The 126,483-nt window shown below is 43.1% G+C and overlaps 1 protein-coding gene across 1 annotated transcript; it reads left to right on the top strand.

Annotated features, from left to right (window-relative positions):
- Positions 1-42,522: 42,522 nt before the first annotated feature.
- FAM20C (FAM20C golgi associated secretory pathway kinase) lies at positions 42,523-101,764 on the top strand. Its single transcript, XM_067306351.1, has 10 exons — positions 42,523-44,140; positions 45,975-46,147; positions 54,670-54,748; positions 86,564-86,656; positions 88,417-88,532; positions 96,627-96,807; positions 97,410-97,519; positions 99,219-99,300; positions 99,788-99,847; positions 100,622-101,764. The coding sequence occupies exons 1-10, from the start codon at positions 43,605-43,607 to the stop codon at positions 100,872-100,874; spliced, it is 1,683 nt and encodes a 560-aa protein (XP_067162452.1). The 5' UTR covers positions 42,523-43,604; the 3' UTR covers positions 100,875-101,764.
- Positions 101,765-126,483: the final 24,719 nt, after the last annotated feature.

The following is a 126,483-nucleotide window of genomic DNA, read 5'->3' on the forward strand; positions in this document are numbered from 1 at the left end:
GAAGTGACCCAGGTAGTTGTAAGCCAGTTGGCTGAAGCAAAGCAATGTATGAAAAATGACAAAAAGTCAACTGATAAAGATAATTAATGCAGATAATAAAGATAATTAATTCAAATAATAAAGTATAGCAATATAATTAATGCCAGTAATCATGGTTTTATGGAAAACAGGTCTCATCATATAAATCTGATTTCATTCTTTGATGAGATTACAAGTTTGGTTGATAAAGATAACTGCATAGATGTAATGCACTTCGAATTCGGTGAGTCATAACTTAACAGAACACAACATGCTGATTATAAAAACATTATGCAACATCTATAAAAGAGAGGCTATTTGTAGCACAAAATGGTTATGTGCCAACCACAGTCAATGGAGCTTCGTCAATGGGCTGGAGTGTTGGACATGCAGGAATCAACATCAGTCTATAAGAAGAGGTTGATCGTGGAGAATAACATGCATCATTTAGTAGTTCAAGGCCATTGAAACAAGATGCATTTTAATACAGCCAAATGCAAAGTTACACATGGAGCAATAAGGAACATAGGCCATAGCTGCAATAGGGAGGACTGTATGGAAAGCAACAAGTTGCGACCAAGTTAAGCAACTGAACATAAGCCCTTATTCTGATAGCACAGCAGAAAAGCAAATGTGATCCTTGGATGTACCAAAGGAAGAGTATTGGGGGGGTGATATTTACCTCTGAGTACAGCACCAGTAAAACCATGCTGTTTTAATGTTTGCATTTTCTAAAGCTGTTGAAAATTGGAGTGAGCAAATAAAGAGCCTGAAATTATGCAGAGGCCAGGAAAATGCTTCACATATTACTTACAGAGTTCAATCATTTTAATTTATCAGCAAGAAGATGGAAAGGTGACTTGATTACAGTGTATTTGGACACACAAAAAGAAAAAAAATTAGGTACTGAAAATTCTTTCATCTAATGGAGCAAAGCATAACTTGAACCAAGGCCTGAAATGTAAAGCCATACAATTTTATATGAGCAATTATGAACGTATTTTAATGGGGAAAGCTATAAACTACTTGTACAAAATCCTGAAGTGGATTCTGAACTTCTTACCACATTCAAATCAAAAGTAGATTCTAGTTACTTTTCTGGAAAAAAATTTAACCAAACATAAGTCTTCAGGCTAAATATAGTGGCAACTGGCCTTTATTAAACAAAATGTCAAAGTAAGAGATCTAAGGCCTTTCTGGCCTTAAACCAAATGAATCTCTGAAGAAACAGAGACTACTTTTTCTGTAAAAAAAATTGCATGATGATTTCTGGTTTTCAGCCAGTTCTAAACATGCTTTAAATTTTTCAGTGTTTTGACTGCTTTTCCCATTCTGCCTTAAGTATTTCAAGCAGATCAGTACAAATATTGATAAAACATATTTCCCAACAAAACAGATAATTTTTGGTCAATGATTTCCATCGGCATTCATATATTTTTTTCATGTTTGTGACTGAATTTACAAAGTGCTGGATTCCTCTCAGCATTTCCTGGTGAAAACCAGACCACTTTATCACTGAAAAGTCTATACAGTTGTTTTCTAATTTTTTCTTATTTGTATTAAATATTTTGCAAGTAATCAATGAAGCGAACAATTGTGATTCAAGGAGTGTTTGTTTATCTCCACCTTTACATCCAGAAAGAGAATACAGTTACGCCAATGCCATCTGCTAAGGTTTTTCATTTCTGTAGCACGTGACGGGATCATATTAATACAAAGGAGTTTCTCACTGAGGTGCTGTGTGTGGGGACATATCTTTTTGCATACTTCCCTTGTTATATGATACATTAGCTTAATATACTACCACTTGACAAAACATGATTTGTGCAAATTTTGGGGCCAGATCCAAGGTGCATTGAAGAAAACAAAAAATATTAATTGACCTAAAGGACCTGGGATGAGACCTCAAGTACGAGTTTTTGACACTGTTACTTATGGTGATTTTTAGGCATTCCCACCATTTTCAGTGGGGCAAACTATGCAGAGAGGTTCTGTGCAAGGCCCTCATGTCTCAGCCTAAATCTATAGGCAGAAAGTTTGGCTGATGGATGCAACAGAGGAGGAAGGTGCTCGGTGACCGTAGCCCATGGAGCTGCTTTGCCTGATCTGAAACACTGCTGGCAGAGCTCACACCCACATAGCAAAAACTCAGCAAAACAACATCCTTTTGCCATTCCTCTTGCCTGCAAGGTCAAGGCTGTTTTTTTCAGCAATACTGCCAAATACACATTGGCTATCACACGAGGGAATTCCAGTTTTGGAAAACAAAGGATAAGCTAGTTTATATTTCCTAATGAAAAGCACACACTCTGCTGCGACCTACAGGCTGTAACTGGTATTCTTCTGCCAAGACACGCTTTTTTTGTAAGAGGTTTTTTACCTAGTTTTTCTCTCCGTGCTACATTGCCTGTAACAGAGTTATCCCTGAATTACTCAGGATAAATGAGAGGAGCATCAGGAGCACGCCACTTCCAAGACTCTTCCCTCACAAGCACAAACTTGCTGTTTCTCCATCCCTCTCTCACACGCCTGCCAAGTGTTTACAACTACTCTCTTATATCTCTAGCACTATATTCTAAAAGTCCAAAAAAAGCTCCTACATGTGTTAGTTTGACGTAACACCTAAAACTACACACCAGAATCACGGCGGGAGCCGTGCACGCTCCATAGCCACCTTCCTCGGCATGGCTCAGAACGGCGCTGGAAGACGCAGGGGGCCATTTCCCAAGTGTCACTTGGGAAATACCTCAAGCACCTTCAGTAAATGTTCTCCAACTACCAGCTTTGAGAACAGAATTTGTCAAAAAGCCAAGCCTCTGTTTCAATCCCTTTACTAAAACCACACGAAGAAGTGCTTATAATGTTTGGAAGAATTTCCTCCTCCACCTCTGCAAAGCCGACATCCCCTTGGATTGGCTAATGACCGGCAAAACTCATACCACGTTCCTATCTGAAGCACCAATAGTGGTTATGGTAAAGATCAACTGGGGATCCCAAGGAGCAAGACAAAGGTTTTGCTCTGCTGGTAGCTACCCGACACACCATTCCTTCTTCCCTTTTTATTATTTTCCTGGTAAGCAGTGGCAACCATCAAATTACAAAGGAAAAAAATAGCGTGGCTGATTACACTCCACAAATAATAAATCATGTAGAAGACAGGTTTAAATAGGACTAAAATGCTCAGTTTTCCCAGTCTTTCCGTGCTCACTGGTCACTCACTCATCCTTTGTGCTTTTGAACATCTCTTAAGCAAACACTTCACATGCTGTCAATGATTTGCTTGATTCATGCAGGTTTCCATATAACTGCATGGCCTAGCATCTAATGGTGAGCTTGGAAGTCAGAAGCAGCTTGTAAATCATTCACAGATCAACCAAACAACATAGCCTTGAAAAGCACTATTTGAACAGCTATAATATACTTAGCAATACTGCAACAAAATGTTGGTATTTGGGAATCAATAGGATCTGACAGACTAAGTATAACTCTGTAGTCACAAACATGAGTTTAACTAACTTCAGAAATATTACTTAGACTGCATGAAGATGAAAATTGGCCTTTTCCTCTACTGAGGGGAAAAAAACTACTATTTACTGCACTGTAGCCATGTAGAGATTTCACCTTCCTACTGACATGCTGCTCTTCTGATAAGAAACTGTTTAATCTCCCTGACCCAGGGAATGCTGCCTTTCCCGATTCTCCAAAAGAAGTGAAGACATGCAATATGCCTTCATCTCAGACGTGTCCAGAGGCCTGAACAAAGCAGCGTGACAGGACGTGCATCAAAGCTGCAACGAGGGATGTGAGTCAGACTCCTCCAGCCGTAAATCTAAGTCATTGCAAAACCCCATTCCATTTATTTCTTCCATCTGATTCTTTCCCCTGATTAATTTTGCAATGTTGTAATTTTAAAAGCACACAGTTACCTTCTCTGAAGGAGGTACTGGATTTATTTGGGAGTCTTGGAACAGTGCTGCCAACTCACATGACTTTTATCATGCATCTTATGATTTTTTAGCTTTCTTCAGCTTTGGCTGCCAGAAGCGTGCAATAACATGAGAATCTCGGCTAGTTCTTCTCTTAATTTTTATTAATAGTAATTTTCTAGATTTTATGATTGTACCCTAAAGACTCAGAAATCAGAAAGAAAAAGAAAAAGGGGCCAATTTAGTCATTTTAACTGTGATTTTTAAGATCACGATATAATTCATGGAAGTCTGACTCAAGATATTTTTATATTTGAAGTTGGCAGCTGTTCACTTTTCATTCTCTCCAGACTGCCCCTTAATATTATTTTAATTTAACTGTCTAGGTTATTAAAGAAATGGGTAATACAAACTCTCCATATCCGGAGGCAGAATAGCAATCTGAGTCATTTTTTTCGGGTGCTTGCAGGAGGCTTGTCAGTACTGGATGTGGCGTGGGGCTGCTGGAGGAGGGTGAGGATGAGGAAAGAAGGATCGAGGTCCTCATGGGACAAAGGCAGAGTAGAAAGCGGAGATTGTTTTGCCCTTCCTAACATAGCATCCCTGGGTAGGTAGGACAACTGCGGTGGCCGGGGCACCCCAGGGGCTGGTGTCCTCGCCCTTCTGGGCTGGTCGAGGTGGGACCGACGTACAGGACGGCCTGCGGCCAGGCTTGCTGGGCTCGTTTGCCAGAAGCACTCACACCTCAAGAAACTCTGCTCTTGGGGCAAAGTAGAGCCGGGATCAGAGCAGGTCTGAACTAGACAGCATGAAGCTCTTGCAGGTGCCTGGTTTACAAGCTCGTTTTTTCCCTTGCCTTTCCGGGTGCTAAGGACTGTTTACATAATGGGCGCATGCACGGTGTCACTGCTCTTACAAACATCGAATCTTGTAAATAAATGGGGGGATCTAACCTTCTTTTCCTCCTCTCTTCCATTATTTTCTCAGGCATTCCTAAAGCGTTTTGCTCCAATCCACTGTGGTCACATCGTGCTGCTGACAGGGTCAACATCTCACCACGGTTTACGCAGCAGCAGAGCTCCCGTGAAAGGCAGCTTTGTTAAGGACAACTGGCTTTGACCCTGATGACATATACGGCTGTCAGAGCCGCCGTGTTTCTCAGGGATGGGCCCGAGGTTGTGCACAGGCCACCTTTCTCTCCCTGGGAGGAGCTGCTTGAACCTCAACCAGGCAATGCGACTTGTAAAGGAAGCGCCTCTGCCCACGACATTGTGGCAAAATATTCTCCGAGTCTCTTCCTTTGCTAAGCCATGGCACTGTCAGTGTCTGGTGACCAGAACATGAGCCCTGTTGCATTTGGCGTCTTTCTCAAAGCCTCAGCTACTAAAAGCATTTAATTATTTGAGCATTTTAACCTTCCATCAGAAGAAACAAAACACAACACAGCGCAACTGTTTAGCTCTGACAACTTTGGAGAAAAGTTTGAAAACATAACCCGGGCAACCCTGGAAGGCACCAAAGGCAAGTAGAAAGATTGCCAAGCTCTATATTTCATTCTTAGGTATTTTGGTCTTAAAGCCAACCTCCTGCTTTTACAGGCCCTGACACCATTTTTGCACATGCAGAGGCATTAATGGCTTAGCTGCGCATTATCTTTGAGAAAAAAATCATTTACCAGATATTAGCTCTCTCTGGATAGTAATGGACCAGTGAAGAAAAATGTGTTTTGTTTAAGTGTTCATTACTATTGCAAGTTTCATTTGCTTTAAAACAACTTGCATATTAAGTAGCAATAATGTAAGCCTCATTAAGGGCTGCCCATATGTCTGGCAACAAAAGGACATGTATGTCTAGTACTGTGAAAAAGACAAAAGTTTTCAATGGTAAGCTGTCCCCAACCTTTCCCACTAGTGATCCCACTTTTAATTATCTGCCCAAGCTCCTCAGCCATTTGGAGATTTCCATTTCTGGCACATGATTTCAGTCACTCACCATCTACAGTCACTCATCCTCTGCCTGAGGAATAACTGCTCGCATACCTTTCCGTGTGTCAAGTGGCATATATTTCCCAGTAAGAGTAAAATAGGCTACTGGTGTCCATTAGTAAATTGGACTACTAGCGAAATAAAGTGCTATTCAAGGAAGGTGAGTAAATGGATCAAAATCTAGTACTTAAGGAGGCATTCATCCCACTACAAACGAAGAGGAAGGTTCTGCTCAGTTGTGCTGCAGAGATGGGAGGAAAGACCCAGAGGCCAAGCCTTCTAGTCCGGTAATATGTATGATGTTATGGGGAAAGGGGTGCTGGAGAATTAAACGTGAATTTGCAAATCTGCATTTGTACATTTGAAAACATAAACTTGCAAATGTAAAATTGCATGTAAAGATGTAGATTTTTAAGTGTGATGAACATTGAGAGGCATGTGCACATTTGGCTCTGAGTGAAAAATTCAAGTTTTTGTGTATTTATAGTCACAACCCAATCAATAATGGAAGAATTTCAGCCAGAATTGTAAGATGTGTTGTATTTTTCATGCCCCTAAGCTATGAATTGGTATTTCTTACAATCTATAATACAAGAGAACTTTAATTTCTTCCAAGCAAGCATTTTTATGAAGTTAGGGGAATAAAAATTCTGACCTTGAAACACAGTCATACTAATAGTAATAAACAACAAAATATGTACGATTCAGTTTATCATTATGACTCAGTTAGATGAGATTAGATAATCATGCAGCTTAATTTCCAAACATCTCTGTGCTGCTATTGTTTGTTTATTTGTAGCTCTGGCAGACTAGCCTCAAAAGGATGAAAAACAAGATTAAGGATTTATTTACATTTTCCTTAAATATCAGCAGCATTATGCTGCAGATGATTTTTTTAATCACCTATTAAATTCTGTGCAGATAACGTCTGATTTTACCCACACTCATACAAATCAAGAGGAACCATGCTAATGCATAAAACAGCCATAAACGAAGGCAGACCAAGGCTTCAAGATCCCTGGGCACCCCAAATTGCTCCTGACTTTCCTGGCTGCCCAGAGGCTGCCTAGTCAGCACCTCAGTTCCTACCTCCAAGCGGGGAGGGAAAACTAAAGGCTGAAAACAAAGAAGGTCATTCAGCAGCTGCCTCAATCCTATCTTTATTTTAACCATAACCCCCAAGAAATAAAAGCTGGAAAGACTTATTAGGTCATCCTAGTCAACTGCCTGCCAAAGCAGGAATACGGTCTGTAGTATTTTCTTGAGGGCTTTTGTCCAGCTTAAGTTTAAATGATTCGAGTAATGGGGATTCCACGATCGACCAGACTTCACTGTTTGGAAAAACATGCTGACAGCCAGCTTACATTTTCTTCTGCTCATTTTCTTGCTATTCCTCCTCGCAGAGCTGCCTTGAACCAACCTACACAACTTTTCCGGTGTTTCTGGAGCAGATTTGCTGTTCCTGCTGAGCTGTGGGCAGCACAGGGCCGAGGGGACAGATTTACTCCCCGCGAAGAAGTCAGCGCAGCTTTAAGCCCAAGTCTCCTAGATCTTGGGAATATTTGCTCCCTGGCTTGGCTGCTGGCATAAAATACCGCAGTCTCAGGGCTTTCGTGCTCACTCCTGACTGCGCGTGCCGACAGCTGGGGAGAGCTGGAGCACCAAGACATCCCAGATGTTTTGCTCTGCAGAAAGCGCCTTATGCGGGAGGTGAAGACAGCAGCGCCCCGTGACCTGTTAGTGCTTCCACAACAAACAACCGAAAGACGCTCCTATGCAGACGAATTTTTTCCGGGAAGCAATTATCCTGCTTTTAAGGCAGCTCTGTGTCGGTTTAAAGCAGCAACCGGTGAACTTAAACCAGATACTCTGACCCGCTGAGGTGTTGCCATGTCGCTGTTGACAGAGGAATTAGACTCCTCCCTGGAGCTTTTACTCAAGCTGAGCAGGCTCCTTCGGAGCATCCCTCCGCTATACATCCCTCCCGCCCCCGCGGACGTCCTCCCCACGGCCCGACGGCGCCTTCGCTCCCGGCCCGCTCCGGGGAAGCGCGTGCCTCCGCAGCCGCGGACCGTCCCTTCAATTACAGCTCCCTGGTAATGCCGGCACATTAGTTCCACTTATCTTTGGCTAATAGTTCAGCTTATATTCAAACAGCCATTAACATAAAATCAACACAGCAATTTCATATGAATTCTCATATCATTAATCCATTTAAAGTGGATACACAGTTCACACTCCAAATTCACTTAATTATTGACTTAATAACATTTAAGGAGGTCATGGTCTTTGGCACCACTGGAATGGCATTTCCCCCCCCCCCCCGGCTTTTATAGATTTTTTTGTGGAAGTTAACGTTGTGAGGCTTGTGTAACGCTCGGAGGTGCGTTATCGCAGTGAGAAATCCCCAATTAATTGTAGGTTAAGTCTAGCGAGGAGCAACCTCTCAGAGCGCTACATTTTTGCTGGTTGGTTGGACTAAATAAGAGCATTTGTAGAAAGAGGAGAAATGTCCATGCTAAGCTGCAAAAAACAGACCCCGTCTGTCCAACCGCCTCGACGGGAGGCAGCCCCGAGTCCCACCAGCAGCGGGGTCTCCCCTTTGGCCCCCCGCGCCGGTGTCGCAGCATTGGGAAGTGCTCGCTTTTGCCCCAGTAGCGCTTGCCGCTCGGTCTGCAGCCGCGAGTGCTACGCCGACAGAGAGGTAATTACATCTTTCTCCGCGTCTGGTATAATTAGCTGTCTATCTCTGGCATGGACAGTGATATCATGATAATTTCTAGGCTTTATGCACAAAATTAATAGTTGCATCAAAATGGGCTAAAAAGGAGTCTGTTTTCCTCCATAATTCGATTCAACACTTCTTTCCTCCTCTTCCCCTCTCCTGTCTCTTCTTGTCAGTCATCCATGGGGAATAACACTGTTTGCACTTCAGCCTCTGTTATGGAGCAAAAGCAATCAGCAAGCAGTGGGCTTTGCAGTTTGCTTTGAAAAATGTCAGGCTAGGACTTGTCTGAATCCTCTGATAATTTGTGCTGCAGTCGGAGACCCTTCCCTGAGACTCCTCTTCCTCCAGCCGCGCAGGTGAGACTTGGTGGCACGGCCTCAAAGTCTTCACGTCTTGCAGCACGGGCATATCCCAAATACCACTTCTCCTGGCAGAGACATCAGGGCATGCCAGGGAGCTCTGCTGGCCTCAGTAAAGTCGCAGTAGCATATTGGCAGGGAAACTTCACTCTAATGGACACCAGTGGGGACTAATTGCAGCAGCACGAAGCATTTCTGCTGGAGAAAGGTCATTGGCATCCGTGCTGCTGCGCTGCTGCTGCTGCTTGCGTTTCGCAAAGTGGATGCTTGCAGGATCACATGAGCAGGCATGAGCCCAATTTCATTAGTGTAGTCTTGCCACAGACGTCAATGAAAGCAGAATCACAGTGCTACAGGATATAAGCAAATATTTTCATTCAGATGTTATAGTAAAGAAAAGAGCTGAACAGCCCAGGATACATAACTGCTATTTTGTGTGGTTTCATCTTTCCAGTTTGGCCTTAAGGTATTTTCCACATCTTTCCCACGCTTAATGTCATTCTCCCTTAATTTAGGCACACGGGAATTTCCAGGTAGTGCTTTTTCGCTTGGGACTGCCTTTAAAGAAGGCAGGTGGGTACTTGCCATCTACTTTGCACCCATTTTATTACTTGCTTTGGTATTGCTTTGAGAATAAATCCTGTTTCCTGTTTGGGATTCTAGACCTATTTGTGCCAGTAAAAGTGGTCCTTTCTTGTTTACTGTCTACTGATGCATTTACTTATTTTATAAGGTGGCACTGCAGTCCTACTTTTACTATGCAAAGGCAGTAAAACCAGTATTGAAAGGAGTCTTAAAACCATCCCTGAAATTCTCAGAGCTGTTTCACAAATATTGGCAACTGTCTCCATGTTCTTCCTAGGTTTGCCACAGATTTTTATGATATTGTGTTTTGAAAATGCAGTCTTCATAAAAAAGAGCTTTTCTAGAAAAGGTCCAGAGCCCAGCTTCACACATTATGCACCCTAGCTCTTTCAGAATAGGCAGAAAAAGGGGATTTATGCATTCTTTAGGCCTGTGGCCTCTCTCTCAGTTTTTTGGGAGATGAAGCAATTAAGCCCTTGCCTGTCTCTATCTGCCCGTGCAGTGGTAATCATGACCCGTGGCAATTTGAAGGGAATAACAGAACATGAGCTCAGGACATGGGAAAGTTCACCAAAATACACAGAATATTCCTAAATACTCAGTTCCAAGTCAGGATTTAGAGCAGGCTCACGATAGACCTGATGTTCTCCAGATGCATCAGACAAATTACACCCGTAGTCTGTAGACCGGCAGACCACAGGCGTGCCAGACAGCGCACGTGCTCCCATCATCTGCGGGAAGCTGTAAAGCGCGTCCCAAAAGCTTCGGACTCATCACGTCCCTGCTAAATAGGAGGCTGGTGCACGCACCGTTGACACAAGCAGGGTTTCTGGCCAGGTGGCGGCTCTGCCAACGCTAACAGCCCGGCTGTTCATCCTCAAAGGCTGAACATGGGATGTGTCAAGACAACTGGTGCTGCTAAGTTCAAGCCTCAAGCCAGAGCAGACTCAGCAGTGGAAGTGCAAAGATGCCTCCTTCCCCTCATCGCGCACATCCACTCGCTCCCAGCTGAGTGGTGCGGGCTGGCTGCTTGCAAGCAGCTCTGCTGATGCACATGCCGAAATCAGTGTAGCCTTGAAACAGGATTTAAATGGTTACTACTCCATGGAGGGAATTCTCCTGCCTCTCTGTTCATCTCTGTGTTATACACGAGTTAATATAAATTAACTTGGAGAGCTGCCCTGCTTTGGAGATTCATGTCATATTTCCTGTTGGGCCCCTCGCCATCCTCCTAAATACACACTGAAATGATAGCCGTTGTTCCCAGAATAAATCATATAATAATCAAATCTGTAACAAAGTGATTAAATATTTTCTCCATCTTACCAAGCCCAGCTTTTTGCTGTGGAAAAACAGTCTGAGAGGACAATTTAAGGTTGAGAGACCCCAAATTTAACCCCCTCTCCTCCTTTACAAAGACATTTAGGAGAAAGAAAGGAAGAAACGAAACCAAGCAGCTGTTGGGCTCCATTGGGGTATCTACCAGTGAGACTGAGCCAGCAGGATGTGCCTGTGGATGCCCCTGATATAACCAAGTCCTCTCTACTCTGCTCCCACTTTCTCAGGTGTTGCCTGAGGAGCACTGAGATGCTCAGGAATGCTAATCTTAGAAATAAAAATGATTCCCAACAAGCCCAGCTGTCTAAACTTCTATTGACTTCAGTGGGATGAAGATTTAGAGTCTAATTTTAGACCCGGAAGCCAAGAGAAGGGCTCCTTGAAGCAATATACACTTGTAAGTTGGAGAACAAATGTCAAGATTTGTCTTTATCTCTGGGAAATGCAAGTTACGCAAACATATTCATGCTCACCCTGATTGCGTGTGCACATTGCAAGTATCATAAGGACGTTACAGCAAAATCTGCTTTGTCTTTCTCAAAGAACAAATATGTGCTATAATGTTTATTTCCATATTTGTGTGAACAACATAATCCTGATTACTGTGTTTCCTGAAAGACAGAAATATCCATGTTTGCATTTTTGAATACAGAAGAAAGAGGAAAATGAGGACACATGTTCATAGCAATCACCAAGACAGATTAGGGTTCTATCTGGTACATGTTTTACAGAGATGGACCTGCCTTAATGCCGTGGATTTTCCCTCCCCTCACTTTTTGCAGTTCAGATACAGATTCAGAGCCAACTATTGACACTTTGACCTATTTCTATCTGTACTGAACAAAAAAAAAAAAAAAAAATTCACCAAAAAAAACCCTTTCCAGCCTTCCTTCACAGAACTGAGACTTCACCCTACTTTTGCAAGAATCTCTATCTTTGGTAATTCAGCTCTAACTGAAATCTTCAAATCCTCCCATGATTTTTATCTAGAGCTGTATGGTCTTGAGAGTCCTAATCATTTTCCCATAGATAAATGAGGTACAGAAAGATCAAACTACCTGATCATATTATAAGAAAGTTTGCGTTAATGAAAAGACTTAAAACTATATCCACCAAATCCTTGACAAGTACTCAGACCACCAGAATCTTATTTGTAAGAGCATTTTATTGTAGCCCTAGGACAAGGATAGATATCCTGTTTCATAGATGATATTCAGATACATTTCTGCCCCACATCAGAATAAAACTTCAATATTTTGAAATTCCTTGCAATAGAAATTTTTGATGAACCCAAAGAAACACTCTTTTTTACATGAATTACTCATTTGTTTTTACTTTTGACAGTCTGTAGGGTAGTAGGAAAAATATAATGTGAAATTCCCAAAGCAGGAACTGAAGTATCATGCTTTGGTACTGCAGACATGCAACAGGACTGATACTGTCATAATTCTTCCTTCCTCCTTTTTTCCTCTAGGATTAAGTTTTGAATAAACAACCTGTTTTCACAAGCAGTTTTGATTCTGGTGGAATTCATTCCCTGATGGACAGTTACTCAATCAACATTTATATGAGCAGCTCTACTCTATTGTCAGAGGTACTAATCAAGTGAATCACAATGTCTGCATCTGAGCTATGCAATTCCTGCCCATGTGCCGGAAACTGGAACACAGATTGTGCAACATAGCTGTTTAGGACAAAAAAGACATCTTTGCTTTTTTACTCACAGTCTAAATTTGCCAAGGTCCATGAATTTGGAAGAAGCAACTAAAATAAGGAAGCAGCTGAATGTGCCAAATTGGTACTCCATTCTCCAGGTGAAGAATAATCAGCAAGAATCTCTCATGTTAAGTTACTGAGCTACACAAAGTGGTCATAGGAGCAAATCAAACAAATTGCCCTCACTCTGCCTTTGTTCGCAGACCCGCACATACCGCACAAGGATGGGGTTGCTGTGGTGCTGCTTCCTTTCACTCGCATCTCCTCTTTTTTCTCCTTTGCTCCAACACCAAACCTTTTCTGTGGCAGAGTGGGAAGCGAGGTGTGAGTCAGGCCACCTGCAGCTAGACGTTATCCTAGAAGATGCTGGGCTGTGAACAAGGCTTTCAAACCAAGAGATATTTGCTGCAACACGAAAGGGGAGAGTTTGAAGCAGCTGTACCGTATCTTGATTCTTTTAGAGAGGAGCAGGAATCCCAGTTGATCTTTGGAAGATAAGCAAGGCCCATCCATCAAAATTATACCAGTTCTGCAATGGGGTTTCACAGTACTCGTAAGCTACCTGTGTCTTTTACTGTCAGGTATGTATTTCTGTTCATTTGGGGTTTTGTTGTAGGCTACCACACATTTTGTTATTGACCCCTCCTTTCCCCAAAGCCATAGAAAGTTCCTCCATTTCATGTTTTATTGAGGAGTCATTTTCTACTGGTTTGAGTGGAGGCAGGGAACCTTGGTTTTATGGCTTTGTATTTTTTGTAGGAAAGTTGAGAATAACTTTTCTCAAAATGCCACAGTCATGGTTTGCAATTTCTCAAAGACTATTCTGGTTTAATGGAAGATTTCAGTTTTATCTGAATGAAACTAGAATACAGGTTCTTCTGGTTTGGGTCTTGGATGTAAATAAATGCTCTTCTGAGCAGGTCGCAATACAGAGCTCAAGTCTGAACACCAGAGAAAATACAAAAATAATTCAGCATTGCAATTTTGGTTATGTCATAATGCGTGGTTGGTTTTTTTTCAGTAGTTGCTTTTGCTATACTAATTGGATTAGGATGAAGCTCCCCTTATGCAGCTCAGGAGTCAAAGATGGGATGTAGATTTCTACTTCCAAAGTACCGCATCCAAGGAAACAGCAAACAGAAAAAGACAACACCTACTTGAAAAATAAAAATTGCATACAAACCATTAAGAGTCAGGGTGTGCAATGCAATTTCCATCTGCTTGGATAATGTAAAGATTATACAATGATTATTTTCTTTTCTAGTACAGTCTGCTTCAGCAGAGAACATGGCTCCACCTCAGTACACAGCACATCAGGTGACAGGTTGTACCAACCTCTCTTTCAGGGCGATTCTTCTGACATCCTCATGCTGAATATTCATTGCTGGCCAAGACACACAGCAAAAAAATAGCTGTTTGACCAGCTGTTTGACCAGTTCCCGGGACTGAGAACAAACAATGATCAGAACAAAAAAAGTCATCTTTTGGAGCTAACAAGAAGGAGGTCTGCATGAAAAGTTCCGATCCTACAGAAGAAAAATGCCTTTCTGTAGCTGAAAAGTCACTCCTATTTTTTCAGCTGCATTTGGTTCAGTTTTATATTTGCATTTAAATCGGCACCCTTAGAACAGGGTGGAGTTCAGGTTAAAAAGCCAAGAGTCATTTGAAACCTCATCTTTCTCTATGAGCCAAACTTTTCTTATTTGATACGGCCAGAGAAATGGAAGTGCTTTAGCAGAGTCTTTCATGACTTGCTCCTAACACTTACTGGCTGGTGTGGGTGCTCTTACATCAGTATGAAAGGGCCTGTACCAACAGAGTTTACTCCTCCAAGACTAGGACTGGCTTGCATTAGGAAGGATTTGCTGGTAGAACTAGACCACAAACACCCCTAAGGGAAATACAGCTCACACCCATAAAAGAATTCATTTTTTAGGACAGCTTCAATCAGTTCTATGAGCAAATAAGCTATATCAGCAGCAGGACATTGCTGCTGCATGAGTGTGTCTCCATTACGGCTTTTCTCCAAATTAAAAAAAAAAAAATGTAGAAAATCATACTTCTGCAGGGAAGTAAGATCAGGGTCAGCATTTGAGCAAAGATTTTTAGAAGGAAATGTATATAATCCTGATCATTTTTCACTTTAGGAAAAGAAATCGTGGGTGTATACTGGGTATGAAACAGTTTTGAGGAGAGGTCACAAAAAGGCAGTGACGATTGTCTATTTAGAATTTGAGAGAAAACTCTTACTGAAGTACAGTACAATTTTACTCAAGCAACTAAGCAAGATGGGTGATAAGTATTAATTCATTTAATGCTATTATTATTTATAAAGCTTAACACAAACTGGACACAGGCTTGAAATAGGAATAGCAAGCCAATTTTTTAATCACTAATGATAAAACGTGTTAAACTCTGCATTAGCCTCAACCGACACAGTGCCTTTGATTTCACTAATTGACCTTAATTGATTAAATGAATGCACTTCATTTTTGGATTTCACTGCCAGCGTATTCTGTCACTTTCTATTATGATCCATTACGGAAGATACCTGATGATCATAGCTGAATATCCTTCCACTTCATTCTCACTTTCCTCCTCTGATTAATTATCTGGCTTCAGCAAACCTCCAGTGCTCTTGTCCCATTTCTAGCGGAGAAGCTGCCTCACTGGCAGGCAACCAGGTGCTGACAGCAGATCTTCGTTACGGCAAGGGAGTGCAGCCCGCTCTTCAAGCTCTTCTAAGGCATGGTGCAACGAACCTGCCCCAAAGCAAACACCTTTTCTACCTGAGGTATCTACCTCAGTCAAGTGTCCCATTACACACAAAACCCTTTCAGTTCATATATTACTTACCACTAAAGGATCTTTGGGCATTCTTCAGTAAGATCTCTATATACAGCTGTTTATTAAAGAGTTTTGTATGTGATTCATTACTCTTTAAACCTAGTTAAAAACATGAAGATTTTTTCCTCTATGAAATAAGAGCTTTTCAGAGTACAATCCCCATTCTCTAGAGAACCTGCAAGGCTTTCTCTGAGCAAGCAACCAAACTTCCCAGCCATCTAAAGCTCCAGAGAGGAGAATTACAACCTGCAGATGCCTCTGTCCAACTCCACATTCTCAAAAAAAAAAAAAAGTACATCTGGATCTAACAACTGGGATTTGCTTTTAGTACCAGAAACATAATTCCTCTATAACACAGTATAAATCAATGTCTCTTTTCTTTTTCAAATTGATGCCTGCTAAGTTTTGTCTCCTAGGAAAGGTTTCTTCCAAGTTCCTGTTGCACTCAGGTTCTCTTTATCTTATCTAGATCATTATCTTATTTATTGCGTGAGTCAAGGAGGGGGAGGAGGCTTTGTTATCTTTCCTAGTGTACAGGGAAGAGTTTAAGGAAACAAATCTCTTATTGTTCTCCTATAACAATGTGCTTGCAGCTTCGAGCAAGTCTCTGACACCTGGTGGAGGGTACACTGATACCCTTCACACCGCTACAAATATTTCTCTGGATCAAAATTGCACATCTGACTTAATCTAGAAAAGCCCAGACATTTTAGTGCAATCCTCTACTGTCTTTTGGACATCTGAGCATGATGGTGCTTTCTATACTATGGATTTTAGCTTGAAAGTTTCTTAGTTAATATTACAAACCACTAAGAGTAATAACATTAGCTTATGTTTACACACGAAAGTTAATTCAGATTAAGATAGAAGCCTTTCAGCTGTCATGTCCATTTCTCAATAACTCCTTGTGTGGACAGCTGTAATTCCAAAATACCCCCTTTATAGCAGATCTTTACTTTGGGCATTCGTTGAGCTGGGAAGTTAATATCTCTGCTGCCACTGTCTTAAGGTTCTCCTGAAACTATTTAATCCTTCCAGAGAAATGCATTAGTGAGTCTAATACCTAAAGAAGAACAACAGAAAGACCATTCTAGCTAGTGCTAGAAAGAGTTCTGGCTTTGATAATTTATTCCTGCAGGGGAAGGCAAATAAGCTATCCCAGCATAAGTCACCTTTTATATTTTTAAAACCTCATCCACGCAGGGATTCATGCAAATATATTTTTTTTCTTACTCTGTCTGAATTAGGGACACCAGAGAATCAATCCACGAGGCTCTACTAAGGGCCACAGCCCTGACCGGCTTTATTTTCTATTAAAGTGCAATTTAAATATCAATTCCATCTTCTCCTTGCATCAAACTTGTGAAAAGGAGCCATTTTCTTGCAGTAAATTCCTGAAGATTTCATGACATGATCAGTCGAGCAGAGTAGAAGCACATAATAAATCAGCCCAGATTCTAGCTGTGTCTAAAGGGTTTATAGAAAGCTCTCTGTTTCACACTCCAAAATCTGAATTATAATTAATTTCAGGAATCAACCAACCTACCCTTACTTTAAAAATGTCAAGCTGAGGAGTGCATTATGTGAGATTACAATTACAATTAATCAGAAGTGCAGACGCGCACACACAATCTTTCCACTTAAATTCTTTGACCAAAAAAAAAATATTACAGCCCTGACAGATGCTAAATGATCTTTTCAAATACTCACTGGTGATAAATGTTACAGTTTTGCAGCCTTGTGCTAACACAGAGCTTTTCAGCAGCAAACAAGCATCATTTGACAACTCCTGCGTTAACTCTAACAACACACTGATGGCCATGACAGCTTTCTCTCTGGAGCTCTCTATCCCATCTGGAAAGAACTCCAGGGATGTAAGAGCCCAGCATGTTAAACTACAAAAAAAAATAAATAAATAAAATAAAAATTTTTAATCAACATTCATGAAATATTAAACGTAATTCTTTCTTGAGACAACATTCTTGCTTCCTTATTTTCTTGCAGAGATTAAATGAGTTGTTTGTAACTGCTGCTGTCTTCGGCCCCAGTGATGCTTTCCATCCATCTTATATCGCCCTGCTGAAGGCAACGGGGCTTTCTCTGCCTGGACCCAATTTAGCAAGTTGGGGAAGTGCAGGTTTTGGAAAGGAAGACCATTAGGTCTCCTGACTTGTCCCCATTTTCATTTCCTGCTGTGAAAGCAGAGTGCTTCTGGTCAAAGATGGCTCAGAGTTAAGTATCTTTGTTCTCGCATCCTACAACAGGGCAAAGCACCACTCTTGCTGCTCTGTATTGCAAAAGCTAGAGAGAAATACATTAATAATGGGCAGATGCTCCCATTGCTAATACTGCAGTGCCACACCAGTGCCCCTGACAGAAGGCAGCTCTAACATTAAAATTACTTTTAATTTTTTAATTTACTTGACATGACATACAGTAATTTACATTACTTTGTAGTTCCACAAGGATGCGCTTTACAGTACACAACTGACATGCACTGTGCCCAGATGTACCCACAAAAAGCACCTTCAGGGTTAAAATATAGAGCTCTGATATGCTTTTATTTATTTATTTTTAATGATAGGAGTCAACACAAGGGACAAGATTGCTGTGGGCACTCCAGAAGGCATTTCCCCTCTTGAAGGGCAGGGTCCCTTCCCGTGTCCTATTTGCTCCCTGTGTCTCTCCCTTTCTGTGGCTCACCAGCCCCACGAGCCAGGAAGGATCACAAACCCCACCCACAGTTAAAGCAGACCAAAACACAAGTGGAAGCTTTTATGAAATGCTTGGAAACAGGCAGAGCAGGGAAAGATTTCCTTCCCCTCCTTCCCTGCAAGCCTGGTCTTTCCACTCCTCAGATGCACAGCTCCCCAAATCCTGGCGCTTTGCAATCACTCCAAAGAGGCACATCCTCTCATTCTCCTTTCCCCCAACCTCGCTTCCTCAGGTGCTGATCAAAATCTGGGCATAGTCTTTACAAGGCAATAGTAGCTAGAAATATCACTTTGCTTCATTGTCACCTGCAAGGGGAAAAGGAACAAAAATAACTGCTCCCTAAATTAATATGAACTTCAAATAAAAGCACCTCCTCCTCTTCCATTTATCTGCCCTTGGAGCTATTTTTGGCCAGTTCACTAGAACTGTTACATTCTGTTGTGCCTAAAATATTTCTCTTCTTTAATCACTCTGCAGTGCTCCTACCTGCAGTAAATGAACTGAGCAGACAGGAGAAATTTATTGCAGCCACCAGCCAGAGATCAAATTCTCCTCTCAATTATTTGGGCCACTATTGTTTCTAGAGGTTTCTCTTTTTAATAAAACTGATTGCAGCTGAATGTTTGGCTGTTTCTGGAGGAAATGCCAAGACTTGTTATTTCATTATACATGTACTCTTACTTGTGTATTCTCTGGAAGGGCTTTATATAAACAATGGGCTTTGTCCAGTTGACATAATATGACTGAAGTATGAGCCTAAGAACTAAAAGACAAACTCTTCCTCCCAGTGCCGCTCCTGATTTCCTAGGTAACGGTAAACAAACAGCATCTTTTGCCCCTCTTCCAGAGGTGGAGCTGTCAATGTGTATTTGGGGAGAGAAAAGAAGGGAAAGGAAAAAGCCTGGGCAAGTTCTGTCCCATCATCAGTCATCATCAAAAGGAGGAGGAAGTAACTCTTCCATACAACCACCCAGGTCTGGTAGGGCAAACAAAGGTCTAGACCCTAAGAAAGTCTTCCCTCCATTGGGAGCTAAATGCAGGGATTGAGCAATATGGACCTGAAAGCTGTTTCCCTTTCCTTCTCTCACGGGCACAGTTAGGATGCCCTCATCCAAAAATCTCTACGCAGATTCCCATCCCACTTCCAGAGCAGCTTCAAGGGCCCACAGACAGGAAACTGGAGGTGGGAGGAATGAGGAGCTGGTCAGCCATGGCAGAGGCAAGGACCAAAGAGAGGTGAGCCACGAGGCTCTGGCCTGGCACGGAAGAGGTGAGAAGAGAAAAGCTCTCATCTGAAAGGGGGGGGGGACTGTTAGAAAGTAAAAAATGGAGGGGAGCTTCCATCTTTCAGGAGGAGCAGAAAGCACAGTTCAGAGTTACAGCTATGCCTGTCATATGAACCATGTGAGCTGTGGACTGGGAGGCCTGGGGCAGATGCGTCTTTGGCACCTGCATAAGGGAAGCTCTGGCATATGGCATCACACAGCGAGGGACTTTGTCATCTCAAATAAAGACTGGTGAACTTGCTTCTCAAATCTGACAGCTGGTGGAAGGTGACGCTGGATTAGAGGATTTATCACTGGAAGTACAGATGGTTAGCTTGGAGGAGCCATCACAGCAGCTTCACAGAAACAGGAGATCTCAGTGGCATGTGGGGAGATGAACAAGGTCTCCATGTCACTGTAAACTTGGCATGGGTGGAAAGGCGGCAGCAAGAGGGAGCAGGCCTATTTCCATATGTTTGGTACAGAGCAGGGCATTGCCTCAGGAGGGATTAGTGTGAAAAATCAGTGCTATCTTCCCTAGGCTAACAGAAGCTCGGCATTTCATAAAAGAAATGCTGGCAGCTCTGGGGAACCTCAGCACTCAAGTCAGAGGCAAGTGTACCACAGAAAAGATGCTTGCTTGTCCTTGAATTTTCTCTGGCATATTGCATGCTGTTCACAAGGGCAGAAGGACAACCCTGTTGGAGGGCTTAAGTCATGCTGAAGTCCCCCGAAAGCAAGAAAAGACACCGAGAATTGAGAGCCTGTAAAAGTGCTGACGTACATAACCAGGTCTTAAGGGTCATAAACCTTCTCTTCTGCCTCTGGTTGAGGTGCCATGAGGAAGTTTTACCAGGGATGGGTACGAAACAAGCTAAAGCAGCACAGCAAACAGGGAGGCCTTGCTGTATCTCAAGGACTTTCTTCACTCAGCCTAAAAGCAGCTTTTACAGCAGTTAACAGCATCAATAAAGCAAATATCTCAGATACACAAAGCTGGATTTTGAGCTAGTATATTTGCCCTGGAATCCAGTTTAGCAGACTCAGCCAAAAACCACTTCAGCACAGTTTCCAAAAGAATATTTCCATAATATTTTTCCAGGACCTTCCATGGTCCCAATGACAATTACCTATAAAAGCAGTTGAGAAATAATAAGTTTTCCAGCATCTGCTTCTTGACTGTTATCCATCACCTAAGGCTTGCCAGCCTCATCACACAGGCAGCCAAGAGGAATGACTTCTACTGCAAGAGCCAAAGAAGAAAAGGTGCTGAGGGCAATTATTCTGACAGTAGCTGGAAGAATCAGGGCTAAATAGTTATGGCACCTCTATGCCACATCACCCTGCAGGCATGCCAGGGCACATAAGCTCTCAGAAAAAAACAGGATTCAGAAACTAGGAGATCTAGCATCTCTGCCACTGTTAGTGAACCAAAATTTTATGCCCCTATTAAGATTACTTTTGGTCCCATCTATGTTTAAGACACTTCCCAGCTGGAAATGAAGCACCATTAATAACAGTGTAGATGCAATTAACTTTATGATAGTAAATGCCATGAAGTGACTCAATCTGGTAATAAAAATCATCTATGCCCCTCCTGGTGTAGCAGAAGACATTCTTAATTTGGGATGCATGGGCTGTAGGGCTTCACACAAAAATGATAAAAACAATTTTCTGTTATTTTGGACTTGTTTATAAAACTGGATTTCACAGTTTAAGTACTTAGTTGCCTTGTGACATGCAGGGATGAGAGAGGTTACAATTAATTCTGCGCACATCTGATTCCTGACAAAGCCATTTTTGTATCTATTTTTGAAATTTCAGTCTATAGTCTTGATCCAGAGTTTCCCCGAAGTCAGTGAAGAGACCGATTTGAAGAAACTGACATTCACTTGACCTCCTGAGTTTTCCTTCCATATTTCTCAGGAGTAGAGCTCCCATTGCTACATTACCAGCCTTGAGTGTGGTTTCCTTCAATTAGTTGTTTCAGAAGATTCAAAACCCCAAACAGTTCAAAGCTCCAGGCTTCTTTCCATTTTTTCTAGTTCTAGCTAACTAGAAAAATAAGGAAAAAACAAAGGCAAAACTCAAACCTCATTCCCCCAGAACATGGAAGTGAAAGCTAGAGCCCTCAATAAAGCCCTGGGCATAGACAGGTCTCCCCTCAGAGCCTTACCTTGCCGGGCCAAGTGCCTGTGCACACTTAAGTGGTGTGAAGCACAGGCAAATTAAGCTTGAGGAAAAGGTTCACCATCATCCACAACCAGCTGTGAAGATGTATCCATCAAGTCCCATTTGCTCCGATTCAGAAGACTGATTCCAAAACCAGTGAAACAAATGGGGTCTTTCCACTGGCAATGAGGACTTCTGGATTACCTCCGTTATCTTGCACAAGTCATTCCACCCCCCTTTATTTCAGTTTGTCTCTTTGGAAAGCAAGGATAAAAGTGTTTCTCTGCTTTACTGAATTATCTTTGAGATCTCCCAATGGAAACTGGGAATCTGTGTTATTGCAGTTAGATCAGGTTTCTAAGACCAGTGTTGGCAAAGCATGTCAGAAGACCTCAACTTTGCATGTCTAATTAGAAAACTAGGTTCTAGTGGGAATGGAGTGCTTAATCCAGAATATGAAGCTGTCTTGAATCCACTATAAATTGATTTAAAAGATAGATGAAAAATTAAATGGTATAATTACAAAGGTTAACAAACTCAAGGGAGTCATTAGACAAACTATGAAAAGATCTTTTTTTTTAAAAAAGAGAGCAGAATCAAAGATAATGGAATTCAACCCTTTCAACTCAGTTTTCCTTACTTTCCTCAGTTGAGAAAACATTGTAAGTCAATGTCAAACAAAAGTGTTAGATAATTTCTTTGAGATTTATCTTTGAGTATTAGGTTTAAATGAGATTTTATAAGGTAAGGGATGGTCACTATTTAGCCTGATGCAGCAGAAAAAAATTTAAGATATTAAACATGATCCACCTAAAAACTATTGCTATAATCCATCATTTTCTAAACCCTTAACTCTTAGCTCTTTGAGAGGATTTAAAGCAAGTTATATAAGCTTTATTAAACAAATATGCTGTAGAGAAAGCTAAAAATGAAGCCGACTACCTGATAAAAAAAATTTACTTAAATCTCACTAGCAAAATGTACAAGTTCTCCAAAGTGCCTCCATGAATTAAGAATCTAATTCTCATTTATGAGAATGCTTAGGAGCTATGATAAATGAAAAATTTTCTACAGGAAAATTTTACTAAAATTAGGTGACAGAAGTACTTATTTTATGATTTTTATGACAACAAAAACACAAGGTGCAAAAAAGGCTCCTGGAGTTTAAGATCACTTATTTCATTTCATTTTTCACCACAAAAATGGAAAAGAGAATGAAGGAAAGATTATATTGCCAGGTTTCTCATTATTAATAGTGAAAGAAGTAGTTGCCTTAATGCATTTGATTACATCATAATAATCACAGCTCCTTTTTGAACACGCCAAATTCTGTTGCACAGAAGTGTCTTTACGCCGACTGCGAACTGTTCAGTCCTGACCACTGACAAGTTGTGACAACTGCACCAAGCCTTCTGGGAGAGTGTAAATATAACTAGCTTTGCACCCACGTGAGCATCATCTGTCGACACGGGAGTGTTAGCAAAGCTGCAAGGAAGGCAAGGCCAAGCGTTGCAAAGGCTTCCCGAGGTGCTTCAGGAATAATAAGAACAGTACGCATACATACGTAGGAAAGGATTGCTCAGTAAAATGCGCACTCCAGGGACTGGCCAGTGAATCCCCGATGGCACTGGGCCGGTGCTTTCCTCAGGGATAAGCCCTTAGGAAAGTTATTGTTAATACCAGCAGAACAGCTTAAGGGAAATTCTGCATCCCAAACATGCCCAGATGCTGAGATAGGGCTACCAAACCTACCAAGTGGTTTGAAATGCAATTAAAAAATACACATACACACACATCACTGAAGTGTTACTGAAACATCACAAGCCTGAGACATGCCTTCCTGGATTTGAGCTAAACCCCTGCAGAGTGCTTTCAGGAACAGCCTCGTCTCCCCTCACTTTGTCTTACACTTCTCGCCCTCTTCTAGATCCGTCCTGAAGGCATTTCCAGCCAAGGCTTGCAAAAACTGCAACATGGCTTATAAACTGCATCAGCCTTGGTCTTTTGTCAACAGCTCAACAGATCCAAAATTCAGCATCGAACTGAGGCTCTTTTGTGACGAGTGAGTCAGCTGTCACATGAGCGAGCAAGAATGCAAATTCACAACCAGGCTGCTGCTGGAAAAACAGACCTTTCAGCAACTGCTTTTTTTTTTTTTTTTTTTTTGGACCAAGGCAGCTCTCTTCCCACAGCTTTGTCTCCTATATTACTTATTGCTAAACAAAGGAAATCAGAAGTTTGAGAATTGTTTAATTTAAAAAGTCATCTCAGAGTCATGTGCACAGGCTTTGAGGCTGGAATTTGGCACTTGGGTACCCACTGATGCAGTATGGAAAGGCAGAGCCACAGAATTGCTACTACCCACCCCGCTCCAACTGCCTGAAACCCTAACACCATAGTTCAGCTCCCTTATTCCTCCCAGGTTCTGACCAGGACAAGATCCTAGAGAGCCAGAGGCAAAGGGAGTGCAAAAAATTTGCAGAAATGAAGTACGGGAGACAACAGAGAGCAAATCAGGACCTTGGCACTGCCCTGTGACTCCCATAAGAGGATGCTGTGGAGGGGAAGGGAATAATCTATTCATGTGCATGGTAGGTTGGACAAGAAATGAGATAAAATTGCAGGCAGGGAAATTCAATTTGGACATCAGGAAATAATTTCTAATGGTAAGGACTGTTATGCCCTGGAATAGAAAGCTTAGGGAGACTGGGGAAGATACAGTGCTGGAAGTTTAAGAGGGATGAGCTCAATGACCTCCTGAGGTGCCTTCCAAGCTTAATTTTCTCTAATTTAGGGTAAATCATTTCAATTTTTTTCCTCAGAGGACTCCAGCACCTGTATGACCTCTAACTTTCCAGACATAGCGGATATGCTTACTTTTGAATCAACAGCACTTTGGGGGGGGGGGGGGGGTTAGGAAAAGTACATAAACCAAGTAATAATTATATCATTTTATGATAGTTTTCCCACAATTATATACAGACTATAGCTCCATTTCATCCAAGAACATCATTAGGCATCTGGCTGTCTGCCTTCTTTCAGTCAGGAGCATCAGCCATTTTAAAATCATTCTTCAGCTGCTCCCAAATAACATTCACAGGTTACAAGGTGTCAGTCTCCGTATTTAACTGCCTCCAGTGCTGTATTGTCGCTAAGTGGAAGGACTCAGTTTATCAGACTGTTCACCCACAGTAATGCCAGTGTGCACTGTAGAAATTGTGTGCAAGTAAAGCACGTGTGTGATTTATGCATCATCTTTGCTTATTTTTATCAAAATCATAACTTGAAGAGTAGACCTAAAGAGACAATAAAGGAACCATACAGATCTCGTGCATCCAAAATCCAAAGGAGGACTTCAGTGATCAATAGGAATCTGATCTTGACATCCAGGGCACACATTGGCACCAGCCCAGCAAAGCACTTAAGTGCAGACTTAATTTTAAGTATACAGGTAGTTTCATTTAAGCTAATGGAATCACTTAAGTGCTTTGCTGGATCGAGGCCAGTCTCTTCAACATCTTGCAGTGTCAAGTACACAGAGCACAGGCCTCACCTAGTCACAGTAGACTTTAATTGACAAAATCAAAGTAATGCAGCATTTAGACTGATCCTCTATCTGTAAGGTGGCTATAATAATTACAGTGGGTAGGACAGGGTTTGTTCATCCTGTCCCAGTGCCTAAACTATCCTGCTGGATTCAATCCACCAGGCCACAGCTCTGTCCTAAGCCCTTTCCCAGCAGCTCCCCACTGCACCTTCCATCTGACAACTCATGGAAACAGCTAATGATCCTCTCCCCCCCCCCCACCCTCCAAGGATGATTACGCTAAATTCTCACATAACTATGTTGTCTTTTATCCCAAGTATATCTTATCCTTTGCTGTTATCTCCTGCTGACATACTTGTGTTTAGGCTGTAGACTCTTTTGGGAAGTTTTTTCACTTGTGCTTTCAAACTCTTTATGCATCTCTGGAGCTATATAAAAAGTAATATGGGGTGTATGAGAAACAGTATTGATGCTGCTGTAACTATAGAGAGCAGATTACATAAGGGACAACCTGAACATCTCCATGACCTGAAGAACAATACTCTTGATATATTGAACTTATTATTCAGCTTCCAAGCAAAGGAATAGCACACACATACAGAGGCATTAGCTCAGCCAGCCTTGCCTCTCTACACAAGCTCCTGCCAAGACAATCCTGCAGTTGCTCTGAAACTGCCCATTTCAGCAAAAAAACACAAGACATCTCAGCATGAATGCAAAATTAACTTTTCACCACAGTGTTTTCCTTTAAACACAGTTATGAAAGACAGAAATGACACTTCTGGGAACTTGTCAGACTATTCAGTTTAGTGAATACAATGACAGAAAGACACAGTAGTAGTGTGGGTAGAGCATAATGATGGTGAACTCAGGTGCTCTGTCCTGCACGCATGTGACTACTCACACGAGTCAGCCCTTTGCTTTAACTGCTTCTCTCCAAGTATGTAAAAAGTGCAGGACTGAAACACAAGCCAGAATCAAAATATGGCAAACAGTACCTGGCAGAGAGAGGGGAAATAAGTTCCTGGAAATACAAGGGAAGTTTGTAACATGTCTTTTGTTACACTACTTGCCCATGATCAGTTAAAAAAAGTTATCTTTCATCTACGATTGCTGAACAAGCCTGTGTCTATGAAACATTTTTCCCCTAATGCAAAAAGGGAAACACCTAGAGCAAGGCAGCAGGGTCCAGGAGGTATATAGACCTTGCTACAGCAGCTTTTTGTAGTTGCTCTCTGAAAAGCAAGTATGCTTTCCAACATGCAACCACATTGTTTCCTGTACTTTCAACAGGAAGTGAATTGCTGCAAGTAAGAATTCAGTAGGCTTGTTTTCACAATATCTAGAAGTGATATGCCACCTAAAATTGATCATCCTTGCCATGGCTGAAGAAAGAAAAATACTCCAGATCTGTAGCAGCCCAGCTTTATACTCAGACAGGACCTTGTGCCATGATCAGCCCAGGACACAAACAAGGAGGCAGGAATAATTCAGATATAGAGGTAATATTTTGTTACCAACACATTTGATGTAGCACATTTGGAGACATGATTCATCTTTTTGCAGTTTGAACAAGAATCCTGAGTCCTTGTATCAAAGCAATTGTGTTGAACCTGTAAGTCATTACCCACTCAGGACTCCTGCTGGAAGCAACAGTCATGTTCTGCAGCTTGGAATGCATCTAACTTGAAAAGCAACTTGAAATATAAATATTTGCCCTGTAGAAATGGACACTACACAGAATGAATTTCAACCATACCTGTTGATCAAATAAAAGAACTTACCTACAAACCATGTCATTGAAATTGCATCTCTGGCTGAAGAAAAAATACTTCACTTGTTAGAATATTTGTAAGAAACTGTTTTGTAACCACCTTTTATAAACTGAGCCCTTAAACACCCTCATAAAACAGGTAAGAATTAGGGATCAGCAATGAATCCACCTGAAATAAACACAAATTTGGACACAGCAGCAGTTTTGAAACCCCCAACTGCAGGTGCACTTTCATGACCTACTCATCACAGGGAAAGTCATTAGGACTCTTCTACATCTGAATTATTCATGGGCTCAGACCCTGAATGAATGCACAAGTGCATGAGCTTTCTAATTGCCCTTTGCAACAACCACATGCGTAAAGCTCATTTTCTAAAATGCATGAGCAAGACAAACACCAGGATATAAAACCAATTGAAGGAAAAACTAATTTTAAAATGTCAAAGAGCATCTCCCAGCTTTTACTTGGATCAGTCACATCAGCTCCTACAACTCTGCAGTAGTTGTCTCTAACAGGATGTATTCCTAAAAACACATTCCAGTTGCAATAAAACATTTTTTCCTTTTTTACCCCATCCTATGGAAAAAGGGATTATTTTTTAATTTACTTTTTTTAATTGCATCTGCCCAGAACAGGATTGAATCTGTGATGCGATACACTGCTTTCCTGCAAAGCATATGGTTTTTGAAGAGAGAGCAGAAGGAAAGACGGCAGACAGGAAAAGGATCAGACTTCTGTAGCCTCGGTTTTGCGCTGCGTGGTAATTACACTGAAGAATTCATGACTCACTTTGGTGCACTACTGTGTGTTGCTAAATTAGAAGTTTGGCAAGGACACCAGACAAATGATGAAACATATAATATTGGTTTCTCCAACATAACTCATCACTATACTCTCATGGCATTTCAAAGGTCTTTTTTTAGCACTCTAAGAAAACTTTTCTAAACAAGAACAACCTATTGAATCAAAAATGCTCTGTAGGAAAGTTAGTAGAAATAGGTACAACACCTCCTAAAAAAAAAAAAAAGTCTTTCAGAAGGTTTGGTAAACTGTTCCTTAAAGCCTGTTTGAATCTACATGGAGTAATCTTCCACAGAGGCAATTTTAGACTGCTGTATGCTACAGCAGAAATGTAATGCGGAGATGAAGCTCTTCCACTATATAACATGCATAAAGGAAGAAAATGTTTTCTTTACAGCAGCTTACAAATGCGCATTGTCAAAGTGATTTACATATAGGCCCTCTAGCCATTTGACAGCTGCAAGGAGGCCAAGCACACTGGAAGATGTACACATTGGGATAACACTTAAATTAAGTCTTACAGACAAATCCTTTTCTCTCAAGCATTGTGGTAAACCTGGAGTTATGCAGCATGTTGGAATTAATCCAGTTTAGCCAGATGCAGCCAATCCTCCATGTAATGCTGAACTAGTTATTCTGACCTGTAACAAGAAAGAATGGGTACCCGGGATAAAAAAGACCCAGTGTTGAAAGTCAGTTTGCTGTGTGACACTGCATTTACTTCTCAGTTTTCCCAGATACAGACATAAAGGTACCCAGCTCCCTAGTAGGACAGGTGTGGAAATTATCTTTATGACCACATATTGTAGTACCTTTTGTGAAAAGATGAGAAAGCACATAATACCAGGCTTTTTTTTTTTTTTTTTTTAAAACACAGATCATAGCAGTCAGTGCTTGAGCATTGAGAGGGAGCTTAAAGTGTAAGCACAACTGTTGTCTACACAGCTTGTCATTGAGTTCAAGGTCCCTCCCCTCCCCCCGAGTAAACCTGGCAAATTCTCAGAAGTAGTGGAGGCAATTAATGTTAAAGTCCCCATGCACTAAAGCACTGTTCTGCGTATTACGTACTTTGTTTAAAGGCAAGCAGGGTGATTGCAAATAGTTACTTTTAACTCTTTTCAGTATACAGGACATCTGTTGAATTTTTTATTTCCAAGGAAAAAAAAAAAATCAGTCATTTACTGATTTGGCAGGCATCCAGATTTCTACATGAAACACATGGACTAAACACAAAATAACTGTTTTATGTGCACGGGTGCATGTATCGTATTTATTCTCTATGCTGATTAGAAATGCGGTTAAAAATGCTGGAGGGCTTTGAAGCAACAGCCTATTTTGCTTATCTTCTCATTTCTTAAAGGTCTCCAGGCTTAAAAATATTAAGAACAAGACTATGAAGCCTTTCTTTATGTTTACACATTGCTCCTCTGACATACAGTCCCATCGACTTCACTTGAGAAAGGGATCCTCCAGCTGGCTGTAAAAGGGACATAGATCAGGGTGTACTAGATACCTTGAACATAGCTTTAAAGAACACGTATCAAGAAAAGCCTCCAACATAAATGAGCTACCAGAATATCTGCCAACATGGACCTCAGCCAGCAAGTCAAGCAAATTAAAAGCTGCAATTGCTTCTCTGACAGTTCTCCAGCAAAACTTGCCTTGGGTTTTGCTTCCTTGGTGAAGAACAGGAGATGATCAGTGTGCACCAAAGGTCAGTAGGTTCAGACTATCTGAGACCAATGAAGGGAGGAAATTAAAATGCCACAAGGGCAGCACAGCACAGAGTATGCCCTGTTAGCAGCCTCTTTACAGGCTCACTCCAAAGCCTGCTGAAGTTAACTGGACTCTTTTCATAGATACCACTGGCTTCAGATCCCACCCTGCCTCCCAACAAGGCTTCAGGACAGTCATTGCCACTGATTTGAGGTGGCAGTGCAGCACAGAGAAAAGAGGGAGACCTTCAAATAGGTAAGTGCTGAATTAGGGCTACAGAGGTCAATACACCACAGAGCTGCTCTTATTGAAACTTAGAGCTGAGGAAATAGTGGAGAAAAAGATATGTAAAGATATTCATTTGAATTTGAAAATGGATTTCAAGGTCACTCTCTTGGCAACCTTTCAGCATTTGTTTTCCATGACTGCATGCGCAGAGTCCTATTTCTAACTAGGATCCTTTGGAAATCAGCAGGCCTGAAACGCGAATGGCCAGATGTTCAGAAAGGTGAAATTCAAATTGCATATTTGATTCCTGATGCAATTACATAACCTGTCCAGCCAGAAGACAGGGTCAGCCCCATGTGACTTATGTAAGCAACCCAGATGGAGCTTTGCTCATGAAGCAGTTACCATTATTATTAGCGTATGCACATCCGGCCAGCAAAGTCAACCCAACTGCAGCCAGAACCAGCACACTTGGGTCCCAGCCTGTTGCATTTAGGGGACAGCCTGCTATGAGGTGAGTTACAAGACCTGCCTACCTTGTGCAGTAGAACACGATGCACAGATGCCCAAATTATTAGAAATCCATGTGACAGTGCCGTGAGACTTAGCAGCTCAGGTCCGGACACAGCACTGATGAACACTCGCAACAACATGCCCAGACTCACACCCCTTTCAGCAGAGCACCACAATGCACAAATGCCCTTATACTTCCCCAAATCCAAGTGGGCTTGTGTGCAGCTGAGATGGAGGCTCCTGCTCTGAGGGCCCCATCACTTCCCACGCCACATTCTGCATGGGCACAGCCAGCACAGGAAAAAAGCTTGGTCTGTACGCAGCCAAGCCCACAGGCTGGAAGAGCGGGCTGTCAGACAGCGACAGGTCCTGCGGCCTCTTCCCTAAGGGAAGAGGCTAGCTAGGCTGCTGGCTGCAGAACTGGAGAATTCCCCAATCTAGTCACAGCTGCTTAGCAAGCTGCTAATTAGGTGGGGGAAAAGAGGTCAGTTCAAGACAGACACATGCATGGCAACCTCCTTTATCAGAGCAGGAAGAAGCACATCACTTGCATTTACTCCCATGCCCTCCCTGTCGGGCTCCCTTGCAGCCCAAGCACTCCCCACGTGTCTGCTCACCCACTGGGGAGTGCAGCAGGCACAGTTATTTCAGATGGGAATAGTCTCAGATTTTTCCTGTTTAAGGACAATGTGATCTTTTCTTGCTCTGATTTATTCTCTTGGCCTTTATATGCAGGCTGCATATGGTACTAATTTCACACCCATCTTCAGATGATGCAATAAAATTAAATGACATGGCCACAGTCACACAGGGATGGCAGCATTAACAGAGTCCAGGAAGATCCAATTCCTTGTCCGATGCTCTAAATAAAATACGGAAGAAATGGTACATCCATATTATCACTATATGGTTGCAGGACTTCCCAGTCCAACAACATCATTCCACTACATTACAAAACCTGCAGTTCAATTTAGCTTTAGTGTCCTTGAGAGGTTGAACTTTCATGGGAAATTATTGTTGGAGAAATATGGCTTGCATATGTTTGTGCCAGAAAGCTGTTTCTGCTGCTTCTCCCCACAACTGTGATTCCTGCATTTTTTGGAATTATGACTCAGAAAGACTAAATAAAAGTACAGCTTGGATTTCAAGAATGCAAATGTGCATATTCAGCACCCAGGGCAAATTCTCCCATTGCTGGTGTTAGCCCATCCAAGGAGCAAGAACAGCACTTCCGGCAGATTCAGCAGGTAGCAATTACAATCCCTGCCTGCCCTTTGGATGCTGGGGTCTAGGGAGCAAAGAAAAGGAGAAAATCATTTTCTATAGACCTTTCTATTAAAGGACTTTGGAGGTGATTGCCACTGTGGTGTCTCTCACCTTTCTAAGCCTCAGTCTTTTCTCTCCTCACTCTCCTTTCCTTCTGTTTGTTTCTCAGCCCTTCTGGCTGTCAGGTGCCAGTAAGTGAAGAACTAAATTACTTTCAACAGCACTTACTGTGGGGTACAAAGAGGAGCGCGTTTGCAGTCTTCACCTGTTTCTTGCTGCCACTGCAATGAATGAGCAGATGAGAAAGTGCTGCTGCAGAAGAGCACAGCCTCTATAAATTTCACAGAGGAAGAGAGGCTACAAGGGCATGCAAACTGCCAGCATTTCCCTCTGGGATAAAGCAATTCATATTTCAGTGCCTTGCAGCATCCTTCCCCCTCCAAACTGTTTTTGCAGGAATGCTGATGTCTCCCACCTGAGACCAAACCAAAATGCTTGACCAGAAGTATAAGGGGTTTTCAGCTGGTTTCTCTGAAGTACTATAAGAGCAAAACAGTTCTGGGTCTGGCCAAACTCATGAGATCCCTTGGCCACTTCACTCCCATTTTGCCACAGGTTTAGAACAAAATCAGGTGGAAATAAGGAGATTAAGCTCCAAAGCTCATGCCTCCATAATGCACCCTAGAGCACACTTGGGCATCTGTTAACATGCCATAGACACTTTGTGCATGCTGGCCCTTAACCCAACACTGCAGTCCCTGTGCACACTTGGAGCAGCTGCACAGCAGAATTTTTTGGCCCCAATTTTTATGCTGATCTCCTTGGAGTTTAAGCAACAGGTATATGCCAAGAGACTGGGAAATTACATCTTCTCTGGTGCATAGAATAACCCCACACTTGTTGGCACTGATGCATAAGAACATGTGAAGTAAGTCTCCATAGGCATTAGACAGGACAACTCATGCATTGGCAGATCTCGATCCACCAGGCGCTCAGGAGGGCAGCCATAGTGCCGCCCTCACCCAGCCCTACTCCACCCCATGCCAACCCCAAGTCCTGCCCGAGCTCAGGCATGTGCCAGCGCTCTGCCCTTTGCCAGCACCAGCCCCAGGGCACTCCTGCCCCAACAGCACTGCAAGGCAAAACAATGTCCAAGCAGCCCTTGATCCCCCTCAATGGTGTCTCTAGAGCCTAAAGGCACAAGGCATAGTCTACTTAATTATTAGAAGGCACCTATAATTATCTTCTCTGGGTTAAGGAATACACAAGTAGGTAAAACAGGCAGTTTAAAGCAAGCATTCACACTGGACTATGAGCACCTATGCAAGTGATACTCAAAGCTGCCTCTCATTCTGTGCTATTCCCTTGTTTCATTATTTCTTCATGTCCTTCATTTTCAGTTCTTCTGTGTAAGGCATTGTTCTTTTGCTTCATAATTGTTCTTTAATTTATTTATTTCTGTTTCCTTTTGTTCTTCCTTTGATGTTTATCCTTTTAATGTTTCCTTCCAAATAGCTTTTTTAACCTTACCAGTTTTAATCTGCTGCCTTTGAACCATTTTCAGGTCTGCTACTTCTTTGCTCTTGATGGAATTTTTCTTGCTGATTTATTTGTTGTCTGTAGCCAAAGGAGCAATCAGGTGCTGGGAACTCCATTGCATCACTCTACATCCTGACTAAACACAGACATTGCATTAAGTTTAACTTCCACTTTACCTATAGTCCTTGACTTACTACATCATTTCTCTTTGTTAACTGAAGTTTGAAAGCAGTCCTTATGGACTCAAGTCAAAATATTTGTGGTCTTTTGTTATATGAAGGTCTTAAATTACATGAACATGGGTATTTCAGAGCTTAGTCCAACAAAACTCTGCACATTAGCGAGCTGAATGAGACCTCTGCTCCCACTGACAGGATTAGGCATGAGGTCTCCACCACCCTTTCAATCTGTTCAGTCCTTGATTATCAAGCTACAAAGCTGACGACCAGTGACTAGAGCTTCTGGCGAGTTTGGCGAGCAACCGAGTGGCTGCTTGTTTCACTGCCACTCAGAGCTGAGCTGAGCACAGCCGATGTTGAAGGAAATGGTGCTTCCCACAGGACATGCTCCCACCCCACCACTCTGCTAGAGCTACAGCGCATGAGCCCAAACAGCAGAGTCCACCTGAAAATATAAATACTGCTTCAAATGGTTTAACTGCTACTTTTACGAGCCACAGTATTAGTATTTAAATGTATGGCAGCCATGGCTAAGGGGTCCCAGCTGAGGTCTGGGCTGCACCATAGCTAAACCCTGATCTACTTAACTTTACTTGAGCTGCCTAGGTATTTTACAACACAACACCCACTGCACTGGTTCGTGCCTATTCTGCATGTTTTCCTATAAGGAAGAACAGAAGTTGAAGCAGACAGTCACGTACAGAACATTAATCTAAAAGATAATAGGAAAAACTTTGCAAGAAGAGAATTCAATTCACTTTAACAGCAAGAAAATCTTCATTTCTCACAATGACACCTAGAATGGTCAACACTCAGCTGCTCCAGGCTCAGCTCTGTATACAAAGGTCATGACATTTTGTCAGTGGAGAAAAAGGCGCCGAGATGGGCTAGTCAATAATTGACTGAGCCTCGTTACTCACTGCAATCCTTATCTAGTCACCATGTCCCTGTCTCAAAGTTTTAGTTAAAGCCATGGAATCATTTCACGGAAAAGAACTTCTTGTGGAAGAAAAGTCACCACCGGACAGCAAAAACAGTTTCTTTTTCTGTCAAAGGTCACTCACCACTTAGGTCCATTTTACACTGTGCCTTATATCAGCCAGGAAAAAACAAGAGCAAAGCACACACTAATAATCCCTCCTTTGGTTGCAAAATTTCCATGGAAACCTTTCAGTCTTATTTTTTGAAGTTACCTAGATCTTCAAAGAACCAGAGACTGAGAAAGCATGCACTTGAAGCCACTTTCACCTTGCATGTCTAACATTCCTGTTCACAGCCCACCTGGGAGTCATGACCTTGACACATTTCTTGGCAATAGCCCAAAACCTTCATCTCCCAACAGGGAAGGTAAGCAAGCAACCATTTTCACCACTGATACAAAGTCAGCTACTGCTAAAGATGATAGCTTGGGCGCATATATATTACCTTTATCATTCTTCTAACTGGGATTAGACCTGAGGACAGTCCTCTGGCAGTGTAGGCACTGTACAAACCCAGAATAGAGGGTTGTCCCTGCCTCAAAGCATTTGCACTCTGAAAAGATGGAATAGATAAATTGGGTCTTATTGCCCCAACCTATAGATGGACACCAAGCTGAGAGACCAGCACAGAAGCAACCCCAAAGGCAGTCAGGTCAGACTTAGAAGAGAGCCTACGGCACAACCATGCCAAGTCGCACCAGGGCCAGCCCTGAGGGCTGCAACGGCTTCACACGCAGATCAGAAGAGTCTCCACACCCAGGAGCGGGGCAGGCCTGGATCAGGGCTCCTGCCTTTAGCAGCTGGGTTACAACCGCCCTGGAGTGCCCCAGCCATGCCATGCAAGGAGGCAGCTCAGCCAGGCTATGTAGGAGTTCATTACAAAAGAAGCTTCATTGAGTTAATAAAAAGAAACAGAGAGGGCATACATTTTAATACAGTGGGGGAAAAAAAAGTATTTTCACTAACACCTGAACAACAATTTGGGAAGTGGGGAAAGAGAGGACTGCTGGAAACTCAGGTGCACTTCACAAGCAGTCACCTTTCACATGCTCTTCTCTAAACTTAGCAGCCTTCACAGCAAGGCTCAATTAGAGAACAAAAATATCATGAACTGTTGGAAGAAGGGGGATTTTTAAGTGACAACTTTGCAGAGGAATTCTCCATAACCAAAGTTTTTGACACCTTTAATAGCAAATCTCCAGAAACATATCTGCAGTTGTCTCTAATCAGAGCTCAGGAAGCCTTTTCTTGCTGCCTGCCCCTAAGAAAGTAGCACAGGAGGAGAGGAAACTACAGATGAGGTGAGAAGGAGGTACAGGGGGGTACTAGCAATCCCCTCTCATCAGAGAGACAGGGCACTTTGTACTTCCAGTCATATCATGCAGACCTTAGATATGAGCAATCACATGTCCTGGAGGATGTTGTGTTTTAAGCAATTTTCTGACTTGAGATTCACCTGAAGTCCCAGTCTTTCAGACCTTCCTATACAGAAATATTCTTAAGAGCTTGAGTTTCCTGTGGGGCTAGTCAAGAGTATGAATTCTCTGCAGAGCTGAGACCTAAAATATCATCATGGTATCTATCTCCCCTAGTGTCTTTTATTAGTAGATCACAAAATGCTCTCAGGTGCTCTTCCTGTCTCCTTTCAGGTGAGGGAAGAGAACTGAATTAACCTCTCCAGCACCATGCAGCCAGGGAGTGTCCACATCGGAGGAGGACTGGCATCTCCCAGGGGCAGAGTACTTCTCAGGCTTAGGTTACACTAAGTTGTAAGACTCTCCCACAAGAGTTTTTTATTAGTATCTCTATTTCAGGCTGTGGCATGCTTAAAATGTCACTGTGGCTTGCTTTCTTACTTCCTCAGGTTTTGGGTGGGTTGTTTGTTTTTTTTTGGGGGGGGGGGAGGAAGATGATCTGACTGAAAATTCAGCCTAGAGGTAAAAAGCTCCAGTAAAAAAAGGTCAAAACATCCATAGAAATCAAAATTAGACAGAAAAACAATTCCCAGAAGTTTTTCAGCATACAATTAAACTGTTCATGTGTGCATGCATGCACTTGTATGCAGTCAAGTGTGGGCACATCACAGCATGCAGAAGTATTCAGTGTGCATGTGTAACTACAGCCTGCTTTAGCATCAGCACACTTTCTCTTGGCATAAATTGATGTAGCTTCATTGATTCCAATGAATCTGCAAAGTGATTTTATGTGTAATTTAGTGAGCCACATTTTATATACTTTAAAAAGATTCATATACTATTACCTGAACTCAGCATGTTTTGAAAAAGTACACAAGAAATATAGGATAGTTGATCACAATTTATAGGAATCAGTTTTATTACAGGAGATGAGCTCAGGTGGTGTGTGCTATTATGTCATGCACACTGAAATAATTTGTTTTGACTTAGTTTAAATAATTTTCAGATAACCTCCTAAGCAGCTAATTTTCTTTATGACATCCTACCACTTAAGAAGGGAATTTCAGTCCCTCTGTAATGTGGCTATATGCAAGATTTTTGCTCTGCTTAAATGACTGGAGCAAATGCAATACCTTCACAGGCCAATCGCATTGCTTCAGCAACAACAATAACCATTTTTGTTCCTGCATTGCCAGCCAGTTCTTTGTTCCAGCTAACAGAAGAATTAAGCATTGTGGATCAGATCCTCAGCTGATATAATTAGATGGCATTTCATTGAAATCAAGGCCAGCTGATCCCAGCTGAGGAGCTAACCCCTGATCTGCAGCAGCAACAGCTGATTAGTAATAACCAGGCCAGCAAGAGTACTGTTTTGTCACCCTAATACAAAAACAAGTTCTCAGCTTTTGGTTTTCAACAGGTTTCTCAAGCAATCCTTAGGTTTTTGGGTCACCTGCAACTCCCCCCCCCCCCCCCCCCAAGTTAAAGAATGGGAACATTCAAAGCAAAAGGCTGAAGCTGGAAGTTTTGGCTTTCCAGAAACAAGCTGAAGCCAGCAACGTGTTTCCAGGATGGACTAAACTTTGCCCTGTGCTGTGACAGCTAGACAAAGCCAGCCAGCTCTGCCAGTAACAGCAAAAGCCGGTCACATGTGCCTCCCATTCATTACTACTTAGCTCAAGCTCGCAGCTCAGTGCGCCTCCAGTCAACCTTAGCAAAACCATTACAGGAAGGGGTGACTGCCTGTTTGATATGGGGAAGAGATTTGGTCAAGATTTGGACTTAATATCATGCAGCTAACAAAACCCTGGGCTGGAAGGCAATAAAAGTGTTGTGGTTAGGTTTGCTTTTTTTGATATATGTACATATATGTAAAGACACATTAAAACATCAGTTCACACAGGTATCACTGATCTCATGCACAAACCAGAAAAAAGGATATAGGCTTGCCTTCTCTTCAGTAGACTGATCAAGCATATTCTTTAGCAATACAGGTGATTTTCACAGTATGGGAGGTCAATATGCAGTACCTGTCAGATTGCCAGTGTGATCTGTGTTTATAAGGCAAGCACCAATAAATTGGGTCAGCACATGCATCTCCGCAGAGGGAGAGCAGAAAGAGCACCCCAGGTAGTGTCACAGCAGGGGCCAGGCAAGGCATGCGATGCCCTCAGGACTTCCAGCAGAGATATAGATGTTTTCAGAAAGAAAAACCTATTTTTCCATTAGAAGTAACAAAAAAAAATTATGTTGATAGAAAGTGTGCAATCAGGCCTGACTTGCAGCGTGCCCTGCCACATTCAGGCTTTACATCAGAAGGCTGTAAACAGTTATAACAGAAAATAATAGCTTGGTATGTTTATTCACCCCAAACCATGCTTCATTTATTTACCTGAATACGTTACCACATACACTGACCATTGTTGCTGCTCAGTGAGGCAAACAAAATGGGAAAAATAAGCATCTACATAGATTTTGCCAGCAGATAAACTATTAAATCACACAAAACAATAAAAAATACCAAGATTTATGACAACCACTCCTGAATTCTCCACTGTATTGAATAAAAGCAAAGGCAGAACATGCAAAAAAAATTTCAGCGTTAATTTATGATAAAAAAATCTGTTTGTTTCAAAGCAATCTTACCTTGTGGTTGTAGTGATTTAATGCAAGATTTCCAGCAACATTCAAATGCCTCCAAGAAAATACAGGAAGGATGTTTTAATTCAGGAAGGATGTTTTAATTTAATAGCCAAAGAAAGAAGGAAAAATAGAGCTGGTGGTGAAGGACTTTATTTCATTGAAATTAGCTGCATGCAATAACTTATTAATGTCAGAATATTCCATTAAGAACTCATTATTTCCTTGTTTATGTAATGTTAGCAATTATCAGGGGGAACATTGGTCCCGCATGCAACAGAACAGAAATGAAAAGCTGTTGGCCACATACTAAAATTCCATGTGAAGGCACAGAGTTTAGATCAGGCGAAATATTTACATTTTTCTAACAGAGTCTGAGACCTTAGAAAGTAAGATAATAAACAACTTTAAATAACTTCTGAAGCTATCCCAATGAGGTGTTACTACAGAGGCCCTATGGCTCTGCACAGATCAGTTCTGTGATTAAAAGCTTATCCGAAGACTTGGAACAACATTCCGCGGTTACAGAAATCTTTGGTTTTCCATCAGGCCCACAAGTACAGCAAAGGCAGATGTTTGAAGTCGGGGCAGTAACCTGCATAGGACATAGCCCGCTCAGGAGAGGGAAAAGCTGGATGTGCCTTGGCTTCGTTCCCTTGCTTTACCAACCAGCATGGCTTAGAGGCACAGAGGGGCTGTAATATGCTACCACCAGCGCTGATCATTAACAGAGAGTTTCCAGAAGGACAAAAAGGCTTGGGAAACAGGACTGTGGGAGTCGCACATTGCCCCTTACCCAGAACAAATACCACAAGCTCTCCCTGCTAGTGTTTGTTGACAAGCCTGTCCATCTTATTTCACAGATGACCCTATCAGTGGGCAAAGGAATTTGTTTCTCATCTTCAATACTTGCAAGGAATTACTTTTTTTTTTAATTGCATGAAATAAGAATAAAATAAAAATCTGATTCAGGTAACAGTGTTTGCTCATCCCTGCTGGGAGAGGCTGAAGCCTGAAAGATAACTGGCAATTTAGGGTGAAAAACATACTCATAGACTATTAAAGGGAATGGAGAACTGTACACTGGAGGCAGCCCAGATTAACCAATAAGTAGGATATTTCCCAAAAGTCCAAGGAGTCTGTGAAGGCCAAGACTAGAGCTGATGGACACCCTCCTGTCCATACAAGAATGGCGTGGCCCAAACAACCCACAGAAGTTGCAGGGAGGAACACAGCAGTAAGTGCTCTCCTGGGCTGCCTGTGTCTGGATTCCCAGCTGCCCTTCACCCTGAATCATCAGGGATGAGGTGCAGTTGAGCACAGCGCACTGAAAGACCCTGTAAGTCAATTTTTGCTCAGACTTGCTAAAAGGAAAGTGCCACTGCTTATTTACAGACCTAGGGCGAGGCGACTCCTGTCTTTGAGAGGAATCTCAAAGCAATTAACTGTAGACCAATAGCTAGTTGTTACAGCTGTTGCTAAATAGCTGTAAACCAACAACTTCATTGCAGGTGCTTACGAGAGATTCTCCAGCTGCTGACACTTGCTATTCAACACCTCAACTTGACTAGCACACAGGTGCTATCTACACTATAGACAAGTTCCCCTAGACTAATAAGTATAATCTTGCAAGAGTGAGACTTAGAATTCTTCTAAAGCAGAAAAAAAGTAAGGAAAGAAGTGTGAAGAATTAACAGCTCTCCTTTATTCATGACTCCAAGGTATTTTGGTTCTGGCAAAGTTTTTCTACGAGGGCCAGTCTCAGAGGGAACACATTAGATGAACCACCAACCAGCCTCCCATCTCCAGATGGATCTGTAGTGTTTGAAAGGCTCAAGAAACAACAAGCCCATGAAATAACATTAGGACAATTCAGCCGAAAAGCAGACACAGTCTAGATGAAGCAATAATTACTTGGATAACCATATTCACCAAAGGATGCACTGAAACAGACAAAAAGAAAAAAGTGTTTTTTTTTTAAAGAAGCTATTGCCTGTTCATGATACAGCTCTTTAGTTTCATCTTCTGAGAGTTATGCAATTAATTACATTTAGTTGCTTATATCATATTTCAGTTGATCCTGCTTCCATCCTACAGCTCTCTCACACAGAATTACAACATGTCTGATGCAGTGTTTCCTTGTTGCAAAATAACAGATGTATTCAAGCAACCTTGAGTTAAAGAACACATTTAAATAATCTTCAGCTTCCTCTTCATCATGTCTGTTAGGGCTCACCTCCCATCTAATATCACGGCCCCCACATCCAGTAGCTCAGCTCTGTGCCTGTGGCCCACGTGGTAAAGTCAGCCTTGGCACTATCCTGCTTGCAGTCAAACACAGGGCTGGAATTTCACAGGACGGCAGACACCAGTCACATGCAAGAAGCTGAACAAGCAGCAAAAGGTACATGAGAAGGAAAATGAAGAAATGGACCTATGACTAAACAGACATAAAACACATGCCTGGAGTTACAACAGGCACCCTACAAACCCTGTTGTGCCATGCTGAAGTAGATCACATGTTGCCTTCTCCAACCTTATAGAGAGCTACAAAGGGCAACAAACAACTTATCCTGGACCTCTTGGAAAATCAGTAGCAAAAGGAAAGAAATACAACCAGTCCACAGGAAGCTACACCTAAGTAAGGAACAGCAAATACCAGCCCAGATGCTTCCTTCCAAAGCACAACAAAAACTAAGCAGCTATCCATTACAGATGCAGGTCTTATCGCACCCCTCTAGCACTACACTCACCACTCCTAGAGAGCTGTCTCTCACTGTCACTCCCCCACTCTCCCACTCCCTTAGTCCCAGGCTCCAGCTCCCACCTGCCTCCTTTTGTCTCCTTGGGCTTGACTGATAATCCAGCCCAGCTGACTCCCCTAAAAGAAAGCCCTGGAAGCTGAGCAGAAAAAAAGGCTTCAAACTGGCCTATCATTAAGTATATCAAGTACTTAAAGGTGCTAGGGTGACATAATAGCTTTTGTGGGAATCGAAGTGCTGTATCTATAAAGTGAGCTGAACCTCTGGAGCAAGAAGGAGCCCCTCTAGGACAGCAAGCAGGCGTTTTTCCCCCATAAAGGCTCACCAACATAGGGCAGTCTATGGGATCGTGGCCCGTAAGACCTTTTGTTTCTCAGAGTCTTTTTTCCCCCTTGGAAAAGCAGTAACTTCCCTTGTGCAAAACACAGCAATATTAGTGCACAGATGTGTTTCAGGCAGAGTACAAGGCTCCCGGCAAGGGAATAGTGCTAGAAGGAGCCCTGGGGAAAAGCAATGCTTTAATGTTGCTTAACCCATGGAAAAATGAGCCAGCATGATTAGCTTTAAGACGATTGTGTGTCAAGGTGGCAGGGGGTGGGAGGAAGTCCATTACCTATCTTCTTCCCGCTGCAGTGCTGCTCAATGACTCTCTGAGCCCTATTCTGGAACAGAAAGCAAAGGAGAGCCCCGATCCCAAAGGCAAAATCAATGCCCTGAGCATCCCCCCTTCCCTAGCCAGAGACCAGAAGTCCAGAGCCACTGGAGTGACTTGTCCATTCCTCCGGACTGATGTAAAGCTGAGACAACCACTAACAGCACTCAAAGGGCTCTCAAAGCTCCCCTGGCCCTGGGACCTCCGAATCCCACTTGCCATTCGGCTAATCTGGCCACCAAGCAGCCTGGGCAGCTGATGGAAGCAGAGGGAGGGCAGATCACCCTGTAGCGCGTTTAAGGCTTATCACAGCCCACAGGAGCTCAGACTTTAAAAAAAAAAAAAAAAAAAAAAAAAGACTGTTCATCAGGAGAAACTCGTGTCTTTCCGTTTTGACCTTGCTCCGGCGAGGGCCAGGGGGAGACGGGGCGCAGGCAGCGGTTCGGTCTCCGAGCCAGACAGTGACATGGCAGAATCGCCGCGCCGAGCCTGGGCGGACAGACTGCACTAATACTTTGCAATGCTATTAGCGCAGATTTCCCCCCCTCTCCTCCCCGCGCCGCTACCACTTTGTTTTATTTTTTTATTTTGCAAACCTTTGTGGAACAGACGCCCTCTCCTTGCCCCAGTTGGAGCTGCAGTAGAATGGAAAGGGGGGAGGGAAGAAGGGAGGAGAGGAGGGAAAAAAAACCCGCTTTTGGTTGAGGTTTTCCTGTTACTATCACTGTAGCGTTTATTTAGCCAATCTCCTAACTATGACGTCTGGAAGGCTGGAATCATGGCTTGCTCATAATATTTAACACACCCACTGAAAGCTGGAGCTGCAGAGCTACTAGTCCAACCCGTCCCCAGAATTCAGTGTAGCTGAAAGAGGTTTTCACTCTGCACCTGCCAAAGATCTCTCCCCCCTCTCCCCTTCTCTCTCTCCCCCCCCCCCTTTCCTTTCTCTTTCTCTCTCTCTAAACGGCAGATCTGTAAGACCCAGCAGAGATCAAAGACGGGACCTCTTTGCTAAAAGGAACCTCTGCTGATTTATATTAGTTTCCTTCCTCTAATCTCCCCCCCCTTCTTTTTTTCCTGTGCCATATTTAACCTTTATGTTGCAGTTGTGCCATCAGACAGTTTTGCAGCCAAAAAAAAATCAACCCAAGCCAAACCAAAAGCCCAGCTCGGATACAGCAGCCACACAGACTTGATCTCAGTTGAACATATTAATCTCTCCCAAGCACTGGACGCAATGGATGAAGAAACTGGAACCGCTCTAAGAAAATCATTTTCCAGCCAATGTTCTTAAACAGTCTCAGAGAAGAGAAGGAGCGAGAGCGAGCGGGAGAGCGCTTCTGCTGCATCACTGGTCACATTCAAAGGAAAGGAGCCAGCGTTTCCAGCACAGCCAAATATTATGGATGATTTTTTTCTTCCGTCGCCTTTCCGTACAGGTTTTATTAATATTATTCTTTCCCCCTCCCCATCTTTTTTATTTAATCAGCGCTAGTGTCAGATGCTGGTTTCTCGTCAAGAACCAGTTTTCCCTATTTGTCGCGGTCCCTGTAATAAAAAGAGAAATCGTGAACAGATGGCTTTATATATTGCAATGCCGCTGGCTTTGTTTTCCTATTGATTTTAAAGGCTCGGTCCAGTGCTCTTTTTTTCTTTCCTTTTTTCGTGTGTTTTTTCCTGTTTTTTTTTCCCTCCCCCCGCTCCTAAGTTCTTGATGATACTGAGAAATGAGGACCTATTGTTTTTAGCCTGCTTCTTTCTCGGCGCCTATGGAGATAACTTTACTGACTTGATCGCTCGCTTCCCGATCCGCGAGGAGGCCGCCCGAGGCGCGGGGGGGAGCGGCCGACCCCCGCCCGCCGCGGCTCGCTCCGCCGAAGCGCTCCCCGCCGCCTCCCCTCCCCGCCTCCCCCGGTAATTCCCGAGCCGCCCCGGCCATGAAAATGCTCCTGGTCCGCAAGTTCCGGGTGCTGATCCTCATGGTGTTCCTCGTCGCCTGCACCATGCACATCATGATCGACCTGCTGCCGCGGCTGGAGCGGCGGGGGGCCGAGGGCCGCCCCGGCTGCTCCTGCCCGCCGCCCGCCGCCGCGCCGCCCCGCGCCGCGCCGCGCTGGCCCGGCAAGCACACGCTGCGGATCCTGCAGGACTTCAGCGCCGAGCCGGGCTCCAACCTCTCCTCGCAGTCGCGCGAGGCGGCCGAGCGGGCGGCCGAGCGGGCGGCGGGCGGCGGCGGCGGCGCGGCGGCGGCGGCGGCGGCGGCGTCGGGGCGGGCGCGGCGGCTCATCGGCCCCGGGGCACCGCGCCCGCCGCCCCCCGCCGCCGCCGCCGCCGCCGCCGCCGCGCCGCTGGCCGCCCTCTTCCAGCACCCGCTCTACCGCGCCGCCCTGCCCCCGCTGGCCGACGCCGACGTCCTCTTCAATGTCAACAGCGACATCAGGTTCAACCCCAAGGCGGCCGAGCAGCCCGAGTGGTGAGTGCGCCCGCGCCCCCCGCGCCCCCCGCGCCCCCGCGCCCGCCGCCCCTGTGCGCCCCCCCCGGGGCAGCGCCGACGTCCCCTTGTGCCCCCCTTTGCGAAGGTCGGCGCTGCCCAGCCGTTCCCGAGAAGGCGCTGAGGGCTGGTGGTGGGGAGACGGAGGGGCCGGCAGAAATAATTCAGGTGCCACCAGGAGGGATAAGGAAAAAAAGAGGAACTGGACATATGCCTGAGCGGTTGTTTTCCTGCAAAGGAAATGCAAGGAAATGAGGAATATAACGCAGGGACGTCAGGAGGCTGGAGCACCCAGACCAGAGGGGCCGCACGCCCCAGCATCCCGTCTCCAGCTGTAGCTGGAGACAGATGCTAAGGGAAAAATAAGAAGGAGAACAAACACACAGCAATCCTTCCCCTAGCCTGCTTTCCTAGTCTCCCGCTCCGGGGTTAAGGGGCTAAGCAATGAGCAATGAGCGCAGACAACAGCACAGGAACTTTTCTCAAAAGCAGGGGCTGGTGCCACAGAGGCATTCATCCTAGCAGGTATTTCAACCTTCAGGACCTGATTTGTGGTACATTTTTCATCCTAGATTAATTCCCCGTGTCCTAACACCTCTGCTTCCATCTAACTTTCAAAGCAGTTAGTTGTCTCTGTGTACTGTTTGCCCTACTGGCTTGTAAGAAATGCTTAGAAATTTCAATGATGGAAAAATCAAAAGGCTCCTCTAATACAACAGCACCCTCTTTCAAGCACAGTGACATTGTAATGTTTAAACAGCTGCAGTGTACCACGCAAAAGCCCTGCGAGCAGCAGAGCAACCAGCAGGATCTGAATCTCAGGAGGCAGGCTATAAATATTTCTGATTTCTACCTCACGAGTACGTGAATTGTTCAGGCCCTTTACATCTAATAATCAAAACTGACTGTGAAGTGAAAGACCTGAGAAAGTTCCAGTTTCTCTGAGAAAAAAAAGAAAAAAAATGTCACAAACATATAACATCTGGAGATGACTAAAAACACAGTGGACTTCTGGACTGCAGATACGTGATAGTACAGCAAAGGGGTTAAGAGCCCAATTATCACGGATGTCCACGATGCAGCTGCCGCTTGTGCTTGTTTTCGTTAGTGATTGCACCCAAAGTTCACAGAACTAACATGAAATTTAGGAGTTAACAGCAATTTAAACGATTCTCTCTTGTAACAGTAGCTTGCTGCTCAGGAAGGGGAAACACCTCTCACAGTTATTCTTTAGCAACTAGCTCAAAGTGATCTGGTTTCTTCTCATTCTCTACGACTGTGTTTAAATACGAGAAGAGGAAGAGCGAGTGGGAGCAGTCAGTGCAACAGTTCAAATTACTGCTGCAGTATCCATTTGCAGAACCAGCTCAGTGTTAACAAAAAGTTCAGGAGGATGCTTTCATTTCTGTCAAGCTCGGGAAAGAGGTTTGCAACCTAATATAATCTAAACACAATATAAAACGTGGAGCTCCGTGTTTCTGCTATATAAGGGCCTCCTCTCACTCTCAGTGATGTCACTCAGAGTTTTGCTCCTGACTTTCATGGGCTTTAAATCAGGCATGAAGCGTGTAGGTGAAAATCCCGCTTCCTCGGTGTCGGAGGCAGCTCCCTCTGGCCTCCCTGGGAGCGGGAGCCAGCCCTTTGGTCGCAGGCTGGCTCAGGGACAAGCTGGAAGACTTCTCCTGCCCTTATAGTGCTTTGCCTTTCTCTGCCTTGTTGCATTTTGAAGCCCTGTTTCTTGATGCCTGTTACGAACTGTAACAATATTTCTTTCTCCTCATTTTTGGCTTTTTGTTTTTTTGTTTTTTGGTGGTAGGCAAAACGAAGATAATGAAGAATTTTTACCAACTGGAGAAACCTCCATAGACTCCTACCCAAACTGGTTAAAATTCCACATTGGCATTAATCGGTACGAGTTGTATTCCAGACATAATCCTGCAATTGAGGCTTTACTACAAGACCTGGTCTCCCAAAAGATAACCAGTGTTGGTATGTTTGGATATATATCATTTTTATGATTCTTTGCTCATTGTTCAGGATCTCATTGCTGTTTTTATATTAATGAATATTTTGCATGGCTTCTCTCTGATGTGCCTAGAACATTGCTTCCTGCGCTTATTTTCCGTGTTCAATAGAAAGCGGCTTCCTAAAGAGATATTGCCAGCTCTGTATTACCTGCATAATTGAAAAGTCTGCCAGCAAGGCAAAACCCATTCGTTTCAGAGGTCTTACAGTCACGGTCAGATTGAAAGTGCCCTGTTTGATTATTTAAAAAAAATACGGCAATAAAAAAAAAATGACAGCCAAAAGCAGGCAGCATCTTGCAAGAGGCAGATCTGCATTATTATCTGATCGTTATTTAAAAGCGCCAGCCTGGCAGCGCTCGCGTTTCTGAGGCAGGAGAGGCGAGGCTAACCTGCAGCCCTGCGGGAATGGCTGCAAGGAGGACGCTCCGGAGCCCGGTGCATCCAGAGCTGCCAGCGCTTTGCAGCTCGGCAGAGCTCGTGCCGCTTTCTCGGCTTTAGGGCCGAGCCACGGCATCAAGGTAGCCCCACGGCGAGCAGCGTTCAGCTCTGTTTATTCTGCCTATAAACCCGCAACTGGGACGTGCCCACGCTGACCTTTGGCTGCGTGGAAACACGGTGGAACAGTCGGGGGTTCGTCTCTGGGGCTGGTTAATGACAGCGTGGGTCTCCTCGAATTTAGCTGCGTAACTGCACGGGAAAGAAAAGCAAAAGCCGAGGCCCCGGGATGCTGAGGGGATGCACGCCCCGTGGTTTCTAGAGGTAGAGAGCTGCAGCACGGCCGGCAGTTCCCATCTGCCGCATAGAAAATGAAGTTACTTGCACCGACCACAGAGTTGCTAAGTACGTTTCGCAGGGCTGGAATAGCAGGCGCTCCGTGAAACTGCTGATTGTACGTGTTGCCACCACCCGATGAGGTCACCAGGTCTTTAACCCTGCAGGGAAAAAACCCCCGTGGCTCCAGCAGGAAACAGCCCGTACAAGAATAGCACGAGTAGGCCCCAGGTTTACATTTTCCATCAGGAGTCGCGCTGGCTGCCGAGCAACCCCAGGAACAGGCGCCATCCTTGATCGTAAAGCGCGGATTGATGTAGCCAGTCAGGGCAGGGCAGCCCCAAAACGCCGAACGCCAGCGAGCGGTTCCCGCCGCGTGCCGCGGCCGTGGTGGGCATGCAGGCTTGCAGCTCCGCTTGGGGCTCTGCCCTGGCGCCGAAAATTGCCCCGAATGATTTGCAGAACCCGGCTACCATCCAACGTGTTTGGATTCAGAGGTGGGATGGACACTTGTAGAAGAGGACGAAAAGAGGCTCGTTATTAACCTGAGACTGGTTTTCCGTCCCCAAAGCGCCGGATTGGGATGGTTAATTAAGGAGCTCAGGTTTGAACGCTGAGCCACGGGTATTCCCTGGTTTAGATGGGACGCAGCGTTGTGGCAGTAGCGACACCCCCCCGGGGGACACTGCCCATCCTCGGGAGGGTGACCCGCCGCGCGGACCAGGCCCCTGGGACCTTCTCCTTGACGTACGCTCCCCTTCCCTCACCTCCTCGCTCCGTATCACGCGATCGGAGCTCCTGGGCGTGTTGCTTAACCTCTCGCTCTGCTTCAGTTCACCCAGCGGCAAAATTGTCGCGGTGAAGAACGGGAGCGAAGCCCTGACCCTGCTGGCGTCGGCGGCAGCTGTGCCATTCGCTTCCCTGGCGCCGCGGTTTCACCTTGCGGGGCGCAGAGGCGGCCGCGAGGCTTTCACTAATTGCCGTCTGGAGGGAGCGCTGGGACCGACGGTTGTTGCGAGCCGTTTGCCACGGGACTGTCTCGCTGCTAACGTGTGAGCAAGGCTCTGCAGAGCCAGGTGAGGGCCTCTCGCTCCCTCCCACCGAAGCACAGCGCCGGCGTTCCTGCCGGCGGTTCGCTGCTATTTCCATGAGCGTATGAGGTACACCACCTGCCAGTGGTCCTTTATCAAGGAGAGCCGTCGCGGTGTGAATTGACAGGTAATGATTACTAGGCATTAATCACGGCTTTCCAAAATCAGGCGCGTGGCAGCTGAAAGGGAGTTTTGCCCATGAAAAGATGACAGGAGCTGAATTTTGCTGGTAGCGTCCGCAGCCTGCCTCTGCGAACAGCGAGTTTCAGGCAGGTTGCAGAGCGAGAAAGAGCATATTGTTAATGCACCTTTTTTTTTTCTTACTAAACAGTGCAGCACGTTTTATTTCATGTTGCAAATTCTTTGGGTGTTTAAAAAAATACGTTTTAAAGTCACACCTGCCGTTTTTCAGCTTTACTGCAGGGTCACAGCAGGGGTTGCAAAGCATGTAAGCTGATTAAAAGAGAGTAATATATTTGACCAAAGGATGTTTATAGGGCTGTTACATTCTTTTTCATATTCCTGCATATCTTCCAATTTGTCTGTTTTTTTTTCTTGTGGGCAATTTTTGCTGCTTTGCCTTTTGTTTTGTTTTTTTAAGGCACCTGCAGAGATACCAGGCTCCAATTATAAAATACATGGAAATCTTCATACTGCCCAATCTTCAGGCTTCTTTTTGCAGCCAGAACAATTAAATATACAGACTTATGTGCATTAGATTAAATGGGGTATTGCTCTACCCAGTCTTTTCCCAGTGTTTAGATTGGCTTTGACTCTAATAGAATTAGGTGATTTGATATGCAGGTTTTTGATACCTACAGTAATTACGTCCAAAGTGCAGCTAAACAGCTTTCTTAGCTATGTCATAATTTCTCTGCTCAACTCGCGTTATTTATGGAGGTGAGCAGTGACCAGCTTGATCCTGCACCATCTATCAAAACTGCTCACACGACTCTGTAACGTGCAGTGTTATTTTAAAATGAAAATGGTGACAGAAGCAATTCCCAAGAGCAGGGAGCACCAAGGTGACATTTTCTTGATGTTAAAGTTTAAGTGGAACAAATCCACGGATGGGAAGGAGCATCACATTCAGCTCCCACAGTGACACCTAGAGCTGGCCTTGAAAAGGACAGGGTTAAGGAGAGCTTTTAAGCAGAGGATGTATTCTGCGCCCTGCATCAATATATATATTTCCTATTCATTTAGTTCAGCATAACAGGGTAGCTCTTAATTTGATTTAATTCAGTGAAAATTTCCTCCTGACATAAATAGGAGCCTAGGGAGGATTGCTTTCCACTGAGCACTGAAACCCAATTTTCAGAAGAAACATATGCACGGGCAATTGCACGCTTCCTTTGCTTTCATAACTGTTTATGGCATGCAAAAATAACCATAGTTAGCTATTTTCTTGCATATTTCCAAAATGCCTGTGCATAATCGTGGCAGCACTTTCAGCAGTTTAACAACAGATACGGCATGGTGCATTGTGGAGGCATCAGCTTAGAAGGTGTGGTCCTGATCTTGCTTGTATTGCTGTCCAGAGAAGCTGTGCTGTGGGATTTTGTGTGAGCAGGATAGGTTTTTGCGATTTCTGTGTGTGGTGGGGTTATATTTTTTTGATTCTTTTAATTCCCCAGTTGGAAAGGTTTGGAAACATTACCTGACTCAGTTCGTTTCTGAAACCTGCAATGCCTTCAGTTTGTGCAGGCGATAATTAGAAAGGCAGCGCACAAGATTACTCATGCAGCGAATAAATGCTGCAATTAACTAGGGTGGACTCTACTTAAATCAAGAAGAAAAAAAAAGTAAGAAAAGAAAGAAAAAGGCAAGATGCTAAATTCTGGTGCTAAAGGAAATTATAAAATCTCATCCAAAGGAAGGGAAAAAATGCTGTTGAGAATATGTGAAAAGCATGATGAAATGTAGCACCATTGATTTACTGTATAAGAAACAGTGAATCTATCAAGAGTCAACAGGTTGATTAAATGTACAATTCCAGATGAAAGGAGGGATCTAAAATGTATAACAAAGCCTTTGAATGATTTTGCACATCTTTTCCCCTCCTAGTAAAAAAAAGTCTTTCGCTATCTTGACTAAACCAAGAAAGGTCTTTAAAAATAAGTTAGCAGAATTGGCTGAGCAAGAAGAAGTTAAGAGACAATGAGGGCTTGAATTTGTTTTGAAATATGTTCTTCCCAGCTTGTGTGGGGCCGTGTCTCTGGCCTGGGGCAGAGTATTACTTGTTAAAGCCGATCAACATGTTTATGTTAGGTTTAAGCTTGATCTGTAAACAGGAATCCAAGATGGATCTGAACTTCATCTATTTCAGATGTTACTGCATCCCAGCCTTTGACTGGCTCCCACCTCTCAGGCATTAGCGTTGCATAAATACATTTTAAAATGTGCGTTGGCCTCTGACCAAAAACAGTTCAAAGGTGCCACTGTGACCCTCACTCTTCACTGGAAGAGCAGACAGGCTAGGCCAGCAGGATGGGGGCAAAACAGAGGAGATGGAAAGCCAGATCCATGCAATTTCCCAATCCTTTTGGGTCAAACCCTATTGAATACTATTATAAAAAGATGCCTGAGAGGTGATGGGTAGTACCTGGCTTTTATATTGCGTGGAGTCTGTGGGTCAGGTCTTGCACTGATGTAGTTTCAGGAAGGAGTAGGAGAGGACAAGATGAGGAGGCAGGACATGTGGCCATGACAGGAGGCTCATAGATGCAACGGGAGGGGGGATTTTTAGAGCCTTGATCCAAAGTCCACCAGAGAAAACAAGAGGCATCTCACTGAATTCACTGGTCTTTTGACAAGGCCCTAATTCCACAAACACTCAAGCAAATGTAAATCTCAGGGAATTTTTGGCAAAGATGCCTAAAATTAGGAAGATTTTTTGATCACACCCTAAAGCTCTTGCACTCGGTTAACAGAAAAGGTTAATGCCTCATTTCCTTCCTTTCTATTTTGGGGAAAAAGAGAGAGTTTGAGTTGCCTGAGATAAAAAGTAATGGTTGTATTGGAATTTGTTTTTAACACTGTGCCAGTGTGTCCAAGAGCTGTATGAGAGCTGATTTGAGGTACCTGCTGGGGTGCCAGCAGGTTTGTATAGTTTTTTCCAGAGCTGTTTATGACCTGTGATGTTGCTGTACATTCAGAAACCTTTAAAAAAAAGGTGAATTCAGAGTATGACTAGAGGTTCCTTCTGGAGTCAGAACAGCCTTAGGTTGTAAGACCTTCTCAAAAATGTCTCAGCCTGCTGATCACAGGCGTGACAGGTTGCAATGGCTTAGTGTTCCCCAGCTTCTCTGAAAACTGTATGTTCTAATCTGGTTATAAATCTTCAGAAACTCTCATATGGGCAGTAGGTGAAGGTGCAAGGGCATCTCCAGATGCAAACAAGGCTCCTGGAGCATCGCTGGGCTCTTACCATTTGGCTGTAATGGCCAGAGAGAAATGTTTAACTGAGGTGTAGCAGAAAGTGGAGATCCTTAAGGAGAAGAGTTAGAAAATGAAAAGGAAGCCAGCATGCAGATGTAATGCTGAGGGACAAGGAAAATTATCTGACCTAGCAGTCTGAGTGAATCATCTTCACATGGTCATGGGACCTGCTCTTCTCCAGGGTTGTCACCTGTATTTGCTCCTGTCACACCCCTAACCTGGGCACACCTGGACAGGTGGTAGGCTTCCCTCAGCCTCACTCCCAAACGTGCTCGTTTTAGAGGAGCAGGAGCGGTCAGGTTGAGTGCAGTAGGACAGTCTGTGCTGAGAACCGAGTATTTCCCTCTCCGCAGGGATTATGACCTTAGGCTGTGACTAGTCTGGAGCCAGAGGACGTCCTTGAATCCTCTCTGGCACAGGGCGAGTGGTTAACTTGGTGGTATCTGCGTGCATGGGCATGAGTGGTGTATGGCGAGTCCAGGGGGCATTGTGGGAAGCCAGTGCTGAGCTCCTGCACGCTGTTGTCCCGTGGCGTGCGGGGCTGCCCCGAGCTGCCTGCAGCAAGGCACGACGTGAAGCCGTTCCCACAAATGCCACGCTCTGTTTCGGGGAGGCCCAAAGTTTGCGCAGCAGCACGGGCGCAAAATGCCAGCAAAACTTGTGTTCGGCCGAGGCTACTATTGCAACCAATTAAGGCAATACAATAAGATGGATCTAAAAAGACCAGGGGAGGTGCTTTTGTCTTCCTTCAGCTCAAGTTTTTCTGACAGAAAACCAGGCCTTTGTGTCTTGTAAAAGAATTATTCTGAATTGTTAATCCCCTGCATACATTCCCCTTCCTGGTGATGACACACTCATTGTTGAGCGGGGCTGCTGACAAAATCATTGTCTGTTGAGTGGCTTCAATTTGCTGAGGAACTAGTCAGCTTAGTGCGTCCCAAACTTTGTGCTTGGAAGAAGGCATGGTGGAGCTTCCTCTTCTCTCCTGCTTTGCTTTCTTGTGGTTTCCCAAAGCCTTGGTTGCCCAGCCATACCTCTAAACGGGGTCTAGTCCTCTTCTCTCTGATGGGCCTACAGCAGGTCTGCTGTACTTTGGACTTATATGTTTCAGGGAGGAGTGGGAACAAAGCTCTAAGCCCTGAGCTTCTGGGAACTGAATGAAAAAGCATAAATTATGTACATTTTAGAGCAGAAAGGTTAGATCTTTAGTTGGTGTAAGCAGCTTGCGAGCAGCTATGCTGAGGTCAGTGGTGCTAAGGAGAGCTATGTCTGTTGGAAAGGATGCAGTTCTGCCCTTCGTTGCTGAGACTGATAGTACTGACCCGAATGGAGATATCCCACATTAGCAAGGGTATAAATACAGGTTATGCCTTAAAGAGCCTGGCAAATTCTGTGCTTTTGGCCCTAGCCTGGCAGGGAAAGGTGGTGGAGGGCTGGCGCAGGGCATGGACGTGGTTCCTGCAGGCCCAAGTGAAGGGCATGTGTCAAAAGGTCTTGAGATGCTTTTTTCAGCTGGAGGCTAACTGCTCCTCATTGCCTCGAGGCTCCGGGATGAAAGGCAGCTATTCCTTCTTCCCACAGCTGCCGATCAACTGACCAAATCTGCACAAGAGACAGAATTTAATAGATGAAAACCATGTGCTTCTGCTTTACCTGTTCAGTGCAAGTTATTTAACACCCTTTAATTTCTAATTATTTATTTCTTCCTTTGGGATAAACCGGTAATGCAAGAGAAGGCAGGGGTCAGCAAAACAGCGAGGCAGGAGGGATTTTAATCTAGAGGAAGTGTAATTAAACTGACTAGATTTGCATAACATTTTGTTGCAAAAACATAGATTACAAGTGCTGAAAGAGAGCTGGTGACCTATCAGTAATAAGGCACAGAGAGGAGTAATTAAAAGGATGTGCAGGTACTGGCATTGGTTAGAGACAGAAAATGTGCAAGCTAGATAGGTAGAACAAGGGTAGCTCTAAACCCAAATTTACAGAGCAAGGTAACTTGACACTCATGTAGTTCTGCACAGGTTTTGTCAGAACAGTAAAGCAGGGCATTGATTATCTGATCATTTGCAGGAAGCATTTCTAAAGGACTGACTCACCCACGCTGATACGAATGCTATGGTCAGCCACTCCAAACACTGACATGAATTAAAGAGTCAGGTCTTTTTATTTATTCTGAGTGGTTTTGATTAAGTTGATGAAAAAGCAGCTGGTTTGGTAACATATATATTTACCTTTCTTAAATAACCTTATCATCAAGTAAAACGCGTTTTAGAAACTTGTATAAAAAAAAAATCACTCTGTCTTTAAAAACACTATAATCTGACTGTTAACATGATATTGTCCAAACTGTATGGATTGCTATGAATAAATGTCGGTCTTAAATTCCTATTTGCTGTTGTTTGGGAAGTGAGATTTAATTTATTTTAATTTAATGTTTGAACAAAGCTCACCCTCAGTGCACAGCATGGACTACCATCGCTGCTGCCTCTACTTGTCATCTCCTGTACTCCCAGTAAAGGAAACTATCCTCTCTGCATGGTTCTGCCCCAATGTAAGAACCTATTTGGGATCCCCTGAAGTTAATGGGTGGCCTTCAGTACATATCCGTTGTGAACAGAGGAGATGAATTTACATCTACTGCTCAGCAGCAATTGTTAAAATCACCGCAGAGATCAGGAATTGCTAGAGTATCTGATCATACTTTTAATTAAGCAGGTGTTTGCTGTGCACCAGATTGTACATCCCAGCCTCAGTTGTCTTCTAAGGCACCCCATCTCCTTTTCCAGTGTATGTCCCTCGTTAATAAGAAGTCCAAAAGGGACTGAAGACAAAGAAAACAAGGCCCTGATGATCTATTCCTGTTCATGTTGTGCACTTGGGATGTTTATGGAGCCCATAATGGGGGGCAATGAAAAAGGCAATTGAAAGGTCAGTTGAAAAAGGCAAAGACTAGGAGTACAATCCCGTTCTAGCCATGGGTAGCAGCTCAGAGCCCTGCCCTATGCTCTGCCCCCACTGAATAATTTGTCATCCAGTTAGGATTACCCAGCTTGGTGCTCAGACACCACAATGATGAAACTAATACAAAGCAAAAGATACGTTATTTCATTCCCAGAAAGCTGAATGTAAGTAGATCCATATGTAGTATGTTAAAGTGGCTTCATTTTTTTTCCCACAGCAATGAAGTCAGGAGGCACCCAACTGAAGCTGATCATGACATTCCAGAATTACGGACAAGCACTGTTTAAACCCATGAAGTAAGTAAGAAATGTTTGGATGTCTTCTAACGTGAGGTTGTGATGGATAGCCTGTTGCCATTTTGAAAGCCATTAAAAGTTTGCTGCTGGTATCTCTCAAGGTTAGGGCACCTAGTTCTAGTGGCTTGCCACTAATGTAGAGCTTCAGGAGTGTGCAGAAATGTTGCCCTGCTAGACTGGTCTTTGGAGTAGGTACAAAGAAGGCACCAGATACATTATAGTCTTCTCAGAATTGTTATTCTCTCTGTCTGTGAAATCTTCCATCATAAATATAGATTGTTTTCAGCATTTCTTTTTTTATGTAAACTTATTCCACTGTCCTGAGTGTTATATAATGTCAGTTCTCTTTTGGAGTATGACCAGACACAAGAGATGGTACAGCATAGCTTTGGGAAGACCTAAATAGTATTTGTCTGATAAATTATAATTTAATCCGTTGATTTATTATTGTTTGTATTAAAGGGTTGTATTAGTCATTTGGCCATGACTAGGCTGAAGCTATGAAAATGAGTATATTTGAGAGTGGTACTGCAAGATCGTGAAACTAGAGTGAAAGGGAAGGACTAGGATGATACAGCCTTGATTTGCACCTGTATCAATCTGGCAAGAATCCACCGAGATCAGTGAAGTTATTTAGGTATAAAGCAGATGTAAATGAGTTCTGAATCCTGACCTGTGTGTTTGTGTTGTAATAAGGAAAATGACTCTGTGCTTGTTGTAGAGGGTTTAACAAAGTCGCTTGGGGCTGCAAAATGTTTAATGAAGCTACTCAGTATCTGTGTCAAGGGTACCACTGGAATAATAAATTCATTTTCTTCTTTTGTTTCCACTGTAGGGAAGTTCAGTTAATTTCCTCTAGGATGGTCCATAAAAGACTAAAGTAACTGAGAATGACTGGTTTGGAATATGCTTTGGCACTGTGTTATAGCTATAGCATGGCTCAGGGGGTAAGCTGCTGGCTGGGGACTGACATAAACTCTGTATTTTACTACAGGTTTTACTGTAGACTGACCTCAGACAAATACAGATGCAAGTTTGATGCATCTGAGCACAATTCCTGACTGCATCCTGTCCCACATGGGGAGCAAAGAACCTGGCAGTTCTAGCTGCCTTTAAATATTAGGTAGAATAGTGATTGCCTTGTTGGTTTTTTACATAGTGTATGATTTGTTTCTTTTCCATTTACTGAGATGCAGATATTTTCTATCTTTATCATTGTTATGACATTGTAATTCTGGGAATACTAATGAGGTCAAATCAGAAGTTTGCTGTTTCTACTGTACTACGTGCAGCCTTGGCAAGATGATGGATGACAATAGATGTATAGCCACTTTCCTATACAGAAGCAATTACTACCCTCCACCAGAACAACAGCAGAAAATGATGATGTCTTAATCATTCCTTCTGCTTGATTCCAAGGGCAGCAACATCCTATTTTCTCACTGATCTTTGCATTAAACACACATCTGGAAAAAGAAGCGCTACAGCATTCTGCAGCTGTGTTCCCAGGCACCACACCTTACAGCAGCAACACTGCTGCATTTGTGCTGATCGTTGCTGAACACATTAGTGATTTTAAATAAGGGTGTTTTCAAGCATTTGTCTTCATTCTGATAACAGTGAAAAGGGAGCCAGCTGCTCTGGTAGTGTAAATCTTCCTAGCATCTTTGGCATCTGGTCCCACTGGCCTCTTTCACCAGCTTATGGACTGTTGTGGATGAAGTTTTTAGACCGGTTTGCAGCATGATATCTTGATATGGAAATAAGCAGCCTAGAACTGAAAAAATTCAGGCTATTAGAGCCACAAGACTTCTTCCTGTAGGACCCTGTCCAGTTCCTAGGCATCTTCTGGGCTGTTTCTGGTGTTCCCTCTTTTCTGCAGGGTATCCTTCTGGTTCAGACTTTACAAAGCTGCCTAACCCTTCCCAGGGCAGGAGGCTATGGGAAGCTCACAAATCAGGGCCAGACATCTCCTAAATGTAGCTTGGTCATCAGAAGCACCAGTGTAAAGGACATTTCTTCCAAAGAATTTAACCTGAAACACCATCCTGCTGCCGCTTGTGAGGTCAGCAGGTGGAAGGAAGCACTCGTTTCCATAGTCAGGAGATCCCCACACGATGCGTCCTATGTGTTTCTACGTGTTGTTAGCGGATTATCAGCTCCATGGCTAGAAATGCACGTCATAAAAGAAGAGCCTAAAACAAGCAAGACCTTCAGTTCTAGAGCTGTACAAAGGACTGTACAGAGGTGAGATGCCTTTTCCCAGCAGCAGGAGTTATGCTTTTCTCTCTCCTGAGTTGATAGTTCTTTCTACAACCAACCTTTTGATTGCATGTGAACGATGTGGGAAGCTGCTTGTGCTATCCATAGATATACGTTGTGTCTTCCAAACTGAATTAATACCTGTTCAAGCAGGACTGCTGCAGGTAGGGGGGACCATGGGAACGCTTCCCTAACCCAAATGGGTGTCCGCAGGGAAATGGGAGGTCTCCTGAACTTCAGCAGAGATTTCTCTAGGAGAATCTCAGCCAAATAGACTCTCTGGCAAGTTGGTTGAAACCCTGCAGAACTCACCTAGCTGGCTCTGTGGTTTCACCAGCTCCCAATTTCATGCTGAATTAATCCAGAAAGAAAGCTGGCTCCAGAAAGGCTCCTTCAGACCAGGCAGTATTCGGAGATGGGGAAACCAGAATCTGCCTTTGGCACCTTTTGTGCTCTGTGCTTGACATTAACTGACAACTCTTCATCTGGTCATTGAGTCAGGGTAGTGGAGCAAATCAGAGAAGGGAAGCTTAGCAGTCAGGGAAATGTGAAAGTGGTAAATAAAGCCCGATCAGCTGCAATTATTTTATTTATTTGTGGCTCTGCATCTTCATTTCTGAAATAATTGCCCATAAAGTATTGCAGGGGAAGCCAAATCTATTTATAAATTCTATGGCCCAGGGTAGATTCCATTGCTAATTCCAAATGCATCATAGAAAACGCAAGTATTTGCTAAAACTCCAGGGAAGTTTTAATGTATTTGCAATGTATCTTACAGTTAATGTGTAGTTTTATTTAGCTCATAACAGTTCAATCATACAAAATTATTACCATATGGGACATGAAAAAAATAGCAACCTCCCCTTCTCCCATTATTAGTGTGTCTAACTGTATTAGTATTGTAGAGCATAATAAAATTTATTTACGTGATCGCTGGTAACTCCAGCCCTGGCTTTCTGTATGACTTAGCAGGTAGAGATGGTGTAGAGTCATAAATTTCAAGGGTTTTGGTTATTTGTCCAAAATGAACATGTGCTTTGTGCTTTATGCTTTATAATTTTGTCCTTCCTTTGTTTCTGCTAGCTGGTGGAGTTAAATAGCTGGCTCAGCAACAAAACCAACACACTTTTTTTCCTTCTGAGGCTTTATTCTTGAAGGGTGAGATTCAGCAGAGTCAGTGTCAGGCCTCCTATTGCCTACCCTCGTGCCAGGATTTTCACAGAGGTTTTTACAGTTCCTTATACAAAAGCCAAATAGACTCGAATAGAAAATGATATCTTGCTGTATGGGTTGTGAACAGTGTCCTACAGTATGTGTTTAAGAATGATCTCTCTCATTCCCAGTTTTATAGGCTGCTTTGTAGAAATGTATGGAAAGGGTATTCATTATAAAATCTTTGAGGTTTATTTGTTTAATTCAAAAAGATGCTACTGTATCCAATGAACTCCCTTTTGACTTAAACTGAGATAAAAGCCGGTTCTGTTCCAGACTTATGATTTTGCCTGATATTTTTAGCATCTTTTTTCTTTTCTCTTTCTGTTTTTACAAGTTGCAATACACAACTGATAAGAGCCACATGGCTGTTTCTTTCAGCAGCTGAAGCTTGCAGTTACACTGCGATAAAGGAGAACCCATTGGTGTCAGGGTGATGTCAGGCCAGAAGAGACTTTTGGGGTCATGAAATCCAGTGTCCTTGAATCGCAAGCGATTGTCTCGTGACATCCTGTTCTCAGACTGATCAAACACTGCTGCCCCAGTCTGCAGCTTTTGCCCCTGCTATCCCTCATGCAACTCACTGCTGTAGAAATAATGCTACCCATTGGTCTCTTGTATTTTTAAAGTTAATTATTTATTGCAATTTAACAGTTTAACCAAAGAAGCTTTGTCTCTTGGACTTTGTCTTTATAGAAATTCTTCATGGTAGAGACCCGTTTAACCAGAGTGTTAACTACCAGTGTGCACTTTTGCCACCAGAGGCAAATCTCATGTTTCCTTGCAGCCCTCAAAGACCCAACCCATTCCAGGGACAACTACAGAAGAAGGTGGTAGTCCCTGTGTAGCACAAAGCTAGTGCTCTATAGAAATAAAACAAGCATATTCACCTTTTAGCTTCTGTGAAGTTCCTATAGCATATCTTTTGGTTCAAAGACATAGACACAGAAAGCTGGGCTGAAGTCTAGCAACCAAGGTCATGGGGAAGATAATATTTTTGTTTTGATTGGCAAAGTGCTGCTTCTTACTGGCTTTTAAATGCCATACTTATAGGGACAAAGGATTAGCAACACTCTTTAAATTTCTCTTTGATTTCCTTTTCGAATTGCTCTACAAATAATGCATCTTATGATAGTGATATTAAATAGGACAAACAACCCCCATAATACAAACAGCTGTTAATCGCTTTCATTTCCTCCAGTTATGTTCCATTTCTGAAGTTGCAGTGTGACTGTTGTACCTGCGAAATGCAGCCTCCAGGCCTGATTATCATATCAATTAGACTAGAGTAATTCTTCTGACTTCAATAGCATTACTTCCTATTCAAAGGCGTTTAAATGAACTTCAGAATCAGGGCCACGGGAAGATTGGTTTCCTTATTACATTGCATATCATGCTGTTTTGAGGAAATACATTTTGCGAACCTGTTGCATTTCAGCTGGCAGGCATCCAGTATAAACATACTGTTATAAGTCAACATAGCAATTAAATCAAATTGCAATGTTTTTTCTGAACAGCAACAGAAGTGAGATATGCATACAGTAGCTGCTATTCTAGAAGCCTGCCCGGATTAACACTTCGGCACGCTGGAATGCGTTGCATAAAACCCTACTGAGCAATCCCCAGCGAAAGCACAAACACAACCACTCTGTTTTGTCAATCAGCTTAAGCAATTTTACTGTACTTGTCACTGAAGAAATCTAGTTCTGTGCAAGGTGTATTGCTGGAGACGTTTGGTTGAATAAACGGGTAGGAAAGGTTGAAGCTAGGAATCGCAGTATTCAGCTTATATAGGTCTGTTTTGAAATAGAGAGGAGAGCTGTCTCATTAGAGCATGAAGAAGAAATGTTTTCCTTGCCTCTGGAAGTGACAATGAATAATAGGTATTCTGTGGACCTCATACATGAGATTTTGGCTTTTTAAGGACATGCTCAAATCCTTGTCTACCAAATCTCTGCTGAAATATCTACCTGAGTGAGGCTAGCAGGCAGATTCAGATTCACTTTACATTGGGAATAAATCTGGAGTAAGCTGGATATATCATACTGCTTTTTATTTAATGTACATGAGATCTGAATGCTGTCCTAAATAAGGGCAGCAGAAGTTGCTGTGTGGTATTTGGTGCTTTAACATTTGGTATATTATGCATGAATTGTTTTTCTCTTTTATAACTGACCCTCTTCATCAGGTCATAGTTCTTCAGTATTTCAATGCAGATTGTGTTTTAGCACTCCACAGCGCCCCTGGTCCAAATCTCATTAATGCAAACTGCAAAATTTGCAGCGATGTCAATGGGCGTTGGATCAGGACTCGAGCTGTCCGATAGCCCTGGACAGCAGTGAAATCCAGGCTTCTGCAGGGGGCTGTGCAGTGCGTTTCCCCTTGCCACAGCTCCGCTGCTGCTGGCTGAGATATGGATAGTCCCGTTTAGCTCGGGAGTAATTTGTCCTCAGACTCTGCAAGTATGTTCATGAGTGACCCCAGCGTCCAAGCCTGCAAAGCCCAGGTTGCTCAAAGGTTGTTCACTCTCATGAAGACCTAGAGGGACCCACGCTGGTGGTGCCTCACCTCGCTGGCAGTTGGGAAGGGGAAAACAGACCCTTTTTCTCTGCCTCGGCATGTGCCGCGTTGTGCTGTCCGCGGTGGGGTTGCTGCGGCGCATCCCCAGGAGGGGATGCTGGTGCTGGGACCCAGCACGAGGCTGCGGGCAGTCCGCTCCCCACTGCCGGAGCAGGCGAGCCTTCCTCCAATGGACCCACGCTGTTCTGCTGGGGGGACTCAGCCCGGCCCCGCGCCCCGCGGGAGGGCAGCAGTGCACGGAGGCCGTCGTCTGCTCCTGCCGGCGAATCCTGCCCAAACCCCCTGGCAGCGCGCAGGAGGTGTCCCAGGGCTCCCGGCAGGAGAAGACTTCATTACGCTCACGCAAATGTCAGCCTCATGACCTTTGCAACTGGTCTTTTTTTTTTTCTTCCAAGAATAATTCAAGCCTTGCGTTTTTATTCACCTCATTTGTTGGGGATTTGCGGGCAGAGCGGCACTGATAACTCGATGCTCCATATGGACGCTAGCTCCTGCCTAACACAGGCTCAAGGTGCCGCAGGTACTGCTGGTACCTGCTCTCCCGTGCCTCCTTAGAGGGGACCTCAGTGGGCAGTCATATTTTACCATTGCGGCATGTCTTTGGTTTTATGAAGCTATTTATTAGCCTTCTTCTATCATAAGTGTTTACAGATTCTAGCTAATTAGTCTGCGGAACAAAGACATGCTGGTGTTTGTTTCTCATTTAACAGCCTGTTCCTGCAGCAGCTAATTTTCTTTTTTTACCTGTTACCATAGGATATCAGGGAAGAAGCATCTCCAGCATCTAATTTTAAGCATGCTACTTCTCCATTTTAAGAAATGCAGTTCCCTGGATTTGCCTTTTAATCACAGACCCACATTTAGTTCCCAGCTTTCTTATTTAACACATTTGATACTACATCAGCAGTGCAGAAAAGCAGCAAATGTTGTCGAGGGAAGAGCTGGCATGAGAGGCATAACCTGTAATTTACTACTTGGTAGCAGGGCTTGGCACGCTGCGGACTCATTGGCGTAGCAGTGAAGTAAGATGCCCGTAGTAAATCTAAGCAAAAAAATGTGGCCAAAATGTTTTCAGTGGGATATGCAGATACTGCTACCCTGAAATAGTTCCCAGGGATTCGTCTCCTTTTCGCTACCATTTATAATCCTTAGAGTAGGCTGGAGAGACTGAAACTCAGGGAGGTGAAATGATTTGTGCCGGAGCCGTGGCCCAACACGGGGCTGCCGCCATGGGGTCGTGCTGCGTTTCTGCCCACAGCGGCACGCGGGGCTCACCCTGGAGGAGCGCGGCGCTGCGCTCTGCTCAGCCCCGTGGACCCTCTCCAGGCTGGGATCGCTCCTGGGATCCCCAGTGCTTCCGAGGAGGCAGGTGGGGAGATTTCTGAGAACATCTTTGCAGAAATTTCAATTTCTATCTCAACTGAGATTTCTTTGCAGTTTCTACTTGCTCTTTAAACTTCCCCCTTGCTAATGGCCTCGAAATTTCTGCAGATTTCCTTAGGTCGGGTGGGCTCCCCGCGTGCCACTATTAGGAGGGCCAGGAAATAACCAGCAGTTAAACAGCCCTGGCAAAACAACATTTGTGTTTTCTGAGGATCAGCAGCCAACTTTGCCGGCGGCTGGGGGCTCAGGCAACGGCATCCCGCGGTCGCTGACAGCGCGATGCCAGCCGGAGATTGGGGTGTTTGGGAGCAACCCGTAACTGAAACAGCGGTGCCTGGCGGGTCGAGACGGGAAGGTCTGGGCAAAGCCGAGATGCTTAGGAGAGGGTGCACAGCGCGTGTCCAAATTACGCCGCTGGCCTGGTGCTGTTGGTGACTCACTGCTGTAAACAAACAAAAAAACCCATGTTAATAAAACAGCTTGAGGACACGCTGGCCATTTCTGACTTTTCCTGTCGTTTTAAGAGTCTGCTTCAATAGCATTAGTTTGTTTGGTTTTTTTTTTAACTTACGATTTTCCATCCTGCCATAATGTTCTGCATGTGGGTAAATAAGAGTGAGAAAGCCTGAAAGATCAATTGCATGGGAAGAAGCAGCAGAAAGCCAAAGTAAATTGTGCCTGTGAATGTGTGGGAGCTGGACAGTTAGGGGGACAGTAAAACTATTGTAAATAAGAGCAGTTAGAAGTGTAGGATTAGGTGGAATGGATAATAAAATATGTCAGAAGGGCACTTAAGGCAGATACTGGTCTCAGCAGCAGAAGCATGGTCAAAATGATCCTGTTAGCACTTTAAGCCCCTTTTGTAAGGGTTGCTAATCAGTGATCCAAATTCTTACTGCAAGGGTAGTCACCCAGCCGAGGACGAGTAACAGCATAGTTTTACATGGAAATCTGTACCAATTAGCAGAGATATTGCACACGGACTTCAGATATGCACAGTCAGTATATCGATTATAAGCTGCTTTGATATGCTGGCATAAAACATCAAAAGGAATGGAGATGTTAAATTAATCTATAGATTCAAGGGATAATCTGGCAATAATTAGTACCTTTTCTTTTGTTTTCAGTACAGCTTGCTTGCATTTTGTTTGATTCTATCTTGTGATATACTAGAAGGGAGTTTCGACCTGGCTTGTTTTTATTTCCCTGTGTTTTTTGCTTCTTGGAATCTCTGTGACATGATAATCTTCCCCAAATTTTCAAACGAGCCCCTTTTGCATCTGATTCTTTAGGGTTTTATTAGGCAGAAAATCTGGTTCCTGGGGCCTAAGACACAGAGGCAAAGCAGGCAGGGTGTCGAAGGAGGGAAGAGCCTGCTTTCCTCATTGCCCGACTAATAATCCTATTCCCAGAGCCGCCTTGAAGTTATGGCTCATAACTGATTCTCCACTGAGGCCTTTTTCGGATGCCCTGGCAGCGCCTGGCGTCCCCTGCGGAGTGCCGCCGGCAGTGGTCCCCGGGGCGCTGCGCGCTGGCGCTGGGCTCCAAAGACGCCCTCGCCCTGGCCAGGGGGTGTTCAGTGGGGCCACCCTGCCCTCTGAAATAATCTTCTGGCCTCCTAGAGCCAGGTACAAGAGTTGAGCAGGAACCTAGCCCCAGACATGCCCTTTTCGCTCTGCCTGACCTGCTTGTCCCTGCTTGCGGGTAACCGAGGCTGTTTCCGCTCCTTTTGTGCCTTGGCTTCGGAGAGTCGGGTTTGTGCGTTGCAGACTGTAGCAGGATGCCTTGAAGTTATATTGCCGCCCGCTGCATATTTTAATACGGAAGCTGCTCTTTATGTGCTTCGGTAGCGCTCGCTGCGCTAATGCTTTGCCTGAAGCACCTGCGGAGCCTCTGCTGCCGCGTTGCAGCGCTGCCAGGCAGCACCGATCCGGCGCGGCTCTGAGTGCCACCAGGGCTCCTGCTCCGACAGCGGTCGGAGAGGCCGCGCGGAAGAGCTGGGCTTTGCAGCATATCCAGGCCACCTACTCGAAGCCAGGCTCTTTTGGCACCCGTGAAATTGTCTGACAACTTGTGAGCAGGCACGGTGCCATCCAAGCAGATGGGCGTGAATGTCCCGGCAGCCAGGAGACCGTGGCTGTTCATCTGGCAGGGGCGGGCAAGAGCGGTGCTCCGCGGTGCAAATGTCCAAGCGATTGTCCATCTCGGAGTTATCGTGGGAGCAGCGGGCCTGGCAACGGGCTGCCCGGTTTGGGCATGGGGTATGTGGTGGTGGAGATGGTACATTGCATTTCAGCAGCGACACTAATGCGGGAACATTTCCCAAAGACTGATAACGAGGTATGTTTGAGCAGTTTTGATTTAAGCAGACTAAAGGAAAGAGAGGTTTGACTGTTGTTCTTAATTCATCAGTCAAGTCTTTATACAGGGAAAAGATTTTGTTATTCATGGCCATGAAGTGTCCCTCAGTTCACATCTCCAGGTGGAGCTTTATGCTGAAATGAGTGAGGGGGGAGAGAGAGCGAAGGTCTCCACGAGGCAGGGTGCTGAGCACGCGAGGACGCGGCGGTGGCCGAGCCAGGGAGGGGTGCGCAGAGCAACTGCTGTGCTGTGCTGGCAGCAGCGTGGGAACCTCCTGGGTCTTTATGTTTGCTGCTGTCATCTCCTTTGCCGCACCCTTGGGAATATGTTTCCCTTTTTTTCCTTCTTTTTTAATTTTTTCCTTTTCGCTGCCTATTATTTAACAGGAAACTTTGGTCCCTCTTTCCTGCTAGGAGGAAGCAGCTGAGGGAACCTTCCCTTGGCATTTGCATTCCCCCACTTTGTACCACTCCCCCACTGACGAGAAGGTTGTTTCCGAGATGGGTTTAATCAGAGCTTCCCATTTTGATGCGCGCTGCGTGGGTGACAGCCAGCACCCAGCACCATCCTGTACCCTCCAGAACGTCCCTGGAGGACAACAGCAATGTCTTTAACTACCTCTGCCAGGTGGTTTCCTGTGAGAGTCGGGTGCTTGCCACAAGGTTTGTGAATAGTGAGATAAAAGGATTAAAACATCCTCTTTGGGGCTTCGCAGAGAATTGTCACAAGAGCTTTCTTTGAAACATAACTTCAGGGAAGGCCTTAATGCTTGTACCCACGAGGGGCAGCTTCTCTCACACAGGCGTGCGTGTCAGGATGATTGACAGATCATTAATTAACTATTATTAATTACCCCCCTAATCTGAAGGGAGCGAGGGAGGAACTCCTTGCCAGCCTGGATCCTGTCATTGCTTTGAACGTGCAAGTCTGCTGTTCTGTTGCAGTCCCAAACCCCTGTGTCTTTTGGGCTGAAGAAGCTCATGAAGAAGGCAGGACTAAGGAACAAACTTTTATAGCCGCCCCTCTCAACGCCTTCATTTCCTGACAGCCCCAGTTCAAACGGATGATTTGCAGGAGCACGCCTCTTTCTATCTATTACTCTGAGTTTAGAGGAAGAGAAATGTCAAAAAAATCTGGTGTTGCCTTTCAGCCTCACTTTGTTGCTGATATATAGGCTATAGCTCTGTGTGAACGATACAGGGTCTGTCTGTAACACAAAGCTGATGCTGCTTATGGATGGCCACATACCTCCTTTAAGGTCCTACAAAAGGTTTCAGCCCAAATTTAGGGTGAAAAAATGTTCTTTTCCCTCCAATTTAGCTATGGTATGATTGCCTCCTCTCTGCTCTCTGTAGCCCAAACTGTGTTAAACTGCTGAATCCAGTTACACCCAGACCTGTAGTGGAAGGGACAAATTCTTCTTCTGCTGACCTCAGTTGGACTGAGGCTGCTGTTCTTGAAGACCTTATTCTGCTCTAATCATTTTGAGCCAGCCTGTATCTTCTCCCACTTCTGCCTGGTGGCCTCTAACAATCTCATCCGTCAGGCAGCAGCATGATTATAGCTTTATTTAACTTACTTTGTCTGCATTTGCCTTTCAAGGAGCAACAATACAGCAATTCTGTAGACTGTATGTGGCCTCAGAAAAGAAGTTGTCCTGTTTACCCACCAATAACAGAGCCTTCATAAATTCTTGGGATGATGCCAGTCTTGATAAAGACATCGGTGGTGCTGATAAGCCAATAGTCATAATCAGCGATCGGTGTCTAGTTGGCGTTTTTGCGAGGCTTTGTGCCCAACCTTGTTGACCCTACTCTTTTCCTATTAAGTACTGCATTGTTTGTCAGGGGAAAGACCTTCTCAGGGATAAAAATGGTACCTATATTGCAGGAAATGCCTAAGATCAAAAATGTTTGGCGTGGTTTGTTCTTTTTATTGAGTGTGGTATATCATGAAGCATCCCTCCCATGCAATTTCAGACACAGCAATATTAACCTTGCCATTTTACGTCTTCTGTTGGAAACTGCCTCACCTTGCTGACATCTGAATTATGTTTTTAACAATAATTTCCTTTGTTAAAAAATAAGGAAGCCAAAATGAGCACCAGTACTGCAGGCTCACTTTTTGGCTTTAATAACACAGTCCTTTACAAGGATGAGGTATATGAATCAGTTTTTGTAGACAGTGGTTTTGGATTGTTTACTTGCTTGTTTGTGAAGGATTTTTGTTTTGCTTTTGTCCCTTCACATGTGAATCTATCACTCCTGATGCAATAGCACACTTTGGAAAAAGCTCCCTGGTCCCTCTTATCTAGCTGGACTGTTACTAGGTTATTGGATTCTCTCTTCTCTACCTTCCGCTAAAAATTCACTCACTAAAAGGGTGAAATTGCAATGTATTGAATTGCATGATATTGCACCAATTCTTTATCGCAATATCATTTAGATTTTAATAGCTACAAGCCTTCAAACTATTTTGGTGCTACCACAGACATTTAATATCTGTGAACTTACGGAAGGTATTTTCTGGCACTCAGCAATGACTCCAAAGCCCCAAAGAATTAGACTCAGCAGCCCTGAATTTCAAAGCCTGACATCACTGCAAGCAAGGAATACAAATCCATCAACAGGAGCAGGGTTTTAATTGCTTTTGAATGATTCTATAGAAATCTAAAATTGCTTTGTGGGATGAAAAAAATCCCCACTTTTATCTGTGAAGAGGTTTTAATTCTGGTGAATAAAATAAGTGGCTGCTGTAATAATACACGATTTTTTCTCTCTGACTGTGTAGCTGTTCCTTCAGCCCTTGCCTGCTGGGATTTTATCCTTGAGCAGTGAGACATCAGAGTTCATCAGATATTACACGTGGCAATTGCCAAACCAGGAGAGGCTTTTTGGTGGCTGGAAGATTTGTGCTTCTATTACATTAGCTGTTAAAAAATGAGACCACCTGTATTCTTTTTCAATGTGACCTTCTCTAGCTGGTCATATGCTGTATTTTCTCTGTGATCTGATGTGATTTTAAGGGTGATCAAAAGGCCAACAGTGCTTTAAAATCCAATAATACCTAGTCTCTTGCTTTGCAGCTTTTTTTTTTTTTTTTAATGAAAAGAACCAAAATCTTTGCAGACATTTCTACATCTGGCTTAGCTTCTGGTTAAATGCATCCTCAGGGAGTGCTGGAAAATATTACTTCTCTTGTTTAGAAGAGAAGTAAACGAGTCAATTTTTCCAAAATTGTTTTCAAGGAAAGGCATATCAGAAACTGTTTGTATTTTCCTATTTAATAGATCTGGTGAATATTCGAAAATTGTCTGCATCGCAAATGAGAGTGAAGGCAACAACAACAACAGAGGGTGAACATTTCCGTTGCTTTGCCAGAGGCGTGAAAGGATGCAGCAGCAAACGCCTTTGCAGGCTGCCTGCAGCCAGGGACAGTGTCTTGCTGAGCCATCCCCGGAGATGGTGCAAACTGTGACGGTCCCTTCCCACCCCCACCCCCATACGCTTGCAGGGCCGATGGCTTCGGCTGCCTCCTTCTCCGTGGGCTCCGGCCAACATGGGACTGGCCAGGGCTGGAGCATGCAGCAGGGGAGCTGGAGCTGGAGGCACTGCAAGTGCCGTTTGCCCTCTCATTCACCCCCAAAAAACCCTTTCGGGAACTCCGAATGGGCCTGTGTCTAGGCTCAAGCAGCAAAAAGGCTCAATATCCCCTGTCTCCACCCAAATCAATGTCACCAAAACCTTTCCGAGGGGTCTCAAGGGCCATAGCAAGCATCTCCCAGTGCAGCGGTAATAGAATCCAGTACTAGTTTTAGCTGGTTGTAAGTAATGTTTCCTTGACCAGATATTAAAATGGTTACTGAACTTGTTTTACGGAGAAAATAGTACTTGTTATTTTAGTTAGCAGTAAACTTAAGAAAAGGCGATTGACAGCTGCACCCAAAATTCTGCACTGATTTTTTCGTTGCCATCTGAAGCATGGTAGTGCTAACATATTTTCAAGTACAGAGAACCTTTCTAATGAGGGCTTTAAAATATTTTTAATGATTTCCAGAAATAAACCCAACCATTACTGTATTTTTGAAGGACAATTATTTTGTCCTTTCTTGCATAGCTACACATTTTAAAATACATTTTAAAATAATCATTTTTAAATTGATTTTCCTCAAATTGACCATAACAAAGCAGACAAATCTCTTCAGCATTAATTTTCCACCTAGCTGAAGAAATTAGCTCTGGCTTTCTCCCTCCCACCCAGGAGCCCTGTTAGAATGGTTACCTGGATACCCTGCTTGTAAAGGATGTATGTGCTGGAGCAATTTAAATAGCCTGATTTGTCATCTAACTGCCGACATCATTAGCAAAGCATTATTTGGCTGGAACGTTGTAGGCTGAACATGGATAACACCTCTGTGCTGAGGAAAGATTTAATTTAACTACCGTGTGACCAAATATTGCTGTCTTGGGTGAGGAGCTACAGCAAGTCCAGTGTGAGGAATACGACCTGTGTCTGGGTGGTATTTCCCCACTGTGTGTAGTTATTCCGCACATAAAGGACTTCCCTATTCCTCATCAGGATGAAAGCAGGATCTTTCCAATATGATGGTTTAGAATCCAGTGGTTTGTTATTTTGGGGCAAAGAGAGAATTCTCTTATGATGGGGAGGAGGGAAGGGAAGGAAGAGAACAAGGGAGCAATCAGAATAGCTGGATGATTATGAATTTTTCAGAAGTGTCAGGTTGAAGGCTTTGGTCTAGCACTGGGCAAAAATTTGAACCTGCCTCTTGCTTTTTTCCTTGTTACTTTTCCCCTTTTCACAGCCCCTGTTTCAATTTATTCATCTTCTTATCCTCTTTAATTTTTAAGATGGCAATTACATCAGGACAGAAGGACTCTCAAAAGCAGGTTTTTAAAGACAAGCTGATAAAATCACAGTGATGACTTGAAAATAATTGTCCTGCATATGATATTGTGTAAAGCAGAAAACAGTGACTTCATCTGATAAATACAGTATGTCAGAAGGCAGAGATAGTCGATTCCCTGGAATCTAACTATTGAGCAGGGTCAAAATTGTAGTCTGCACATAGCAATAAGGAATGTGGAAAAAGCAAATCAGAGCTTTAAAAAGAGGCTTTTGCTAGCTCTCAGATCACTTTTTAGGTCTGGACTGAACATAACACATCATTTTAAGGCTTTATCCCAAATCAGGTTGTTCTGTATTGATTCCAGGATGATCTGGAAAACTCAGCTAGGGTCTGGGGATTTGTCAGGTAGGTTGTGCATGCTCCCATCTAAGCAAATTCTGCACCTACAGCTGAATTACAAGAGCACCGCAATTACATAGCTGCCTCTTGCATATTCCTGAACATCCTTGTTGACAAATCAATTCCCAAATCGTGTTCAGGAATCATAGTCTTAAATGAAGCAGGGTTGCAGAATATTCTGCTGATCTATTGTGTAAGTCTTTTTCCTTTAGTTGTAATTGATGTTACAAAATATTTTATGGCTTCTGTCATTAGTATTCCCAGTTGTCTAGATCTACAATTTATTTCATGCTGTAAAAATGCTAAGAATTTTCTACTGAGTAGCAGCACCAATAGAGCATATTCCTAGATTTATCAACATGGGATATTTTTGAATGGGTAAGGAATCTTTTGTCTTTGAATTAAAATGTGTCTAGACAGTGTTTTGGGGGTTTTTTTTGGTTAAAAATATAGCAAAATGAAGATACTTTCTAGGTAGTAATTAAATTCTTCCAGTGACATACAATCTGTTATGCACAAGGTTCTAGTGTAATGAATATATTTATTTCCAGGAAATCTACAGTATTTTCCTTGCCATTTGTAGGACTCAGCATATAAATAATGCAGACCATGCTGTGCTGCTTTTCAGTTCTTCCTAGGAAATGATGCCATTAAAAATGCCAGAGTTCTTTCAGGCACATGCAGACACAGCAGGTAAAAGAATATTCATGTGATGAACAGTGACAGAAGCAGCATCAGCTAACACATAACACTGCAACGCGCAGCTCAGACAATGAAATTGTTTGCAGTAATTATAGCATGGAATGAGACTGTTGTTTAACTTAACATCATGGTAGTCAAACTGTGATCCATCAAAGTGGGCTCTGAATTTACAACCTAGGATTAGGACCTGGAGGTGTAAAATAGGGTGAAGTGAAATGAAGACCTTTGCGCCCTCCCACTGCCGTTCCCGACACATACAATGGATAACTGTAATGAAAATGCAACTTCACTTGAGCAGTTTCGGAATGAAAAGGTCACAATTAATTCCTGGCAGGCTTGTTTTTGTTTGAGAGCACAGGTTGCTGTTTGAAGTCTGCAATTCAGATACTTAAAATATCTTCTTCATGAATCCGGTGATCCCTCTTGCAGTGTTCAGATGGCAGAGATCAGCCAGTATATAAAAGCACAGTTGCATCCCATCTCTCAGTAAGGTAGAAGCATTTTGTATGTTTAAGAAGGAAAATTTAGCATCTACCATTCTTAGGCATTCCTCACGCATAAGCAGAGCTTTAGTACGCGTTGCAAATGGAAATCAAGTACATGATGTGCCTGGAAGGAGTTTATCTAACTATTTATGGGCTGATCACATTTTGAGCTAGAACTGACTTGGTTATTTTTAGTTAAATAATGTTACAGTAGTACTTATATTTGTAAAGAAGTAACAAAATTTTCCTGCTGTGTGGCACTGTCACACAGAGCAATTCCCAGCTCTTTCTTGCTGTGTCTGTTTTCAAACCTTAAGGTTGCGATGCTCAGGGTCTCTGGAGGAGCATCTGAATCCTAAATGTCATGGGGATGCCTATCTCATTGAGGATCAATGAGTTGCAGCTCAGAGTCAGACTTAAAACTCCCCCAAAGCAGTTTTATGTGTCTTTGTGCTTTCCTTATTCCCTCCCTGCTGTGTGCAGAGCATTTGAACTGGTTTGGGCAACGTGGAGCCATCCGTTCTGGTTTGTAAGTGGACCGTGTCTGCTGTCTGGCAACCCAGGTTAGGTTTTCCTATCCCTCAAACGCGGTACACACGTGGAGCGCATGTGTTTGCCCAGTGGTGTTGGAACAGATTGATTTTCAGAGCTGGCGTTAGGTTTAACTCGTACAAAGGGACTTTGTGCAGGAGTGTGTTCAGCAAAGCATCAGGCTCTCATATGAAGAGTTTTTATTGGATCTGTCAGGAAAGTTCAAAAAGCCAAGAAAGCTCACTGTCTTAAAAAAGTCTCAGTCTGCTTTCTCATCTTTGTTTTCACGATAAAAATCAACAGCTTCAGTCAATTGCTCTTTGATATGCTTTTAGAAAGAGATTCCCAAAACTTCTGAGATGCAGATGTAAAACATAGCTACGGCATGTCGTTAACAGTAGTGACTGTTCCTTCTTTCTGATAAAAAGGGAATGGAGAATCATTAAAAGTCATGGAAAAAATAAGGCAGAAGCACATAATTTAATATGGTCATCTGTTTGGAAATGCACATTGTGCATAAATAATCAGATGCATCAGCAGGGAATCCACAGCCATCTAGCAAGTAAGTTGTTTTGCAATTGCCATCTGACCTGTAGATAAGTGGAAACAGTGTCTTCATTACATTTACAAAACTGCACATTAATCATTAGTAAAACCAGCACTCCAAGATGTAAGGGAGGTCTTGTTATGTCTATGGGCACTGTGTGCATGTTCCTAATGGCAGGATTTGACTATTAAGGTGATATCAAAAATATGCTACTTGGCATGAAGACTTGAGCCACAGTGCTTACTAGCCTGCTACAAAGGAAATCCAGCTTAGGATATAGTTTCAAGACTCACTATATGTTGGGGGGGGGAAAGGTATATCTGGAAATATGTTCGCAAAGAAACTTGTGTACAACTTTTGGAAGATGTGGTTTCCACCCCTGTATGATACTGTTTTAGTTGAGGCTGCGCAGGTTTCTCCAGTGCCTTCCAATAGCGCATTGAGCAGAGAGTATCTGTCAGGTATGGTTTGTTCTCTTTTCCTCTTACCCTCTCCTTGGGTTGTAGAAGATTAAGAACAATTCAGTGTTTAATTTTTATAGGGCTTTACTGAAGGTTTTTTTTGTTTTCAGTGTTGCTGCTGTTCTGTCTTCTACTTCATTTTAGAGAAGGCGGATGGGAGCTGTGGTGGTAGGTTCTGGGAGCAGGAGGTGGTGAGGCCCCGGGATTCCTGTGGGAGTTCATTTCTCACACTACATGGTAGTTATGTTGGCGATATACCTAGTTTAAGAGTATAATTGACATGATGGCACGGCACCAGTGTATGCGATGTTAAAAATCAAAGGGTGAAGCTAATATTTTTAAAGCTGTTGTCTCCTATTGGAGATAGCTAAGAAGGGAACTTGAGGGACCCATAATAAAACACAAGAATATGGATTATGCTTCCTTTTTTATCCAAGATCTCAATCCTTAAAGTGTAAAAAACACAGTGGGTTTTGGTCAGAGTTGCAGATTTAATTGAAGATTCTTCTACTCTCTACTCTCACCAAATCACAAAATACCTGCCTCGATGTTAGTAAGACCTATTGAAGATCTTGTGGACATATTTGAACTACACACTAAAGACACAGCTTATGGGCTCTGTCCCCCACATTTGGGCATGGACAAGAACGTAGTGTTTGCTGTCATGACTAGTTCATTTGGTTATTCACTTCCATGTGTTTTATCCACAATCCGGTGAAGTCAATGTGCCTCTTTCCCAAGGCTTCACTGAAATTTGAATTCGAATATGGGCAGGTTGGGTCCCAGTTTAAGGACTGGCTCTGTAGTTCCTGATCCAGTTCACCCTGAACTTGGTTGGAAACCTTTCATTAACTACCAGGAAAGTTGGATCATACCCAGAGAAAAAATAGTAAGTGCTAGAGGAATGAAACGAGGAAGTTCAATGATTAAATAATGGGATCACTTCACTCTGCCATATACCTATTCTCACAGTTAATATGAAAAGGTAGGAAAACAGTGAAATAAAAGTGTCCCTCACTTTAGGAAAAATATAATCCTCTCTTTGAAAACAGACTCCCACAAAACTCCTGTGGGTTATGCACACACATATCTACCACACTGTACAGTAGATAAGCTTGACATTGTAGACATTTTAACACAGTTAAAAATTCTAGGAGAGGTAGCCAGACATACGCAGCTAGAGAAAAGCAGCTGCATGTCATAAATTAGCTCCATAAAAAAAAAATTGGCAACAGTGTCATTTTACTAAATGTTTTACTGCACATCGTTTGCAAATTTTTTTCCCTCCTCTCTCCTGTCCTCTGCTCTTGTCTCTTTTTCTTGTGCTGTTTTGTTCTAAGCTCTGCTTTTACTACCTACCCTTGCGTGTTTTACTGTAATCTCACCTTGTTTTATCAAACAACCTGCACATAGGTGGACTTATAAATTTAAATTAGCCGAAACTAATTTTTAAGTCTCGTCAAAAGGAGCACACCTGCTTCCCAGTGAACACTACCTAAGCTGAGTCACTTTGGTGAGTCGTAGCTCCCCTCCTCACGCCTGCATGCACACACCCCCACACGCTCACGCACACACACGTCCTTGCCTTTCTTAAGCTTTGCTCCAGGTTTGGGTGTATGCGGTTTTGTGATCCATGAAGCGTGAATACTTGTCTCTGCACCTTCAGGATGGGAGTTCACTGAACGCATTTGCACTTGATGGGAGATATTTTTATAAAATAGCAATCGCCCTGCGAGGTCCTGCTGAAAGCAAGCAGGCCAGCTAAATCCGCTCATTCTGTGTCATGATGCTGAGCAGTTTCCCCAATGTCCTTCTGCTCTTTATTATTTCACATGGGATATTTTTCAGTGGTTTCAATAGGTCTGTTTCTACCTAAGAGGGGCAGAGTTAAGCCAGTTCTGAGCCTTTTTTAAATCCTGCTTCTACTGTCCTTGCAATTGATGCTTCTCCAGATCTTCACCTCCATGTTTTCACCCGCAACTGCTGCATTTTTAACTAGGATTAAATCAAGAGAGTGATAATATTCTGTGTGGACAACTGGGAACTGGGTTCTTCACTCACCCCGTTGCAGCCTCCAGCAACAGGGCCTGTGTGGAGGCCGGGAGGTTAAAGTGCTCCTTCTCAGTGGAAATGCAAAAGGGTGAAGAGATGCTAATATGGCTTGATTTTTCCCTGGGAGTAATATAGTGACTCCCTGTGGGCTGCAGAGCATTAACCCACCCTTTATCTAGACACTCGCAAGCTAAAAGGACCCTGATGTGTAATTTCCAATGTAATTTGTGACTCATATGGTACCCTTAAAATAAAATGCAGATTAGCAGTGGGGGTCTCGAGCCTGGAAGAGGGGAACTTCAGCAGGAAGATGAGATTCTTCCTGGTTCTGTGAGGCATTGCAACAGCTCTGCAAAAGGTCTGCGAAAAGGGGCTCCAAACCCTGTACACATGTACTCCTACTCCTGCAAGAAGTGAACAACCAAGGTAGAGAAAAATAGTCAATTCTAAATTTGCCTGGCAGTGAAAACATTGGTGTTAATACTGCTAGGGCAGCCAATGGATTCTTCTTTTTTGAAAAGTTAGGGAGTCCTCTGACTGAGGTTGAGAAATGCTGTTCCCAAGTGCTCAAGAGACTTAGGAGTATGCTGAAGTATTTGTGCTTGTAAATCACCTTGGCAGCTGCAGATGAGAAAGTAACTACTTGAGAAATGCTCAAAATGGCAAACTGGTGATGTCACCACATTCCCCAACATGTAACACTTTGCAGACCAAAATAGCCAACAAAAGATGCATGTCCATGAAACACCTATGAAATAAACCTCAAAGATTTGTTGATCAGCAGCTCTTTTTTAGAGCAGGACATGGCCCATGTCCATGCATAACCTTTAAAGCTCCATGGATATATCCTCTCCCTAGTGAGGGGTAGCACGAGTGCCAGCCCCTCCAAACTTGGGAGGAATAAAGAAAAAAGAAGTGCTAGTCTACATTCCTTGTTTAGGCAAAATTCTGCCTGGAAACAAAACACATGGAAGTTTACCCAAGAACCACGGAAACAGGGCAAAGAATAAGTTAGATACCCTTCACAGAGATCCTGTTTGCTGACAGGATGAAGAACATTAATGAGACAGAAGTAAAAATAAAATAAAAAAAGAGAGGTGGAAGAGTTTGGTTTATTAGAGCAATGAAACACCACACCATATCAAAGCAATTCCCATTTCTTTTGTAACCACAAAGTAGTCTGAAACAGGCAATTACATCTTCTTTCCAGCTCAGAGAGGCACATCACCCTTTGCCACACATTAAAGAATGTTAATAGCGGCAGTAAAGCAAGTTCAAGGGTGTGCGTGCTTTATTGGGAAATCACACCTCCGAGGAATTAGAAACACTTAGCCCTGGGGAGCGATTATCTTGCAGTAACCACATGCTTGCTATCCTCCCTGGCATAATTATGGAAGATTCTCTGGATTTGGTATTGAAACAAGCTTGAAAAGCAAAACTTGCAGTCCTCTGAGGGAATATTCACCTCTGGCCAGCACAAGGATGAGGCACCACCACCTCCTATGTGAGCTTTGTGTGGGGCACCGACGAGGGGCTGAAGCGGAGTGTGATGGACCTAGTCATCTGCTAGGATGGTTTCTGCAGGAGGTCTTGCACAAGACTCTTTGCTTTGCTTGTCTGATCCTCAGCTTCTCATTTTGTATCAAACATGAGAAGAGTATCTGGACTTTTGAGGTCTGTAGGGGAGAAAGGCTGGATGGTGCAGTGACCTCTGTACAAACAAGAATTTTGTGCTCTTTTATGTATCAGTCCATCCATATGCACAATATAGGCTCTGTCCTGCTAATGAGTTTTGACAATAATTGTTTCTCTGCAAAATCTTGGGCACTTAGCTCAGTGTCATGCACTAACTGGTAGCTCTCCAAGGCAAACTGAAATAAAAAGCCAAAATTATTTGGCTTCTGCATGTTTGGTTGGGAGGCAGGAGGGACCATGCCAAAGTTAGCCTGGTTAGTCCTTTGGGGCCCTTGGGGAAGTGGAAGCCCCCCAGGCAGTTGCAGATATATAGCTCACACATGACAGAAAACAGAGAAATCCCAGAGGATTTGCGCTTTCATGGTTGGAGCCTGAACATCCTTTTGTTTATTCCTCCAAGCCATGCTAAAATGCTGGCCTCGTTGGGTGGCTAATAGACAGACAGGTCTGACTGTATTAGGTTTTAGCCATATTATACAGTGTTAGAGAGAGAGAGAAAAGAGAAATTCAGACCTTGAACTCTGCACTGAAAGGAGCCTGTACCAAACAGGAGGAATGTGAAGTGCAAACGCTGTGTTGTATTTCTAATTTTGTCACTATTCAGTTCACACAACTTCTTCATCTTAGGGGTAGATGAAAATGTTGGGGCTCTGTGGCCCAGACACGCTGCCTGCGGCCCTTCGCTCCATTCACTGCAGGACACAGCTCGGACGGCGTCTGCAGGACACAAGAACCCATAAAACTTGTTTGAGCTTTGCTGCATCGGTGTGTGTTCCCCTGCGTGGGGCAGGAGACACATTGCCAGCCAGGGCTTGAGCCTTATTTCTGGTTACAGAAAGGCAAGTAAGGAAAATAATTACTTTTTGGTTAGCAGAGTTGGAGTGCTTTGTGTGTCGTTGGTGTTTGGGTAGGGGGAGCACCGAGGACATGCAAACCTGGGCTCTACCAAAGCCCGCGGCCAGACTGACTTTTACTTTTGGTGGATTGACGAGGTTTCTCCCAAAGCTGTCGCTGCCGTGGGTGAACGGAGAGGGGCTGAGCGCTGGGAGCTGAGAGCGTGTTGGGTGAGCAGGAGGCAGCAGCAGGCACCGTCTGGAGCCGTGTGCGATCCTGAGCTCACCACCGGCTCCATCGCGCAGAGTGCTGAGCGCAGAAGAGCTCCGAGGAAGTATTAAGGATACGCTTGGCTGTCAAGGACACACATAGTTCACTGGCTATATGCATGCCCACAGTTAAGCATGTGCTTAATGAGGCTGGAGTGCTTAGCTTAGGGCACGGCTGAATCCTTAATAGCTCCGTGTTTTGGAGCTCTTGCTGAAAAATGGGGCTAATACTTTCCTGCTTCCTGGGATATTGTGAGGACAAGCTTACTAAGGTTCATTATTCTCACAGTGATAGGAAAGAAATGGGTGAATAAACAGGAAAGAGTTATACATCGAGCTCTCGATGTGTCAGGTTCATCGTGATTATTTTTTCCAACCTATTTTGAACTGGAACCTATTTTGAACCCTGGAGTTTCAATAGCACATATATCAGATACAGCAAAAGGAAAAAATCCAACAAGCTAAAAGACATTTGAACTCTGTGACGCTTCTAATATATTTAATGTTATTGTTCCTTTAAATCCCTACCCTTAATGACCCCAGACATATTAAGTAACCTTCTCAGGGCTGAAGGAATGCTTCAGACTTCCGATTTTGTACATATTTTTCCTCCCGCATTCTCAGAGCTCTACAAAGGTTAGATATTCAAGACCTTCTCTGTAGAAAATACTCTGTAGTCCTTTTACTGAGGAAAGGCTGAAGGTATCTGGGCTCACACCAAGCTATGTTTGCACGGCCTGTTTTCAAAAACAGTGTTTGCAGCTGTATCATTTTTCATGTTTGCAATTTATGGCTAGCAGACAGTGTACAACAGAGCCTCAAAGGGATAAATCAAGGGGAAAGATGACAGATTTCATGGGCTTGGTATGGCAAAAATGCCATACGTTGCACCCCTTGTCTAAGTGCGCAAAGGAATCAACACCGGAAAGGCTGGTATAGGGGCAGAAAAGGATTTGCATGATAAAGTTCTTAATCTTAATGAAGATATCTTACCTTAAAGAAAGGCACCATTGTAGCACCTCATTAATGGTCTATTCTGCTTATTTAATTGCTATGAGCCTTTTTTCTCCCTGCTGTGGCAACAGCATTGGCCATATTAATGTTGGTACAGGGAACTGTTTTGTAGTGCTGTCAAGTACCTCTTAATCTTTCCACTCCTATATGTCAAGTCAAGTTTCTATCTCAGAGATGAATCAAATATTATTTCTGGGTTAAGTTTTTTTTATCTGCAAAGCAAATTAGCAACAGGAGCTTCCCAGAGCTTGCCTTTCTTTTCATACCATGACTCATTTGTTTTCTGTACAAACCCTGCTTTTTCTGGATGGAAGAAAAAAATTTCTAGCCAACATGCGCAGCCACTTAGCCACCATGGCATCAACACTGAGTTGTTCTCCATCCCACATCCCCTCTTCCCACCACCTCGACAAAGGGAGAGGAAAGGGAATTTGCAGTGAGTCTCACAGATTTGCACACCTGCAATTTCTGTATGTGTGTGCCAGCTCTCATCAGTAATCAGCTTGCCACTACGCATTATATACCTCCTGCTGAGTGCCGTGTGCAGGGTGTAGGCTCCTGTAAATCCTGGTACAAAGACCTCAGCTTCTAATTTTGGAGATCCAAGGTTCAATCCCCAGTTCTTTCCAAAAGCAGGAGGTATTCAAGATTGTTCTGTATGTCAGGTTGTATATTAAGTGCATCTATGTACATCTATCTAGAGCTTGGTAGTACTGGAGTTCATCTCTCTTGCTTTGTATGGCTTATCTGCTCTGTAACAGCATTTCATTTTGCTTTCTTTTTAGCCGTCTTCTAAATAATAATAATAATAATAATAATAATAATAATAAAAAAACCTTGTGAATCTAAAATCCAACCTGCCTGACACTACAGCTCCCATCACACTGACTTCCATCATCTTAGCTGATCTACTTGGAAAACGGGAATGGGATGCAGCCAGCTGTCAAGCCCAAAAGTGGCGGGTGGGGAAGACATCCTGACAAATGTGCTTACACTAGTATTTTTTTTCATTTGCTTTTCCCAAGATGATAGACAGCTACTTACTAGGCAGAGCTTGAAGTAATATTCTGAATTGCTGAAGAATATTCTACTAGTTGATCAAACTCTGTATGTTTTATACTGATCAAAGATTCTCTTCATGTCTTATATCTGAAAGCGAAAAAGAACAAATGAAAAAATAGCAGTTCTTCTGTGCCAGTAGACAATGAAATGATGATTGGTAAGATTATGCCTTGACTTTACTGTCAGCACAGTGTCAGTGAAGGCAGCAGTATAGAGAGGGTACATTCTGAGATATTAGTACAAAATCTAGAGCAGTATAGAGAAATCAGAGGTCGCTTCATTGTCTTCTTGAAACAGTGACATTTTTGAGGTGACATACCAAAGTAGATGTTTCAAGGCTTTGGGTTGGAGGGGATTTTAATGAATTAAAAGTAGATGAGTTGTGCTTAATAAAGAAGGGGCTTCCAGTCTGAGGAATCTGCAGTCTGAAGGCCTTAAGACCTAATTCCCCAAGGGCTTAGTGTAGAGGTGATCTTTTCAGGAATGGGCACTGGTTATTGTGGGAAGCTCAGGTCTAACAGTGGCATAGCCACAAACATGTGAACATGCTCAGAGAGCCCCAAACCTGTGTTCCTTCCTTTGCAACGGTCTCAAATTAACTGCAAGAAATGCTGCTGTGATGGTTTTGTCTTGGCTGTGGAGTAGTGCAGCAGGAGATCCTGCGAGGGAGGAAAAGCCAGACTTCAAATTCATAAAAGAGTAGGGCCAGCACATGGAGTCAAGGAGGAGAGGGCTATAGCCATGGGCTTGGGAAAGGACATTTCGAAGAACAGGGTATAGCCACATCTGTCAAGAATGGTTTAGGTCTAACTGATCTCGCCCTGGGGCAGGGGAATGGGTTAGGTGACCTCCCAGCATTTTTTTCTTGGCAACTGGAAATGAAAAAAAACCTTAATGTACTGTTTCCCTGTGGATTTTCTCCTCCCCCTTTCCCCCACTGTCCTACTGTGACAGGTAACAAGGTATTTATAAACACGAATTATCTTTTTGAAGCTTATTATCATTCATTGTATCAGAAGTTTATGTTCTATATTAAGCTAACTGGTCCTTGAGCGTGTGCTGTTGTCAAGCTCTCCTTGTCTGCTCAGAAAAAAGCGCTCCAGGACTGGCATGATCTTGGTATTTATCCTTTTGGCGGTTTGCTAATTATTCCTATTCCTATTGCATCCCTGTGCAAATTTCTGTCTTTCTGCCACAGTAAATTTCTCTCATTTTTCTAGCTGTAGAACTGCTAGTTAAATGAGAGAAGCCTGAATATCCTGCAGAGGCCCATATTGTCATTTGGATGATAGCAATGAAATGGGCCAAACATCCTTTCTGTACCACGTTAAATTGCATGTCTTTGCATTGCTGGATTGGCCACTCATTTTCTGGACCATATTCTCCTCTTGTAAACAGCTCGTATCGTTCCTAGGAGTGCTCTTTGCAGCAGAAAGCCTTGATAAAGCCAAAGCCATCAGCTGCCAAGATTCCACAAGGAGTCGGAAATAGGCACCAGATATCTCTGCTGCTGTAGACATAGCCACATTAGCAATGTCATTTATCTTCCTAAGGACTTACTAAGCCACTAAAATATATTATAAAATTAAGTGGCATTTCTTCCACCTGCTGAAACTGATGCCAAATGCGTAGAAAGCCCTCCCTGATGACACAACACCGCTTGCAAAATTTAAGTGCCCTGCTAAGGACTGCAGCTGCCTCGGAGACATGCTTTTTTCCTATGGGCTGCCTCCTCCACTTAGAATAATAAACTTTAGGTTATCTCAGGGCACTCTAGATCCCAGTGCTGCACAATCCAATTTGACATAAGGGTTGCGGGGGGCAGCAAATCTTGCAAGCAGACACTGGACTTTCAGCCTGCTTCTTCCACTAGTACAAAGCAGAAGTTCATAGAAGAGGGTTGGTAAAATTTCGTGCCTGTCTGTGTTGGGCGAAAGGCTCTTCGGACTCAACGCAGCATCTGCGTTACGGCTGCTTGCCAGAACAAGGGGCTGGTGATAAAGCCCCACTGTGGGGCTTCCGGATACAAGAAGTCCCCAACAGGCCCCAAAGTAACTGAAACAGCAGCAAACTGCTGAGTAGCACCTATTAGTCTTGTATTAACTACAAGCCAGGTGTTTAAACACCTTAAATATTTCCCATGGAAGGAGATTGTATCGGGCAACGCCGCTTTCCATGGGAGAACAATAACAACCCAATAACAACCGATAGCTGCAGGTAGACCCAGATAATCTCCCGTTATCTGTTCCAATGGCCAGATTGCTCCCTTATCAATGTTAGTTGTGTCCCTGCCAATGCAATTACCACGCTTCATTGGCCTGTTACATCTCGTACTGATTTTGCTGCTGTTGGTTTTACCAGCCTTGCACCCGCTGTGATCCCGTTCGCAGCTGCGGAGGCACTTGCTATAGTTACGGGCGTTGTGCTAGTGGCCAGAATGGACCAGGGTCCTCGTGGCAGAAGGGTCCAACGTGAGCAGACGCAATCTCTGCCGCGGGAAAGCTTGCGTTTTCATCCCGAACAGCATCGTGTGACCTGCAGAAAGAGATATCTCTTCATCGTATTCCTCCACGCCGCAGAAGTGGCGGGGTGTGTGCCGTTGTAGTCCTTAATCCTCTCTAATCCTTTCAGTTGATTCCCCTGATTACTTGTCGGAGCAGGAGTATGGCCTATTTAAAAAACACTATTTTCAAAACCCTCACTACGAAGCAGTAGCATGTCCTTCAATTAGTTAAAAGTACACTAATTTCACACAAAAGCGTCTCCAGAAAGTCTCTGGACTGCGGCATGGGAAGGCAGCATGTGTCTGTCAGGATAACGCTTGACTCAGATCGGTCTGTTTGCCCTATTTTCTAGCTTTTTGGCTGTTATATAGATAATACGACCCCTCCAGTGCAGAGGAGGTCTGGCATCTAGGCAGGCTTCTTTCGAGTAATAGGTCACAGCCATGGCCCTGGTGCGTATTAATCCTGGTGACTGTATCAGGTGTACACCAGGGATCCTCGAGGCTAAATATAGATTACCGTGTTAGAGGTTTCATTTCTATAAGGGCTTTTTCTGAAATGCCAGAGTTTGCAAAGACTGCAGTCTCAGTGCGGTGGCGAGGTTCAAGGATGGCATTTGGGGAAAAAAAAAGAAAGAAATTATTAATATTGTATTTTGCGGACATAGTAATTGGTCAGAAAGTATTTACACAGACATTTAAGAAAAACTTGAGGCAATGCAATTATTTTCACGCACAAATCACTATGGCATTTTATCCCAATATTACTGAGCACCAAAACATGTATCAGCAATAGTAAGAATGGAGCTGACTCACCATATTTATTCCTGAATGCATTCACTAATCAGAGCAGCTTTATTTTTCCCGTTGGTAAGCATGACTTGCTCTTCTAGCCACGAGACCAGATCGCAGTTGCATCTCATCTTATGTAAGTGCACATTTGTTCCTCGTCTGCTTAAGATAAATCTTTACTTTACTTCCTGCTTTCCTCCGAGTTGTGCCACGGCTGGGAAATTTCCATGGGCTTTGATTTCCACTTAGTTCTTGTTTCTCCTCTGCTAGTGTTACTGGTGCTGATTTGTCTTTTCTTCATGCTGTAATTGGTCCGGTGCCACTGTGTAATTTTTAACTGTGTGCAGTATCAACAGCACTCCATCTGTCTCTCCTCCGGAGCTTCCCAGCCTGCCATTATAAATATCTGCCAAATCCTTCTCCAAAGAGAGGATCGCTAGTTTCCAAATGTTTGCAAAATAAAAGCAGCAGCCAAAAACTCTCTCCCACCGTCTGCAACCTGTGCAGAACCTGTGTGCTGCATGTTGTGAGATTTTATTGCTGGCACTAAGGAGCTCTGACCATTGTCTTTAATTTATTATCCATCCAAAGCATACACTTCTGCGGAGGGTTTAACATATTGCTCTGTTTGCTCAAATATCTCGTTGCGTGTGTCTTTTTATTAGACAATCTTTCTTCAGTAAACCTGAAATAACAGACTTTTTTTCATTTTCCTTTAAAATGCAGTTCCAATTTAAAACATGCTATTTGATGGATTGGTCCCAGTGTTGTTTCATAAGATACTTTAATTGACCTGGAATGGACTCAGAGTGCATGCTCCTTTCCCAGCCTTTCACTTAGAGATTGAGGGCCATTTACAACGATCTAAAGCCAGAATAAATTCGTAGGACTTGTTGACTTTACACCAGCATTATTGAGACAAGAATTTGATCTCCCAGTTCTCTATATGTGTGCGTCAGAACAGGATGCGTTTAGGGAAATTAGCACCGAACCAGGCAGTGCATTGATTGGACTGTGCACACTAAAATATAGCAAACCTTCTAACATTGATAAAATGAAATGATGTCGAAATACGTTTGGATAAAGTATAAAATTTAGATTATGATGTAGGTGCCTTTTTAACAGTGTTAAACACATTCTTATAAAAGTCAATTGATTCAAAGCTGTGTTAGTCTCATGTGGCTTTCTGAGCTCAGTTGTGTGCCTAGGCCGTGATCATCTCACCTATTACCATTTACCAGTGGTATGGCAGCTTAGTGTGGCTGAGGAGTTGCCAGCAAATCTCCTCAGGCGCTGCTGTAGACCTCAAATTAATGGTAAATGTTTGTTTGAGTAAAAGTGTTGCCAGCTGAAGTCAGATCCAAGGAACAAGGTCCCAGATCTCTCTATGGGATACTGGAGTAAGTCGCCAGAAGGGATTTTTCAAGGTTGTTGAGGAAAGGTTTCATTCTTGGACCTGCCACATCTGAGCTGTGCAAACCTTTGCGAGGGAGCGTAAAGCAGCTTGGGGACTGATCAATAGTCTTTTGAGGCTACCTTCAGAATAACCTGGTATTTTTAAAAGACAGAAACTGGGAGCCATACCTGTTGGACGTGTGCACGGACGCACAGGAACTGCGACTAGAAGGTGCTTTTCTGCAGATAGGTAGAGTCAAGCACCCGAAGCACCAAAGAAACGCAGGAGTTTGTTTCATGATGTATAGTCAGGTTTGAAAAAGTACCAATATCTCCATCGTCTAGATTGCACTGTGGATTTGGTGTTGATTTTTGAATGTTTTAGGACAATCAAGTTCATCATTTTCCAGGAGGGTGCGCTACCATTTAATTATATATTATGACAGGGAGAAATATGTACAAACAGGGCTAACCCTGCAGGAGAACTGTACTTATTCCCAAATGAATAATAGCCTGAGCCATTGCCAGGGGTGGCAGGGAACAAACAGAGAAGTGAAATTAGAGAGACCATACTATCACAGCAGTAACATACCGACTGCCCCATGTGCCAGATGGGCAGCATGGAGAAACCATCACTGGGTTATGTAGATGTTTGTACTTACAAGGTTGAGATCTACCTTTTATTTAAGACTTAATTTTCTGCATCAAGATTTTCTTGTAAAGGAACAGCCGTGATTTGTTTAAACTCATTGGGAGATAAAAAGCAGATGGTATTGATTACCTAATTAGTAATGTTTTCTGCAGATTCTCAGCTGCACTGATACGTGTAAAGTTTGCAAAAGCTGGAGATGAATCTTTTTATCTTTGGTTTGTTGAAGAAATTGAGTTTTTAAAATCTGGAAGGGAGGGAAAGTTGTAAAGAAATGTTTAATTTCTGTCCAGCAGAAAATCTCTTGTTAATCTCTATGTTAATCTCTCCCCCAGATGTATATTCAGGACTCATTTCTCCATTTTTGAGGGGAGTACGTACAACAAGGTTGCAGCTCTCCTAGCACTCTTGTCTGGATTACACACTGTGTTGTGTAACTTGCCACAGGGTTTTGGCTCTCTTCTACTCCTCCCTGTGGGTGTTTGCCTCCTTCCTTCTTATCGTGGAGAGAAAACACACCATTATTTTATCCCAGGTTCACTTCTAGCTTGTCTTACAGACCATTGGCAACCATAGCAGCCAAAGTGACTGCTAACTTGAGGAGGGCTGTGGGCAGGTGGCAGCAGTCCCCGGCAGCCCCGCTCTTCGTGGTGGGAGCGAGGGCGAGCGCGCCGGCCACAGAGCCGGGTGCCTGCTGAGCGCGGTAGTTGTGCCTTGCTGCCACTTCTCCGGAGATTTGAACCCTGCACCGCCCCAAAGCCTTTCAGTTGACAAGGTCACTGCCTAGAAGTTGCATTTTAATTGCCAGCGTGTAACGTGTGACGCGAGAGCTGGCCACCCGTGACAGAGGAAAATGAAAAAGGGTTGGGAAATTATGTTTTGTTCTTATGGGGAACTGTCCTCTTTTGCAAATGGTCTACAGAACAGCTTTGCAATGCTTACAACACTTTTAAAACTTCAAAATAGGGCATAATGCAAGCTTAGGTGTGGCCTAGACTTTTGAATGCTCAACTGCATGAGGATGCTCTCCATCCAAAAGCCAGCAGGAGTGGAAATTGCCTGAAGTGAGACAGAGATTTGCTCTTCTGTTACACAGAGAGCACTTTCTATTTTTAATAGAGTTTAGCGTTCAAGCTTCAGTCTTTCTATTCTGTCAAGATGACATTTTTTATTGGTTCTTAAACTGAAGAAACAACAAATTCTGCATCCTCTCTGGAGCACGGTCTTGTTAATATTCTTTGAAACATGACATGTGTCATGGCCGTCAAACGGCAATGATCCCAGTTCTTCTGAAATGAGAAAAACATGTCACTTCTGGCTCTAAGTAATACAAAGGAAGAGTCATATTTTAGATAGTAGCTGCATGACTGCCAAAGATGAAAGAAAAATGTTATTACTTTTGGAAATCTCATAATTACAGTTAATGATAATTTAATGAAATGACATTGTTTTCACTGCTATCACTAATGAAATGTTTGAGAGTGATAAAATAGATCTTGTTAAATAGAGCGAGTCTTGAGTGGAATAGCTTTGTGACAGCAGCCTGCATGCACAAGTCTTGAAATCCTATTTTTTGTTACAGTAGTTTAAAAAAGAAGATAAAATGAGGGCTACATGGCAAATAATGCATACACAAGGTATTTAAAGGCCTTCCATTAAGCAAACAATACTGAACTCCTGAATAACATGCTGATGACTGAGTGTTGCTCCTTAGAAATGCTAACCCTTCATTATAACACTTTTGCTGTTTTTCTTTGCAGACAAACCAGAGAACAAGAAACCCCGCCTGACTTTTTTTATTTCTCAGACTATGAAAGACATAATGCAGAAATAGCAGCATTTCATTTGGACAGGCAAGTAAAATGGATTTGCATTCAAAGAAAAAGTAGAAATATTGTGATAAGCTTCTTGCACTTGGCCAGCCTTGTAACTGAATTACTTTTAAAAAAAGGGGAAAATGGAACAAAGGTGGGCAAACTCCATGAATAAATGAAATCGAAGATGATCAAAGGGTAGATTAATAATTAGGAAATAAGACTTGCTCTGGGAATGAGAAACCTGGCAATAACTAATTCTCAAAAAGAAAGAGAAATGATATTGAAAAGAAGCTGAGAAATGAATTTCCCCTGTGATCTGCATAAGGAGAGGACCCATCTCGTGGGGAATGTACGGCATAAGGATGACGGAGTCTGACTCACCCCAATTAGTTCCAGGGCATGCAAATGTGAGTGAGACATTGAGAATCATGAGAGTATTCAGAGAGAAATGAATGGGAGGGAAAGGGAGTTCAGGTTTCGCAGCCAAGAGCTGGCACCATCCCATACAAGGAGCATATTTAGGCCACAAGTTATTAGGAAGGAGAGGACACTGATGGTCATCCCGTCTTCCTGTGTCCCCCAAGCAGAGTTAGCGCACAGTGCATTGGATACCCCAAGACCGGGTATGGGCTGGAGCCCCCTCAGCCTGCCCAGCTTAGGAGTGGGAATCAATAATTAGTGAGGAATTATTAATAGTATGGCTAGAAACTGTGGCATTTCATGGACTGAGTTAGAACTGAAGCTCCCCTCACACCCTGAGGTGCCAAGAAACATCCTTCCTAAAGTTTAAAGTTTTGGTCCACAGATTATTTGGGGTTTGGGTACTGTTGTTGCCTTCCGGTTTGATGGTTAGGATCAGAGGGCCTGCTAGTGGGCGTTGCAGGGTAGATTTGCCATTAGGAACCATCCTGGTCAGATTCTTAAAGGACCTTCAACATTATATGGTTGTTGACCTTGGTGTTGATCTCTTTTGCTTTACATTTTCTTATTGCCATTTTAAGGAGATGGTGTTGTAGGGGAAAACAGTAATGGAGTTTCTGCTGGAAGGTATGCTAAATACCCACATGCTAAGCAGAAAAAGCAGTTGCTATCAGAGGTAGAAAATCTTATCAGCAGACAATGGACAAAGAAATCCCACCTATGGGGCGGCTTTGTAAGGGGACTTTGCTCTATTACTGCATCTACTAGCAATGCTTCACAGAGAGCTTATTATGATCTCCGAAAGAAGAGTTTGGGGTAGAGAAAGGCCCTTTACCCAGCCTTTGCCCCAGGGAAAATTTTTAGTCTCAAGGAGGTATTGTTTAGGCTGGTATATGGGGAGCAGAACAAAATAAATCAAAGAAATCTGTCAGGAAAAAAAAACGCTAGTTTTTAGATTTATTAGCTGTTTTCTTATGAAAGAGAGAGGCTGAAACCCCATTACTCAGGTCACTTAAAAATTGGTGAGCAAAATGCATTTTATAACAATCCCGCATTGGCACAAGGTCAGAAACTGTCTCTAATTTCTGTAATTTTTTGTCGCTTGATGTTTTTCATTGGACATTGTGTCCCCATATTCTTCTGAGTATTGTGTCTGTTCCATACAATGCAGGTAAGCCAGAGCTGATCACATTCAAGACATATTTTGTAGTATATTACGCAAAGGATTATCCAGTTTAAAGTCGATGGGCTTTTTACTCCTTAAAGGCCACAGAGAAATGATGATGTTTTCAGAGTGTAATGTGCCTTCCTAGCACATATCACTATCATTCCATTTTAATCCTCTACCTAAACTCTCTCTTTTCGTTCTCTTCCAGGATCCTGGATTTCCGTCGTGTCCCCCCTGTTGCAGGCAGACTGGTTAACATGACCAGAGAAATAAGAGATGTTACTCGTGACAAGAAACTGTGGAGAACGTTTTTCATCTCACCAGGTAGGCTTAGAAATGGCACTGTTCTCTTTCTAAGCCACCGAACACATATTTAAGGAAAGGATGTGTAGACTGTTTAATTGCTCAGATATTTTTAATAGAACTGTCTTCTGTACCTTTGAATAAAAATAAATGTGGAGACATAGTCTACAAAGAAGACTTTATTGTTTTGAATCAAGTGCCTTTCCCCTTGACAAATTATCCACAGAGACGGGCTTTTATGTTCACGAAAGCAGAGAATTCAACAAATGCTTTATGTAAAGCAATTTCTAAAGCAATTTCTTCTGTTGCTCTCAGTTTACCCCAAACCTTATTACTTAGCCCATTAGTTATTTAGACTTTTTTTGTAGTGCTAAGTGATCAGTCAGTTCTGTTGGTCAGATGCATTTATTTCTGTTTTTTCACTGGAGGACTGAAACCTAATTTTCTCTGAGTCACATTCCTCAGTGTTTATTATAAGAGGAGTCTGAAAAAAATGAAGCAAATAGATGTGTGGCGTATCTTGCTTCCAGCTGAAACCCACCCCTTTGCAGAGGCCAGGGCAGAAGTGCCTTGAATTGTTCCCAGTCCTCTTGCTTTTAGTGTTGACCTCGGGAACAATTATTATTCTCTGTTTCTATGAATATTCACTCGTTCACAACATCTGGTGGCCCCAGCTGAGAGCAAAGCTCCACAGGGTAGGCATTGTACAAACCCAGGGTAAAACCAGAATGTGCTCACCAGAATACACAACCGAAATAAGACAGGCAAAGGGTGGAAGAAGGGTAGAAGAAGGATCAGCTCTGGTTACCATCTGGGGTGCTGAAACAGAGAAATTAAGGCTCTGAATCAAGGCACTAAAAACACACTTAAATAGATTCTTAGAGAAAGAATATATAGGGAAACATTCAATTTAAAGCATATGGGTGTGTTCCAGCGAGCTTAATTCATATTATTTCAGCCGTGTGCAACCATGCTTTACTGAACTCGGGCTGAGACTTGTACAGGCAGGAAATGTGGAGCAGAAATCTCCCGAGATCCATGAGTGGTTCTGTGTGATGGGTCAAAAGCTATTTATCCCAGATCCCTAAAGTCACGGTCCAATGACTTAATCACAGTTTCTCACAACTTAAACTGTAATTCATTGCTGTTAGTTAGAAACTAGAGCTCTTTCATTGCAGGGCTTTATCTCTTAAAATGCTTGTTACAGTTTTGTGATCACCAATAAACTCATTGTTATGACTGTATTTTTAGCTTAATATTTATGTTCTTTTAGCTTAATATTTATGTTCAGCTCTACAGTACACAGTTTGGCAGACAGTTATTTAATCCAGTAACTTTGCTTGTAAAATACATTACATAATTACAAGAGGTTTCATCTTACCTCGTGTTGGGAGTGCTCCATTTTTACACGTACCACTGACAGTGTTCACAAAATGTGATGTGCAAGCATTTTGTGTGCTCCAGTTAGGCACTGGCCTCTCTCTCTCTCTGTCCCTCTCTGTCTCTCTACATTTTTTTTGGTTGGTTGGTTTGTAGGCAAACAATTATACATGAAAAATGACAAAAAATCTTCTGACCGTTAATGTGCATAAGGTACTTTGATTTGTTTGAAATATAAACCATTTTATTCTCATTTTATCAAGGAAGATATGGATTAATAGGCTTGCTTGCTTTTTAGTCTTTGCAGGTTATATATCAAGGCTTAAGGGGGAACTTCAGTGGTTTCTGAGAATCGCAAAACTGTACTCAAGCATCGCACAGCTTACGGCAACAAGAGCAAGGGATTGCAGAGTTAAGGCTGCCAGTTAGGATGAAGATCTTTATCTTGTCGTTATGAAATTCCAGGCATCCAAAGGAGGATCCAAGCATAATCCTTTATTCAAATTTATTTAGAGGAGTTGGATAAATTCAATTAGAATATTTGATTAGCCATGAATCAGGCTTTTCTGGAGAATAAAGCACTTAGGCAGTTAATTTTTCTTTCAGTTTTATATTTCTGAAATCAACATACTCTGCTTAAATCGTGTTGGTTAGTTGTCAGAGTTCCTTTCTACAAGTCCCTTGTTAATTAGTCGGATTCTCATTAACATATGCCCAACCTCCATCTCATATTTCATCCTGACCTTAAGAGGCAGGCATTAATTAATGCTTAATGAAAAAGTAATAAAGATCCTAAATTAAGCATTTAGAAACAAATTCACAAACCTAACAGGCAGCTCAAGAAACAGATTAAGGACAAAAATGGAAAAAAACTTGGAAAAAAATGCTACCCTGGGATGTAGCGTGCACAGTGTGCACAGGAGCTTTTGGGTGTGTCGGGCTGTGCGTCCCTGCACAGCACCTGTGCGCACCGTCCCCTCGGGCAATGCTTGTGCACGAGGGCTGATGCAAGATGTGCAAATTTGTGCCTTTCAAAACAGCGAGCGGAAGCGTGGGCCTTGCGGGACTGTGCCCGGGAGGTCATTGGTGAGCGTTGCCTGGCAGGAGCCCGCGGGACGTCCCACTGCTTGCTGCAGGGTGCTGGGACGCGCATCGGTGTCTCGGGGTGGTGGTGCTGTGTGGTCCTTGCGGAGGGAACCCCTGTTATGGCATTGCTGGTGATGAACTGTCGTCAGTGTGTTGGGTAAACTTGATTTTAGACCGTGACAGATGCAGTGCAGGCTGGTTCACGAGTCAGGAGCCTGGGAAAGATGGGCAGAGGCTGACCTGTCTCCTCTAGCAAGGTGAAGGCTGAAGGGCTGCAAGGCAATTGGTTTTAAGGTAGAGCTGGCTACAGAAGTGAAGAATTGCGGTACTTGCAAGAGGCAGTCTGTACCTGCACAAAGCCACCACGGCCCCTCTGGGACACCCTTCTAGGTGGATGTGGCTCTGCATCTCGATCTCCAGCTTTGCGCATGGACAGCTTATGGTCATGGGGACACATACAGCTTCTGCTGACATATCCCTCTCTATGCACTCATGTATATCTCCCAAAATTAAGCGAGCGCTAAATGGCATTCATTCTATACAGCTCTTCCAGTCTGGCTAGGAGACCACCATTTGCAGAGGAAACCCTGGCTAATCCTCAGAGGGTAAATGTTGATATGTCCTTCAGTAATGCGGCATTCTTCTCTGGACTGTTGTGGGGATGTGTCCAAAAAAAACCCACTGCGTTTCCCTGCTTGGGTCATTTCCCAGGGTCCTGTCCCACGAAACATGGAAATAAGGCCCTCTTAATGTCAGCAAGTTGCAGGCAGGTTTTTTTCCACAGCACACTTCAGAGAAGCATTCTTTTTTTCCTTTGGAAAGTGTAAATGACTGAGACGAGACAGGACTAGGGTCAGTCAATACATTAAGCTGCATTCAGAGAGAAAGCAGATTGCAGAAAAGTGCACTTCCAGGCAGTTTGGACTAAACATGAGAAATGGAATTAGGTCAGTAATTATTTAAATTAATTTTACATCCTTTGCAGTAGGGCAGACAGCAGTAGTCCTGCTACTCTTACAAATGAATGGTAATTTGCTAGAAAAAGAGAGACATATTAATGATGTCAGCCTTCGTTTTGGAAGTAATTGAGGCAGCAGCTTAAAGAAATCAATGTTACATAGCTAGTAAGCACTATGTTTTTGTTCATATTTTGTTCCAAGGGATTATGGATTGTTTTTACTCCCAGAAAACAATAGGAAATCTGAGTTAGCTGTTATTTTGAGCAGGTAAATGAAAGATCTTTTCATTCATTGCTCTAATAAATATTCAGGATTCTTTCCAGTGTTCCAATTGCACAGGGTTGCTGAATGTCTGCTATTAACAGTCATACAAATCGCAATAAAAAAATTGCTCTGCCAAGCAATTTGCATTAAGGTATCTACAGTTGTTCCTTTTCTCCCTAAGAAGAATTATTGTTCAGATATCTGGATGGTGCACATAAAATGTATGGATAAGACACTCTGTGGTTCTTAACTGTTAAAATTAATTCCAAATTTTTCCTCTTATTTTTACCTTAGAAAGGCTGAACCCGGTTCTTGGCGTGGGATTCCCTGTGAAGCACTGTATACATGTCTCTAGCTAGACGTTTTTTCCCCCCAAACACGTTACGTGGAATGTGGGTTATCTACTGAGGTTTCCAGGAGGCTTTCTGTTCCACCTCTAAGTCTTAAATGAGAATTGTATTTCTTTATTTTTGTCACTGCTTTTCTTGTACAGTTTTAAGAAATCTTAAGAATTAATGTGTTCCCCCAGATAACAATTCAGGCTACTTCCTCCCAGTTGCTGTATATAAGAATTAGGGTAGATATATCAAGATGCCCGTTCTGTATCAATCAAAGCAGTTAGCTTCTTTAATAATTAAACCTGAGGTCCAGCACCCAAGGGGCAGCCTTCCCCCACCAAGAAGTCAGACAGGAGCCAGGGAGAGGACATACCACAGGGCTGAGCCTGGAGAGAGTTATTGGCTGTCAGAAAAAGCTTCACTCTTGAAAATAACTTCTCACCAAGAAATACACTTGCAGCTTTAGCCCAGGTTTGCTGTCCTGATGACAGGATGCATCCTCCTATTGCTTCAAGGATTGGATTCCCAGAGCGGTCAATGGGTGTCCTGTGTTAGAATCCACAGCCAGAGGAGCCCAGATTAATGGGCAGCACACCCACTAGTTATGCTACTCTCTGCAGCAGTGAATGCAATCACTGCAATAGCCCCCAAGCTTTCCTGAAGACTTATCTGGATGCAAATGTGTGATTACCGTCAAATGATTAGTCCCAGTTGCTGTCGTTGACAATACAGAGTAGGGTTTCTTTGTTCCCAGAGTTAAATTCGGAAGCAAACTATTAAACACAGTATTTATCTTCCTGCTGTGCAAAATGCTGTGTTTAATATAATTCTTTTTTTCAAAAGGTCAGATTTACATACCATGCAGCAGAGGCTGTGACAGCACAGGAGTGGCATTGCCATGCCTTTTGCTCTTTACAAAACTGTTACAGCCCCAGACAACCAACCATCAGCTTCCTGCAGCCAGGTGGAAGTCAGTTCCTATAAACCCTCAAAGATAAATTGTCTCGGGCCATGAAGATAAATCTCAGGGGGTTACCTACTGCCACAAATGAGCGGGTGATGCTGACACAGCCAAATTAAAGCATGAGCCCCACTGCAGTTTCAAATAAGTGGAAACAAGCCCTCACTGCGGAGCAGGGGAGGATCCTGCCTTCCCATTGAGGGAGCAGGCACAGGGGAAATAAGGATATCTTTGTATCTCCTAACTCTTCTCTGCTAGCCTGCAGCAAGGAGCATCATCTGTGTGTGATTTCTTGTAAATCATCCCCTGCAGCAGCCTGGAACCCCTTAAAATACTTTGTCTGCAATCATTTCTTTCAAAGGTACAAGTCACAGATGTTTCTCCTCAGTTTTTATTGGCTGAGTGTATTCCAGCCTTCCTAATGACCCAATATGATATTCCTGTTTCCAAACCACCTGCAGCTTGCAGCACTGCCCTCAGGTGCTTGGACAACCTCTCACTTTCATCCTGAATTGTGAAAGACATTCACATGGAGGCATGAAATTCCCCTGGTTTTGCCAGGATGATCAAAGACTATTTAAGGCATCCATGTTAGCCCTGTGAAAGCTATGCCAAGTCCCTTGCTTGATAGTATTTTTGAAAAGAAAATTCAGGAGAGATTGTAGACTGCAGGGCCATGAGCTCATGGCTTATATTAAGTTGGGTTTATCTAGACTTTGACTGTATACTTAATTTTAGACTAATGAAATGAGTGAGTCTGAAGGAGGCCCACTGAGATGGTTACAAGGCTGGAGCATACGGCATACAGGAGAAGCGGAGGGATTTGAATTTATTTGAGTGGAGAAGAGAAGATAATCCTGGTCTGACTCTGAGGTTAGCCCTGGCCTGAAGCAGCAGGTTGGACTAGAGACCTCCAGAGGTCCTTTCCAACCCAAGTTTTCCTATGATTCTATGATTGTTCTTTTCCTACACAATTCGTAAGAAGTTTTTCAAAGATCCACATTCAGAGATATGAGTTACAATAATGCTTAAAAGAAAATTTGAGTGGGATTTCTGTTTACAAGCTAATAGGCATATCATGTGATGAGTAGTGTCAAGACTGAGGCTGAGGTGACTAGGAAAAAATCAGGCCAAGTGGCTAATTGGCCATTTCTTAGCCAGCAGGAGATCTCAAGCTACTATTCCTTTAATTAAAGTGTTAAGGGACTAACTATATCTGTCAGGAAAATCTTTTAAAATGCTTTTAAGAAAGGGTAGTCTGCATGATAAAACATTTTTAATAACTGAAATAAAAAGTACAGACATGCTGAGTGCTCCCTTTCTTCCTTTTGTAATTTCTGTTCTTCATTTTCTCTTCCCCCAAGTACTTTCAGTAAATGCCAACAAGGTTTTTGACCACAGGGTAAATATTTCTGGACTGAATCAGAATGTACCTGGCCAGTATTAACCAACACTGAGAATGTAAATATACAGCTCAGATAGGAACTGTTCTTCACCACAGATAGACTGGTGGCCCTTATGAGTCAATCACAGTAGAGGGATTTGCGTAATGTGTGTCTAGCATGAAGTGATCACAGTTTAACGGACAAATCTGATGACTATCGATAGAGGCTTGGAAATGAATAACTCAGACAAGCCATCAAGTAATATCACAGCAGTCTTGCAATCTGATTATTTGGTACAATTCCAGGGTAAACAGTCTGTTCCTAGTTATCAGAGCTCATTAATACCATTATAACCTTCTCCTACTCCTCCTTCACCAGTCATGGCATGTTGGCCTTTTTCTCCATTCCTTCTGTTTTCACCATAGCGGTAGGGCCGGTCTTTCTCCCTGTCTTCTTTACTCATCCTCTCTCTTGCTCTGCACACACATGCCGTACCATCTCCAGTGGGGTGCTTTGCCAGCCGTAGGTTGGATTGTGCCATGAGGGGCAACATCGCAGAGATACGGAGAGCGGCTTGCTGCAGGGCATCGCTGAGATGAAAAATAACCAGCTCACCTTTCAGAGCAGCATGGTGTTTGGCAGCAGGCAAGCAAGGGGACGTATGTTAAAATCACCTCCATCTATTTACCAGCCCTCCAGGCTCATTTGTATTGATTCTGCCCAAAGAGAGAGAGTCGCTCTGAAGCAATAGTCTAATGTAGAGGCCTTGTGGAGAGTTAGGAAGTACTGTAACTTCTCAGCATTGTTTATTACCATAAGAAAAAGACATAGTTTTCCTCTAATGCCATTTTATATGTGTAAATCAACTGTGAAAAGTGTTGTAGTACACCAGCAACAAGATCAACATTGTGCTTCTATTCTTGTTCATAATCCACTGTTGGTGGGTTTGGGGGGATGAACTGCTCTTTTCTACCTTGAGTAAATTCTCTTAGGAATGGAGTTGTTGCTTCTAAAGAACTAGGATATTCCTGTTGTTTCAGAAATATATGATAGCAGCTTTGGGGAGATTTTAAAGTAATATACACTTTAAAATACGTTTATGCTGCTGCTGCAAGGTTGTTCTTCTGTGGTTGTTGGAATAATGTGATGCATGGAGGAGGAAATTTGTGTTTAGGATGTATGCTGAAAGAGTTAGATCTGTGATGTTTCCACCTTCCACAAGCACTCCTACATTTGTTTGCATGATAAATAATCCTCCTTAGTAAAACTGCCAATTCTTCTCATACCAGAAAGTAAATGAATAAAATGTTGTTGTCTGTGCTTAGAGGAAATGAGCCAAGATTTTGAAAGGTGACTTAATTTTGGTCATGTTCCATTGTTCAGCTGTGTGATTTGGGGCTCCAACCATCCTGGTTTGAATGGAGTAATAAATATGTCTCAAAGGATGTATCAGTGTGGGAAGCTGAAAGGAGAAAGGAAAGGCTAAAAAGCACCATTTTTATTTTGGGGTTCTGGAATATAAATAAATTGGAAATAGTCACAGAGAGTTTAGCATAGAGTATGATCCCAGCCAGTGAAATAAATCGCTCTTTTTAGTGGCTTCAGTGAAAGAAAACTATGTGTGGCAGCAGTGCGTTTTGGGTCAGGGTTTTATTTCTGCTCATGTTACTTTGGTGTTTTTTATGAATTCTTGAACAGTAATTTAAGAGAAGGTCTTAAAACTCTTTTTCTTTATTTGCCAGCTAACAACATCTGCTTCTATGGCGAATGCTCATACTACTGCTCAACTGAGCATGCCCTCTGTGGAAAACCAGATCAGATTGAAGGGTCTCTAGCTGCTTTCCTCCCTGATCTGTCTTTAGCTAAAAGGAAAACCTGGAGAAATCCTTGGAGACGGTCCTACCACAAGCGCAAGAAAGCAGAGTGAGTAGTGGCAAGCAAAGGGTTTGCCAGCTGCAATGCAAGACAGGAGAATAAATGGTGCTTCAATCACTGCCCAGCCCTCTTCTAAAGCGTTGAGTTTATGAGAGCATTTGCATGCCACCAGTGTTCCAACTCCTAGAAAGGGATAGATACTTAGAACTGCAGGGAACTCCAGATTATGGTCCTGAACCTGAAATGACCTTTAGTGTCATAACATCCTTGTGGGCTAGATGCCCGCAACAGCTTTTGATAGGATGCAACAGGACCTTCCTATCAGAGAGAGAGATTCAGTGCTATCAGCAGCCCTAAACAAGTCTCAAGTGTTTACACTGTATGACTGATGGTACAGCTGGTCTCCTAAATCTTGAACCTATTAGTCAGATAGTTTTCAGTCTCATGATTTTCTTCCTTTCTCACCAGCCACAATCTTTTATCAGAGTTCCTTGTATTGCTAGAAGCGGCCTAAAGAGTTTGCTGCCTCCACCTGACCCTGCCCTTAATCTAATGATATACAACTAGATCTTTGCAAAATAACAGAACTTTTTTTAATATTAAATAACCTTTGTATGTCACATAAAATATCAAAATACTGGCTTTTTCAGATGGGAAGTTGATCCAGATTATTGTGAAGAGGTTAAACAAACACCCCCGTATGACAGTGGGACCAGAATCCTGGATATAATGGATATGACAATTTTTGATTTCCTAATGGGTATGTTTTATCTCTTTCAAAAACTAAATGCAACATTTGATTAGAATAAGAACCACTTCTTTCTACACCGCTTTGCATAGTTCAGCAATTTGCTAAAGCGTGGTTGAAGCTGCATTTACTGTATGTGCCATTCTAGATGATTGTGAGAAAATACAGATTTATAAGGTTGTGTATTCCCATCAGTTCAGATTAAAGGAACAAAGATGAACACAAATACACAGTGATGAACACAGGTCATGCTAGTCTGCTTCACAACAGTTAAGGGCTTCACAGTTCACTTTACAATGAATGCTTTGTCATTGTAATGTATGTTCCTACGTGTACATGCAAAGACTGGCCATTACTGGCACACTGTTGTCAACCTGCAGTAGTATTCACTGCTGCTTGCTCTATAAAGTATCAGAGAGGTGAAAAAAGAAGTGTTGATTTATAATGAAGGCAACTGTGGTATGTATCAGGAACAGTGATTTCTGCTTATGTAGCCTGATCAAAGTAAAATAATTATTAATGACTAAGTAATAGCAACCAGTTCCAAGCTAACTCCATGGTTAACATTGAGACATTCTCACATGAAACTTATTCTGCTTCAACCAATGTACCTGAAGGTGCCAACATACATATTTGATCTTCAGGCACATGCCAACACGGACATACCATCCTCAGCCGTTTCTGCTACTGAGATTTTGCAATGGACACTGCAGCAGGAGAGGCTAGTTCACAGCTCAGGAGCCATATGTGGCATCTGCAAATGGCTCGAGAACCCCACCATGCAGGCAAAATTCATAGCTTGGCACCAAAACTTTGGCACACATTGACCTTAAAATGCAGATCACACGTCTGCCTGCCAGGGGTGCCCAAGGAGCAGCTGTTCAGCTGGTACCACTACAATAGTATCCTAACCCATATGTTAGAGCCATAATATTGTGTTAGCTTTCCAAGCAGCCAGAAATTTGAACAAATTTCTTAACCAGCAAAGAACAGAATGTTTGATTGCTGTTCCAGATATTTAATATAATGTCAATGAAGTCATATGGATTAACATGCCTGCTTGAAGGATGCATTTTCCTCATCTAACTCTGGCTTCCCTAAGCTAAGGTTCAGCAGACAGCATAGGTAATATTGCTGCTTGGCAAGCTATGCCGACTGAGAGGTGCAGCATCAGCGCTGGTTTTCACTGAAGAAGCTCTGCTGGCTCAGAACTGGGCTACCTCATGGATGACTGGGCTCTCCGAGCACTTGAGATGCCATCGTGCTAGATCGGGGTTTCCCTTGATGTAATCCAGGAGGGGTTGCTGGGAGGGTAGGAAGGTCCGTTTTTATCTCCCTGTCAGTCTTCTAGAGCTGAAGTATGATGTGTTACAGAGGACTTGAAAAGCTCGTCTTTTCTCCCAAAGGGTCTGATAATGGGACATGAAAAGCAGATGGTTGGGGTTACTCTAGGACTACTCTTAAGAGAAAATCTTAGCATAAAAGCCCTCCTCCAATGTTGCACACCTTGGGGTTCCCACGGTGGAGAACAAGCTCAAAGATGGGCTCGAGCGGGAGAGCCTGGGAAGGGAGAGTGCGGCACTGCCCAACCGCCTCCGTGTTTGGAGGAACGCTATGGCTCCTGCTGAACCTGAGCTGATGCTTGTCTGCTGGCCTGCACACTCAGCAGCAAACCCAACTAAAAATGGTGCTTTTTGTCTTTGTTCCATAGGTAACATGGATCGACATCACTACGAAACCTTCGAAAAGTTTGGAAATGAAACATTTATTATCCACTTAGATAATGGAAGAGGGTAAGTATCTTTAATAATATTTCTGAACAATGAAACAATACTGGCCAAGCTAATTACTTAATAGTACCCCTTTTGAGATGATTTTTGCATCCTATAATTTATAAATTATTACCAGCTTTTCATATAATAGGGCAGTTTTGAAAGCCTCAGGTGGAAACAAAAGTCTTCTGTGCTAGATGCTATTCAGACACAGATCTGCCTCGTCCATACCTCAGAGTTTATGAGGTGAATAGTTTAGCAAAGAATGGTACAAAAGAAATTTTTATCTTCGCTTTACAAAAAAAAAATCCTGAAACCCACCGATACTATATAATTTATTCAAAATAAGTAGCTGAGCTTAGAGTCCAGATTTGCTCAGCTCCAGTCCAGTTAGGCAGAACAGATACCACTATGAATTTTTGCTTCCATTTCCTGGACTGAAAAGAAATGTGTGCAAATTAGTCTTTAACATAGCCTTTGCCATATTCTTGTTCTTACCTTTAAATAGATTTGGAAAATATTCCCACGATGAACTTTCCATATTGGTGCCTTTAAACCAGTGCTGCAGGTATGTTTCATCTCTGTGTTTGTTTCCGATTTTGTGCTGCTGTTCCCACCAGCAGGACTGAAATTCTCAGTGAGCCTTGTATTGCGTACCCCTCTTATAACACGGAGGGAAGGAAATGTCACGATCCTGCCTAGTGAGCCTGCCCTGAACTAGCCCTGAGCTTTGGGACTAACATGTTTAAGTGCTTTGCTGAGATCAAGCCCTCACGGAAAGACTGTGCCTGCAAGCTGTAGCGTGAGAGGCGTTATTAAGATTTTGCTTTATTAAGGCAACATACACATCCCATTGAAGGCAAGTGGCACAACTGCTCCATGCTTGTTCAAATGCTTCCTGGGAGGTTTTTCTCAGTGCCCGTGGCCAAGATTTTCAGCGATGTTCAGCGTTTCGGCTTTGCACCCTTCCTGCCGGGGCCAGCTCCATGGCTCCAGAGACATGAGGGTGTCTCTGCAGGATCAGATGCTGAGCACCTCCCACCTCCGTGGGATGAACGTGAGCACGGGAGCACCAGAGCGGTCCGTGGTGGTGCCTTGCCTGGACCACCAACACGAAGGCTCTCTGCGCTTCACTGTATAGTTGTGCTCCGAAACCGCTCCATCTCTAAGGACATCACTAGTCAGGTGAAAATTTGTTAGTAATATGACACCGCCAGTTTGTCACCATTTCAGCTAAGAAGATTTTTATGCTATTATCAGGACGCTGAATATAATCCTTTTAGCCCCGCTGAAATAAGTAGCAATGAAAATACTGATTTGCATTTTCTTCTTTTTCTCTTAGAATAAGGAAGTCCACCTATCTGCGATTACAGTTGTTAGCCAAGGAGGAGTACAAGCTCAGTCTCTTGATGAAGGAGTCTTTGCTAAAGGATAAAGTAGCGCCCATTCTCTACCAGCCTCACTTGGAGGCCATGGACAGGCGGCTACGGATCGTTCTCAAGGCTGTTAGCGACTGTATAGAAAAGGATGGTTACGACAACGTGGTTGAAAATGACTTTAACACCGATGTTAACACTGTTACGACCGAGAGGTAGTGAAATCATGAAATCGCAAGACTACGTTTTTACCAGCCAAGTAAAGAAGATTCAAAAAGAAGAAAAAAAAAAAAGTCTTGCAAAAGACTGTGTATGCCACTTTGTGAATTCAGTGAATTCAGAAATGAGATATAATTGTTCCCAAAGTAGGTAAAGTGTAGACTCTGCAAAGGATTAGTTCATTAAGAAAAATAAGTCTAATGTGATGCTTTTTGTTAGTACCTAAAAGAGATTATGAAAAGATTCAGAAAATATTCAGATCACTGACAGACAACAGTCTGATAGCAAACCACCTCCTGTCCTTTTTGTATAGAAAGGAGGCCTTTACTTAATATTTTGTATTTATATATGGTATATCTATGAAATCCAGACCTACCTACCAAATTTAACTAAAGAGCGACAGCATAGTTTTGTGACTCACACTTTATTTATGGTGACAGTCCACTTAGTATTTTGTGTTAACCCTTTAAGTGCTCTAATTCACTGTATCTTATTTAAATTGAATGCTTTTCTTTCAGCTACTCAGCATTTAAAGGGTTAAGGCATTACAAACTTTTAAAGGCAAAAATAAATAAATAAATAAAAACAGTGGTTACCAGAAGGGAATTTCACTAATTGTTCATTGACAGGAATACTTGAATGTTGGTTTTACAAAGTGAAGTAAAATGACAAGTTGTACTATTTATCCATAAAGAGGTAGCAGCTCTTATCTTTCTAGACTATCATAGCTGAGCTGCTGCTTTTCAACTTTGCTTTTGATAGTTTTGTGTAAATATATACATATATGGGTAAAAAGCTGCTTTCAGCAGCTCTAGGCTTACTTTTGCAGCATTTTTGTGGAATTGTTTGCAACGTGGTAAAAGTGCAATAAAGATATGGCAAAATGTGTAGCCATCATGTCTAAATGAATTCATTTTTCGTTGCAAAGCTTGTTCAGAGAAAAGCTATATACAGCAGCCAAATATTCCAGAAGTAGTTTAAATTGTCACCCCATTTTGTAGCAACAGAAAATTGAGCTAAAGCAAGGAATTGCTGATTAATATACATTACAACTCTGACAGGGACCATGGTGTTGAAAATGGCTAATCTTTCCTAGGAAAACACTGTTTTGACTGTCACTTCAGCATGTCTTCCTCTTGCAATTGTAGCTGTAGAAACAAGCTGTATAGCAACACCTCTAAAAGATTATGGCTTGACACACTGCCCAGACGATTTAGATACTTCGGTTCCTCTAACTTGGGTAATAAAAGCCATTGCACAGTCTAGGAAATCTCAGCCTAAATTAACTAAAAACATAGTTTTGTCAACCAAGCAATTTTGCACCATGTACAGTTGAGCTCACGTAATATATGGGGAGACTTTCAGCCTGAAAGCAGTATATAAAATGAACAAGTGGCTGTATTAGACTTGCAAAAACACAATGTTGTACAGAAGGAATCCCTCATTCCTGTTTTGGGTGGAAGAGAGAATTTATTATGACAATATCCATCACAGCCATAATTCAAAGCTGTCATTTGTTGCATTTTATGTCTTTCTTTTCAAGGACTTATAAGCATAGATTTTAAAATCTTGTAGTCAGCTAGACTAAAATGTAAGCATTTCAGCACAACCTGGCAGCATTAAATTTATGAGTGAGAAAAAGTTGTTATATAGCCTCATTTACTTAGGCTGATATATTATAACTGAAAAATTTGTCTTTTACTACCATTGTTTCCAACTCACTTAACTCACATACACAGAATAGAAAGATGACAGAACACCTCAGACTGTGCAACTGTCCATGGACTGGGAAAATTTCTCTTTCACCTTGCGGCTTTTTCACTTACAGAGGTAGCATCCGTGGTACAGAGGATGTTCTCTGCAGTACGGAGCTTGCGCTGCAGCAGTCTCTTCCAGCTAGCCTAAAGGGCCAAGATGTGAGATTGTAAAAAGGTTAAATGGGCAATATATAATCTATCTCTATTCATAGCCCCTGAGGAGTTGCAAGGAGAGTAATTGCAAGTCCTCATGCTTTCCCTCCCTCAGCAAACTGTTAATTTGTCTTACTTGCTTTATCCTCAAAAAAGCAATACCTGGCTGCGATTTTCCCCCAGGTACAGCTTTTTCTCACTGTGAGATTGTGCCAGGACAGGGAGCAGGCAGGGACTGGCCAGAGCCTGCCAGGGATGGGCGAAGGGTCTGTAACACCCTTCCACCAGGGCAGCTCTGCTTTTTGTTTGAAGGTCAAGTCAGCCAGGGGCTCTGGGCCTGGAAACCTGATTTTTCTGTGGGAATACAGCTCTTGGCAGACTCTTAGCTTAGTCATCAGAAGAGGATCAGGTACAGCAGTGCTCTTCTCTCTTTAGAAGAGTTGTAAGTCAGGAGCTCCTGGCAGCTAGGTTCAAGCTAAAGGTCTTTGCAGAAGGCTGCTTGATCAAGAAGAGGGCTGGGAAGATGGAGTCACTCTTTTGAATCTGATTTTGAATCTCTATAAGCTAAACTAGTAATGTTTTTACAAACTCTTTAACTAAGGATCACTCATTTTTGCTATATGGTAATCAGCTCTGTAGGATCTCTATTTTCTTTCCTTTCCTGAACTCTGATGCCTACGCTTACAAGTTGTCCATGCTACAACACTCTCTAATCCTATAAAAACTCCCTGCAGTTCTTATAAACAGAGCAATCCTGGGCTACCTTCAGTCCTAAAGTAGATGTACAGAAAACCTGAAGGGGGGGCTTCTTTTTGGGATGAGATATGGGAACCCCTTGGAAGAAGGGAGAAGTTAGCTGAGAAACTGGAAGAGGTTTCCTTTCCTCCAGCCTCCACTGAGAAACAGAGGTAGCTTTACCACACCTGACCATTATGAGCCCAAATACACTCCAGGGTGCTCAAGCAATAAATGGGAACAGCTGATTTTGGTCACTCTGTGAAGACACTGAGCCCTTTGATTGGAGAGAAGGAGCTGAGGATACCAGTCTGATGTGCAGAATATTGCAATAAGTGGAAAGACTGATTAATTAAATAGGCTGTAGAGCTGTTTCTCTGTATCTAACAGGAAGCTCTGGTGTATTTGGGCTCACGCTGCCTGGTAGCTAGAACTTTGACTCATATTAATTTTCTAGGTATTTGGGAAAGAAAATGATTATTGCCTTATTCCAATATTTCTTTTCCATGCAGATAGGGGTGAGCGGGCATGACAGAAGGGAAATCAGAGAAGGGTAATGAGCTCTTAGCTGCCTTCCGGCTCCTGGGGTTAAGACAGCCTTCAGAATAGCTCAATGCAGCTAAGGGTAGGGGGCAAATCTCTGCTTTCTGGGTGAACCTGCAGTGCCCCAAGACAGCCAGTGCTCTGAGCTAGGATCTGGCCTTAGTTTCCTCTACTGAAAACCTGACTTTTTTGTGAGCTTTTAGGCGAACAAAGGACCTTGCTCTCCCAGAGTGAAATGCATCTTCCTGCAGTCAACAGGAGCTTTCTGAGCTATTTCAGCAGTATTTACAATTTGAGGGCCTCTTTGCACGGGGACAGCTTGTTCGTGGTGGGCTCACAGGGAGAGCATCATGCGCTTGTTGTGTGGAGGTTGTTCACTTCAGCTTGCTCGTGTGACTGCCGGATTACCACAGCGAGAGACGATGGCTCTGAAAGGGCTGTCACTGTGTATTAGGTCAATAATCCACGAATTGAGGAGGATTAACATGATGCAGTGTAACATCTCTTTAGGAGTCCTACATATCTACCAGGCAAAGATTCACTCTAAGAAGATAAATAAATGCCAGAATCCAATTGGTTTCTCTCCAGTTCTCAAAAATGTTTATAACAACATCCAGACAATAATATACCAAGAAATCTGAAGTAGTCTGTCAGGGGCATAACGCATTCAGCAAAATAAATATAATATGCACAATAAATAACAGATGAAATAGATAACTTACTTCTAAAAGCACCTAATCACAACTGTATCTGACAGCCTAGAATAGCTTACTGTATTCTCCTGAGTAATTCAGATAAGAAACCCATTTTGTTTTGCCATTTTTCTGTTATTTAAGCATCAAAGGAAATTCACACATATTAAAAAAAGCTCTCATTGTTTGAACTGGATATTGCTGCTCTGATCAGTGCTGGGCAGAGCCCATGACATGCAAACTCCAAGCCTGGGGGCAATTGCAATGCAAGCAACAGCATGACATGTTGCGTAGGAGGAAGGAGCCTGGGATTTTGGTGCACTTGCCAGATCACTGTCCTCAGGGGCTGAACTGCAAGCAAACCTCTCTTCTGGGGGTTGTAGAGGGAGGAGTGTCCAAAGGATATTCTGATTTCTGCTAGTGGGCCCATATGCGGTTATGTGGTACCTATGGATCTGGAGGGGACCTCTTTGCGATGCAATCCTGCCCACTTCCATTGCAGGTAGCTACGTCATCCGCTTCATAACATGTCCAAACTCCACCTGAAGACTGTCCCTACTTCAAGGCTATTGAGGCCCCAGCCTAATTGTAACGATTTACTAGCTTGGAGCCAGACATATATTTTAAGACCTTGACAATTTGCATCCTGATGGAGCAAACTTTCTTCTAGCGCTGAATAAATGACTGCAAAATGCATTTTCCGGAAATTATTCCAGGTATCAGCTCTTTCTATGGACATTCTTGCCAGTAACCTCATTTACTAAAATATCTGTGGTCCAACAAGCAGAAATGAACAGGAGAATTCTTTTTAAACTGTAAAATGAGTACTTAAGGAAAATGTTCAGTCTCCTGGGACAAGTGATCACATGGAATTTCAATTTTTTTACCAATTAGAAGCTGTTGGGTCTTCTTGAAGATATTTTTTACACTATACCTGTAAAAGTGATTCATGGGTAGCCTCCAGCCATAACTCAGACTGTGACCAGACCAGACTGGATTATCTATTTGCTTCTACATTTGCATCAGTAAAGTACTCATCCAATGCTCTGGGAGCTGTCTAGAAAAAAATTAAATGCAATTCAATTTGGTAGGTCAAAAAAACTAATGACAGGTCAACTCTGGTCATGGGTAAAAACGAAGCATTATCAAAAAGGAATGCTATTGATTTGGCAGTAATGCAGAGTCAGCATAAAAGTCTGTGGTCCGTGGATTGTCTTCAAGAGCTGCTGAAACATACGCTGTTGGCTGCTCCTTCTTCTTTTTAAAGATATAAAATACTTCCCAAGTTTTTCCATTTATGCAGCTTTGATGCAGCTGACATGAAGTAAGGGGATTTTGAACAGGATGGAAAGATTGCCTGCATTTATATCCAGTCAACCACATGAAGTCTACCACGCATGCCAGAAGATCAGCTTTCCTCCTGCGAATGACCCTTATACCTGATCAGCCACTGTCACTTGTCAGAGATAGCGTGGATTATGCTTTGAATCTTGCTCAGATATGGACCCAAACCTAGCAACTAGCATATGGAACTGCCAGCTTGAGCTAAAGCAGAATATCTCAAAAGTTGAAGTGTCAGATCAGAACCTCTCCACATCTATCAATGTGGGAATCTGGGTCACATTGTGCATTGGCCACAGTAAATGAATGACATTAAGGTCCCTACATAAACTCCTCCACCACTTATTCTGGAAAGGTGCTTACTGATTGATAGACACATGTACAAGAACACCTACATGTTTTAGTTGACCCTGACATCACTTCAAAATACATCTCAGGGTGACTCAAGACAGATCCTACCAGAAAGACAAACAATTTAAAAACTCATTCCTCCAACTGTTGGTGCTGTCCTAATGCCAGCCATGTGTCATTCCAGGGGTGGCTGCTAGTCTGCTGAAATACAGCGATCTTTGTATGTCCGCATAGCTTGGTGGAGCACCTGGATGCCTGAAGAAGGTGCCATAAATCAAGCGAAGACTGCAATCTGTATGCATCTTCTGAATCCTCATACACTGCCAAATGACAAATGAAAGTTAAAGCTGTCAGCAAAATGGAAGCAACACAGCTGTGGAAGCCCAAGTGGGGAAAAAACTAACCCAAAACTACAAAGATAAGTTGATTCTCAAATCCTTTCTTGCAGACACTAATATATAAGCCAGGAGCATAGCTTAATGTTCTGATCGCAGGCTGAGTTTTGGTAACTGGGGACAAATTCTGTTCTGATTTGTAAACTAAGCAAATTAGGCTATCCAAAATTGCAAGTAGCTTTCTATCCAGCATATCCTGCTTAGTCCTTCAACATCAAGATTTGTGCAATGTCTTTTAGTTGCACCCGGAATCTTTGCCACAGGCAGCACTTTATATATAGTGAAGATAAAAGGCTTTTCCGGTTAGTCCATTGAATGAAGTTTGCATCGTTTTCCAGATCAAATCAGAACTCTTTCTGCTGATTTTTAAACAACTCCTTCCTAATCAGTGAAGTCAGTGAGAGTTTTACAGAAGCAGAATTTAGGTCCATTATCTTCCTTGACTGCCCGATTTACAGATGAATAGTCTCTCTGACTTTCTCACGAGTTTCTTAGCTATAAGCTTAAATAATTTATTATTATTGTTTGTCTTTTCTCTAGATTGCTAGTTGTTTGCTTCATTGAATTGCGCTGGATTTCCATTTTTAATGGATTCTTTTTTGGCCTGAATAAACTCCTGAATTCATTATTTATGAACTGAGGCATCTATAGCTGAGTCTTTGCATTGTAATTGCAGATTCATTTAAGTACTGGCAGTAGCATTAAGACTCAACTATTTGCCACAAGTTTCTTTATGTTGGTCATCTCTGCAGAGCACTCACTTTCTGACACATTGGTTACGCTCCTTCTGTAGGAGTTTGTGTGAGATAATTACTGTGGAACCATTTATTCTTCTGTAGCCCCATTATAAGAGTGTAGCCAACTGCTTTATCTTCACTGTTCCTCTGAGAGCTGCATTTGAGGACACCTTTTGCAGTGACTGGACCTGCAGAGCTGAAGACCCTGCCTTGTGTATTTACAAGAGCCTCGCTGAACATTGCTCCTTGCATTCAGTGTAGCAAAACCCTTCTCTCCTTCACCAGGAAGGCTGCAGGTGACGTTGGCATAGCCCATTTGTCAGGCATAAGATGAAAGCAACTTTTGTTGATTCAGTACCTACAAATCCTCCTAGTTTCAAATTGTTACCTGGAAGGTTGCACTAAAACCGAGGTTTTGGACTTTCTCAGGATTGCTCCAACACAACGGTATTTGGAGGGGGTGGTTCTGCCATGGAGGCTGATGTGCCTTTTTCCTCCCTTAGTTGGCAATGGGTGAAGCAAAGAAGAGTACCAAAAATTCAGGCATCTGAGTCCCACTGAGTCCTTGCTGTTCTAAAGGCTCTTAAGGGCCGTTCGCAGGCAGGGTAAGGTAGGGAGTCTGTTGCATCCTCAGGGCTGGTGCAAGAAACAGATAGAAATTCCTCTCTCTGAAGGAGCTGAGAAAAGGGAGGACAAGCTAGAAAGCCTGTGTCATGATTTGCCAGTGGAGAAACAGTTTTTTTAGTGTTCAGGCTGTGTGGTCCCCACCGTGGACTTTTTCACCTTTTTAAAAGCCAATGGCAAGTTCAAACTGATAGTGCTGTCCCAGCCAGGCCCTCTCGTTCATCAGGAATGCTCAGTATTTTCTTGCTAGAGGATCTAATCCAGTGAAGTCAATGGAAACACTCCCAGCAGTTTCAAAGCTCTTTGAAGCCAGCCCAGCGCAGCTGCAGAGGGTCACAGGCCAGTGGTACCCAACTGCTCCCTTGAGCTTTTAAAAAACATTGTTGAAACAAGGATGTTAAAAATTAAAAGAGCCGATGGTTCTGTCAGCATTTTATTTGACCCGGTGGCGGTGTCTGTGGTTTCCTGTTAAACAGTAACCCCTTAGCTATTTTCATGGGACTCAATTTTGCAACAGGTGAAAATGTTATCAAGCAAAGCAGCTAAGAAATCAGGAGAAATAAACAATAAACAAATAAATAGGTCTTCCACTCCTGTATAGTCTGCAAAGAGAATACAAACCATCTGGCAGATTACTGCGTATTTATGAGAGCATCTCACACATCCTCACTGTTATTGCAGCATCCTAACTCAAGCTTGTCACGCTTGATTAGCATTTTAACAGGTCCAGACGCTCATTTAGCAGGTCTCCACCCTTTGCACCACAGACTGGCTAATTCAGCCTTTGAGCGCTGGAGACTCGTGGGTAAGAGCATCCCACAGCAGCCTGACAGCCTGTTCATCCTACCTTCCCCTACGTGGCTCGAAATTGCGGTGAGCTGACTGGTCAGGTACCACTTCAGCCAGGCAACAAGCTTCTTGTTCATCTGTCAGCTTTCAGAGGATGAAGGAGTTTTCCTTTGCAGTGATTCACCCAAACGTTCACGACAGGGCAGAGTGGGTTAACTGTGCTACAGGCACCTCCTAGGTCCATCACTCAGTTTGCAGCCTTCAGTGGCAAGGTGCAGGCGTACAAGAAGTAGCAATCTCTCACTGGGATAAAGACCAGCAGAGTTGCAGTGATTAAGCCAGAAACCAAAAAAGCTTAAACAGTGATATACAACTAGGAAACATATTTAAATAGGACCACTGTTTAAATAAAGGAAAAGAATTAAGGGGTCTGCAATGCACAGGTATTGGCTAGTGATCAAAAATCCTATCACCACACCTTTTGTGCTGCATTGGCTTACTAACGCTTTTCCCAGCTGTGTTACCCTATTACCAGACACCACTCAGTGTTTAGCTTTTGCTTTAAATGAAGTCATTAACAGGACAATAATAACTGCTCATAAGCATCTGCTTATAAACTTCACTTTAAGGAAAATATTGGCTATCTCAATCTGTTAGCAAATACAGAGTTTATAATGGTACTATCAAATATTTAAAAACTGGCATACAAAGCTTGACAGCCCTCCTACTAGTGCTAAAACTACAGTATGAGCTGCTGCTGTTCTCCTGGAAAACTGATCCCATTCCTGTGTTCAGAGATCTTGGTGCAAAATGACCAGCTGTGGAGTGGGTTTTGGAAGACTGTGGAAAGTATATAGGTTGTTTCTAACTGCAGTAAGTCATGTCGCATGGGTGCACAGCCAGGGGTTCAAAATGGGGCAGCTGAGTCTGGGAAGTCTGGTTTTAGTGCCGTTAGTCATAAGCGCGTGACAGTAACAGGGACAGACGTATCTGTGTGAAGCACTTCCCAAAGCCAACCGGAAAACTGAATTTGTAGCATTACAGAAGACCACCTAAAATGTGAGAGGCTTAAAAAAATCTAGCTTATGGGTTGCTGAACAACTTGGAAGAGAGAAGACAACTGCTTTCTGCAGCTGCTGAGCCTGGCCCAGGCCCGTTGCTCTTCCCACCACGTGGACTGGGTCACAAAGGATAAAAAACTTTTCTCTGCGTGTTTTTAACACCTGAGCTGTGCGTGGGGGAGGAGAGGAGTCAGAGCAAGTGTGAGCTGGGGGGATGTTAGCAAGATTTCTAGCAAATATATGTATAACCAAGGGAGGGGGGAACCTTTTGCCAGACTGTCGCCAAGACTTTTCCAGCTCATCTATGAGGTCATTAGCTCTCCTGATGGCTTTCTAGCCTCTGAATTATATTGGAGAATAATATATTTCTAGAACTGAGTCATTGAAGGGAGAAATAAAAGCTCATGATTTGGTTCATTTGAGCAAGATAGATACTTTGTTTTCAGGGAAGAATCATGTCTGAGTAGTAGATATTTGAGCCAATGATGATGTAGGTTGTCCACGTTTATCACTGCTGTTTTAGACTTTGCTTAATTTAACAAACCACAATCTGGCAAAATGTATTTGGAGCTGCAGTTTTTCAAGCTAGCAAACCGAGGGGAGCCTGGATAATCCCCCTCCCTTGCATTTCTCAAGGCAACTGTCCTGCAGCATTTTTCTCGCACTCTCTCTCTCTCTCAGGGAATTTACTATGGGGAGCTGCATTTTCTCCTCGCTCTGCAACATGTTCTAATTTATAGGATGAGATTTGTGATAATTGAGTTCAGAGCTGAATGCTGAGCCTTCTCCATATCCCCTGGGGTTTTCCTGGGAACAAGATGGATTGCCCAGTATGTTTCAAGCAAAAAATAATGAATGAATAAATAAATACATGAATAACAGCATGCCTCATTTTGCCTATCTCTTGGAGAGAGAGGAAGCTAATTCTTTAAGTATCAGGAATGTGCTTATTATGCAAAAATGGCAGAGCAGATGCACATATTCATAATAAATGTATTAAAAATCTCATTTTAGCTCCTAGAGGACAAGTGCAACTGCAAAATTGGGTGCAATTATATTTATCTTCCCACCTATGGTGTGTTCGTATTTGAATATGTATTTGTTTGAGCTGGCTGTATCTAGAGGCATGGAGTTTCCTGTGACTGAAAAAAGCAAATTATTAAGACTACCAGCCTATGACACTTGAGACCTGCGGCCTGATCCAAGGTGCCCTGAAGCCAGGAGAAAGGCTCCTGCTGAGTTCAGCTGGCTTTGAATCCAGACAAGGGCAGATCTCGTGCGCAGCGATTGTGAAACGGGTGATAACAGCAACACAAAAGAGCAGAGGACACAATTCAAGTGAGGCTATTCATCATAGCTATCACTTAATCAAACTAAAATGATGCGCTGGTAATTGGATGTCCTTGTAATGACTGCACTGAGCTAAAGCCCTGGGTAGGGTCCCTTTCATACACAGAAATAAATCAGACAAGTAGTCTGCTGTGGGGAAAGAGATTAATCTTGGGTATGAGCATGAACAATAGTGGAAGTAAGTGTTGCTCATGAGACCATCGGTCTATGCCTGACTGTGGTATTATGTTTGGTGCTTGTGAATGAAAGAAGCTGCTCCTTTGCGCTCTTACAGTGGCATTAAAGGTTTCTGAAGCTCTAAACACCCATACAGAATATATTTATTTAAAACTTGTGATGGCAAAATCCTGGCTGGGTCTAAGACAACAACTTCAACAGAGAATTTTTTTTCACTTTTCTCCATCACCAAACTTTCATAATATTAAGATGACAAAGAGCTAAATAGACGTGGATATATAAGACTGAACATCTGGAATATGATCTCATCCAGGCCACAAAGATGGAAAAAGTCTTCCTCTGGAAATTCAGCAGCAAAGTTATCCTAAGACACGTATAAAACTCTTTTTAATTAACATTAAAAGTGGGATTTGTGCTTGTTTCTTGAAATCCCAATCACCACACCATCTGGGAAAGCATAACGATTTTTGAAAAATGAAAGAAAGTTGAATGAAAATAGGACTCCACAGACCAAATGTTAAATGAATAGTGAGGAGAAGAGTGTTTTCACAAGGGAAAAATTAACAAGAACAGCAAAAATAAAATGCTGAAAATGTTCGTAAATGTGTCTAATTTTTAAAAAGTAGCTTTACTATGTTTTAACTAAAAACTGAGCTCTTCACTTAATTCTTGCATATTCTAATCTAGTCTGCTCAACCTGTCATACTCCTATCATTATTAGAGAATTTGGGCACTTTCCAGCACTGCGTTAAGTGACTGACATCTGTCACAGGTGGTTTTGCTCAGGAAACGAAGTATGCTTGTAGTGAAGCATGTATTTCAGCACGGGTATTTTTTTCCCCCTTTTAAATGATCCTGTTACTCTGTTTCCACTAGGAAAGGCAAAGTCCAAAAAGTAGCACTTCTATTTTAGGATTAGCACAGAAAGCAGCAGGGTTTCTGACGGCCCCTTTATTCTGCAGGAACACAGTCCATAATCTTAGACCAGTCTGTGGGAAAGATCTGTCTCCTGCACAGATGAACGCTTCCCTTAAAGACAGCTATTTTGCCAGAGCTGCTGCCTGCTTATTCCAGGGTGCTATGTAATATATATCAGCTGAAAATCTGCTTTCAAAGCTTTGGTGAGCCAGGATTAATTGCAAACAGTTTGGCACTGCAGGTTCCCACTTGGCTCCATTTTTTTCAGACACACACATTATGTGTAATCTGAAGCCAGTGCTTATTTCTTATTTCTTTTGCAGTAACAATAATAATTCTCTTAGTCTTTTTTCCTCTCTCTCTAGCAAAGATGTTAATAATTACATCTGCAGTTGTGTTATCACTAAAATAAGTACAACTCCATACTGTGAGAGTTGAGATGATTTTTAGTAGCCAGTGTACAGTTAAAAGCTAAAAGCAGACAAAACAAAAACAAAATCCAGCACTGTGAACAGTACAAAATTCAACATTTGATCTAATTTTATTTCCGAGGTGAGTGTTAAAACCAAGGCGATGTGTACAGATAAGAACCGCCAAACAATACAGTAAGAGTGCTAGTTAATTATATGAAGACAAGGATCTGTGTTAATGTATTCCAGGGTTATCATAAATGCATCCAGAAATAACATAAGACAATATTAGTTGCAATCGTAGGAGAGCAACCTGCTTGGAATAGCAAGAAAAAAATTCTTTGTGCTTCTGGGCTATTTTTATTTCTATAAGGAAGACTTTTGCAAGCGCTTTCATCCTCTCCAGTATACAGGAGGAAACATTATCTGCTTTCCAAGATTTCTTTTGAATACCAAGGTGCTTTAATGAACATGGAGTCAGTGGAAAGTCGTTGTCTTCCAAACTGCAAGAAAATATGGCTCATAGAAGAGCACAGTCTCATGTGCAAGACTATGACTGAGGAATACAAAAGCAGGGTCTTCTCACAGGACTGTGAGGTTCACGAAGAGCTGTGACCTCTGAGGTGTTTCACTGAGCCTGGTTCTGCCCCATTAGGTGTCTGACGGTTTGGGTCGAGCCCTGTGTCCCACTCCTGTTGGATCTGCTGGGCTGAATCCTAATCTCTCAATTTGCGCACAGGTATAAAATCAGGTGGAAGTTGTCACCAGGGACAGGTTGCACCAGCAGACACCTGAACCAGGATGTAGGCCTCCATGAGAGGTGAAAGGAGAACAGTATAGTGCAGCTGGAATCAGTTTTCTAATAGAAAATGTAAGAAGATATATTCCTTTTTTTGCAGTCTTTTCTTGATTTCCCAAGAGTTGGATGGGAACAAAGGAAAAAAACAGAAATGGAGAGTGTGACATTTAGCTGAACAAAAAGCGAGATGAACTAACCTTCTAATTATACCTCCTCTATGAAAATGAAAGATGTTCTCCAGAAGAACTAAATATTGTACATTTATCCATAATTAGGACAGGATATTGCCAGAGGGAAACATGAAGGTAAAAAGACAAAGGAGGGAGAGTTTTTTTCTTTTTAATCTTTAAAATTGCCACAAGAAATATGCTGGAGAAGACAAGTTTGTGGGCAGCAGGACCACAGAATGAGGAAGAAATGCCACAGGAAGGAAGGAGAGTAATTCTAGGAGTAAAGCTACTTTTACAGCTACTTTTAGAAAATACCATCTGTCCTGAATACAAGTTTGCCATATATATCACTTACTTACTCATATAAGGATTTTTCCACTGGTTTCCAAGCTCTGGCTTTGTTAAAGGTTGAAAACCTTAACCTGACTCAAATATGGTCACATCCCATGATTAATGTGTACTTTCGTCTGGAGCCAAAACTTCCTGGGCACAAGAATCTCCAATCCCAGGATGTTGACTCCTCCTGTGATCTCATGATGTCACTGCAATTTTTTTTTTTTTTTTTTAACCTCAATTTGTCCTTCTATGGAAACTTGCAGGGCCTGTCTGCCTTGGGAAGCACATGTGTTAAGCTGCTCTTACTTGCTGACGCATTCTGAAGGTGAAAGCAGTATGTGAACACCAGGAGCCATTGTCACATTAGACACTAAAATAGCCAAAGCTGGTTAAAATCAGTTAGCAGGGCATGTACAACAGGAGTAGAGCTCAGTAAACATAAAGGGGATACCTCTGTCCTTTCTATAGAAAGGAGTCTGGGTCTGGGATGTCATGGGATATAAAATGCACAGAGAAATTAACTCTTCTAGGTAATAGAAGGAAAAACATATTAATAAGCAGCTTTGCAAGCCATTTATACTCAATAGTCTAATTATCCACAAACATTGGAGGTGGGAAGTCATCTTTTGAAATACGTTATTCTCCATCAAAGATTGTTTTCTTCAGGGCTTTCTGTGATATCAGTAGGAAATCAGAAAATGAGAGGAAAAACAATTAATAAATATAAACATCAATCAGGCTGGAAAACAGGCCAAATGCATTTCATCCTTTGAGGGAACAAGGCAGGCTTTTATCGCTAAGTCCTAGGCAACTCCTAAAGGATGAAGAACTGAGCAGTGAAGGAAAAAAGAGCAAGGTCTGGTCAGGGAATACATGAGAGCCAGCAGACAGGCTGAGCCTGTCCCTAAATGGCCTTGTTGGAGAGAGAAGCCTTTCTTTCTTTACATTTTTCCCAGAAAGTTTTTCCATTGGGTAACAAAGCTATGCAGTGGGACAGAGACAAGCAAGAACACCCCAGACAAAGAGTTGTCTTGGGTCCAACCAGTGAGGAATCTTGGTTACTGGGCAATGGTCCCCTACCCTCTTCCCGATGGAATATGGGGGACTGACACTGCCCCATCCGTCTTTGCACAAAGCAGCACCAGACTGTTAGTACCTCTCTTCACGCGCCTGAGCCAGCCTCAAGTAGTAGAGATAAGAGTATCCAAGAGGAGTATGCCAAGTCCAAATTGCTGTCACAGTTAATTCTGAGTTAGTGCAGTTTTTGCCAGCACCCATTGCTCATGGTTGTGGTGGGACAACATGCATCCAGCTGCAGAAAATGAGGATGAAAATGCTGAAACCGTTCAGGAAATATGTCAGTAGGTGCTCATTTGTTATGTTAGGGGTAGCAGCAACCTGATCTGGATGCTGAGTATGGTGTAGCAGATCTGGGACATTGGATCTGACTGACTCCTACTCTAGTTTCACTGTGCTGCAACTCCATTGCTTCCCATGAATTTCCACCTCATTTATCCTGTCATACATGAGATTAATCTACTCTGCACTTCTCTATAATCTCCACTAGTCCTGTTCTGATGCTCTGATTGTGAGCAGTACTTTCATTCCCAGTTGGGTCTTTTAATACAAGAGGATTGCTATTGCAAAAGCAAAAAAAAAGTCTTCCTTTTGTTGAAGCACTGGACATTACTGCATGATCTTGTACCAAGCAAACGAGTTGGGCATGTTGAGTTTTTTGACACCGCCTGGAATCATTCTTTATACTGGTGCTGCTTCATTGAGCTGGTGGCCACCAGTTGGGACATGCAGAACATAGGGTCCATGGAAATCACCCAGCAGCTTTCTATTAGGCCCTTGCTCACATCTCCCCCAGCAAAACTGGAATGCTAACACACCTCCACACCATTTTATGGATGTGGACAGGTCTGTGTAGCACAAACATGACTTTTGTTTTTGTGGAAATATTACTTATCCCCTCCTCCAATATCCCACAAAGTAGAAGTGTAAAAACACAACCTGCCAGCCTGTCTTCTGCTCTCAAGCACTGGTATATAGAACAAATTATATATTTTAGCTTGGGTAGAGAAAGGGAGGGAATTTCAGGGAGTCAGATTGCTCTCAATTAGTAGTTATCTCCAGCAGCTTGTCTGATTAATGGCTGCATCTCACACTGTGACTGTATAATAGGTGCAGGGAAGGTGCTTTAAAAGTGCTTTACTCCTAATTACTGTGGAGACTGAAACGGTGGGTATCTATTGTAAGAGTAAACATCTTCCTTCTCCGTCCTTTGCCTAGCCACGTTCAGATGGTGGCTAACCCTGGACCTGGGTGGGCAGTCTGGAGGGGGACTGGAGCGTCAGATGCCAGCTGGTTTGTGTAGCAGGATGCTGAGCGTGATGGAGCTCAGTAAAGTTATGTGCTGACATCAGTGCTAAGTACCACTGCATCAGGAGACTTCGTATCCTGCACCAGGATATATATTCCTGCCTTCATGGACCAGAGTCCAGCTTCTTTGGAGTCAATCCTCAGGGTATGACAGCACCAGCCTGCCACGCTGGCTGTATCTTCCAGGTGCATGCCCACTCCGATGTCGGAGACCTGCTAGGCGATGGTGTAATGCATAAACATTTACAGCATAACACGCTGGGCCAAACTTGAGGCCAAACTGCGGTGCAGGTCCCAATTCTGCCACAGGCAGTGGCTCTGGATAGATCAGTCTGGTGTGCCTTGGTAACAGGGCTAAATGAAGCATGCATAGGCTTGTGTCTTGGGAGAGCTTAGCTAAGGTGCCAACAGATGTATCACCCAAATAGACCTGAACCAGCTGCGACTTGACTCCTGCCCTGCTTGCCAGCATGTCCCTAGCATCTCCAGAGGCTATCTGCTAGGTTTTGGGGCCACAGCGACCTGAGATGCATGATAATTCTCCCTGGAGTTATGGGAAAAGCTTGTCCATGCTTCCAAGGGAATGTATTGGAAGATCATTTAAAACTCAAAGAACTTTACTCTGCATCCTTGCTCCTTATGAAGTGAAGGAACAGCACAAATGTACTTTAGCCCGCAGAAATCAGCAAGTGCAGGCTGAATGCACTACCAAACTTGAACAAGATGAGAACTCGTTTGTGGGTAGGAGGCAGAGACTTGGAGTGACCTTCTCCTTTGGTCTGCTGAGAAAACATTTCTGTACTCTGTGGAGAATTTGCTCCATGCCAAGCCTTAGCTTAGCATATAGGGAGCTCTCTCCTGCACCTACATATCAACAGCTCTTTAGGGTTGGTTCAGGTATTTGGACATGCTGGTGCAGCTTTCAGGGCAGCTCAGTCTGCTCAACTGGTTTCAGCAATGTGGGGACTCCTGCACGTCGGTGAGATGCGAGGATAACCTCACTCCTTCCTCTCCACCAAACAGCTCCTTTGCCTCAGGCATAAAGATGCAGATAATTGTAATCACCCAGCCAAGAATTTGGAAATCCTTTGGTAAAAGTTGCTGTGCCAGCGACAAACCCAATGACTGTACTATGGACTGGAATGCACCAACATTTTCATAATCACAGCTGAATTACATCAAAATTATAATCAATTCATGGCTATCTGGGGGACCCTATACTAAACCTTTTTTCCCTCTCCTTTTCAGTAAGTTCACTTAATTATGCATTCACTGCAAAATAAAGAATGGTTTTAAAATACATTTACCTTGTAAAAATATCAAATCTTCTTTAGAAATGAGCACGAGTGAATAATTAATGAAGGCATGCAATGCTGAAAGCCCCCGCTTATACATTTTTAAATGTAGCCTTTCACTTCTGATAATACTTTTTAAAACCCACTGGACCGGAGCTTACAATCTCTTGCAAAAACTACCGTATGCTTTGCTACCACATTCCCTGATCTGAAGAGACTCCCAGCTGCTTCAGTGAAGTATCATGTCATGTGGGCTCCTTCCCACCTGGGCCAGTAGGTCTGGGCAAAGGTCACCTGAAAGGGCAGGAGAGGAATAATTCATGGTAAATAAGAATTATCCACTGAGAAGAAAAAGTAAAGCTTTTTTAAAAAGGTTTCTTAGCTCGGCCAAAATGATGCGCTGACATGGCCTATGTGGCACAGGGACTGGAGCTGGCCCGTGCCTGGAGCTAGTCAGAGGTCCCCTGCACCGGAGCCAGTCTGTATGCATAGGTGCCGATAACGTCCTTAAAAACAGTTTAAAGCTCTCCTTTAAGAACATTGTTATTTTATTTTACCGAGTAAGAGACCTACCAAGCTTGAGATAAGAGGCAACTAAATTTATGTTATATGAACAAGAGAGAAAAAGAAAATTCCTAGCTTAACCTTTCCTCCCACACCTCTTCTCTATCAATCTTTCTTCAGAGACAACTTTTTCCTCTCCATAATTCATTAAGTCAGAGCTAAAGGCCAGAAGGGGACCTTAGACCCTCAAATCTGATCTTCCTTATGTCAGCGCTTCACCAGGCATCCCAATACTCAGGCCAGTAATTACCTGACTAAAGCAGTTTCCAGAAAGGCACCTACAGCTGATTTGAAGCCATTAGGAAATGGCAAATATACCTACTTCCCTTAGCAGCTTGTTCTGGTGTCCTCCTGTGTAAATTTTACCTTTACAGGATTAATTATCAGCCATTTTGATGGCCTGATGGCGCACGGGGGCTTGGCTTGCCCAGCTTGTCGTGGGAGCGCGGGCGCAGCAGTAACGTCCTTCAGGTCTCCTGGGGCTCCCCAGTGGTGTTAGAGCTGTTCAAAATGCGTCTCGTGAGCCAGAGGCTTCCTTGGCCAACCCTTTTAGGAAACATCAGTGGCTGGTATAGTTAAGTCAGTTTTTTTTCACTAGCCGATGATGTCTAACATTTTCACTGCTAGCTAAAAGGACTGGGAGGTCCTAGTCAAGCTCACGTGGTCAGAGATGCCTTCCAAATACAGAAGATATCTATTAGCTCTCTCTCCCTTTCTGGCTGTGTTAATGTCAGTATCTCCACCTAATACTATGACTGTAATGTTGCTAGGATATCTTCCTGCTTAAAAAAAATCTCCTTTTTATTTTCCTTAACCCTTCCAGCCCTGGATTTTAGCCTATATACCTTCCCCTCATATTCATTTTCTATACTAAATAATTTCCAGTTTGTGTTGGCTGCTATCTATCCATACACGTACTCTTTCTCATTTGATATATGCTGCTTTCTTCACTCCAGTTGGTGCCTTTATTTCACCAGTGAATAAAAGTGGGCTTTCGCCTCAAATTGCTATCCTCTGTTTCAAATAGAGAACTGTGGATTTTTGCATTTTAAGAATTCCCAGGTTTTATTCACATTTTCTCGCCTACTTTTTCTCAATCAATTTCACTTGACTGTTGTCAGCTTTGTGAAATACCCCCTTTGCAGCACAAAGTATCCGCTACTGGTTTTGTTCACTAAAAATGTGCGTGCAGGAACCTGCGGTTGTGAGCTGTAAATATTCAGAAACGTTACACCACTTCTCTTACTCAGCTCTGTGGTATTTCCCAGTCTGACCTCTGAAACCGTGCAATTCCTGACACACAAGCTCCTGGATTAAAAAAAATAAATAAATAAGATGTTTTCAACAGAAACCTAATGTGCAAAATAATTCAAGGTACAGCACAGTGCAGTGCACCAGGTTTTAGCAAATATGCATATAACATACGGAATCTGGCTCTCCTCCCAACACTTAAGGGAATTACCAGCGCTGTGGTGTTTCGATTCCCAGGCATTGGCAATATGCCCTTCTGCAAATGCAATTAAAAACCTCTACCCAGAAAAAAGAGGGAGAGACCCTAATTAAAGCAGAATGCAGTTTTCTCTCAAATTATTTGTCAGACTGCACCATCTAGAGGGCGGCAGAAGTCTCGCACAGCGCTGGCTCTGAACCGCTCCAATTCTGTTGTCCGTCAGGGGTGCCAGTGCTGCAAAGATGCTTCTATATCCCATTGTATAGAAGATATTTTTATATTCCCACTGCCTCCTTGTTCTGTTTGGAGCAGCTCTGCACAAACACATATTGTTGAAAAGATTTTCCTGGCTCTGTACACATGCTGTTGAGGTGCAGGATGATGCTTCCAGGGATCTGACTGTGTTAGTTCATTGCTTGTCATCAAATTTGTCCTTTGACCCGTTGTCATTATTGTCAACCTTTACCCAGCAACAGGCTTTTCTGTAGTATAATGTTCCACCTCTTTCTTGTCTTCTGCTTACATTTTTTAAATACATCCTCACCATTTTCACATGAAAGATCATTTACTTCTCCTTCCCTTGAAAGGCTGGCTGCAGCAAAGAAGGATTTTGCGTTCCGCCTTGGAAGTGAAGGCTTTTGGGAGCAGCGTGCTGTGGAGGCCACCCTGCATCCCTAAAGGTTGAGCGCTCCAAAACCAAGGATTTTGACAGCCAAAGTCAGGGCTCAGGACTGGATCCACCCAGCCAGGCCCAAAGCAGAGAGGGGAAGCGAGGTTTGCTGCAGACGCTGCTGCTGACCGCTCTCTCCTGCACACCCTATCTGACACCGTGGGCTTCCCCAGGACCCCTCATGCACATCTAGACCTTCACATTAAGCTTGACAGCAACTTCTTATCCAGCCGGGGCAGCATTTCCTGGTTTGCTGTGTGACAACTGACGACTCAAACTACTAATCAGTTTATTACTAGGCTATTAGCACATACTATTTTATTAATCAATGTGCTGTTCAGCTGAGGGTGAATATTTTTGCCAGGGTACGCAGTGAACCAAGAAATCTTAAGTAGAACTGAGGTCATCTGTGAAGCAAGAAATGCTCTTAAACACTGTGACAGTTCAAGACTATTTATCATTCAAAGAGGAAAACCCTGTTTCCAGTCCACAGGCCGCTTAACCAGAAAGGTGGGCATCTATTGGTGTAGTGGGAGAATAATTTTCTGTTTGGCTTGTTGCACTAGCAATCGATGGCTGGCAGGTGCTGCAGAGCTGGGGAAGGACAAGGACGCCAGGACACACCACAGTGGGTGATTCTGCGAGTGCCAAAGCCCAGTGGAGCAACAGTTGCTGTCTCCAAGGTGAAGGTCCCATGGAGACTCTGACATGCAGCAAAAATGGGTCGGTGCTCAGCCTTCCCGCCCACGTCCCTCCTCTCTACTCAGACACCCATTTTCATGACAGTTGTATGTCCTCAATACTCCTAGTATTTCTGAGCTACTACAAAAATCATTTGAAACAGACCTAGAGATTCAGGTGAGAGCCTGCCTGGCACACAAATACCTGCACAGAGACAGTGTGTTCACATAATTCTCATTTTTAAAGAAACCAGGCTAACAGCAGACAGGTTGGGGAGTAGGAGTAACATGTACAAAATAAACGGCCAGAACAGTGATGGTCACCTCCACTTTGCAGTTTTCTGATCTCTAGCTTCATCCTCATCCTTTCAGGTACTTGTCAAAACTTACCCGGCAACTGGCATAATCCATAATCAAAAAGAGATCAAAACTTCAGTTCCTCTTGGCTCTGTGTAGGAAAAAGCTTTTTGGAAAGTGGGCACTCGGAGATGCTGTCTATGGCTTTTGTGCAGCCCTGGACAACAGGGATTGAAAAATAATTAGTCTCATTCCTGGTGTATTCCTTTTGGAAGTACTGGTTTTGGGCAGAGAACCTCACTTTGCCTCCTCAGTTGAATTTTTGTGGTGTCAGCAGCCTGCTCTAATGGGAAAGTGGTGCTATTGTGTAATCCAATCGAGCGGGCAGCATATGGGCTCTTTTCCTCCAAGGGATTAGGGAAGGATTTGATCCCTGGCAGCAAACAGCAGCTGGCCCTGAAGGAGCCTGGAGCGAGGCGTGACTGCGAAGGGAGCCCCTGCACCTGCCCAGGCTGCCTCACCCCGTGCTGATCCTGCGGGAGAACCTGTGCCAGACTGCTCGTGTCCTCCAGGCAACCACGGAGGGGTCGAAGCAGCCCAGGAGCTTTGCCTTGCACCCAGTAGAGCAGCCCAGTGCCCTCCCTGGGGCCAGCAGGCTCGGTGGCCCCTTGCAGAGCTGGGTCCTGGAGCCATTCCAGATCCTGACTGGGAACAACCTGACATTTGTCCCCAGGATACAGCAGAAGCATTACCAGGAATCTTTTCGTGGTAACATGCTGGCTCCACGTCGCAATGCTGCCAGTTCCCTCCAACGTTGCAAGTGAAAGCGAAATTGCTGTCAATGACCTCATGTAATTGCAGGTCTGACAACGATTTCATTAGCTTCCACCAGCTTAGTTTCCTCAGAGTGGACGAGTCATTTGTTTCTTCTGGATATTTGGCATGTTTTAGCCGTCTGCTCCTGTGAATCACGTTAAATAACCATTGAATGGATAATCATTCATAAATGTCACGCTTTGTCTTCTGAGCAATCTGCGGATTGCTTTTCTTGTTGCAGACTGAGGAGAGGGGGAACCGCATGATGTGAAACAGCTGGATTCATCCTTGCGGCCCCTTGTTCCCATTCCAGTACTTCACCATTTCATCTCCCATCACTTCTCTGGCCATAGCACAAAACATCCCGTTATCCACCGCTGTCCCGGGGAGCTGACGCCAGGCCGGGGCAATGAAATGGGAATGCCTGCAAGGCAAGGACTCTTCCAGGCAAGCGTTCTCCTTTCTATAGACACTCCAAGGAAATTCAGAGGTTTTCCAGTCTACCGCTCATCCTCCTGCAGTGCAATATATTGGCGAACTGCAAAACAGATGTGTTTGTAAGGCCCATATGGCTCTAGCAGCTTTACACTGTCCTAAGGCAATTTGGGGAAGTTCCTAACCTAGTCAGAACCAATGGTACCAGCCTAGATTGTCAGCTAAATTTCATGTGCAAATCCCAGGAAGATGCAGCTGCTAGTGTGTCCATGGTACTTGCACCCTCCTTCTGTAGGGTTGGAGCACCATCACTTCCCAAGTTTTGGGCGGGGGGCGGGGGGCATTACTACAAGATTAAAATCTGTGAGGTGAGCAGTCGTTCGCTTTTGCTTCCCAAAGAAGATTAATTTCCAAATTGCCCAAATCAGATATGAATGCATTGGGGCTGGAGCCAGGCGACAAGCTTCAGATCCAGACTCCAGCAACCAAAAATAACCTTGGGAAACAATCTTCTAAACTCCCAGTTTTAATCAAGAACATGCCCATCTCCACTTGTATTCTGGGGGAATTAATCTAAACACATCTCTGGCTCTCTGCTTGATGCTGTTCAACCCCATAACAAACAAACAAACATAAAAACTTGCAACATCTTTTTTTAGAAGTTTTCCCCACAAAGGCTAGCAAGAGATATAGAGGTCCTTAACCACAAAAAGATTGAGATGAATTCTGCACGCTCTAAATTTAGTGTTATTTGGATCTAAGCTTTCTATTCAGTCCTATTTCAAAATGCACATAAGAGTTCATGTTTCAAGAAGCCCTTCTGTGATATTCTCATCCCAATATCTGATTTTTATTTATTAAATAAAATGAACAAAAAGAAGTGTTATCTTCCCAAGCTTAGTTATTGCAGAATAGCTCAAAAGTACATTGTAAAACCTGAAAAACTTCCATACTCCAGTTTTCTAAATTGCCAGAGTATGATGACACACTGCCAGTTGGTATTCATGCAGTACAAGCCAGAATAGCATGCTCTGCTTATTTTAAGTGATTATTTGACTGTTTTGCATCCTGCTTCCTAGAAATCACAATTATATCCTGACATCTGTAGAGATCCTTTGTCAATACCAGCGCAATTCTCCACATCTGAGTGACTTTCAAGATTTTTCCTGTTGGGAATAGGCTGCTTCTATGGTATAAATTGCCTTTAGCAGCCCAGAGCCCAAAGTCAAGTGCTCAAACCTTTCCCAAGTATGCCAAATAAATAAGACCAAATCCTGCTGCCAAAGACAAAAAGAGCTGAGCATGTAACTAGATGCTGATCCTTATCCATGTGGGGATACATCGGGGTTAGTCTCTTCACTGTGTGGATGCAACTTGAATGCATTCTGGTGCACCTGGTCCCTTCAAACAGTGATCTGTGACTTTATCCACAGCACAGTGCAATGCAGGTGTGCCTGAGAGCTCAGCTAGGCAGACTAAGAAGTAAAGCCCCATTTTGAGTTTTTATGCAGTGTTTCAGGACCTGTGAAGGCGCATTTCCTCATTAAGCTGCTTTTCCGTTAGCTTCTACCCCATCTACCTCACATATGAACCGAAATATCAAGGACTGTCCTGTATCGTCTCTTCCTTTCAGATCAATGCAGTGTGTTGGGTATTGATAGTATGTGTTTTGGAAGGTCAACACATTCCTCGTTAGGCTCAGGGTGTGTAAAATTCCTTCTTGTAATTAGTCCTATCTTTTTCCATATTCTGACTTGCATTTGAAAGGAAAAAAAGAACACCTCAATTTGTCAAGACTCCCAGGCAGCTATAAAGAAAGAGAATGGTTGAAAACATCCCTGTTTCTTACGTCCAGCCACTAATTGCCCCTCTATGGACCACAGTCTACAAAATGGTAACCCTAAAGTTCCTGTTTGAAATTATCATTAAAAGCAGGATTTGCAATTAAATACAGAGACAATCGCTTGTTGTTTCCTGGGTCATGTCACTGCCTTCTCAACCACCCACATACTCAGCTCGTCCCCTGATAAGTCCTCTGATTGTGGCTGTAGTTTAGAAGTGCATTGCGGGGCCATTCTGGTGGCCTTGTAGTTGTGGCTGCTGGCTGTTGCGTTTGCAATAAGCAGGGCACAAACCCAGCTCTGCTGACCATGAAGCTTCACACGGCAAAGTATCTCACGTAATACCATTCTCACAGTATGGCTGGGTTGAAACTCTAAGGAGAGACCTTGTGCTTTGTTCACACTGGAGACTATTCACCAACATTAGAGCAGACTAGCACATAAACAATTAGATTTATGAATATCTTTTGCATGGTAAAAGTGCTGACTTTGCTCCCCCACGATTTCCGAGGGGAAACAATTTGTTAGTTTTTCAGCATATAGCCAAATACAGAGTCCTTGAATCCTTGAAGTTTCACAAATTGCTGTTTGTCTAGATATTCATGCCAGCAGTTAAATATGTGCAAGTCATCATTTATGATTTCCCCAGAAGCGTTTTATTCATTCAGAGATCAAGAATTGGTACCAATATGCCTAAATTCTGAAGTCCTGAGAATTATTCCTAGGAATTGTTGAGTAATCTGGAAAATAAGGAAGATACTAAAGAAAAATAAACTACTCTCACAAGTACTCATTAATTAAGAGAGGGCACACTGATAAGTAACCACGTCTTTGCTTACACACCTAGCCTAATGTGCTCCTGCAACAGATTAGAAGGAAAATACACAGGATTTGACTCTCAAATAAGGAATTTTTCCACCCTTAATCAAGATATGTGGTTTCCTGAGGACTTACCAACGCATGCCTGATAGCACCACACACCAGGTAAACGGGAAGAAGTTGAGCTCTCGCTAAACTGCTTGGCTAATCGAAGGTTTCATTTTGTTAAACTCAACTGTCTAAAGGAAGGTAGCCACACACTGATCTAAAAAAAAAGTGAGAAACTGTTAGCACTACAGTTTAGCTTCAGACACCTTTAAATCCCAAAGACATTCCAAGCTGATCAAAAATGTCCTGAAACGTCAATGAAGAGAAGTAATCTGGTGTCAAAACTTAATGGGAAAATGGGAGGAAGAAGAATCAAAGGTGTTTATTTAATTTTGTCATGCTTAACCAGTTCACACACAAAATATGACTTCACAAATAGACACACCGTAAAGCTCCCAACCTTCCTAAAGATGGCAGAACCAAAGATAGCAGCATTACACTCCAAATATTTTCACCTGAACCTACACTAATGGTGAGAACGCACTTCAGGAGGCAGAGATGAAAGCTTATTTCTCTCTGGACTCCACGGCATGCATCACAAATCCTCTCACGAGATGAAAAGGAAGGTGAAGCAAGAGGTGAGCTTACACCTCCTTAAGGAGCTATCAGCAGAAACCTCAAAATGAGATGTTAGCCAGCGGTTCTCTGCTGTGAGTCACTTTCATGTGATGGATAGCCAAATACTTGAAGGATGATAGATGATGAACTGTGAATGACTATTCTAATCCAGAGAAACAGAAGAAGGCTGATGCCTGGCATCGAGAAAAATGTAATCAGGTGTCCCTGACACATTAACCATTATGTGTTTTTTCTGGAATGAAATCAAGTGGAGAAACTGGTATTATCAACATATGAAAACCTCCCAGAATGAAGAAAAGTCTTGACAATTGACCTTGCTTACAGGGAGAATA

This window comes from Apteryx mantelli, chromosome 16 (genome assembly GCF_036417845.1).
Source record: "Apteryx mantelli isolate bAptMan1 chromosome 16, bAptMan1.hap1, whole genome shotgun sequence".
Lineage (NCBI taxonomy): Eukaryota > Metazoa > Chordata > Aves > Apterygiformes > Apterygidae > Apteryx > Apteryx mantelli.

Coding starts and splice junctions, on each gene's coding strand:
- FAM20C (XM_067306351.1), top strand. CDS start 43,605: ATGAAAATGCTCCTGGTCCGCAAGTTCCGGGTGCTGATCCTCATGGTG. Junction 46,148..54,669: donor CCAAAAGATAACCAGTGTTG/GTATGTTTGGAT, acceptor TTTTTCCCACAG/CAATGAAGTCAGGAGGCACC. Junction 54,749..86,563: donor GCACTGTTTAAACCCATGAA/GTAAGTAAGAAA, acceptor TTTTCTTTGCAG/ACAAACCAGAGAACAAGAAA.